The sequence below is a fragment of the Panicum virgatum genome, chromosome 1N (genome assembly GCF_016808335.1).
Source record: "Panicum virgatum strain AP13 chromosome 1N, P.virgatum_v5, whole genome shotgun sequence".
NCBI classification, from domain to species: Eukaryota; Viridiplantae; Streptophyta; class Magnoliopsida; order Poales; family Poaceae; genus Panicum; species Panicum virgatum.
In genome coordinates, this window is record NC_053145.1 from 60,668,822 (window position 1) to 60,807,808 (window position 138,987).

Sequence of the window (138,987 nt, forward strand, 5' to 3'; positions counted from 1 at the left end):
TTTTGGCGGACTTAGTAAAAGAGGAGCAAATAAATTTTATTGCTCTCTCGGAAACCGGGAGGGATGAGTTTCCTGATCATACATTAAAAAAGTTGTGCGCTGGCCGGGAATTCATCTGGCACAGTATGGCACCTCACGGTAGATCAGGAGGCATCCTCCTTGGGGTGGATTTGGAGGTTTTTGATATTGGAGCCATTGCAGAGGGAGATTTCTATGTGAAATTTACCCTACGATCCAAACACGATAGCTTCAAATTTGTGCTATATACGGTGTACGGCCCAGCACAACAGCAAAACAAACAAGCTTTTTTGGCTGAAATGGTTAACACGTGCTCAAAAGAATCGCTCCCTTATCTAATTGGGGGGATTTCAATATTATGAGAGGGCCGGAGGATAAAAGCTCCGGAGAATTTGATTTCAAGTGGCCTAACTTGTTTAACGCTGTTATTGAATCTCTTGATCTAAAAGAGATTGTCATGTCTGGTCGCCAATTCACATGGGCGGGTCCGGGTGACGACCCGACCTTCGAGAAGCTTGATAGAGTTCTCGTTAGTACTGAGTGGGAAATCAGATATCCCCTCTCAACGGTAGAACCAAGAGATAGAAATATTTCGGACCATACTCCTCTTATCCTGAATACGAGGGCATCTACCCACCACACCGATCAACGTCCCTTTAAATTTGAGAGGGGATGGTTGATTAGGGACGGGTTCTACGATATGGTTGCCAATATATGGCAATCTGAGAACTCAGGGTGTTCGCCTCTCGAGCGGTGGCAGAATAAATTACGAAGACTCAGACAACATCTTAGAGGATGGGCCAAACACACCGCTGGAACTTATAGAAAAGAGAAGAAAAGACTTCTCGCTATTCTTGAGAAACTGGATAAGAAAGCGGAGGCGATTCCTCTCTCCGCTCAGGAGTTGGATCTGAAACACTACCTAAAAGAGAGTCTAGTGTCTCTCTTAAGAGAAGAAGAGATAAAATGGTACGAAAGGGCAAAGGTCAAAACGCTACTAGAAGGAGACAATAATACTAGGTTCTTCCATCTAGTAGCTAATGGTAAACACAGAAAACAACATATCTTCAAACTTGAGAATGATCAAGGAAGGGTTATCGGAGTTGACCAACTTAAGAGCCATATCACCAATTATTATAAGAATCTCTTTGGACCTCCGGATGAATTGGAGATTTCACTACGGGAGGATCAAATCGGGGATATTCCCCAAGTCTCCCTAGAGGAAAATCAGGCACTTACTTATCAATTCGATGAGGCCAAGTGCGAAATGCGGTGTTTCAGATGGAGCATAATAAGGCTCCGGGGACTGACGGTTTCCCCGCAGAATTTTATCAGGTATTCTGGAATGTGATCAAGGAAGACATGATGGCTCTCTTTTCGGACTTCCACCGGGAGGACCTAAACCTCTTCAGCCTAAATTTTGGGATCGTTACCCTTATCCCGAAAGTGGCTGACGCTACTAGGATTCAACAATATAGACCCATTTGTGTCCTTAATGTCAGCTTTAAAATCTTCACTAAAGTTGCCACAAACAGGTTGAACCATGTAGCTAAGACGGTGGTTAGCCCCACACAAACAGCTTTTATGCCTGGCAGGAATATAATGGAAGGAGTAGTCATCCTACACGAAACTATCCATGAACTACATACCAAAAATCAAGATGGGATCATTCTTAAGATCGATTTCGAAAAGGCGTATGATAAGGTAAAATGGCCATTCCTGCAGCAAACCCTACGCATGAAGGGGTTCTCCTCCAAGTGGTGTAGATGGATTGAATGTATGGTGACAGGAGGAAGTGTGGGAATCAAGGTTAACGATGATGTCGGCCCATACTTCCAAACTAAGAGGGGACTCCGTCAAGGGGACCCTATGTCACCCATCTTATTTAACATCGTGGCTGATATGCTGACTCTCCTGATCAAGAGAGCAAAAGCCAATGATCAAATAAGAGGTGTCATTCCTCATCTTGTAGAGGATGGTTTATCAATACTGCAATATGCAGATGACACTATCATCTTTATTGACCATGACCTAGAACAAGCAAAAAATCTCAAACTTTTGCTATGTGCTTTCGAGCAATTATCGGGTCTCAAGATCAACTTCCACAAAAGCGAAATATTCTGTTTTGGTGCCGCCAAAGAGATGAAAGATACCTACACTAGTCTCTTTGGCTGTAATGCTGGTGAATATCCCTTCAGATATCTAGGGATCCCTATGCACCACAGGCAACTCCTAAATTCTGAATGGAGAAAAATAGAGGAACGCTTCGAGAAAAAGCTCTCTTGTTGGAAAGCGAAATATCTGTCCTTTGGAGGGAGGCTAGTTCTCTTAAACTCAGTACTTAGTAGCCTACCCTTGTTCATGATGTCCTTCTTTGAAATACCCAAAGGGGTTCTCAAAAACCTTGACAAATTTAGATCAAGGTTTTTCTGGCAAGGATCATCGGATAAACATAAATACCGACTTGTCAAGTGGGACATCTTGTGTCGTCCTAAGGACCAAGGAGGACTTGGAATCGTAAATCTGCAATTGCAGAATAAGTGTTTATTGGCTAAGTGGCTTGTAAACTTGCTGAATACCGATGGCATGTGGCAAAAGCTGCTAACTAATAAATATCTACATTCCACATCACTAACCCAGGTAAAGGCAAGACCCTATGACTCTCATTTTTGGAGAGGCCTCATGAAGATTAAAGATGAGGTGTTCAGCCTTGGCTCTTTTGAGGTAAAGGATGGGTCCAAGACCAGATTCTGGGAAGATACATGGATAGGAGACAAACCTTTCAAAGTTAAATATCCATCAATCTATAATATAGTGAGGGATTCACACGCAACAGTGGCTAAAGTTATGGCCACGTCGCCTCTCCAGGTATCCTTCAGGAGAGCGTTGGTGGATAATAAACTGCTTGAATGGCAAAACCTTGTAGCGCAATGCGCCCATGTCAACTTAGTGGACGAGCCTGATAATTTCAAATGGAATATGACCACATCCAGGTCATATACAGTTCGCTCTCTCTATCTACATCTGATAGATAGAAACCCACCTTTTCGACATAAGAGTATTTGGAAACTAAAGATTCCTCTCAAAATTAAAATCTTCCTTTGGTATCTGCAAAAGGGAGTGATTTTAACAAAAGATAATCTCGCTAAAAAGAACTGGACAGGTAGCCAAAAATGTAGTGGCTGTAATATTAATGAGTCTATAGATCATCTTTTCTTAGACTGCCCGTACGCGAGAATGGTTTGGAGGATAATTTCTTACGCTACAGGTTTGACTTCACCTAATTCGATTAGGCATATGTTTGGCTCATGGCTTTCTAATCAATCTAAAAAGATTAGAAATTTGATTTGGGTGGGAGTGGCTGCTGTTTGCTGGGCAATCTGGAGATGCCGGAATGATATAATTTTTCACAAAGTCAAATACCATTCGATTTTGCAGGTTATTTTCAGGGGGACGTACTGGTTACGTTTCTGGGCGCAGCTGCAGCGTGAGGAGCAAGCCAAGACAACACTTTCCTTGATGAGCAGAAACATAGAGACTATCGCTTTGGAGTTCATCAAGGGAGGATGGAACACTTTTTATCGTTTGCTGTAATTTTATCTTTGAGAACGGCTTCACTCTCCTCTATTTTCCCATTTATGCGAATCCTGTAATAATTGGCTGTGTACGCCCTTGGGTGTAGAGGCCGGATGCTTTTCATCCATTATCTAAAAAAAATATCAAAATTGAGCTTATTGTGCTATTTTGTCTCTGTCATACACGTATATAAACACAACCATTAGTCTTTATATTTCATTCCATATGTTATCCTGACTTAAGTGAATGTTGCATTCGCTCTGTCTATAGCGCTAAGCTTGTCGATCAAGCTCTTGCCTCTGGAAAAATTTATGAAGGAGATGGGTTCAACTACATCAAGGAATCTTTTGAAAATGCTACTCTTCACCTCATTGGGTTGTTGAGTGATGGTGGTGTCCACTCGCGTCTTGACCAACTGCAGGTTTGCTAAGCTTTTGTGATTTATCTTCAGTTACGCAACATATTGATTACCCTTCGGGTGATATCTTGCCCACAAGATTTATTCCGTTTGCTTTGTTCATTTCAGTTACTCCTGAAAGGTGCCAGTGAGAGGGGAGCAAAAAGGATTTGTGTACACATTCTTACTGATGGGCGTGATGTTTTGGATGGCAGTAGTGTTGGTTTTGTAGAGACCCTAGAGAATGATCTTTCACAGCTTCGAGAGAAGGGTATTGATGCACGGATTGCATCTGGTGGTGGAAGGATGTATGTTACAATGGACCGCTATGAGGTAAACTCTTATCCTCGCATTCAACCTTCAATCTTTATGTCTAGTGGCTCATAGTTATTTTTTTTATTTAATGCTTTCCAGAATGACTGGGATGTAGTTAAACGTGGGTGGGATGCCCAGGTGCTTGGAGAAGCACCCTACAAATTCAAAAGTGCACTTGAAGCTGTAAAAACATTGAGAGCAGAGCCCAATGCTAATGATCAATATTTGCCCCCATTTGTGATAGTTGATGATAGTGGCAATGCGGTCGGGCCTGTATTAGATGGTGATGCAGTTGCCACCATCAACTTTCGGGCTGATCGCATGGTTATGCTTGCAAAAGCACTAGAGTATGCAGATTTTGACAAATTTGACCGTGTTGGTGTCCCAAAAATCCGATATGCTGGGATGCTTCAATATGGTGGTGAGTTAAAGCTTCCTAGCCGTTACCTTGTTTCTCCACCAGAGATAGAGAGAACATCTGGCGAATACTTGGTGAAGAATGGCATCCGCACCTTTGCTTGCAGGCAAGTGGTATCTATTTGTTAATCTTTACTAAACTATTGCCTTTCTGATGTCAAATCACTTCGGTTTTCAGAGTCATCTCTGAACTAGAGATACTTGTTAATGCCTTGGGCAACACAGCTCATTTCATTTTAACCTATTATATCAAGTGTACTTGGTAAAGCTTTGTACATACCTATCAGGGTCACTCACCTTCTGGATAGATATTGCTGCTCATTATCTTAAAGTTTGATGCTCAATCTTTAAAATGTGAGAAAGGCAGTTATTCTAAATAAATGGAGGCATCAAATGCAGAAACTTTATGTGTGTGGTCATGCAGAGTTCTTGGGGCAGATTACTTTGTTTATTGCTGGTTTGACATTTATATAGACTGTAGTTTTTCTAAGGTATAATCTTCTAGCTATAGAGTAGGTTCACATTCTTTATACTAAATCTTAGTTATTAGTTTTCTATTCTTGTGCTATGTTTGACTGATAAAATGGTTGCCTTGTTCTATGCCTGATTTGTTAATACTAGTGTTGTGTATTAGAGCTGCTGCATTATATTACTTTGTGGCTGACTGAGTTTTGTATTTTCTTGTGCTTACAAGTGTTCTACATCTTGATATATTTTTTTTTGACAAATATGGTATCCTTGATTCATGTGTAACAGTGAGACAGTGAAGTTTGGTCATGTCACATTTTTCTGGAATGGCAACCGCTCAGGATACTTTGATGAAACGAAGGAAGAATATGTAGAAATTCCTAGTGACAGTGGTATTACATTCAATGTTGCACCCAAGATGAAGGCACTCGAAATTGCGGAGAAAGCCAGGGACGCTATCCTTAGTGGAAAGTTTGACCAGGTAAACTATTCTGCAATTTGTAGTAGACCAGTCTTCAAATTTGCCATGCTTAGTGTATTGTTATTACAGGTGCGTGTCAACCTGCCAAATGGTGACATGGTGGGTCACACTGGTGATATTGAGGCCACTGTAGTTGCTTGCAAGGCAGCTGATGAAGCAGTTAAGGTGAGAACGATCAATAAAATTTTACTTCATTATCTGCACGTGTGTGAAGATTCGATGGTTGGAAAGAAAAACCTGGTTTTGTTTGCATTACACAGTTCACCTTATTTACACATTTTATGTGCCTTTACTTTGTTTAATCACTGCACCTCCCTTTTGAACAGATTATTTTGGATGCTGTGGAGCAAGTTGGCGGCATTTACCTTGTCACCGCTGATCATGGAAATGCGGAGGATATGGTGAAAAGGAACAAATCTGGCAAGCCGCTGCTTGATAAGAGTGGTGGTATCCAAATTCTCACCTCACATACCCTTCAGCCGGTGAGTTCAGTGCCATATGACCCTAGGCCCTTGATAGGTTCCGTGAAAAAGCCCACGTGAGGTACATGTTGATTGCCTGGATTTTAACGCCTCTGTAAAACTTGCAGGTCCCAGTTGCCATTGGAGGCCCTGGTCTGCACCCTGGAGTGAAATTCCGGACTGACATTCAGACCCCTGGGCTTGCCAATGTCGCCGCCACCGTAATGAACCTCCATGGCTTTGAGGCCCTGCAGACTACGAGCCAACCCTCATTGAAGTGGCTGAGAACTAAATGCTGGCCATTTGCGATGTCCAAATTCTGTTGCTGTAGTTCTTGAGAATGGATGGATTGATGTCGTTCAATAATTAGATGCACAATTTATAGTCTCCTGAGCTTGCTTTTCACCATCTGGTTGCCTCAGCTCTATGTGAGGCAAACTTGGGACATGCAGCGTGAGACTTCTGTGTGCCTAAAAATTGCTCGATGTGGTATATGTTGCTTTTGACAAGTTCATTTGGGTATTTTTCATTTGGCTTCAGTCTAATAATGCGTCAGTCCGCATAGCTTTTATTAAGTCATAATTATCTGTATTGAGTTGGAGAGCGTTCCGATAATGTTTTCAGATAATGTGCGCAGGAGCCATTGCCATATAGATTGGTCAAGTAGGAGTTTCTTGTGCATCAGATCAAAAAAAAAAACTATACTTATCGGCATATACAGATTATCGTATCCAACGAGTGTCAGATAGCTCGATGAAACTGCGTCCTCTGAACCGTAACGAGCAGTCTGGAATGTGGATATTTACTGTGCGTCCTAAAGCCTAAACTGACCAACAAATTCATTTATATTTGAACAATAATGATCTAAAGCTATTACTTTGTATCAATTGCAAATTTGCAATACTACTTTATTGTTCTCAATGGCATTAAATAAGCTTGTACGTTTGCTGAATTTGTCGGGGACGATACAATGGGCTCACGCTATAGAACATCTACTTGCAGTGACAGTCCCTACCTTGTCTAGCTACAGAATGGTCCAGCTCATTTCAGTTTCCATCAAGAAACAAGTGGTGATTACTTAATGCTGGCCATGATAATCACCGTGTTCGGCTCTAGCCTCCAGCTCCAGCCCTACAGTATTTCTCTCTCACATCGCTCCAGCTTCCAGCCACCAGCCAGGTAACAGTGTTTTTCTCTCACACAACTCTAGCTCCAGCCTGCCGAACGCAGTCAGAGCATGGGCGCGCGCATGCGCCTGCTGCAGGCTGGGAGCGAGGGATTGGATTTCTCTGGGTGCACGCGTAGAGATGGATTTGCTGCTTTGAGCCGGCGGTAAGGCAAACGGCCGCTTCCTTATCTCTCTTCTTTTCTCTTTCCTCCACGTAGGATTCAGCCTGCATTCTGCTATAATACTTGCTCTCAGACTTAGATGCTGATGATATTTGTGGGCTTTGAAAGCAGGAGCATTTTGTTAAGCGATGTGTTCTTCAGCAGAGACTACAGACGTGTAGCATCCAGGATGATCTTATTCTCTCAAACACCTACCTGTCAGTTTCCAAATGCCCAGCATGGCCTTCACATGGGAGATTAGCTGACGGTACGAGAGCCTGAAATCCGATGGAGTTGAACTCTTGTCTTGCTGCCATTGCCAACCACCACTGTGCTGTGCAAGCTCATTTGGAGTGTTTGTTTTATCCCATCAGCCTGGAGTAGAGATGCAATCTGCCCGGCTGTGGACCACGCTGATGGTCAATCATTCACGATAGATTGTGATCTCTTGTTGAGTGAGCCCATTTTGGTTGCAACCAGACAATTCTACAGGCAAGCAGTGGGCCCTTGAATCCGCTATGCAGCTAAGCAGTACCTGCTGTATGCTTATCAGATTTCTCTGTGACTGTGATGCACTACGCTTACAACTTGTCGTTCTGAACTTTGCATTTGTAATTGCACTGCTGGGAACACCTGTGTGGCTGCCAGGAAATTTGAACACCAACTTGTCCTTCGCTGGGTGTTAAGTGTTAACCGCCCTTTTGGAAGGCATCTTTGCTTGTAATATTGAGCACGGTGTCAGTGAAAGAGAGTCAAAGTGTGCAGTTCAAATCGAGCTGCTTCAGAAATCTGAGCATTGCCAGATGCTCCCCAATGAGTTTGATTGTAATTTTTAAACACATTATAAGACCTTTCGATGCATAAAAGAAGTAGGCTGTGTTTAGTTCATGAATTTTTTTGGATTTAGGTACTATAGCATTTTCGCTGTTATTTGTCAATTAATATTCAATTAAAAACTAATTAGGTTTAAAAGATTCATCTCGTTATTTACAGTTGAACTGTGTAATTAGTTATTTCTTTCAACTACATTTAATACTCCATACATGTGTTCGAAAATTCGATGTGACGGATACCGTTGGAAAATTTTTGTAAACTAAATTGTTTTTTTTAAGAAAAAGGATTGATTTTTTCGGCCCCTGGGCAACTGTAAAAAACTTGACCTGCGGGGGGTAAGACCGCCCCCACGGTATTGTTTGAGAGGTAGAATGACCTTCTCACAGCAGGCCAAGAAAACCCCCGAACCCCTGCCCCACCCGTACACGGGGGCCGTCGCCTTGTGAGTTAGGCGGGGCTCCACAGTGCTTTGGACATGAGACAGACGAGGGGGTTTTTTTAACCTCAACCTGAAATTCGCTCCTACGAGGAGTCGAACCCAGGACCTGAGGAGTGCCGCTGGGTTCCTCTAACCAACTAAGCTAGAGGCCCTTTGGCGCCCCTGGGCAACTGTGAAGTACTGCTTTTGCTGCAGCGCTGAGTTGAAAGAATCCCGCCAATTCTGGTCAAGTGCAAAGGTGCATCAGGCATCAGTGAAGCCTCGCACTTTTCAACTGACGTGTGGCCCAGACCACCGAGTCCAACGCCCTTGGCCCCACCTGTCAGCAGACGACCGCCAACTCATTTGACTAAGGCTGTCCGCAGCAGGGACGCAACCCGGCCCAGCAGCACGCATATAGCGTAAAAAGAGCTACAGCGGGGTGCGCTATCGGGGAGATTCCAGACGGCTCGCCATCCGCAATTTCCAGCGTATGTACGGTTCATCCGCTATGGGTGGGCTCGGCCTCTGCCGCCGTGCACCCCAACCGCCGGAAGCCGCCGCACGTGCTGTCCTCCGCCTCCGCCGCCTAGCTCCGCCGCGGCCCCAACTCCGCTCGCACCAGCCGGCCCGCCGGAGATGGAGCGGAAGGGGACGCCGCACAGCGCCGCGCTCGCGCTCCCACTCGCCTCTGCCGCCGGCCCGCCCGGAGTGCACGAGGCCCCGCCCTTCCGCGCTCTACATGAGGCCCCGTCGCCGGCGAACCGCCCCGCCGCGCCGAGCTCTGCACGAGGCCGCGCCGCGTCGGACTCGCCGCCGGATCTGGCCGCTCCCCCGCGTTGAGCAGGCCGCCCCGCGGCTGCGGCTAAAAGCTCGCCCCCGCGCGTGGGGGAGAAGGGCCGCCGCGCCCCCGCCGTCCAGCCCGCGGGGCGTCCGTCCTCCGTGCTCACCGGCCGCCTCCGCGCCGGCCCACCCCAAATCGAGGGAGGATGAGGTGGAGGGAGGCTGGAGGAGCGCCTCGCACACCGTGCCAGGGGGGGTCCGTCGGTGGGAAGGGAGGGTCGCTGGCCGCCACCACGGCACGTGCGCGCCGCCGTGCCGCGCGTCCACCGGCGGGGAGGGGAGAGGGCGCCTCCGCTGGCCTATCCGTCGCACGCCGCCGCGACCTGGCCGTCGCGCACCTCCCCTGGCTCCGCCGCGCGCTCGCCGCCATCCGCGTGTTCGCCGCGCGCCGCCCGCACTCTCGCGGGGCCACGTGCCCGCCCGGCTGGCCACGCCACCCGCCGGGAGGAACGAGGAGGGGGAGGGGGCACCGGCCAAGGCGGGATGTGGCGTCGGCCACCGCACGCGCCTCCGCCGCCTGCGTGCGTGCCGCCCCCGCCGCGCGTAGGGGAGGGGGACGGACGGCGGCCGCGCGGTAGAGGGGAGGTGCCGCCGGTGACGCGTGCGACGGAGGGGCCGCGCACGCAGAGGAGGGGCCGCGGGTGCAGCGGGGGGGGGGGGCGAGCTCGATGCCGGCGAGGCCGAGAGAGAAGGCAGGGGGCAGCGGCGAGCTCGACGCCGGCGCCTGGATGGGTCGGTGGGGCTGCGGGGAGAGACAGAGTGGGAGAGAGAGGGGGTGGGGCCGGCGGGGTGGTAAAAATAAAAAAGAGACTGACATGTAGGACCTGTGTTTTGGTAAATGGTACAGAGGATGTCTATAGAGTATGAACGAGTGCAGTGAAACCAGATATAGAGAAGAGAATATTGATGAACAGAACATAATATATCTTTTAGAGGATGAATTTAGAGCACTACAGTAGTTTAACGGTTAAACCTCTAGGGCGGCAAATACGGCGACGCGGTAGCCGGTACAGCTCGAGCGTAGCACCGCACCGTCAATATCTCCCCAACCCACTGTCTGGTGGGCCCCGCATGTCGGCTCGTAATTTAATTCGTCCGTCTCTCTCCCACGGTCCCGTCTCCCTCCCTCGTGTCCCCCACCCATTTCGTCGGCCTCCTCCCCCCCCCCCCCCCCCCCCCCCGCCTCGTCACCCCCGAATTAGCAGAAGCCACGAATCCGCCGCGCCTCGAGGTCGGCCACCGGCCTCCCCGAGGGCGTTACCCTAGCGGCTCTCGCTCCGCCGTTGACAGGGAGCGCAGCCCCGCCGCCGCCAGGCTGCGGCGGGCTGGCGTGACCGGAGCTCCTCGCCGCCGCTGATAAGATCCAACGGGTTCCTAGGTTTTCTTTCGGGGGGAGGCGGGGGACGCCGGTCCCGTCGAGTGGTCCGGTGAGCATGGCAGGGCCCAAGTTCGGGTCGTTCAAGGGAGAAAAGGGGGAGTCGGCGGCTGCTGCCGGCGCCGCGGCGCAGAGGAGGGACCCTTACGAGGTGCTCGGGGTGGGGCGTAATGCTACTGAGCAGGAGATCAAGAGCGCCTTCCGCCGCATGGCACTCAAGTAAGTAACAGCTGTAATGCTCTTGGATTTGGGCACTTCGCGTGCTGTTATCGTGCTCATAGGGCAGGGTTGTGTTCAATTTTTTTTTGTAAAATTAGTTCGTGTTTTGGCTTATTTTGTTCCAACTATGAGTAGCTGTATGATTTTTCTTTTTTCCCCCCTAATTTTGGATATTCTCCTCCTTTTGCAACCACAGAAAGAGCAGTATTATGGAGCTTCTGAATAATTAGATGTGAACAACTATGTGTAGATTATTTGTAGCTTAGGATTTTTAGCTATCCTGTTTACTGATGAATGGATGGAGGATACAATTCAGCTGTTCTGAGTATTTTTTCTGCTGAAAACTTCCCTGCAGGTACCATCCAGATAAGAATGCAGACGACCCTATAGCCTCAGAGAAGTTCCAAGAAGCTACATTCTCTTACAACATCCTGTCAGATCCAGATAAGAGGCGCCAATATGATTCATCTGGATTTGAGGTGACTGATGGAGTGATCGAGGAGCTTGAGCCTTGAGCTGATTGTTTCTCGTGCAACTCTAATGCTTTTGCTACTGTTCAGGCCATCGAAGCGGATAGTCAGGAATTGGAGCTGGATCTATCAAGTCTCAATACTGTAAATACAGTGTTTGCTGCTCTGTTTAGGTAGCTTGTTGACAGTATATCTGGTATTATGCTTTACTCTATATTATTTGCCTTGTTATGCAATGTAATATCTTTGTGCAGCAAATTAGGTGTTCCAATCAAGACCACTGTCTCGGCAACAGTTTTAGAGGAGGCATTGAATGGGTCAGTAGAGATTTCTCAGCTTCAGTTGGGCAAGTCTGTATGTAGGAAGGTTGCCAACTACTTCCCATGGCTCTTTATCTATACTCTTTTTTTTTCCCGATCAGCCAGTAATGTTTCATATTTCTACATTCTGGCAGGTAGAAAAGCAGACAGCTCACTTCTATTCTGTAGACATAACAGACAAAGAAGCCAAAATGGGCTTAGTGTGTAGAGTTCATTCAACTGCTAAAAGTAAATTTAAGGTTTGTTGCACATTTACTGTTCATCCATCTTCTATGATTTTTTGACCATTTAACTGCTCCATTACATCAGTTATTGCCTATCAGCTGTAAACATGATCTTCCACGAGTGAGCTATTTTCCTGTTCTTACAGAATTGACCATGTAACCTGATTACATCAGTTAGCTGATGAGCATTGTATTCTTTCAATTGTAAATGTAATATTACAGAATTAAACTTTTTTTTTTGTTATTCTACCAAGCTATTGTTTTAGGGAAGACATTATTACACTTCCATTATCTTTAACTTATGATCGATACATGATTAGCTGATTCTCTTTATGTATTTCATATATTGTGTAACTGCACTACAACAAGTTTGCTGACACATAAACTTATCCTAAGGCATTTTATTTTGTTTTCCTATTTAAAGCTGCTGTATTTTGAGCCTGAGGACAATGGTGGATTGAGCCTTGCTTTACAGGTATGGATTTTGTAGCCAGCTTTTCATTTTGTAAGTCCAAATGAACAAACGAGGCTTATCACCTTACAAGCATGCCCTGCCAAACATTTGAAAAACAAAAAAAATATTATCAAGTTTAGATCTTGATTTGCTATACCCTTCAGGGCACAACCAAATAGCTATAGACCTATAGTGCACTGTACTGTCGTAGCTGTAGTATGAGAATGGCAATGATGGTTTGTTTATCTATGATCCATCTAGAAGCTTTTATTGGTCCAGAGATATTACGAAGGGTCTCAATTGTACACATTTCCTTGCATGATCTCCCACTATCCCATGGGATAAACTGCCTATACCTCAACTGCCTTCATATTAAGTATTGTTCTATGATCCGACTAGAAACTTTTCCATTTAAATTACCAGAACACACTCTGCTGCTGTGCAATGTTACCACTAAGATAGAAATATAAATATGTGGCATTGTGGCCCTTGCAATTCTCACTATTGTGTGAATACTCCTACTGGGTACTAGAGCCGGTTCTTTATGAGTGAGGCTACACAGCTATCTATGCATGCTTTGCTGAGTGTGGGTGCGTAAGGAAATGTAACAATCTACTGCAGTTGGATTAGTCTAGTTGCAATATTGACTCAAATTCAAATATTTTGTCTAGGGGACCAATCCAAGTAACTCAGTTGAGCCCTTTCGGGTAAAGGAAATCCATAAAATACACAGTTTGCATCTTGTGGATGCATGTGGGGGATACAAGAGCATTAGACAGATGCATCTTTTTTAAAATAAAAAAAAAACTCTGCCTGAGCATTGAATAAGAGAAGACCTCTCATGCAGGCCGAGGAAACCCACGAGCTTCTGCCCCCACCCTTACACGGGGGCACCGTTCCCTGTGGGAGTGCGGGCTAGGACCTTTCTTTCGTGCTTTGGCATGGCGGCAGGCGAGGAGAATTTTTTAACCCCAGCCTGAAATTCGCTCTTACCGGGAGTCAAACCCAGGACCTGAGGAGTGCTACTGAGGCCACCTAACCAATCCGGCTAGGCACCCGTTCGCTTTATAGTTATTAGCTTATTTTTTTGAAGTTTCTTCCTTGTTTGAATAAAATACCTGCTGTTTGACAATGTATTCCATTCAAAAGGAGATTTTGTGATTTTACCATGTGATTGTTTGCGCATAATTTGCACTGGTATGTATTTTTATTGTTTGAGCATGATTTCGGCTAACTTCTACTAGCCTAGTGCAGGAAGATAGTGCAAAGACTGGGAAAGTTACTTCTGCAGGGATGTTCTTTCTAGGTTTTCCTGTGTATCGATTTGAACAGAACAATTCGGTGAGTATACAAGTTAGTGCCTTTTTGTATGCCTCTCTTTCTGTTTCTGTGTGGGCTCTCTTTCACAAGATCCTATTACTACTAGGCTGCTGCTGCAAAGGATCCTGATAGCGCATTCTTTAAAAGATTGGATGGCTTTCAACCATGTGAAGTAAATGAACTGAAAGCAGGAACTCACTATTTCGCTGTCTATGGTAAAAACGTTTTCTGCTGCACTGTATGTACTTATGCATTACTATGTACAATCTATTGAAAATCAATAATCTTTTAGGTGATAATTTCTTCAAAAGTGTGAGCTATACTATAGAGGTTGTATGTGCTGAACCCTTTTCTGCTGAAAAGGAGAGGCTACGGAGTGTGGAGGCAAAGATAATTGCAAAACGATCTGAGCTGTCTAAATTTGAGTCTGAGTATCGGGAGGTATGCCCTCAGCTTTTTAAATAGTTTGCTTACTTGTACTCTGTTAATGCTCGACACACTATAAGACCTAAAATTGACAGGTTTTGGCAAAGTTCACTGAGATGACAAGTAGATATGCTCAAGAAATGCAAACGGTATGTGCATTCATGAAATTGGTATCTGTGCTTCTCATCGTGGTCTGACCCTTTTCCCCCCTTCTTTCTGTGTTTTATAGATCGATGATCTTCTAAAGGAAAGGAATGCAATTCATGCATCCTACACCAACAACCCAACTCTTCAACGGAGTTCCAGTAGCAGCAAAGGGAAATCACCATCTAAAGGGTCCAAAAATGAGGATGATCAAACGGTAAAGAAGGAAAAGAAATCGAAGAGCCAGCCCATGGATGGATCCAGAAGCGATGACGAGGCTACAAAAAATAAGAAGGAAAAGAAACCTAAAGATCGGATTCGAAGGAAGAAGTGGTTCAACATTCATTTGAAAGTGGATAAGAGAAGGCCCTGCTGAGAACTGTAACGTATTATATTGTGTGTGTGTGTGTGTGTTTTTTTTTGTTCTGAAGATATCGCATGATGCCATCACTTATCTTTTTTCTGCTGCCATTCTCAGGAAACATGAATGAATCCTCTTTAGTCTCTGGAAAGATGCAGCATTGCTTTTTGTCGATTATTACCTTGATGGTACCATTTTGTTTCCTGAAAAGTCAGGAACCTCGCCAGTTTCAGAAATGATGTAAAGAAATGTACTACGTAGTTTGGGGACCCTTACTGTTAGTGGACACTGTTCTGTCAATCTCAAGTTAGATGGTTGCTGATGCATGTACACAAGAGATCTTAGTAGTGTGTGATGCTGTACACTGTGGCCAGAATCCAATTCAGATCTTCTCTACCTACGATTCACGGCTAATTCCCCGACCCCTCATCGCGCCACGTCACAAAAAAAAATTGGCCGTCCGATCGGGCCAAGCAACGTCCAACATGCACCAGCCGGCGCCGCGCAATCCGCGGACAGGCCACCGCCGGCCACGCACCGCGAGGCCTCGCCCGCCGCCGGCCCAAGCGACCGGGCGCCGCAGCTCCGCTGCTACGCTCGAGCTCGCGCCTCCCGCCGGCCACCATGCGCCGGCCACCTCTACACGGCCCGCGTGCTGGCCGCCGTCGTGCGCCCCGCGACGCCGGGCCGCCCGTGCCGCCGCGCCGCGCCAAGCTGCCCGCTGGGCCACCGCGGAGGACGAGAATGGAGGACGACGACGCCACACCCGAGCCACAGCGCCAGCCGCTAGGCCACCGCGCGCCGCCGGGTCGCACACTCGCCCTCACCCGTCCGTGCGGCCGCTGCACCGCCCGCTCCCGCGCCCCCTTCTTCCCACGCCGGGCGTCTGGCACCCGCCCCGCTACCATCTGCATCCGCATCTGGGTCCGCCCCTGCGTGCTGCCCAACTAATCTCGGGATGAGCAGCCAGCCAGGGGTTCAGTCCGGGGAGCCCCAAGTCCTTCCGCTACCAGTCCGGGGAGCCCCAAGTCCTTCCGCTACCGACATCGACCTCGAGTCCGGGATCTCCCGAAACGCCCGCAAGCCCAACACCCGTGGCCGTCGCCCCGTCCTGCTCCCCGCCGGCCTCGCCGTCCTGGTCCTCCTCTCCGTGCACGAGGCCTACCACCGAGATTACAGCAAATTGTTTCTCAGCATATATTGTACTAGCTTGCTGATACTGCTCTCTGAATCTGTTTCAGATAGCGAGTGTGCCACTTCGTCGGGTCAGAAGCAAAGATGACTTCATCAGCAGAGTCAAGGAAGCTACGAGAGGTGCTTGTCATACTTCATCAGCAGAGTATCACAAAGTGAGAGGCAACTAGACTGTGTCTAACTGCTTCTGTTTCTAGACGTGTCTGACTGCTTCTGTTTCATGAAATTAATTGGTCAAAGGTTCGTTTTAGCTCCTTCAGAGTTTTGTACAGACTACAAAAATACCAACATTTCTAATACTTGTATATTTCTAAGCAGATAAGCATCCTGGACAGTGGATTTTAGGTGGGGGTTAGAACAATGATGTTTGGGGAGGTGATTTCCCGGCTGCTGCTTGGCTGGACGGTATATCACCATCCAGTGTGTTTTTCAAACTCGTGAGTTGAATCTCTTCTAAGAAGCCATGCAACACGGCTGCCCGCTGACTTGTTTCAATTTCAGGTCTAGCTCTCACGCATGGATGGTCATATGGGCATAGCCAACTCATTAGCTATGAAGATTGCTGGGATTGACAAGACCACAAATGATCCAATTGGTCGAACTATCATGAGAAGAGCTGAAGGAGGTAACACAACTAATTAACATGGGCCTTCAGCCCTATACTACCCCAGTGTTACTTTGTAAAGTAAATATGACTCCTTAGCACACAGAAACTATTTCATTGTAAGCGTATGTATGTTGTTACTAGAAAAAACAAAGAAGAAAACTCAAAGCAAGTTATTGTTACCTCATTGCTAGGAATAACCAGATTATCTGACATTTATTGTTACTTGTAGAGCCTACTGGTCTTCTGGTAGATAGTGCTATGGTGCTTATGTTTGATGTTATTGAAAAAGTTTCTATCCATGAAAGAAGGGAGGCACTTCTTAGAGCAAGTAGGCATGCCCTAATGAGAGGGGTGACTACTGTTGTTGATGTTTGAAGTTACTTCCCTGGAGTCTCAGCTGAGAAAACATGGCAAGATTTTTCAGGTATTCTGTAACACTTTCACTAGTAACCCTAGGGCAACATTTAGAAGGATCCACTGTTACTTATTTCATCTATGATCTTCTTTGTCCTGACTTAAGTATTGCTATGACTACATATGTCTATGAACGGGCTCACTCTATGCAAAAAATGCTGAACAGAGTATGCTTATTCTTCCCAATGCCCACATGGGCTCGTGTTTCTGTAAGCCTACTTCTTGAATTATGCCAAGCTCTTCTGTGATAATCCTTTACTTTACGTGAACATACCTTGAACATACATTTCTTGTCTTGTAGGATCTTATCGGTGAAAATGGTCGGTCGCTTAGTCAATGGATTCATCTAGCTGGTGTTAAAGCTTTTCTTGATGATTCTCTAGGTTCTTCAAGTGCGTTGTTCCATGAGGTAAATAGTTTGTCCCTCTTCTACATACCAAGCCACACTTTCCTTTTTAGGTTCTTTTTGGTAAACTTTTGCAGCCTTATGAGGGTGATCCTGGCAATTATGGTCAAGTGACAGATATGGATAGTCTTCTAAATAGAACTTTAGAATCTGACAAAATCTGGACTTCAGGTAGACGCATTTTCTGTTTGACTTATCCTTCAGTTTAGCTACCATCATTCTAGAAAGTTATAATGTTTTTTGTTTTCTTCAGGTCGCAATACATGTGATTGGGGATAAAGCTAATGACATGCTGCTGGATATGGTCGACAAAGGTTGTTGATTTGAATGTAGTGAAGGACCGTAGATTCTGGGTATGTTCTGATAGCATACCGCACGGTTGTTTTCTTTTCTCTCACTCTGCTTGATAGAACTTGACCTGAATCTTTGCATATGAAATCAGATTGAGCATGCTCAACATCTTGCTCCAGGTGCAGCAAACCGCTTTGGCAAACAAGGTGTCATCTCATCTGTGCAGGTAAACTATTCCATTCCATTGCTATTTTACTTAGAATTCTCAAACTCTGTATATTTGGTGTCATGCTTTGCAAAGCTGATTGCAACTGCAATCTCCATCTGAAATATATGCCATACTGTTGACAGCCAGATCATCTATTAGATGTTGCCGACTCTGCCGCAAAGAAGATTGGGTTTGACCGCGCACAGCGAAATTCCTATACGTTTCGGTCACTGTTAGCTTGTGGCGCGCAGCTAGCTTTTGGTTCTGACTGGCCTGTACGTAATTGTAACACCCCGGTGTTAATCTTGACGCTAATCAAGTGTTTAGTCGCTAATCAGGGATAATCAAGGTCATTAGCGCTAATCATGTTGCACAGTGTAGTTACATTCAGCCGAGTTCGAGCGCGTTTTTCTCCATGATCCGTGCTTCGAATCAACTTTCGCCCAAAAGCAAAGTTGTAGATCTTTTATTCCTCTACAACTTTTATTTTGGCCAAATTTCAAGTTCCTATATGGAATTTTGAGTTTCATTTGGTCAAAGTCTGGTCAAAATTTGTCAAAATGACCACTGTTCTTCCTGTTTTTCCCTGTGCCCGTACCGAACCCATGCCGCGACCGACCGTCGGCGAGCTCCTCCACGTGTCGCGCACGCCGGCGATCCTCGCCATCCGCGCTGCGTCGCCCTTATCCGCTCGCGAGCTTTGGAGGCTTCTCGTCCTCATCTCTTCTCCTTCCTCGCGACCTCGTCAAGCCAAGCCCGAGCACGAGCGAGCAGCGACCGCCGCCGGCGCCGATTCCGACCACCCCTCGCCGTCTCGCCTCGATCCAGTGCGCCCCAACCTCCATCGCCGCACCCCGCACCCACGGCGCCCGTCCTTGAGCCCGTTTGGGCCATCCCCCGGCCGAATCGAACCCCACTCCGGCCGGCCACCCCTGCTCTCCGCCGGAACGCCGCCCTCCCTCGTCGATCTCCCCTCTCCGGTCCACCTCCGCCCGATTCGAGCACCCCGTGAGTTTCCTCACACCATACTCCTCCTCCCCGGCCATTTTCCCCTTTTGCTTACGGCGCCGCCGCCGCTGGAACATCGCTGCGCCGCCGCTTGTGCCGCCGTGGACCGCCCTGACGCGGGCTAGCGCCGTGCCGCCGCGCGCCCCAGGGCCACCTGGGATACCTGAGCGCGAGCTCGCTCCGCCCCTCCGCCGGTCTGGGCCGCCGCCGGCGGAACGCCGCGCACCACCGCCGCCCTTGCCCTTGCTCGCCGCCGCCGCTATGCGTGCGCCTCCGCCCCATCCCGCGCGCCCCGCTGCCGCCCGGCCGTCCTGGCCGCGGCCCGCCCTGCTGCGCCGCTAGCCGAACCTCGCCGGCGGGGAGATGCGCCACCGCCGCGGTGCTGCCCATGGCCGTGGCCACGGCCATGGCGCGCACGCGCGAGCAGGCGAAGCAGGGGAGGGGGCGGGCTGGGCTCCCTGGCGTGTGGGGCCCAGTCGACAGCCCCTCTCTTTTATATCTTTGTTTTTCATTTTCATTTATGTAATTCGGCTGAAAACTTTGAAAAGGTGTGTAAAAATATGGAAAAATGCGAAAAATGCAAACTAAATTTTGTTAGGTATCTAAAATCGAGATCTTCTGAAGAAAAATACTTGTGCATGGGAAATGTCACTTTTGCCCCTGCTAAAAATTCAGGTTGTGTTTAAGCTAGTTTAATTATTACCAGTTGTTCTAGTGCTCTAAAAATTATGAAATTTATTCAGTAGATTACTCTTTGTATGTGTAGTCCACTGTAAAATTTTCAGGTGCATGGTCTATGTGTATGTTTGTGGATCTATTGTTGCTCAGTTTATTTCTGCTAGGGCAAAAATAAATGTTTTCCTTTTTGCAATAAAAGTTAATAAATTTTTCTTGCATGTGTTTCCAATGTATTTTCATGCTAGTAAAGCTTTGTGATTTATTCATGTCGGCAAGTTGAGTTCCTGCACGTGTTTCGCTCCTAGCCGCAGTTTTCCTTTTTACGCTGCCATATAATCTTTCTCTCGGTGTAATCATTTCTTCATGATCGCTTGTATCTTTTCATTGCCCCATTTTAATTAGTGCATGGCATCTTTCCTTACGTGTAGACGTCACGAGCGAAGCCGTCTACGAGTTGGTTGCTGAGCCAATCCAGGAGCCGCAAGCAGGAGAACCGCGAGCCGAAGCAGCCGTCGAGCCATATCCAGAAGTCGCTAACCCCGCTGACTGGCAAGGCAAGCCCGGAGCATAACCTCTATTTTTCAGTATTCAATGTTATTAATTAAATATTGTGTATTAAGTTTTCTAGGAGTTGAATGAAACCCTAGTATGCATGTTTCTCCCTAGGTACCTCTGGGTCTCTACTAGTATACAGGCACCGTTAGAACTGCTTTGCTAATTAGGAACCCGGTAGAAGCCGAGTGATTCCTGTCACTCGTGAGAGTTAGGCCTTGTTACTTATGAAAAGTTGCGGGAGAATGAATCTTTTAGAAAAAGAAAGGAAAAATGGAGACCGGGCGGAGATGGATTGGTTATGGATATGGAAGTTATGGAAAGTGAGCCTCCGCCTGTGTCGATTGAGAACCGTACCGTTGTTGGCACTACTGATCGAGGATTAAACAGTACTAACCACATGCCGGAAGTAGGAGGTAGTCGAAACCGGTAAGCTCAGTACCATATGTGTACCGGTAGCCGGACTTGATACTGTCTTCGCCAGTGGAGTTAGTATACAAACTCATGGCTGACCCTTCGATGGTATCGGTGGGGCTAGCAGTCCCGGGTCGCAGGGCAGTTCGGTTATTCGGTGTGCATATGTGAAGGGTTGCTACGTAGGGTCCGACGGGGCCTATATGTGACGTGTGTGTTAGGTCCACCTTGTAAGGTTAAATCGAATCGATTCGCCGTGACTCGCGGATATGAGAACCTTGATCTCTCTGTCACATCGTAGTAAAGAAGTGGAATGAGTTTGAACTGAGAATGTTTGGCTATGGTAATCTGAAAAGATAATGTGATCAACCATGCGTGCTCTAGATGTTTAGGCAAATCTAGTTGGTACCTGATAAACTTAAATTGAGCTAAAATATTGCAAGTAAGGATCCAGTATTAGTAGCTTTTCAGCAAAACAAACTCCAGAGCCAAAAAGCTTTTCATGTCTAGTTATTGGGCTAAGTATACCCATGAACGGGTAAGTCTTGCTGAGTATTAGAATACCCAAGCTTGTTGTTGCCACATATATTTTAGCAGGATGCGTTTCGGAGGACTCCGTGTAGATCTGCGCCTCGTGGATCGGTCAACCACTTCCTCCGGGTTGGTTGGTCGAGTGGGTCCCGTCTTCTCCGTGAAGTTCGGGCAGGTGAGCCTCACATCAGTGGGCAAGATGTGAAGTTCGTCTTTTGGCGTCGACGTTATCTATCGTATTGTTTTGAAGCTTGTCTTTAACTCTAAATTACTTTCCGCTGCGTTTGAACTCTGAGTTTTAAATTGTAAAGTTGGCTTGTAAAACGTTTTGTAGTTTAAGTTGGTGCTTCTGTTAAACTCGGGTTGTAAATGGCTTTAAACGCTTTTGTTGCCGGTAATCATCTGTGCTCGTCTTTTGGCGAGAGTTCCTGTGTAATCGATCCTGGTTACAGCAGGCGGTCTGAGTGTACTGGTTGAGTGCAGTAATTCTGGTTTGAGTTTAAGTGTTAATTATTGCACTTGATTGGTATTATTTGGACTGTTCTGTGACAGCAATTCTGCAGATGTCTCAGTAACTGAAATCTGTTTTTTCAGTTACCAGATACATTGTTCCTGTTTTGCAGGTTTCGAACCATAAACATTCACATGAGTTCATTTTCATGTGTTCGACTTAAGCAGCAACATTGTGATAAAGTTTCCAAATATTCCATTTTTGCCCTACAATGCATTATTTAATTAGAACTAATTCTAAATACATTCTATAATTTCACCCAAAGGCATACAAATTAATCAAAAGTGATCTAACAGGTCTTCAGGCCTAAACCCACTGAAATGAAACATCTTCAAATTAAAAAGTGTTCAGCATAAAGCTTGCTCGAAATTCCAAAACCTACAACTTCGCTAGAGATCAAATTTATAAAACCAATGCTCTATGCTAAATCACCCATTGAACCTATAATTGGAACACCAAAACATCTTCAAATATAAAAGTGTTTGATATAAAAGTTACTCAAAATTCGAACTGCTTTTACAATTCATTTATAAAAATATTTATACAATCGCACACGAAAAAACCACTGTACCAAGGATTCGCGGCACAGATTTTCTAGTTCATTCGATTTGTTTGATGATGTCCGTGTTGACATTTACCGCCCAGCTTGACTGTGGACCATCCAGTACTCCACGAGACGTCGTACCTCCATGGCGGAGCAAGGTTTGATGGTTCTTGCCGTTTCAATGGATGAAGCATCAATGCAACACATTCACACTTTCACAGCATGTTAGTACATGCGTAACACTAAGACTGACCTCACTAGACTACCTATCCAACTACCCCGCCCACTGTCTATTTCAAACCTCACTCTATAAACAGTGCAGTCTACAGTGTTAAACAGTGCAATATACAGTGTTAAACAGTGCAAACCCGCTCCACATCATCCAAGGTGGGTAGTCTGGTGAGGTCAGTCTAACTGGCTACTTGCATCGCGAGAGTATCTCTTAGGCCTTGTTTGCTTAGTCACCTCCCCTCCCAAAGGCAAAGGGGATTGGAGAGGATAAGAGCACCTCCAGCGGGGCTCTTAAAATGAGTCCCTATTTTTTCAATTTAGGATCCGACCTGCAAGATCTAGAGGTCCAAATTCGGACCCAACTCCAACCAGACTCTCAAATCCCGGTCTGCAAATCAGCGAGACCCACTGGCAGCGACAGAGGTATGCCTCCGCTGTCGAGTCCGTTCGTGCAGCCGCAGCCGGAGGCGCGAAGCTGCTTTTGCGGTTGACCGCTAGCTGCCCTCCGGTGCGGTCGAGCGAGGGCACGTGGGTGGCCCCCACAAGCCACGCGCAAATGACTAGTGTCCACCGCCTTCTCTTCCCTTTCAGCTTCTTCTCTCCTCCCTTTTCTCTCTTTCTTTTTCTCCCCTAGATCTGAGCTCAGCGGCGCAGCGGCAGTAGCTGCTGGGCGGAGCGGGCGGCGGCGACGGAGCAGAGCAGCAAGGCTAGGCGGCGGCGGCGGCGCGCCCCGGCAAGGTGCGTGGACCGGAGCGGCTAGGCAGAGGCGGCGCGGCAGCTCAATCCCCGGCATTCGCCCGCGGTGGCTCGCTCCCCGGCGCTCGCATCGACGTCGCCGCCGCCGCGCGCTCCACCGACGTCGCCGCGCGCCGGATCCGCCTCCCCGGGGTGCGGCAGCCGCGTGCCTCCCTGGGCTGCGCGCTCCCCCGTCGGCGGGGAGGACGACGGGGGCAGCGCGGATCCGCCGCCGCCTCTATAAGATTTTTTATTTTTTTTCATTTTTTTATCTGAGATTTTTTATTTTTTATGTAAATATTTTTTTCTTTTTTGAAATTTTTCTCTTGATTTTTTAAAATTTATTTCGTATAAAATTTTTTTCAAACTTTTTTTAAAGCTTCCTCTCTCACCTAATTTTTTCTTGAAATTTTTTTTCTGCTGAACAATTTTTTTTTGAATTTTTTTTCTGCTCTCCTATTTTTGCTTGAAATTTTTTTTGGTCTCCAAAATTTTTCTTGTATTTTTTTTTTAATTTTTTTATAATCAGAAAACGACAAAAAAATTTCTATAAATGGGAAAAAAACAAATCGACCGTACGAAAGGGGTTCCTACGGATAACGGTTAACCGTAAATTAGCGTGCCACAGCCGGAGGCGGGCGGAGCCAGATGGAGAAGGTGAGGGCGGAGGCATAGCGCCGGAGGTGAGGAACACGCGGTGCTGGACGCCGAGCGCGCGGGCGCTCTCGGCTGTCCAGCCCAGGAAGATGTCCGCGAGGACGCACACGTTCTGGCGCCCTTCTCTCCCCGCGACCTCCGCCACGAGCTCCTCGAACGACGGCCGGAGCAGCTCCGTGGCCATGTAGAAGGCGGGGAAGGAACGGAGCGGGACGGCGTCGGTGCTCTCGGCGTCTGGCGGCAGGCCATGGTCCGACGGCGAGAACGGCAGCTCGGCGAAGCCGATGGACGATCCGGCCGGCACCGCGCGCCGGAGGTCGGCGACGTTGCGGGGCGTGCTGACGATGGTGACCACGAGACGGCGCTGGCCGCTGCTGCGACGCCGCCCTTGGCTCTCGAGGCGCCTGGCCAGGTTGAGGAACGGGATGAGGTGGCCTTGCGCCAGGAACGGGAAGAGGAGGAGGTGGCCGGCGCCGTGGTCTTGCTCGTGACCCATGGCAGCGGACAGTGCAAGGACGAGCAGCTGCTTGTTCTGTACGGTCTTTCCAGGCACAAATCCAGTGCATTTGAAGGTTGGCAGCTTGCTAAATGTAGTAAAACCAGGAGGAGAGACACACGTTACAAGCCGCACGGCATGCGCGCGCGCAGTGTTTTCCTCCATTGACAACTCCTCTTCTTCCGTTCTTCCCCCCGCGAACCTCTCCCCGCCACTCCCTCTGCTCCGTTCGCTCCCCTGCATGGCCTGGCCTCCAAGAACGGCCGCTCCTCCAACCCCTCCCCTCTCCTTGCATTTCTTGAACCCAATACACTCGCCCCTCCACGTTAGGAGCGAGGGAACACCCATCAGCCAAGAGCCACACGCACAGCGATGTACCAGCGCGAGATATCAGCCATGCGCCTGTCCCTCCTCCTCGTGGCGGCCGCCCTCTCGGCCCGCGCGGCGGCGCAGATGCCGCTGGGCGGCCAGGGCCCACCGGTCGCGCCCGGCGGCGGGCAGGTACAGCCGGTGGTGGGCGGCGGCCCGCTGTCGCCCGAGTTCTACAGCCAGTCGTGCCCGCGCGCGGAGCGGATCATCGCGGAGGTGGTCCAAGCGAAGCAGATGGCGAACCCGACGACGGCGGCGGGCGTGCTCCGCGTCTTCTTCCACGACTGCTTCGTGAGCGGGTGCGACGCGTCGGTGCTGATCGCGTCCAACCAGTTCGCCAAGTCGGAGCACGACGCGGAGATCAACCACTCCCTCCCCGGCGACGCCTTCGACGCCGTGGTGCGCGCCAAGCTGGCCCTGGAGCTGGAGTGCCCCGGCGTGGTGTCCTGCGCCGACATCCTGGCGCTGGCGTCGCGCGTGCTGGTGACCATGACCGGCGGGCCCCGGTACCCCATCTCGCTGGGGCGCCGGGACTCGCTGTCCTCGTCGCCCACGGCGCCCGACGTGGAGCTCCCGCACGCCAACTACACCGTGGACCGCCTCATCCAGATGTTCGGCGCCAAGGGGTTCACGGTGCAGGAGCTGGTGGCGCTGTCCGGCGCCCACACGCTGGGCTTCTCCCACTGCAAGGAGTTCGCCGACCGGCTCTACAACTTCCGCGACAAGGGCGGCAAGCCGGAGGACTTCGACCCGAGCATGAACCCGTCCTACGCCAAGGGGCTCCAGGCCGTGTGCAGGGACTACCTCAAGGACCCCACCATCGCGGCCTTCAACGACATCATGACGCCCGGCAAGTTCGACAACATGTACTTCGTCAACCTGGAGCGCGGCCTCGGCCTGCTCAGCACCGACGAGGAGCTCTTCACGGACCCGCGCACCAAGGCGCTCGTGCAGCGCTACGCCGCCAACTCCACCGCCTTCTTCGACGACTTCGGCCGCGCCATGGAGAAGCTCAGCTTGTTCGGCGTCAAGACCGGCGCCGAAGGCGAGGTCAGGCGGCGCTGCGACGCCTACAACAACGGCCCAATGCCCAAGTGAGGCGCGGTATGCTCGGATCGATCGACCGACCTGTGTGACACGACGACCATGCCGACATGCCGTTGCTCGGCGGTCACGATGGTGCTAAGAATTGCATTGCGCGGAAATGTGTTATGTTTCCTGCTCGATCAAGTAATTTAATCTCTTGAGCAATTTAAATGACTGTCTTTGATTCAAGTGTTGCTAGTACGATACCAACGAATTCCTTTCTTTCTTCTTTGATTGATCGTCTTGACCGGTCAGGTAATAAATAAATGTGACTAGATACCAAGAATTCTTTGCCTGAGGAAGCATAATATAATAATCCTGTGTTATTATATGATTATTATGACGTTATTATACTATTTAAAAAATCGGAGACTTTGTTCAGAAACAAACACCTCTCGGGAACATTGCGGAAGCACAAAGATCTGCAACTGAACGAATTTTCTACTCGTGTATCCATTGTCATTGATCCCAGAACATTGCGTCAAATTGTGAAGTCCCATAACACATTACCCGTCCCTGAACAACAACGCAAGAACAAAGATCTCTTGCTGCAAGTCAAAAACATTGACGAAGCAGATGTACATTTTTCTATTGCCATGCAACAACAAGCTGAAGTCTGAACTGACTGAAGAAGACAGGCATGATGCTAGCCTGGAAGAAGACGACCTCGCCGTGTCCACAGGCAGCGCAGCGGACGGATTTGGTGGCGTCAACTCGCCGGCGGCGTGGTCCGCCACGTTGCAGTACACACAGTTGCTAGCGGAGTTTTCGAGTCAGAGTGCAGATTTGCAGACAGGGTAAATTGCAGGAGAATGATAAAATCAGAACAAGAAAGCTTACCGTTAAATTCAGATGCCTTAATAGTTCCCTGGATGACATTTGGATACCCGCGATAGATTGGATGGAGCAGTCGACCAAGGACACAGGCCACGGCAGCAAGTCAGCGCGCTTCTGATTGGCTAGTTCAGTGGGAGTGAACGTCGTAGGTGAGCTTACGCCCGCTCATAGTTAAGTGCACATTCCCTTGTGTACACAGATCATCGTGCCGTGATTTTTGCTGCACCTTTTTGCCCAAGCTGCATAAATCTACATACTCCACATACAGATAGAAAGATATTTTATTTTGTAAAAATTAAAATTTGTAACTTTTAACCAATATTTGTAACTAAGAATACAATTAATATTCTTAGTGGGCAAAATTGAACAAATAGATTTATCACATTTCAAAAAGTCCACACACCACATTGGTTTTATAAAAGGCTAGTTTAGAACCTTCTCACTCTAGGTTCACATAGACTATGGTTAGAGTATAATACACTCAAGTATTCGTATTTGCAATTAGTTATTTAATAGAAGGGAGCGTTCCTGTTGAGGCATTGACAATAGAACACCTATGATGAACTCAAGTTTATGTATTTTTGTTAAACTCAAGATCTACAGAGCCAGCCATATGAGCGTGTATGTCTCTACCTTTCTTCTTTTTTCTAGTACGGTGTACAGAGTAAGAAGCAAAATCAGGATAAATATAGGTTTTCATGATAGCATTAAAATAATTAGTAGGGGGAACTCTCTAATATTACAGTACTTGGTAGGACATAACAAAAAGATGTGTAAAAGCGATCAATTAAGTTAGGACAAAAATACATCTAATTTATTTGGAAGGAAGTGACAGCAAAGATAAAAAAAAGTTATATAAAGATGTAGATCTAGCCCAGGGACGAGATGGGTTGCAGCCTCTCTACCATCTGAGTAATATATAGAGGGTCTCTGAGCCCACCATTTTTAATTTTTTATAGACATGGAAGAGATGAAGAGGTATATGGAAGAAGAGGAAATCAACCTCCCCTTCCCCCACCTGCCCCTTGTACTCTTCATATAAACCTGCCACTAGCTGCTCCCTTATTTACATATCATATTAGATTTGTTCTAAATCAAATTTGGTAATTTTGACAAAATCTATAGAAAAATATAGGAACAACTATATTACCTAACATATGCGCTATCAACATATATTTTATTGTGGATTCAATGACACAAATTTGGTGGCGTAAATATTATTATTATTGGAAATTTGGTCAAATTTAGTTAAATTTAACTTAGGATAAACTTAATACGACTTGTAAATAAAAACAGAGGGAATATATGACCGATAGATACGTATATTAAGTAACAAGTGAATACGTGCCACATACATGTGAGAATATTTATATTTTTTTTAGAAATATAGAAGGTGCTCTGCTTATGCATTATAGTAGGTGACAAGATATGTACAAGGGATTACAAAAACCACAAGGACAAGAAAACTAACTGACAATAATCACAGAAAATCAATTACTCTCCCATGCTAAACTAAAAACATGAAGGTCTTGTGTAATGACCTCTAATAGTGACGGTCTTTGTGCCTTGTTCTGTGAGAATATTTAAGCTGGTGTTCACACAATTTTCAGAAGCACGTGAAAAAAACAAAAGGGCATTTGTAGCATTGTAGGTAAATATCAGGGTCCTCCTAACAAAATCCCGCTCGATAGGACCCGCCTGAAGTGAGCCCGATCCCCACCACCGCTCCACGGCTCCACCAGCCTAGCCAGCCAGCCCCTCCTCGCGCTGTCGTGCGTCGTCCCGTCCCACCACACTGCGGGAAGCCTCCATGCGATCCCCTGAGCCGAGCCTCCCGGCGCCGGCGCGGCTCGTCGTGGTTGCGCTCCTCCTCGCGGCTCTCACCGGGGGCGCCGTCGGCGTCGATGGGTACGGGCGCGCGAGGAGGCTGCTGAAGTGCATCTAGGCCCATAGATGTTAATGGTAAGTTTCGGTGATTAATGACAACCGTATGCGACTAACGTGTGTTCTGAAGGAAAAATTAATGATTGATTTAGTCCCATATGAAATGTGAAAAGAGACCCCTCAATTCGTTACAATCACGCGTGCCAAGGACTCAATTTCAAATATTAAGGACCTTTCTAGTCTCAAGTGTCACAAGGAGATGAATGACACTTGATTTAGATATGGTTTATAGTGTCTAGTTCTTGACCGTACTATTAAGAGGGGTTCATGAGTTAGTAGCTTGAACAAACTTGAGTTGGCCTTAGAAATCTTGCACACTCGCTCAAAAACAGCTCAAGATAGTCAATAGAAGTTAACACAACACTTGGAAGAAGAAACAATCGAAGTAACATTGAAATCCAAGCCAATTCAGCTGAAAACCAGGAAAAACAGCAGCACCGGTTGAACCGGTGCCCTAGCGTCGGAGCATCCGATGCTTGCCGGAAGGACCGATGCCCTGTCGGTCTATCTTCTCTGGATGAAGGCTGAAATCAAGTATAGCACCGGTTGAACCGATGGTCAGAAAAGTAAGCACCGGTGCAATGAAAGTTCTTTGTTCCAGAGAGCATGTTTTGGTGGACTTCAACTTCTCTTCAGCACCGGTTGAACCGACGCTTCGGAATCAAAGCACCGGTGCATTGAGCGTCCTATGTTCCAGAGAGCTTGTTTGAATTAATCAGTAAACCTCTTCAGCACCGGTTGAACCGATGCCTCTACGGAGCATGCACCGGTGCATTGAAGCAAGCCTGGACACTGTGTCAGAACTCCAACGGCTACAATTGGGACACAGAGAGACCGGTTGAACCGACGCCTCAAAACAGACACCCATCGGTTCTTCCGGTGCTCATGATTTTTCTGCAGTGGACTTCCAACGGCTATGTAACTCCTTCCACTCTATATAAGGGCACCCCATGGCTCATTTCAGTTGCCTTTTGACACCCTGAATACTTGAGGCCACCCTTGAGAAGAAGAGAAAGTGCTTTGAGCAAACAAGAGAAGATCTAGCATTTTGTTTGTGCTTCAACCTTGAAGAATCCATCCTTTGCAAGTGTAGCAAGTGTGCTTGAGCTAGGGCCAACTGAGTGTAGGTCAAGTGAAGGCTTAGGAACTTGTTACTCTTGGTGTTTGACGGCACCTAGCCGGTCTTGGTGATCGGGAGGTTCTTGGTGAGCTCTTGGAGTTTGTGGGAGCCCCAAGACGAGAAGTTTGTACACGGTGTGAAGCTCGCCGTTCCGGAGATGGAGAAGGAGCATTCTTAGTGATCACTTGCTTCTTGGTGGAGCAAGGGAGCTATACCCTTGTGTGGGTGCTCCAACGTGGATTAGGGGGGGAGCGTCAACTCCTCGATACCACGGGAAAAATCTGGTTGTCTCATGTCCTTTACTTTTACTTCAAGCATTTAATTCCTTCCATTGCTCTTCTTGCTTGTAGTTTGACTAGGACAACTTGCTTGTTAGCGTGAGCTCTTACTTAGGATTTGATCTTGCTAGTGTGCATCCATCTAGGCAAAATGATCATGATAGTGTGTTTACCTACCTAAGGACCCTTTGCTAGCATGCTATAGTGACTAGGTTTCGAATTTATAGATTGGACAATACTAGTCTAGGTTAAGGACTAGTTAGAAATTCGAAAAAGTCCCAATTCAACCCCCCCTTCTTGGGCCATGATCCTTTCAATTGGTATCAGAGCAAGGGCTCTCTTTGTAGGCTTAAAATCCTAGAGAATGGCCGGGGGAAGTGGTGGTCCACCCAAGCTCGATGGGAGAAACTATGCTTATTGGAAAGCTCGCATGGCGGGTTACCTTGAGGCTATAAATCCCATCGCTTGGGCGGTCACGGAAAAACCTATTGTTGGTCCGTGGAATGAGGATCAAGTCAAATATGGTGCTAGAGCTAAGAATGCTTTATTTGATGCTCTTAGTGAGGAGATCTTTGCTCGTGTTCATAGCAAGAAGACCTCTCATGAAATTTGGGAAGCACTTGAAGCTATCTATGTTGGTTCTAAAAAGCTTCGTGAAGAAAAATATCAAGTGCTTAAGGAAAAACTTAATGAATTCAAAATGCTTCCAAATGAGTTGGTTGAACAAATGTTTGCTCGATTAAATGTGCTTATTGAGGACATTAACGCTCTTGAAATTTCTCCCTTGTCTAACAGTGACATCATACGGAAGATCCTACATTGTCTACACAAGTCCAAGTACAACATCGTCACCTCATTGCTCTATGAGAAGGATCTTGAAACGCTTGAAGTGAGTGATGTTGTTGGGAAGATTCGATCTCATGAGATGTTTCTCTTGGGAGAAGTTGATCCACCGCAAGACAAGAGAGATCTTGCACTCAAAGCTAAGAGTGATCACAAGTCCAAGAAAAAGAACAAGTGCAAAGTTCCATCACCAAGCTCAAGCGAAGATGAAGCTAATGAAGATTCAAGTGATGAAGATGGTGATGTTGAGCTAGCACTTCTCATGAGAAAGACCTCCAAGATGATGTCAAGGTTGAACAAGAGAGGGTACAACTATGACCCTAAGAAAAACAAGTTTCGTACCCGGAAGAGCAAAGACAATGTCAAGAAAGTTTGTTACAATTGTGGCAAATATGGTCATCTCTCATATGATTGTCCGGAGCCTTCAAAACTCAACAAGAAACAAGAAGATGGTGACAATCAATACAAGACTTCAAAGAAAAATCATGAGAAGAAGGACCACAAGAAGAAAGGGTCTTTCACAAGAAAAGAGAAGGTCAAGGCTTTCCTTGGAGAATGGATCACGGATAGTGAATCCTCAAATGATGACTCAAGTGATGAAGAATCAAATAAAAAGATTGTGGGGATTGCCATGCATAATGATGAAGATGATGGTGATGAGGCACCTCTACCTCCACCACCCATGTGCTTAATGGCAAGAGGTAACTCCAAGGTAAGTGATAATGATGACTCCTCTAGTGATGAAAGTGAACATTGCTTATCTCCTATTGAAGTGCAAAACATCCTAGAAGAGTACCAACAAGTGATCAAGAAGTACAAATCAAAATGTAAAGTTCTTGAAATTGAATATGCCAAGCTTAAGGCCTCAAATAATGAGTTAATTGTTAGGCACAATGAGATAATAGAAACTCATGATACAAGCATTGTTCCTAGCAAACAATTTAAAGAGGAGCATGACAAGCTGCTTGTTAAGCATGATGAATTAAATGTTAAATATGAGGAAGTAGTTGTGCTTAACAAGTCGCTTACTTCATGCAACAAAAAGCTTAAGCTTGATTATGCTAATTTAAATATGAAGTATCAAGAACTTGACCTTGCCTTTGATGCTTTGGATGAAGAACTAAAAGAAACTCAAACAAAAGTCATCAAAGTCAATATAGCTACTTCTTGTGATGATCTTGTGAAGTTGCCTCACCCTACTACTTGTCATCATGCTTCTCCTTCTTGTTCAAAGACTAACCATGATAGGGAGAAACAACTTGAGGAGGAACTTGAAAGCATGAGCAAATGCATGTTCAATGTGACAAGAGGAGAATACTTGCATAAAGAGATTCTCTTCCACAATGCAAGGCACTATGGGACAAATGGACTTGGATCATTTCCCAACCCTCCGGAAAATTGTCCCAAGTCGCCGGAGCTCATGGCATGCTTCAACAAGGAAGTTGGGTCATATTGTCAACATTGTCAAGTCACCGGGCATCACACAAGGGAGTGTCCAATTCCTACACGTCCACCTCCTACCTTGCCTCCTAATTACAAGTCTCAATTCAATGAAAATCATTTCTTGTTAAGCAAGCTTAAAAGTGGCAAGGTTAAGGCAAAGTTTATTGGCACTCAAATTAAGGGAAAGCTACCACGCCAACTATGGGTTCCTAAAGCTTTAGTAACTCATGTCAAAGGACCCAAACTTGCATGGGTTCCCAAACCTCAAAAGTGATTCACTTGTGTGTAGGTGAACTACAAAGCCGGTGGCAAGCATTGGGTGCTTGATAGCGGATGTACACAACACATGACCGGCTATGTAAAGATGTTCACCTCACTAGATGAAGATGTGGGCGATTATGAACATGTCACCTTTGGTGACAACTCAAAAGGAAAAGTGGTAGGTTTGGGTAAGGTAGCCATAACCAAGGAACTCTCTATCTCTAATGTGTTGCTTGTTGAGTCGGTTAGTTTTAATTTGTTATCTATTGCTCAACTTTGTGATTTAGGACTAATATGCACCTTTAGTGATAGCGACGTTGTAGTGACAAGTAAGGAGGACAAGAGCTTAATATTCAAAGGATTTCGACATGGTAACATCTACCTTGTTGACTTCTCATCTAATGATGCAAGCTTGACGACATGTCTCTTCTCCAAGAACTCCATGGGTTGGCTTTGGCATCGCCGCATTGCTCATATTGGCATGAGTCAACTCAAGAAGGCCTTCAAACGAGGTATGGTGGTTGGTGTTAAAGATGTTACATTTGACAAAAACAAATTGTGTAGTGCTTGTCAAGCCGGGAAGCAATTTGCATCATCACATCCCATGAAGGCTTATTTGTCAACATCAAGAAGCTTGGAGCTACTACACATGGATCTCTTTGGACCAACCACCTACAAAAGTCTTGGCGGTAATCTCGATTGTCTTGTAATTGTTGATGATTATTCTAGATATACTTGGACTTTCTTTTTAGAGGACAAAAGCAAGACTATGGGGATCTTCAAGATTTTTGTCAAGCAAGCTCAAAATGAATTTGAGTCAAGTGTTGTGAAGGTCCGGAGTGACAATGGCACGGAGTTTAGAAACACTCAAGTAGAAGAGCTTTGCAACGACTTGGGGATCAAGCATGAGTTTTCATCAACATACACACCCCAACAAAATGGAGTGGTGGAGAGGAAGAACAAGACATTGATCACTCTTGCAAGAGCAATGTTGGATGACTATGGCATCTCACAAAGATTTTGGGCGGAAGCCATCAACACCGCATGCCATGCGTCCAACCGAGTTTATCTTCACCGCTTCTTGGGAAAAACACCCTATGAGCTTCTTATTGGGAGGAAGCCCAACATCTCCTACTTCCGGGTGTTTGGTTGCAAGTGCTACATCTTCAAGAAAAGGAAGCACCTAGGCAAGTTTGAAAGTAGATGTGATGTTGGTTTTCTTATTGGTTATTCATCAAACTCCAAAGCATATCGAGTATTCAATAGTGCTACAAGCAAGATTGAAGAAACTTGTGATGTGGAGTTTGATGAGACTAATGGCTCCCAAGGGGAAGTTTTCTCTTGTGATGATGTAGGTGATGAACCACTTCGAGAAGTCATGAAGAACATCACTATTGGGCAAGTCAAGCCAAAGGAGGAAGTAGAAGAGCTACAAGCCTCATCCACTCAAGTGGAAGTCACTTCCAAGGATGACTCAAAAGATGAAGACAAGTCTACATCATCACATCACCATGATGAGTCGTCCGATGAAGAAGATGATGCCTCACCTCCTTTTCATGATGCCCAAGATGAACAAGTGGTTGAAGAACAACTTCCATTTGATGACACGCACATCACAAGTGAACAAGCCCAAGCTCAAGATCAAAATGACGAATCACTAGAAGAATCAACGTTTCAAGCAAAAGAGAGGCATACAAGAACTTCAAGGAATCATCCCATTGACTTGGTCATGGGTAACCCCTCTAGTGGAGTAAGAACTCGTAGACGTCAATATGCCTCTTTTTGTGAACATTACTCGTTTGTTTCTTGCTTGGAACCCACAAATATAGATGAAGCACTTGAGGACCCGGATTGGGTGATGGCCATGCAAGAAGAGCTCAACAACTTTACCCGCAATGAAGTTTGGGTTCTTGAAGAACGTCCTCAAGACAAGAATATCATTGGTACTAAGTGGGTCTTCCGCAACAAACAAGATGAGCATGGTGTAGTGATTCGCAACAAGGCAAGACTTGTGGCAAAGGGCTTTGCACAAGTTGAAGGGTTGGACTTTGGTGAAACATTTGCCCCCGTTGCAAGACTTGAAGCCATTCGTATCCTTTTAGCGTACGCTTCACATCATAACATGAAACTCTTTCAAATGGATGTGAAGAGTGCGTTCTTAAATGGCTTGATTAATGAGTTGGTGTTTGTTGAACAACCTCCCGGGTTTGAGGACCCTAGATATCCTAATCATGTTTATAGGTTGCACAAGGCGCTCTACAGGCTCAAGCAAGCGCCAAGGGCTTGGTATGAACGCCTTCGTGACTTCCTTATCAACAAGGGCTTCAAGATCGGGAGGGTGGATACAACTCTATTCACAAAAATCATCAATGAAGAGCTATTTGTATGTCAAATTTATGTTGATGATATCATTTTTGGTTCAACTAATCCCACTCTTTGCAAAGAATTTGGAGAAATAATGGCTAGGGAATTTGAGATGTCCATGATCGGTGAGCTCAATTTCTTCCTTGGGTTTCAAATCAAGCAATTGAAAGAAGAGACTTTCATCCATCAAGAAAAGTATACAAAGGATATTCTCAAGAAATTCAAGATGGATGATTGCAAGCCGATCAAGACTCCAATGCCAACTAATGGACATCTTGACTTAGATGAGGGAGGTAAATCGGTTGACCAAACTCTTTATCGTTCTATGATTGGGTCACTTCTTTACCTAACCGCATCTAGGCCCGATATCATGTTTAGCGTATGCATGTGTGCCCGTTTTCAAGCTAATCCTAAGGAATCACACATTAGTGCCGTTAAGAGGATCCTTAGGTATCTCAAGCATACGCCTAGCATAGGCTTGTGGTACCCCAAAGGCGCTAGTTTTACACTCTTGGGATACTCGGATTCGGACTTTGCCGGATGCCGTGTGGATCGCAAGAGTACATCTGGTGGGTGCCACTTGCTAGGGCGTTCCTTAGTCTCTTGGTCGTCAAAGAAACAAAATTCCGTGGCCTTGTCAACCGCGGAGGCGGAATATATTGCCGCCGGGGCTTGTTGTGCTCAAATCCTCTATATGAAGCAAAGCCTCTTGGACTATGGTGTAGTATTAGATAGGATCCCGCTCCTTTGTGATAACGAGAGTGCCGTTAAAATTGCTAATAACCCGGTTCAACACTCTCGCACCAAGCACATAGATATTCGCCATCACTTTCTAAGAGATCATGTGGCAAGGAGTGATATACTACTTTGTGGTGTTCGTTCCAAAGATCAATTGGCGGATATCTTCACCAAACCTCTAGATGAGAGCACCTTTTGTAGGTTGCGAAGTGAGCTTAACGTTTTAGATGCTTCTAACGTCATATAATTGCCTTGTCATATAGATGCATTTCATATGTACATGTGCTAGGGGCTTGTCTAACCTTGTCAAGATAGTGATGAACATGGGTCTTGCATGAGCCGGTGGTCTTGGTTTCGCTCATGGCATGAAGAATGGTTCATCATGAAGAAGCTTGACGAGGGTTCAAACTTGACAAGATAGATTTAAAATTTTGCAATGCATGTGCTTGTCATATAGAATGCATCCATATTTAATCTCTCGCTTTGCATTGGCATTGCATCACGTTAGTAGCATCACAAGGGAGCAAATCACACTTCGAGAAAGATATTCATGCTAAATATGATATATCATCTCCACAAGAGTGATAAGATCAATGTTGCGCTTTCATGCCTATTGAGCCACGTCCTATCGAACTTAAAGTTTCAATCTCTAAGTTCATAGGCAAAGTGGCTCATACATTTGGCTTTTGTGTTTAAACCTCGCTTGGATCTTAATTTGCCTATGTTAATATAAAAGCTTGTGAGCACTTAGAATGAGTGTTTGAGGGGTGAGGTTGTCTCTCGAAAATGATCCAAATTGAGTGTTTATGGCTTTGGTTTTGAAAATTTGGATCAGAAGTAGAGTTTGTAGTTCAGCAGAAAATTTCCTTAACCACCGGTTAAACCGACGCCTGGTTTTTCTCTGCATCGGTTCAACCGGTGCTTAAAGTCTTCGTGGCTCGGTTTCTGCATCGCCTCTGGAACAACCTCCGACCGTTACACCGACGGCCACCGGTGCTTCCGATGGTTGGCGGATGAACCGACGCCTAAGCATCGGTTCAACCGGTGCTACTGTGTGGAGTTTTGGCCCGTGCCTTGTCTCTGGACCTTACTCCTGCCGTTGCACCGACGCCCATCGGATGTTCCGATGCCCCAGTAACGGTTCTTCCGGTGCCCTTTTGACCACGGTTTTCCTCTCTTTCAGATCTGGTCAACATTACACCGGTGTTTACACCGACGCTAGTTTCTCAGCACCATCGGATCTTCCGGTGCTTAGGGTTGGCGGGCCCGCTCGTTCTGTTTCCTCTTAACTCTTCCGCGGGTCCCACGCGTCAGTCTCACTCACTGTTCTTCTTCCTTCTCGCGAAACCGCCGCCCTCACACACGCCCGTACGCCGCTCCGCCGCCGCCACTCCCGCGACGCCCCTCCACTGCCGCACGCGCGCCGCTCCTGCCCAACTTCGCCGCCGCGCCACGCGCCAGCGCTCGCGCATGCGCCGCGCCTGCGCCCGCGCCACGCTGCGCCGCCTTGCGCTCCCCTGCGCCGCCCGCACCGCGCGCCGTCGCCTTCCACGAGCAGCGCCGCCGCTTCGCAACACCTCCGCACGCGCGTTCCCCTGCTCCTTTGCCCTACTCGAGCCGCAGCAAGGGCTCTGTCTCACTCCCTACACCCCTTGATCAGGCGCACTCAAGGTGCTCGAGAAATTGACTCTTAGGCTTTTCGTCGATTTCGTCCCTGTTTTGCAAGGGTATGTCTACACACTCTTAAGCATGTGTTGTATCTTAGCTTTCTCATCCTTGACACACATGTTCACATATGACCCTTGCCTCTCACTCACACATCTTGGCCCTTGACTCGATATGATCTATATTAGTTTGTTCTTTTAAAGGTTAATCCACTAGATTTCTTGTCATAAGCTCAAACCGAATCCATGTTTTGGCTCTATGTCAGATGGCTGGTGACAAGAAGGGCAAGAGCAAGATGGTTGTGCAGAAGAAGAAGAAGCGCACCCGTGAGGACCGCGAGCGAGAGCAGGCTGAGGCAGTGGCAGACGCAGCTGACAGGCAGGGCTCGCTCAGGATCAGGGATCCTCAGGCTCAGGGGGAGCCACAGCAGCAGTTACGTCGCTCAGGACGTACTCAGACGGCTCAGGCCACACCAGAGTCCCGCTCACGTCCACGGACTCGAGGTGGTGGCACACAGAGGGGAGCAGGTCATGCACCGCAGCAGCACACCGTCAGTCAGACACAGTCAGGGGGTCAGGACAGTGGTGAGGAGCTGCCCGAGGTTGAGTTGTTCGATCTCAGGGGTATTCCAGGACCTAGGGTCAAGAGACTGCGTTATGTGACCCCGGAGCAGTGGTTTCCCGAGCAGAGGGATGTTGGAGTTGATCGTCGCTTTTACACTCTGCTTCAGGAATCTTTTTACCACACCTACTGCCAGTTGGACATCAAGATTAGTGAGCACAAGATGCTCCACTGGGTAGCTATGCGTGTAGCAGCAGGTGGGACTCCAGTGCTTCCTCTCTTTGAGAGATATGTTGGATTGCCTACTCTACTCAGTGAGAGGTCCAGGTACATTCGAGAGTGGGTTCGTGTCTTCTACGCCACTCTATTCATTGAGGAGGACCGGCAATTTATTGACTTCATGTTCCAGGAGAGGCACTATCGTTTGACCCGAGCACGACTGGCTACCTTTCTTGGAGTTCAGATTGCCGAGGAGCCACACTTCTTACACTATCAGGCTTATGGCAGCACGGTACCTCCTCGACGTCCTCATGAGTCTCACGTACCATCTGACGAGGAGATCAGTGTTCTTTTCCAGCAGCCCTTCCTGCCTGGCACACCGAGGACTCCGGACAGGCTGACTCCCATGGCACACTCTATCCATCTAGCTTTGAGGAAGAGTCTGTTATTTCGGATTGGATACAATGAGGGGATTACAGCTCTGCAGCAGTGGCTTCTACTTTATATCATGACAGGTCGTGACTTTGACCTAGTCAACTTCTTTATCTGCGAGCTAGAGGATGTGATTCTGGATGGCATGACAGTTCACCGTCGTCATCTGTTTGCTCATTGGATCTGTTGGATTCTGGCTCAGCTAAGTCAGAATGAGCATATGGATGAGCTGGAGCACTCGAGGACACAGTTCAGTTTTTACTCACCAGCTACTCCTGGAGACGGTCGTCGTGGCTTGAGAGGCCAGCGCCGAGCACAGCGGGTTCTTGATGAGCGTGTCTTGGCTGAGGGCAGAATTGCAGACGATCCGACAGCAGCCGAGGACGCTTCACTAGCAGCAGCAGAGGCTCAGCTCCCACACTACCTGATCACTGACTCAGAGGACTCGGAGGATGACGAGGACTTCATTCCTACTGTTACAGTCCCTCGAGGAGCTCATGATGATGAGGCAGGATCCTCTGGTGCAGCACGAGCCCCTGCTCCTCCAGTCACCACTGCTCAGGTTACTCAGCCTGATGCTCTTGCTGCCATTCTTACTCGGCTATCAGATCAGCAGGATCGGTTTGCTGCAGCTCAGCTGAGTATGCAAGCCGAGCAGGCTCGCCAGCAGGAGGCCCAGACTCTAGTGCTTGAGGGGATTCGGCAGCAGCAGGAGGCCATGAGGCTACAGCTACAGCAGCAGTCCCAGATTCAGCAGCAGATGTTCACATTCTTTTCGGGATGCTTCGGTCAGCTGTATCGTCACACTGGACTGCCTGAGCCTCAGCTCCCTACACCTCAGCAGCTCCAGTTCGACCCCACTGCTCCTCCTCCACCTGCTGGCGGATTCATGCAGACACCCTTGTCATCTTTCCCGGTGTCACCACTTCTACAGACCGGGTTGTTTGCCAGTCCTGTTCCTACTGCTGCCCCGGCTCCTGCTCCACAGCCTAGTGTCTGGACAGCCGAGCAGCGTGCAGAGTTTCATAGACAGCAGCAGATCCTACACCAGCTCCAGCACCCCTCGGCTCAGTCACTCACGTTCTACTCTCCTTCTCAGCCCGAGGTGCTCCGTCCGTCCGTCGTGCGCCCCACTCAGCCAGACCTGACTCCCGTCACGTCTGCTCCTCCGACGGACTCCACGATCGTCGCCGCGCCAGCTTCTACCGCTACACCGGCTACTTCTGCTGCTCCGACGACTCCGGTCGAGCAGAAGTCTTCTTCGGTCGACGACGACTGGACAGACGACGACGCCGACGACTCCGCCGCTCAGTTCTCCACCGGACCCAGCCGGAAGACCCCGCCTTCTCCAGCTCAGGATTAGATCGCCTTTCTTTTTGATGCTTTGTTGCCAAAGGGGGAGATAGATAGGGGGAGTAGAGATAGGGGGAGCTTGGTGGTTTGTGGCGTGTTTGGATCTTCATGTTTTTGGTGTATGGACATGTTATTTGGATATTGAGTATGCTCTGTGTTGACATGTCCCTACATGTGCTTTATTTCAAGTAATGCATGCTTGTTTATCGCTTTCAATTTCATATCTTGTGTATCTCTACTATTGTGTTGTCATCAATCACCAAAAAGGGGGAGATTGAAGTGCATCTAGGCCCATAGATGTTAATGGTAAGTTTCGGTGATTAATGACAACCGTATGCGACTAACGTGTGTTCTGAAGGAAAAATTAATGATTGATTTAGTCCCATATGAAATGTGAAAAGAGACCCCTCAATTCGTTACAATCACGCGTGCCAAGGACTCAATTTCAAATATTAAGGACCTTTCTAGTCTCAAGTGTCACAAGGAGATGAAGGACACTTGATTTAGATATGGTTTATAGTGTCTAGTTCTTGACCGTACTATTAAGAGGGGTTCATGAGTTAGTAGCTTGAACAAACTTGAGTTGGCCTTAGAAATCTTGCACACTCGCTCAAAAACAGCTCAAGATAGTCAATAGAAGTTAACACAACACTTGGAAGAAGAAACAATCGAAGTAACATTGAAATCCAAGCCAATTCAGCTGAAAACCAGGAAAAACAGCAGCACCGGTTGAACCGGTGCCCTAGCGTCGGAGCATCCGATGCTTGCCGGAAGGACCGATGCCCTGTCGGTCTATCTTCTCTGGATGAAGGCTGAAATCAAGTATAGCACCGGTTGAACCGATGGTCAGAAAAGTAAGCACCGGTGCAATGAAAGTTCTTTGTTCCAGAGAGCATGTTTTGGTGGACTTCAACTTCTCTTCAGCACCGGTTGAACCGACGCTTCGGAATCAAAGCACCGGTGCATTGAGCGTCCTATGTTCCAGAGAGCTTGTTTGAATTAATCAGTAAACCTCTTCAGCACCGGTTGAACCGATGCCTCTACGGAGCATGCACCGGTGCATTGAAGCAAGCCTGGACACTGTGTCAGAACTCCAACGGCTACAATTGGGACACAGAGAGACCGGTTGAACCGACGCCTCAAAACAGACATCCATCGGTTCTTCCGGTGCTCACGATTTTTCTGCAGTGGACTTCCAACGGCTATGTAACTCCTTCCACTCTATATAAGGGCACCCCATGGCTCATTTCAGTTGCCTTTTGACACCCTGAATACTTGAGGCCACCCTTGAGAAGAAGAGAAAGTGCTTTGAGCAAACAAGAGAAGATCTAGCATTTTGTTTGTGCTTCAACCTTGAAGAATCCATCCTTTGCAAGTGTAGCAAGTGTGCTTGAGCTAGGGCCAACTGAGTGTAGGTCAAGTGAAGGCTTAGGAACTTGTTACTCTTGGTGTTTGACGGCACCTAGCCGGTCTTGGTGATCGGGAGGTTCTTGGTGAGCTCTTGGAGTTTGTGGGAGCCCCAAGACGAGAAGTTTGTACACGGTGTGAAGCTCGCCGTTCCGGAGATGGAGAAGGAGCATTCTTAGTGATCACTTGCTTCTTGGTGGAGCAAGGGAGCTATACCCTTGTGTGGGTGCTCCAACGTGGATTAGGGGGGAGCGTCAACTCCTCGATACCACGGGAAAAATCTGGGCAAAATGATCATGATAGTGTGTTTACCTACCTAAGGACCCTTTGCTAGCATGCTATAGTGACTAGGTTTCGAATTTATAGATTGGGCAATACTAGTCTAGATTAAGGACTAGTTAGAAATTCGAAAAAATCCCAATTCAACCCTCCCTTCTTGGGCCACGATCCTTTCAGCTGCACATGAAGAACAAGGTCCTGGAGATGTGAGTATTCAGCTGCCGTGTGCTTCCTCCCTTCCGTCCTCGCTGTTTACGAACTATCACCTGTCGGATCTCGTCGTGGGTGGTGTATCGTAGTGTCTGCGTGGAAACAAGCCAGGCTCTTTAATTCTGTCTCGTCGCATAATTTCGTGAGTTCTGAACTGAAGCCGTAAACAATGCCAAAATTTGTTCGATTTGTTCGGGCAAATGCCCACATTTCGAGCTCACGTGTCTCTGGCATAGGCACCAACTCTGCTGTTGTGCTGGTTCTATATCGACAATTTTCTATAAGAACCGAGAATTAAGGATTGGGGTAATAAACTTGGCAACAAAATTTCTGTGCTCAATTGGTTGGTAAAATCTGACAGCTCTTTGAGCGTAGGCTCTTTAACCATTATATGCCTTTGTATGGTCTTTCCTCGATTACCAGTTTCTTATGAAATGAATTAGACTTTAAGGTTATTCCAGATTGACGTTATCAAAGTATTTGAGTATAAAAAGTTGGGATGTTGGCACCTTCAACTTTATGCTTCCAAGGAAGAGCACTGTTGCATACCCTCTAAAGAAATATCTCTCCTTGTACCATCAATGCTGTTTACAGTGATATGTGTTGACCCCTCAAAAAAAAAACAGTGATATGTGTTAGGCTGGCTGATATAGTGTTGTAAATCAAGATCTCTAGGGCATCACATCTTCCTAATAGAATAGTTCAACATATCCTTCTTTTCTAAGGAAGTTCAACATATACTTGCTAACTTTTAAGACTCAAGGCTGTATGATAACCCACAAAGGTGTGTGAAGGGTGGCCACTCGCTAGCAAGTAAACCTATTGCTTGTTTTGGCTTCATTGCCATGTTGAAATATGTGCTGGTACTGATATTTTTCCTTTCCTTTCAGGTTTTATCATGCTTATGACAACTACATGACTTATGCATTCCCTGCATGTTTATCAGCCATCTTACTTTCGTTCGATTTCTCATTGGATAGTACAAGCTGATGTTCTTTCTTGATACCTTTTCAGCATGATGAATTGAAGCCTCTTACCAAAAGTTTCACGGACTCACTCAGTGAGCTTGGCAACCTAAATGTATTAAAGTATTGACAACTTTATGGGTTTCAATTCGTATTATAAACTAATAAGATACATAACTTAATGGCACCTCTTTATTCTTTCTTGTAGCTTGAGCACTTGCCACAGGATTATAACGGATCAGCATTGACACTTGTCGAGTCTTTATCAAGGTACACTTCATGAAGTTGTAATATTTCTTGGTACTTTCAGATTTATACTGTCTTTGTTGTTCAAAATATGATGCTCTACTGTTTCTTCCAAAGACACATTTATTGGTAAGGTTGATACGTAATGCCTTTCTGTTTGGCTCATGCAGTCTTGTTGTCTTAGGTAACTTTACAGAGTTTGAGAGAGGAATTCTCTGGCTTTCAGAAAACCTTACTTTTGATGTTGATGCTCGGATTAATCTTTTTGAGGTAATGCTATTTTAATATTGCTACTGTTATCACATACTCAAGATTTCAGGACTAAAAGCAGCACTACATTTTTTCTCGTTGTTTTTATTTTTGTTATACAGTGTAACATAAGACTTCTTGGGGGGCTTATTTCTGCTCATCTTCTTGCAAAAGACTACAGCAGCCAGCGGAAAGATGGACTATATCACGATCAATTACTTCATCTTGCTGATAGTTTAGGCAATCGTTTTCTACCAGCATTTGAGACTCCTACTGGATTGCCATATGCATGGATTAATCTTAAGGTTCATAAACAAAACTTTTGATTTTTTTCAGACTTCAGAACAGATTGTTGTATGCATGGATCAATTTTAAGGTTCCTTTACAATCAGTACAAAACAAGACAAATTTTGAAATCATGTTGCCATTTGAATAACATCATTTGCTGTGTGTAAAAGTCTTTGTGTGCATTCAACAGATCAAACAGAAAAGGAACTTCCGCACAGAGTAACTACATTTGTCTGAAAGCAGACTGTAGCAACCTGAAGTTTTTCCTCCAATAACTTTTTGGAAAGGACTTGCATTAAGACAAGCATGCTCATTAGACACAACGTTAACATGCAACTTTCTTTAGGATAACTGGGACAACGTTAACCTGCTAATCATTAATTGGCTTAGCTGTTGAACTTACGTCTTGTCAAAATATTTCTATTGATGATACAACTCCCTTTTCCAGTATGGAGTAATGGAGAATGAGACAACTGAAACAAGCACACATCAGGGTGTGGTGGGTGGTTAGAACTTATGCCTATTATTCCTGGGTAAATGTATGGTTCTTGTATAATATGTCTATTATGATTCACATGGGTGTTGTATGATTCTTACAGGTTCACTTATACTTGAAATGGGTGTATTGTCAAGGTTGACTGGCGATTCCAGATATGAAGCTGCAGCTCTTCGTGCTCTCCGCAAGTTATGGAGCATGAGAAGCTCACTGAATCTAGTAGGCACAACACTTGATGTTTTTACTGGCAAGTGGATTGAATATTCATCAGGAATTGGTGCCGGTAATGCTATTAATACTTACCCATGTGATTTATTGATCATATACTGATTTTAGCATTGTGGGAGCATCTATTTTTCTATTGCTTCCACTGTCACATTTTAGCATCTTCATTTCTAAAAACAGATAACTATGGCCACTTTGTGGAACTTCGTCTAATTAGAAAATATTTTCTAAAAACAGATAATTATGGCTACTTTGTGGAACTTCTTTTAAATAGAAAATATACTTGTTTGAGACTTAATAGTGATTTCTAGTAACATTTGCAGGTGTTTACTCATTTTATGAGTATCTTATTAAAACGTATATTCTTTTCGGAAGCGACGAATACTGGGATATGTTTCATTCAGCTTACCTTGCGGTGCAGAAGTACTTCCGACATGGTCCATGGTGAACCCTTCTTCCTGGCACTTCATTTCACCCAACTTGTCAGTCTCTGGATTATGCTTATATTGAATAGTGATGGTTGTCAATTTAATTTGACAGGTACCATGATGCTGATATGAGGACAGGAGAAGCAACGCATTGGCAACTAACTAGCCATCAGGCCTTCTGGCCTGGTCTTCAGGCTTGCTGAAGTCCATGCATTGGATGAGTTATTACCTTATGTTGGAGTATATTGAGCCCGTGTGTATAGAGGCCCATCTAGAGGCCCATGTATAGGTATTATATATACCCACCCATCTAGGGTTGGAGGAATACATGCCACTATTCTCTCCATCATGGTATCATTAGCCTAGGTTAAACTCCTCTCCCCTCCTCACAGCCGCCGCCGCCGCCGCCACCATGGCTGGCCGGCGGCCGGCGTCGCCTCCCCTCCCTCCCCTCTCCTCCTTCCCCTACCTCTCCTCCTCCCCTGCTCTGCAGCCCGCTGGCGCCTGGGCCTCCTCCTCCCCTGCCCTGCAGCCCGCCGGCGCCTGGATCTCGTCCTCCCCTGCTCCGCAGCCCGCTCGGCCGCCCTACGCCGCCGTCGCGGGGGCTGCAAGGGCCGCCGCCGCCGCGGGAGCCGCCGTGGGGTGCGGATCCGCCGCGGGACCCTCTCTCCCGGCCGCCGCGGCGCGCGGATCTGCTGCGGCCGCCCTAGTGGCGCGGGCCCAGCTCGATCCAGCCGCCGCCGCCGCCGCCGCTATTGCGGGTGCAGCCGCCGGTGCTACTGGTGGCCCGCCTCCTCACGGGCCGCAGGGGCCGCTGCAGCCGCCCGGACAGGGCCTGCTGCCAGTGCAGGGGCCCCTGCCGGCCGCCGCCAGCGCCACCATGGAGCAGGCGCACGCTGCGCCCGCTGCTGGTGCCACTGCAGCGGGAGGGGATGGCGGAGCTGCGGGCGCGGGCGCGGGAGCTGATCCCGCTGTCCAGCAGGCCCTGCTACAGACCACGACGCCCGATCCAGCCGCCGCCGCCACCCACCGCGCTGCGGTCGCTGCCGGCAAGCAGCCCGCCGCCGCCGCCGATCCCGCGTGGTCCGGCCTCGGGATGGCACCCGCGGATGCGCCGCTCGCCGCCGCCGCTCTCGCCACGGCCCTCCTCGCCGCCAAGTCGGAGGCTTCGGCGGCCCAGGAGCGGGTCCGCATGGCTGCCCTCGCCTGGGAGCGCGAGCGTGCCACGGCCGACGCCCTCGCCCTCCGGGTCGCCGAGGCGGAGCGCTTTCTCCGCATCTCCTCCGGCCAGTTGCCCTTCGACCCCGAGCCTGGCAGCTCCTCCCGCCGTGCCCCGCCTGCTGGATCTGGAGCACGGTACGACCCGACTGACCCCATGGTCGCCCAGCTTCACCTCCAGGCCGCCGGCGTCCAGAACATCAGGGCCCTGGTCTCCGTCCTCCTCGATCCCGCGTCCTCCTCCTACGGCCGTTGGCGGGACCAGGTCCTCCTCACCCTCCGCCGCTACGCCCTCGACGACCACGTCCTCGTCGACTCGCCGATCGAGGAGCGGGACGTGACGTGGCTGCGCCTCGACAGCGTCGCCCTGTCCTGGATCTTTGGGACCATCTCCCTAGATCTGCAGGACCTCGTTAGGACCCACGGCGGCACCGCGCGGCAGGCTTGGGTGGCGCTCGAGGGCCAGCTCGACGCCACCTTCCGCACCTTCGTGCAGGGGGACCTCTCCGTCGGTGAGTACTGCCGGCGGATGAAGAGCATGGCCGATGCTCTTCACGACCTCGGGGATCCGGTGTCCGATCGGGTCTTGGTGCTCAATGTCCTACAGGGACTGAGCAGCACCTACGACCACCTGAAGGGCTGGATCGCCCGCCAGAGGCCCTTCCCCACTTTCCTGCAGGTCCGGGACGACCTCGCCCTCGAGGAGAACACCAGGGGTCTCGCACCCGGATCGCCCTCGCCCACCCCCACCGCGCTCGTTGCTACTCCACCGGCCTCCTCCGCTGCTGCTGCTCCCGCCGGGCAGACCGGAGGAGGGGGAGGCCGTGGACGTCACCGGCGGCGGGGTGCTGGTGGTGGCACTGGGGGCCCTGCTTCTGGGAGCACCGGTACCGGTGGGGGCCGTCGGCTCCGACTCCGGCTCCCGCTCCTGCCCCTGCCGCTGGAGGTACGCCCTGGCCATCCTTCAGCAACCCATGGTCATGGCGCATCTCGATGTGGCCGTTCCAGGGTCCGGGAGGGGGCCTCGTCCTCAGCTCCAGCCAGCGGCCATGTTCACTGGCGCTGCTCCACTCTTCGCGCCGTCCTGGACCCCGCCCGCTTAGCCCTGCCAGCAGCCGACCTGGCCTGCGGGGGGGGACCAGGCCGCTCTGGCGCAGTCCTTCAGCACCATGGGACTGACGCCGCCGACCAGCACCGAGTGGATCGCCGACTCGGGTGCCTCGTTCCACACCACTCCCGATGCTGGTATCCTTTCTTCTGTCCGACCCCCACACCCCTCTTATCCTTCTTCTATCATGGTTGGTGATGGGTCTTGCCTTCCTGTCACCGCCGTGGGTTCTGCTCCTCTTCCTAATGTTCTTGTTGCTACTTAAATGGTTCACAATCTTCTTTCTATTCGCCAGTTTACTGCTGACAACTCTTGTTCTATCGAATTTGACTCCTCTGGTCCTACTGTGAAGGATTCGGCTTCCCGGCGTCCACTCCTCCGATGTGACAGCCCGGGGCCCCTTTACACTCTTCGGCTTCCTGCTTCCGCTGCCTCGCCTTCGGCTTCTTCGTCTTCTGCTTTTGTCGTGACGCCTTCTTCCACCACCTGGCACCGCCGGCTTGGTCACCCCGGCCGCGACGTTTTGGCTCAGCTCCGCCGTAGTACCGATGTTCCATGTATTAGGGCCCCTGCTGAGCACCTCTGTCATGCATGCCAGTTAGGTCGTCATGTTAGACTTCCGTTTTCTTTTTCTTCTTCGCATGCTGCGCATGCTTTTGATCTCATTCACTGTGACCTGTGGACATCTCCTGTACTCAGCATGTCTGGCTATAAATATTATCTGGTCATTGTTGATGATTTTTCTCATTACTCTTGGACTTTCCCTTTGCGCGCTAAGTCTGAGACCTTCCCCAGCCTTCTCCACTTCTTTGCCTGGGTGTCCACTCAGTTCGGCCTTCCCGTTAAGGCCATCCAGTGTGACAACGGGCGGGAGTTCGATAACTCAACCTCCCGGTCTTTCTTCTGGTCTCGGGGTGTTCAGCTGCGTATGTCTTGTCCGTATACCTCTCCTCAGAACGACAAGGCTGAGCGGATGATTCGCACGACGAACGACGTCGTGCGCACCCTTCTGATCCAGGCTTCTCTCCCCCCGCGCTTCTGGGCTGAGAGCCTCCACACCGCCACCTACCTGCTCAACCGTCTTCCGTCCACTGCTTCTCCTGCTCCCACTCCACACCATGCTCTTTTCGGTACCCCTCCTCGCTACGACCACCTTCGGGTCTTCGGGTGTGCGTGTTACCCTAACACCTTCGCCACCGCTTCTCACAAGCTGGCGCCCCGCTCGACTCGTTGTGTGTTCCTTGGGTACTCCCCTGACCACAATGGGTACCGATGCTTTGACCTCACCTCTCGCCGCGTTCTGATCTCCCGACATGTCGTCTTCGACGAGTCGGATTTCCCCTACTCCACCTCCTCCACACCTTCTTCTGATCCCGAGCTCGCGTCTCTGTTTCCGACTGACCCGGTGGTTCAGCCACCGTTACCTGACTGTCCTTTTCCTGCAGGTCCGTTCAGCCACCGTCCAGCCACGCGCGGCCCCGGTGCCTTCCCCTGCACCTGAGCGGTACGCTCAGCCGGTGCAGGTGTACCGGCGTCGCTTGGCACCGAACCCGGCGCCACAGCGGTACGCTGAGCCGGTGCAGGTGTACCGGCGTCGTTCGGCGTCGACACCGGCGCCGCCTCCTGCTCCGGAGGCTCCTGCGACGCCGACACCGGAGCCGTCGCCGCCGCCGACTCATCCGGCTCCCTCTCGAGCCGAGCCGGAGGTGTACCACCCGCCGGTCATCCATCGGGATCCTCGGCATATCCATCCCATGGTGACTCGGCAGATGGCGACCCAGGCCGCGACTCTCTCCGCCAGCGAGGGAGAGCCGCGGGTCTCTTCGGTACCCTCCTCTGTCCGCGACGCCTTCGCGGATCCTCACTGGCGTCGCGCGATGGAAGAGGAGTACGCAGCTCTTCTTGCCAACCAGACGTGGGACCTCGTGCCGCGTCCGTCTGGTTGCAATGTGGTGACTGGCAAGTGGATCTGGACGCATAAGCGTCGGGCTGACGGCACATTGGAGCGCTACAAGGCTCGCTGGGTTCTCCGGGGGTTCACTCAGCGGCCTGGAGTGGACTATGATGAGACCTTCAGCCCGGTCGTTAAGCCCGCTACGGTGCGCACGGTACTCTCGCTTGCGCTCTCGCGCACTTGGCCTGTGCACCAGCTGGACGTGAAGAATGTGTTTCTTCACGACACCTTATCAGAGATTGTTTACTGCTCTCAGCCTGCGGGATTTGTGGACTCGAGTCGTCCGGATATGGTCTGCCGGCTCAACAAGTCTCTCTATGGGCTGAAGCAGGCTCCTCGGGCTTGGTACTCTCGGTTTGCTACGTTCATGATGACACTGGGGTTCACCGAGGCCAAGTCTGACACGTCTCTCTTCATCTACCACCGTGGGCATGAGACTGCCTATCTGCTGCTATATGTCGACGACATTGTGCTCAGCTTCCAGTCAGCGGTTACTTCAGATGGTCATCTCCTCTCTGCAGCAGGAGTTCGCTATGAAGGATCTCGGTCAGCTCCACCACTTCTTGGGCGTCACTGTTGAGCCTCGCCCGTCTGGTCTTCTCCTTCACCAGCGGCAATACGCCCTCGATATTCTGGAGCGGGCTGGGATGACTGATTGCAAGCCCTGCTCCACTCCAGTCGACACTCAGGCGAAGCTGTCTGCTGATCTGGGTGATCCGGTGGATGATCCTACTGCCTACCGGAGTCTCGCCGGCGCTTTGCAGTACCTCACCTTCAACAGGCCGGATCTCACCTACGCTGTTCAGCAGGTCTGTCTCCATATGCATGATCCCCGGGAGTCACACCTTGCTGCGCTGAAGCGTCTCCTCCGGTACGTCCGTGGCACTGTGGACCTCGGCCTGGTCCTTCACCGCTCGTCCTCTGCTGAGCTGGTGGTCTACACAGACGCTGACTGGGCTGGCTGCCCGGACACTCGTCGCTCCACCTCCGGCTACGCCGTCTTCCTGGGCGGCAACCTGGTCTCCTGGTCGTCCAAGCGGCAGCCGGTTGTCTCCCGCTCCAGTGCCGAGGCGGAGTACCGGGCTGTCGCTAACGGCGTGGCGGAGGCGTTCTGGCTACGACAGCTCTTGGCGGAGCTCCACAGCCCGCTCGCCAAGAGCACGCTCGTCTACTGCGACAACGTCAGCGCCGTGTATCTCTCCACCAACCCCGTCCAGCATCAGCGGACGAAGCACGTGGAGGTCGACCTACACTTCGTGCGCGACAGAGTCGCCATCGGCGATGTTCGGGTACTCCATGTCCCGACTACCTCCCAGTTTGCTGACATCTTCACCAAGGGGCTGCCCTCGTCGACCTTCTCGGAGTTTCGATCCAGCCTCAACGTAGCCGGTGGCTAGTTGTGGCTGCGGGGGATATTTGCCCTTTGTACTCTATCTGTACTCTCATCTTGTCCAGTCTTGAACACCGCTGCGTCGGTAGTTCAGACTGCGGGGGGGGGTGTTAGCTTTCTTGTTGTCCAGTCTTGAACACCGTTGCGCCGGTAGTTCAGACTGCGGGGGGGTGTTGGAGTATATTGAGCCCGTGTGTATAGAGGCCCATTTATAGGTATTATATATACCCACCCATCTAGGGTTGGAGGAATACATGCCACTATTCTCTCCATCACCTTACTTCTGAATTTTAATTTTTTTTGTTTGCTTACTTCTATATCATGCACAGACGCTTCTGGGAGACGTTGCTGCTGCAAATCTGTCGCACCGTGAATTTTACAATGTATGGCAAAGGTTTGGTGTGTTACCTGAAAGGTATGCGAGCACACACGTGTAACAAGGTAATAAAACATAATTTAGATAGATTCATTGATGTATGTTTATGTCTTGTAGATATCTTTTGGACTATGGAATATTGCATCCTACAGAGAAGTACTATCCCTTGCGTCCTGAGTTTGCTGAGTCTACATATTATCTTTATCAAGCTACTAAAAGGTGTGCCCGACAGTTTATTGTTTTTTTGTCTTATTTTTCTGATCATAGAAACACTATTCACCTGCAGAAGTATTTTGTTCTGCTGCTTTTCCTCGCCATTTCTTGATTTCTGAAACACTTCTCTCATAGATCCTTGGTACCTAGAAGTGGGTGAAACTATTATTGGATCACTTAATTACTATAGCAAAGTGGATGGAGGTTTTGCTAGCATCAGATATGTTTCAACAATGAAACTTGAAGATCATCAACACAGCTTCTTTCTTTCAGAAACGTAAGTTAACAGTCTTCCTCTTGTTTGTTTGTAACAATTAGCAGGAAAATATTCATGCCATCAGAAGTCATTTTTGGGACTCAATGGTGCGGCACAAAACCCACATCAATAAACTCACTACTACTGTTAATGCTCCAATTAACATCTTGCAGATGCAAATATCTTTTCCTTCTGTATGATGATTCATTCTTGAGGAATCAAAATTATATATTTACAACAGAGGGACATCCCCTCCCGATAAGAAGCACATGGCATGAGAAATTTCCGGCAACACATGTTCTCAGCAACTGGACATTTGTTCAGGTGCCTTTTCTTCTTTCTGACTACGTACCTTTTGGGGGTGTTTGGTTTTAGGAATGTGGTGATCCATCACATTCTCGCTCACATTTTTGTTTGGTTTGTAGAATGGTATGGTTGATCCATCACTACCTCATCCCTTTAGAAGCACATGGTTACTTTAATAATGAGGAATATGTTCATCCCACCAAAATTCATAGGATTACTTCATGATGGACCATTCCATTCAGATGAAGTGATTTCTCAAACAAAATATTCCTAAGTGGTCATGTCCTAGTCCTTGTCTTCATGAGTGTTGGTCTTGTGATTAGTTGATATGGGGTATAGTGGCTTTCAATGACACCAGGAACTTTTCTGCAGGATGAGAGGCAACCAATTCGCGTGAGTGCGCTATCGTCCCAAGTTTGTCCAGAGACAGTTTTCCGACAAAGCGTTGGATCCCCTTGGGAGAGTGCGTGCCATGTACCAGATGCGCACGCTAGCAGGACCTGTATGGGATAGAAGCAGCAACATGCAAGAAGAGAACCTGTCTGTAGTAGGGCTGGCTACTGCGGCTTATGGCTGGTGATTTATTAGCATATTCAGAGCTGGAGGATATACCGTTTTGCTATTACGGGAGGATGAAGATATGGTGGGAAGGTTTGAAATATAACATTAATTAACAAATGGCTTGGGATAGCATAGTGGAATACCATGATAGCCGATTTGCTGCGTCTGAATTGTTGTTCAATTTTGACTTCGTAATGTTTTTTACCATTATATGCAAGCTGATGAAAGTGTCTGATACAATTCTAATTTGATTCATTTGATGGCAACTCAAAACCAGGTTACTTCCACCATAAACCCTAGGATACAAATAACGATCAAGTAACGCTTACAAGACATACTTTAGATATTAGCAATTGGTACCACCATAAACACTAGGATACAAATAACAATCGAGTAACGCTTACAAGACGTAGTTTTGATCTTACAATTGGTATCAGACCATCGGTACATTCAACATTTTTTTTTAGAGGTTCGACGAAATTTTTTAACAAATAGAGCAAAAGGTTGAATTGAAGCGACAGCTAATGACAGCCAAGCTGCTATGTTTACCGCGTAACCATTTCAGGACAGCATGAAAACTGTAGTAATATACTAATATGCCTTCAAAACACTAGTCTGGATCGAAAGCATAAGGTGCTGCACTGATTTGTATGGGATTTAATCCCCCTCTTCAATCATCCAGCACACCAACATCCAGCCCACCAACCGACAAAGGCACAAGAGGCACAGAGGAATTAACATACAAGGCACATTTAGTATGGGTCAACCAAATAAAAATTCGCAGAACAATCTGCAAGAACAAGCATGTTCAGAATATTGGTGGGCCAACGAATGGGAAGATCAAAATTACAAGGTGATTTCAGTGTCTCCGAGGACAAAAAGTATCCCTGCTCTTGAGGAAAAAAAACCCTACGATCCTAGGTCTGACGACCCCCACGCCCCCTGGATCCTCGGCCAGCAGCATCTTTCTGCAAAAGAACAGTAGCCTCTCGATCAGCTTTAATGCTTGATAGCAAACAGCAATGGGAAATAATATGAAGAAAGTAGGCAACCATACCCTCTGGGTAGCAGATTGCTGGCCACGACCCCTGGCAGTGGTAGGTGGTTGCGCGCGTTGTTGAAATCTGGCTTGCCTATTTTGTCTGGCCCTCTCAGTTAAATTGATTGTTCTAGAACGAGTTTCAGCAGCCTCCGTTACAGTACTGGTATTCCGCTGTTCAGAAGATGCACCAGCTTGGGCTGGACTAGGGGAAGGTTCACGTGCCTCTGTTGCAGTGCTGGTATTCTGCGGTCTAGAAGATGCACCAGCTTGGACTGGATTAAGGGAAGGTTCACGTGCAGGGGATGCATCAGCAGTTCTGCTAGGTGAGGCATCAGCAGCTCCTGACTGTGCTACCGGACTTTGGTCTGGTTCCACTGCAGCATGATCAGCTGTGGTATCACCCTCAATCTCTGACATATCAACATCACTCCTCTCTGTCAGCCCTCCTGGAGATGCCGCCCTGAAAACATTACCAGCTAGCTCACCTTCTGAAGTAGGCTCCCTATTAGTTTCTCCGAGTGCAGTTTCTGAAGGTGGTTCAGGTTCCTCCGGCAACTCTCCCTCCTCCATCTCATCATCAACATCTGTTGCAGTAGTAAGCTGAGCATCTTCCTTCGAATCTTCAATTTTTTGGTCCTCATCAAATGATTCTGCTACTGCATCTGACTTTGCTTGCGCATCTTCTACAGGAACCGCACTCATGTCAATACTAACATCAGCATCCTGGCCTTTGGTGTCCACTGATGCATCCACATTTGCTCCAGAGTCATCTTTATCACCCACGTCATCATCCTTTGTTGCCTCAGCCTCTTCCATGGGCTCCATCTCTTCTGTAGACTGTTGTCCATCTTGGTCATCAGTGGACGGAAGCACACCAACCTGTGCTGCTATCTCCCCAACAGGTAGCTGATCACTCTTGACCTCACTAGTCCCTTGTGAAGATTCTTCCTCCTTGGGCCTCTTAGATGGAGGATTGGCATCATTAGCCTCACCTTGTGAGGCACTGTCTATTGTCTGTGAAGAAGATATGAGACGTTTACGACTTGAAGGTTGTAGCACAGGTAGACTGCCAGAAGCTTCACGCTCTAGTGATGGGCCACCTTTGTCCTGACCAACCATCGAGACGTCACCAGCTGATGTATCCGTATCAGCCTGTGGTTCTTCAGTTCGTTCAAGAGTAGGACGAACAAGAGGTCTTCTTCCTCCAGGTCTACGTACTTCAGTGCTTTGTTTGGATGAAGTAGCAACTGCTCTATCTTCCATCATTTTAGCTTTAGTCAGCCTTGGCGGAGTATCTACCAGTCGACCTGCAATTAAAAGACTTATGAGCTCCCACATTGATCAGAAAAAGGGGTAAAAGGATAAATTGTCCACACATAGGAAACAGTATCTACCAGTTGACCTGCAATTAAATGACTTATGAGCTCTCACATTGATCAGAAAAGGGGTAAAGGATCAAGTGTCCACACGTAGAAAACGACATCAACCACTTGTGTGTGAGCAAAATTGATTTTAGTTCATGTGCCAATTATATTGTGACCACCACTAAACTATCCATCAAAATCTGTCTGCTAGTAAACAGGATGACATCAATGTCATATAAGAAAAAAATGAATAAGCACCTGAAGCTGAAGCAGGTGCATCAGTAAGGGCAGTTTCAACAGCTGGACTCTGAGTCACTGCAGCATCACGGAATGGACTAGATTCCTCCATATCATTAGCCATGCGGAAGTATGAAAGAATTTGCTCCTCCAGTGCAGAGACTGGTGGGACATCAGATGATAGTCCAGGATAGTTCTGCACAAAAATGAGGTAACTTTCAGTTATGTAGAAGGTATTTCAAGGATAAATGCTCTTTTGATGTTAGGGGACCTTCCAAGTTCCAACTGAAGGAGGAAAAGATGAAACTATGCTAAGTACCAAGGCACCAAAGATAATGGAGGCATAAAAGATAAAAAATGAAGTCAAAAATATACCTCAATCACTTCTTTCACAGCCTGCTTATGCTTCTCTATAGACTCTTCCACTTGTTTCTTCTCCTGTAAACCAATACTTGCAATCAGTACTTAGATCAGAGAGGACCCACAAAATAATCAGGAACTCATTTACAGCTACTTCCGTTCATTATGACACCGAGCGTTAGCTCTGATGGCTATAGCTCGCTGTGTGCAGCCAGCCCACCAGCGCTCGAACCACAGGTTCAGCATGCTGGTGCTCACCGGACTTGTTCCCAAATAATCTGTTGAAGCTCCTCGTGCGTGGAACCACATTGGGATTTGCGACATGTCTGTTGCCTGCGGAGCCAGTTTTGTTTCGTCGACATCTTTAGGGACGCGATCGTTGTGCTGGTTAGTCTGTAGGTTTCGGATGTGGGTACAGGCTTGTGTGTGTGAGTGCGTGCGTGTGATGGTGCGAGTACGCATGTTCAGATACTACAGCTATACTTAGCTGGGGAGTGTCGAAAAAAATAGTACTTCCGTTCATTATTATATGACGTTCTGAACATGGACAGTATATAATTTGTAACTTTGGACTGTATTTCTTAGAAGATTAGTATTTAGTGATAACAATTTTCAAATTAATATATTGTGGAATTATTTTTCACAACAAATCTGGCGATAACACCCATAAGTCCAACCTAAATAGTTCTCAAATCAATGGTCTGAGCTAATCAGGTTGTGCATGCTTTTTAGGACATCATATATTTTTACGACCGGACAGAGCACTTAAAAGGCCAAGAATTCGGAGCCTTTTTTATTTACAGTTCCACCTAGCTCCTCCTAGGTTTATCAATGCACAGAAAACTTTAACCACTTGGAATCAATCCTGTTGTCCGAAAAGGCCATAAAAAACACAGGAAAAGTATTATTAAAAAAGAACATAATATGTTCAGATACTAATGAGAATATATGTAGAATATATTTATAGTAATGAGAATCTGCACTGAAAGATTTCATATGTACGTACCTGTTGAACCCTTTGAAGAATATTCAGTTGTAATTTCTCATTCCTTTTACGGTTTGCTTTTTCTTTCTTGTTATCATCTCTCTCCTTCTCCAGGGTTCTTTCCAATGTCTGTTAATCCATATTTTTCTGTAAAAAGCTCAAAGAATATCTTGTGTATTATTGAAGCATAATGTCCTAACCTGTATCCTGAAATCCTTTTCTTTTATAGCCTGCTCAAATGTAGTTTCTGACGTCGTCTTCTGACCTGCAAAAGTATAGCAGATTTGCAATTACGGCGTGAAACTATTTGAACTGCCTGCTCAAGTGGGAAAGAAAATGATGCATCCGTATGAGGACTAGTGTGGAAGTACTTGATTTAAGATCCTCCATCTGCTTCAGAAGGCTTTGGTTTTCTTTAATGACCTCCTCCTTCTCTTTCACCACGTTGTCAAGCTTTCTCTGGACCATTACAAAATGAGATAAGGCACATGAATATACAAAAAAAAAATAGAAAGCAGATATTTGAAATTGCAACCGGAAAGTGGAAAATTCTGACCTTAATGGAGAAATTAATCTTCTTCAGCCTGTCCATCTCAGATTTCATGGACGACTAGAAACGAAAAGAACAATTAAGTACTGCATGGAATAAGCTGATAAGTAGGTTAAAAGTTTCAATCATTATCACCTCTACATCATTTAGCTTCTTTTCTCTGGAATCCAATTCAGAATGGCAGACAGCAAGCTTCTCCTCCAAATTTCTTACGGCAACTTCTTTCTCAGAAAGAAGTTTTTTTGCAATTTCAAGCTCCATAGAATTCTCTCTCAAGGTTGACTGTTGAAAGCATTAGTTATGATGTGATTATAAGCCACCTAACCCACACCCCTCAAAAATAAACCCAGGAAATCCAATACCAAAATCACTGACGAAACTGTATGCTAGATTTGTGTATAATTAACTTGTGAGACTTGATAATTTTTCAGATAATCCCATTTCCTACCTTCACTTTTACCCAAAGCAAGCCGTTTTAACAAACAATAATACCTAAACAAAGTGCACATACCCCCATACAATGTCACAATAAAGGAGTTAAAGTGGCACAATAAATTATTGGAAGAAAATATTAGGAAAACACGGCACTAAAATGATTTAGCAAATGACAGACATTAAATTGTTCGTGCTATCAAATTCAATTGTCTAAACAACATGTACCAATAAACATAGGAAATGATGATACTGCATATCAAAACGTTATCCAAAAGGAAAGAGAGAGAAATAGATGACTCACTTTGATATTTTGAAGTTCATTCTTCATGCCCTCATAAGTGTTCAAATCAATGCCTTTACTATTTTCAACCAACTACAAAGAACATTAATACATGAGTACAGATCTAAACATGAGAAAAGTTAAATGTAATAATCTGTATATTGCTATGCATATATTGTTTCTTCACAATGTTAGATTTTTTGCAAAACTATACTTATATGAAATCTGATACACTGCCCGGAAGTAGCAAAACAGGGTTCTGAATTTTTCACTGAAACCTATTAACAGTTATTAATTCTGGCATGTCATTTTCGAACTTCATAAATAACCTCCAATCCACAATGACCATCTCGAGAACAAGCCCAAGGCACCAACGTCAAATTTCTCAAAGAAATCACGCCAACTGCCAAGGGAGGTTCCCACAGATCACACCTCCTTACTTAACAAGGGTTTGGTGGGGTGTAAATCATGCCAATCACCAAAGCTATACCTCTGCAAACTTCTTAACATTGCCCAGAACGAAAAAAATTGAGTATATGTGTGTGCACACACTTGCATCCCAATCTAATTGAGTAAAAATGAGTATATGTGTGTGACACACTTGCATCCCAATCTAATTGAGTAATTCACAGTTTTAAGCTTTCAGCACAAAACTGATGGGCATTCAAGGGTCGAAAAGGAGCTCATTTCATTTGGCATGGTCACTATTGCAGCTTTGGTCATTACATTCTGTCATAATTTACCAAAGCAGTAAATTGTACCAATAATGCTGCTGTACAGTAAATCTGACAATAGGTATGTCTGTCAATTCTTACGGGAAATTAGCAAACAGAAATTGTTGAAAATCAAGATGTTTGATACACACATAAAACCAATACCCTTCAAATATTCTCTTCGGTCTCATCTCTAGCTTGCTCCCAACTTGCTTGGGACTGTTGGTGTATATGTGAGGCCATGTATAGAGGCCCATGTATAGGATCTATATATCCCACCCTTCTAGGATTTGGAGGAATACATCTCATTATTCTCTCCTACGTAGTATCAGCTAGCTTTCTCCCTCTTCCTCTCCTCTAGCTGCAGCCGCAGCCGTCGCCACCATGGCCGGCCGGCCGCCGGCGCCGCCCCTCCTTCCCTTCTCCTCTTTCCCTCCCCTGCCCTCTGCTCCCGGCGCCCCCTCCCCCTGCGCTGCATCCCCTGCTCCCGGCTTGGCGCGGCCCCTAGGCGCCGCCGCCGCCTCCCCTGCTCCAGGCGCGGCGCGGCCGTGGCCCTAGGCCGGCGCCGCCGCCGACCTTGCTGCCGTTCCTGGTGGCGCAGGGGTCGGCGCGGCCGTGGGCGCTAGCTCTGTGCGGCCGCCCCAAGCCATCGCACTGGCTGCCGGCGCGGGCTCTGTGCGGCCGCCCTACGCCGTCGCGCTGGCAGCCGCCGCCGGCGCGGGGGCGGGCGGCCCTCACGCCCCCCGCGATTTTCGCGGCCACAGCCCCTGCGACTCCCACGGGCACGGCCGCCGCAGCCCCCGAGGCCGCGGGCCCTGCGCCCCACGCGACCTTCGCGGCCTGCGCGGGCGCGGGTGCCCCCGTGGCCCTTGCGCCCGTGGGTCCTGCGCCTCCAGTCGCGGCCCCCGTGTCCCCTGCCCATGCGCGCGCGACTGGCGCAAGTGGCCCTCCTCCCTGGCGCGGAGTGACCCCTGCGGCCCCCGCGGCCGGCGCGGGCGTTGCAGCTACTGCCTATGCGCGCGCGGCTGACGCAGGTGGTCCTCCTCCCTGGCGCGACGTGCCCCCTGCCGCTGCCACTGCTACCCATGCGCGCGGCTGGCACAGGTGGTCCCCCCTGGCGCGACGTGCCCCCTGCGGCCCCCACGGCCGACGCGGGCGTTGCCGCTGCTGTCCATGCGCGCGCGGCTGGCGCAGGTGGCCCTCCTCGCTGGCGCGACCTGGGTATGCCCCCCGCGAACGCGCTGTTCGCCGCCGCCACCCTCCGCGGGAAGGAGCCCCTCGTCGCCAGAGCTGCTACGGCCGACGCCGCTCTCGCCGCGGGCTCCCTCGCCGCCAAGTCTGAGGCTGCGGCGGCCCAGGAGCGGGTCCGCGCGGCTGCCCTCGCTTGGGAGCGCAAGCGCTCCGCGGCCGACGCTCTCACTCGTCGGGTCGCCGAGGCGGTTGTCCAGCCCGTCGTCCCCTTCACCATGTACGGCGCTTCGTCCTCCCACCAGGCTCTGTCTTCTGGATCTGGAACCCAGACTTCGCCCTCTGGATCTGGACCCCGGACTGACCCGACCGACCCCCTCCTTGGTGCTCCTCTCACCGGCCAGACTGGGGGTGGGGGAGGCCGCGGGCGTCGTCGTCGGGGCGGATGTGGTGGTGGTGGTACTGGTGGAGGCCGTCAGGATACTCCGACCCCGACTCCGGCTCCCACTCCTGCTCCTGGCCCTGGAGGTACGCCCTGGCCATCCTTCAGCACCCCATGGCCAAGGCACCTCTCGATGTGGCCGTTTCAGGGTCAGGGGGGCCTCGTCCTCAGCCCCAGCCGGCGGCCATGTTCGCCGGTGCTGCTCCTCTGTTCGCACCGTTCTGGACCCCGCCCGCTCAGTCCAGCCAGCAGTCGACCTGGCCTGGGGGGTGGGATTTGGCCGCACTGACGCAGTCCTTCAGCGCCATGACCCTGACACCGCCGGTCAGCACCGAGTGGATCGCCGACTCGGGTGCCTCCTTCCACACCATCTCAGATGCCGGTATCCTCTCTTCTGTCCGACCCCCACACCCCTCTTGTCCTTCCATCATGGTTGGTGATGGGTCTTGCCTTCCTGTCACCACCGTGGGTTCTGCTCCTGGCTCTTTTCGTCTTCCTAATGTCCTTGTTGCTCCTCAGATGGTTCATAACCTTCTTTCCATTCGTCAGTTTACAGCTGACAATTCTTGTTCCATCGAGTTTGATTCTCCCGGCGTCCACTACTCCGGTGTGACAGCACGGGGCCCCTTTACACCCTTCGCCTTCCTTCTTCCGCTGCACCACTCTCGCCTTCTTCTTCGCCCTGGCCGTCTTGGTATGCCGCTTTTGCTGCGACGCCGTCTTTCACCACCTGGCACCGCCGTCTTGGTCACCATGGCCGCGACGTTCTGGCTCAGCTCAGTCGTAGTACCGATGTTCCTGGTACTAGGGCTCCTGCTGAGCCCCTCTGCCATGCGTGCCAGCTCGGTCGTTATGTTCGGCTCCTTTTTTCTTCTTCGCATGCGACGTAAGCATTTGATCTTGTTCACTGTGACCTGTGGACATCTCCTGTTCTTAGCCTTTCTGGCTATAAGTACTATCTGGTGATGGTCGATGATTTCTCGCACTACTCTTGGACGTTTTCTTTGCGCGCCAAGTCTGAGACCTTCCCCACCCTCATCCACTTCTTTGACTGGGTGTCCACTCAGTTCGGCCTCACCGTTAAGGCCGTCCAGTGTGACAACGAACGGGAGTTCGACAACTCCACCTCCCATTCTTTCTTCCTCTCTCGGGGTGTTCAGCTGCGTATGTCTTGTCCGTATACCTCTCCTCAGAACGGCAAGGCTGAGCGGATGATTCGCACGACGAACGACGTCATGCGCACCCTTCTGATCCAGGCCTCTCTGCCCCCGCATTTCTGGACTGAGAGACTCCACACCGCCACCTACTTGCTCAACCGTCTTCCGTCCACTGCTTCTCCTGCTCCCACTCCACAACACGCTCTTTTCGGTACCCCTCCACGCTACGACCACCTTCGGGTCTTCGGGTGTGCGTGTTACCCTAACACCTCCGCCACTGCTCCTCACAAGCTGGCGCCCCGCTCGACTCGTTGTGTTCCTTGGTTACTCCCCTGACCACAAGGGGTACCGATGCTTTGACCTCACCTCTCGCCGCGTCCTGATCTCCCGACACGTCGTCTTTGACGAGTCGGATTTCCCCTACTCCACCTCCTCCACATCATCTCCTGACCCCGAGCTGGAGTCTCTGTTTCTGACTGACCCGGTGGTTCAGCCACCTTTTCCTGTCTGTCCTTTCCCTGCAGGTTTTCCCAGTACACTGGCACCGTTCCCGGTGATCCCTGCTGCGCCGAGCAGTCACGCCACGCGCGGCCCCGGGACCTCCGATCGCGCCGCGCGCGGACCCGGTGTCTCCTGCTGCGCCACGCGCGGCCCCGGTGCCTTCCCCTGCACCTGCGCGGTACGCTCAGCCGGTACAGGTGTACCGGCGTCGTTCGGCGCCGACACCGGCGCCGCCGCGGTACGCTGAGCCAGTGCAGGTGCACCGGCGTCGTTCGGTGCCGACACCGGCGCCACTTCCTGCTCCTAAGGCTCCTGCGACGCCTCCACTGGAGCCGTCGCCGCCGCCGCCTCGACCGGCTCCCTCTCGAGCCGAGCCGGCGGTGTACCACCCGCCCATCGTCCATCGGGATCCTCGGCATATCCATCTCATGGTGACTCGGCGGATGGCGTCTCAGGCCGCGACTCTCTCCGCCACCGAGGGAGAGCCGCGGGTCTCTCCGGTACCCTCCTCTGTCCGCGACGCCTTGGCGGATCCTCACTGGCATCGCGCGATGGAAGAGGAGTACGCGGCTCTTCTTGCCAACCAGACGTGGGACCTTGTGCCGCATCCGTCTGGTTGCAATGTGGTGACTGGCAAGTAGATCTAGACGCATAAGCGTCGGGCTGATGGCACACTGGAGCGCTACAAGGCTCGCTGGGTTCTCCGGGGGTTCGCTCAGCGACCTGGTGTGGACTATGATGAGACCTTCAACCCAGTGGTGAAGCCTGCTACTGTGCACACGGTCCTCTCGCTTGCGCTCTCGCACTCCTGGCCTGTGCACCAGCTGGACGTGAAGAATGCGTTTCTTCACGACACTCTGTCAGAGACTGTCTACTGCTCTCAGCCAGTGGGATTTGTGGACTCGAGTCGTCCGGATATGGTCTGCCGACTCAACAAGTCTCTATGGTCTGAAGCAGGCTCCTCGGGCTTGGTACTCTCGGTTCGCCACGTTCTTGCTGACATTGGGGTTCACCGAGGGCAAGTCTGACACGTCTCTCTTCATCTACCGCCGTGGGGATGAGACTGCATATCTGCTGCTCTATGTCGATGACATTGTGATCACAGCCTCCAGTCAGCAGTTACTTCAGAGTGTCATCTCTCTGCAGCAGGAGTTTGCTATGAAGGATCTAGGTCAGCTCCACTTCTTGGGCGTCACTGTTAAGTCTCGCTCGTCTGGTCTTCTCCTTCACCAGCGGCAGTACGCACTCGATATTCTGGAGCGGGCTGGGATGACTGATTGCAAGCCCTGCTCCACTCTTTTCGACACTCAGGCGAAGCTGTCTGTTGATCTGGGTGATCCGGTGGCTGATCCTACTGCCTACTGGAGTCTGACTGGGGCTTTGCAGTACCTCATCTTCACCAGGCCGGACCTCACCTACGCTGTTCAGCAGGTCTGTCTCCATATGGATGATCCCCGAGAGCCACACCTTGTTGCGCTGAAGCGTCTCCTCCGCTACGTCCGTGGCACTGTGGACCTCGGCCTGGTGCTTCACCGCTCATCCTTTGCTGAGCTGGTGGTCTACACCGACGCTGACTGGGCTGGCTGCCCGGACACTCGTCGCTCCACTTCCGGCTACGCCTGTCTTCCTGGGCGGAAACCTAGTCTCCTGGTCGTCCAAGTGGCAGCCGGTTGTCTCCCGCTCCAGTGCTGAGGCGGAGTACCGGGCTGTCGCTAACGGCGTGGCGGAGGCGTCCTGGCTACGACAGCTCTTGCCGGAGCTCCACAGCCCGCTCGCCAAGAGCACGCTCGTCTACTGCGACAACGTCAGCGCCGTGTATCTCTCCACCAACCCCGTCCAGCATCAGCGAACGAAGCATGTGGAGATCGACCTACACTTCGTGCGCGACAGAGTCGCCATCGTCGATGTTCAGGTACTCCATGTCCCGACTACCTCCCAGTTTGCTGACATCTTCACCAAGGGACTGCCCTCCTCGACCTTCTCGGAGTTTCGCTCCAGCCTCAACGTAGCCGGTGGCTAGTTGTGGCTGCGGGGGGTATTTGCCCTTTGTACTCTATTTGTACTCTTTTGTTGTCTAGTCTTGAACACCGCTGCGCAGGTAGTTCAGACTGCGGGGGGTGTTGGTGTATATGTGAGCCCATGTATAGAGGCCCATGTATAGTATCTATATATCCCACCCTTATAGGGTTTGGAGGAATACATCTCATTATTCTCTCCTAGAGGGACTAAAGTCATTGTTGTTATTTTTAATAAGGTCGATGGTATTTCATGGTATTCTGTCTTTAAAATTTTAGAAGATTGACAGAAAACTACCTCAGAAATCCTTTGGTTGAGATTTGCTATTTCCACCTTCTGCATTTCTAATTCCTTTTTGCACATTTCAGCGTCTACCTCCTTTTCCCGTACAAGACTCTGCAACCTCTCAGATTCCATTTTGGCCTTTTGAGCTTCATCGCGGAATTTCTGGATCCACAAATTAAAATAAATAAGAATTAAGCACAACCAGATCAAATCAGAAATGAGACATTATCAAATTCATATCTCACCTGGCATTCTTCAAAATTGTGCCTATTCTCCTCTCTAAGCTGTATGTTGCTTTCACGAAGCAAGTTAATTTCTCTGACCTGAGGTAAGCCATTTCATTGAAAAAAAAAGAATAAGGTACACAAAAGAATAAGATTAAAAATCACTAAAGAATCCAGTCAAAGCAGCGTTCAAAGGCAACAGAGCAATTTAATCCTAACAGACAATAGAATCGAACCTGGAGCTGCAGTGACTTGAATTCTTCATCCTTGAGCATTAATGTCCTGGCAGTATCAGCCTGACTGCGCCGCAAGTCCTGTGCCTCCTTCGCAGACTTTAATGCACTTTCCAGCTATATTAACATGACAAAAATTAGCAAATAAGAAATAATGCATTCACTTGGGAGATAATGTTTTCTAGAGCAGACTATAATGCCAATTTAATACCAACTATTTCAAAGTTCTAGCACAAAAGTCCCAACCAAATAGCTCGAATCCAATCTAGAAAGGAAAACAATTCATCCTATGAAAGAAATGAAAAACGATTATTTTTAGAAGTACTGTGACTAACACAGGTCAACACCCCAAAAATAGAAAAAGAAAAAAATACAATTCTCACTAGAGTTGATTTAAGAACAAGGGTCATCAATTTCGGTAGGCAAGAAGTATATTGACATAAATAAGTCAAGTTGAACAAATAATTGCTAGGAGAGTTGGCTGCGTGAGCATGACGCCAACTGGATGGCAACATGATGCACAGCAAAATAGCATATAGGATGTACAAAAACAGCAGCAGTGGCTGATAATGTTCACTGCGCCAACGCACAATTTACAAAACAAACGTGGAACAACCATGATCAACATGACACATTGAATGAGGCAGGTCAAGCAGCACTGCTCATTGTCCATAATGTGCCTTAGCTTCAAATGCATTTTGGACAAGGACAAATGTACACAAGTGTTAGCATAACATACTTCTATCTGAAGCCGTGACTTCTCCTGTTTAAGCAATGATATCTCTGTTTCTGCCTGAAATAGTCAGCAGAGTGAATAAGAACCACATGTAGTGTAAACTGAATACTGCAAAAGGAACACCAGATATTGTACTCACTATTTCTTTTGATCTGCGCAGATAACTGATTACACTATGAAGATCATCTTCGCCATGTGAGTCAGTACGTTGTGACGGAAGCCCAGCAATACTCCGTTCTTTCTCAGCTAACCGAATGTGCAGAGCTTCTAACTGATTGTGGAGATTTCTATTCTGCACCCGTCGCAAAATGGATATCATGAAGAAAAATGCATACTAGCCAAACTCAGAACCATTAATTATGAAACAAATAGCACTAAGATAGCACTGATGCGAACGCACCCTATGATTCTCGACATAAATCAGTGGGGGAAAAAATTAGATAAGTTGGATACCCTTAAATATGCTGGTAAGATGGAAAACACATAATCCTAGTTGAAATAGGAGATGAACATTAAATATATGTTTAGAATCGCTAATGTCCAAGAAGCATGTGATCACAATTAAATGTTAAATAACTAGTATCCAAGCTTTCAATCTGGTATCCCCAAAAAAGTTACAAACAATCCTTTTTCCCCTCGCATGACACACTCAATGACAATACAGCAATGAACCAGGCTGACAAGCACACATCATCTCTCAATTTTAATGATAATCACTAAATAAAGTCTTAGATATATTGGGTTGAAGTTCTAGATACCAATTTACAAAATATATGCCCTTCAAAAATGCAATGATGGAAACAATCAGCTCTGGTATGACATCAAAAACTAATTGCCAGAGGTGCAGCCAAAGGTACGGGTGGAAGATTACATAATGAAGAATAATATAATATCAAATATAATAAAATGCTACATTGAGAAATAATGATAGTGTGGGTGTGAAACATGTCATGAAAATATTAAAAAACAGTGGTCCTGAGCTAAAATCAACACAGGAACAACTTCTAAATGGAAGTGAATAATGTATTCAACCAGAAAATTAAGAAAACTATATTACACAGGCAAAAGCTTTAACCTGATCATTCAGCTCATTATACTTCCGCAGGGCGTCATCCTTTTCTTTCAATAATCCTATCTTTTCTTGCTCACCAAGTGTTCTTAGGGAATCCTGAAATGATTGAATAATGGATTAGTTACATAACAAGTTGGTGCTAGCAATATATCAAGATTACAAGTACATTTTAATACCTCTTAATATAAGGAAAACACAGAATATAAGTGGATTCAAAAAAATTCAACAATCAAAACAAAGATGGCATTCAGGGATCTTTAGCCTGCTATACAACCATGAAAACGAGAACTGGACAATGCAAGACAAGATAGGGACAACAAGCAATTGAAAGGAAAAGGAATGTAAAAGAATATGACCAAGATTGGTAACATCACATATTAAAATCATCAACTATAGTGATCAAGGATATGGTTATCCAAAACACTTGCACGAGATTGAAATGTATCTATATACCCGCAATATGTAATTGCACCATATTACCTAGAACTAGAAAATAAAAATATACAACTTATCAGCAGCCGGCCCCCTACGCACAAGTAGATCAGTTACTAGTCTTATATCTGGAGAACATCCTTCGCCAGATCTTGAAAACTATAGCCTTTTTGTGCCAATTCAGGTTTGCTTTTCAATAAGAAAGATGTATGAAGGGCAGGCCAGGAGCTATGGAAGTGGCGTGCGCACAGTGGAATAAAAAAACTAAATGCTTGCCTAAAAAATCAAAAGGCATATTAACATGACTGAAATATAAACTAGACTCTGGAACATTTGGGGCAAAAAGGACACAATTACATTTTAGGAAAAAGGTATATTGTCAGAGGGGCAGTGCAAATTACATTTTCAGCTTTTTGCGCATCTGCTGTCTGACGAAGTATAGCTATTTCATGCTGCAATGAGGATAGCTGCTTGGAAGTATTTGTCAACTCCTGTATTGTTTCAGATTGCAGAATAACCTGCAGAAGACATGCAAAGATGATTAGAGATCAGTATAAATCCTTGCATTCATGCACTTGCAACGTTCACAATAAACATAAAACCAGATAGATGAATCATGAGTCAATCCTACATATTCAACAATCTTCACAGCTTGAAAATCTGAGTTGGTGGTTGTAGTGGCTGGTGATAGGTTGCACACTTGTGTTATCTACACCTTGGAGGACCTTCTGTGGGCTGATCTCTGTATTCATGTCTGTGTGAGAAGATCTCATCTATACATGGAATTTATCGATTGATGACTTGAAATTCCATGGCTATGGGAGTTAGTAAACGATTACGAGGTTAGTGGATTTAGGACTTGTCATTTATTTCAAAATCATGGCAATCCACGGGCTCTCAACTAGTGGCAGATAGTACATGACTATAGTTCTGAATGCATTATCCTCCTGTGCATCCTCCTAATACCTAAGCCTGAGTTCGGCTATTGAGATACAGAGATAGCTGGTTATAAACGATTAGCAGGGCAAATGAATAATTAGGTTAAATTGCTTAAATTTAAGCACCAATCATAAGCAGTAAGAATCAAGGAAGAGTAGAAAATTTCTACCATGGATGAAGCAAAATGGGAGGCTTCCCTTATTCTCCAGCCAAGAAATATGGTGATCACAAAATTTGGGGGTACAAGAAAAGAAAAATACCTGCCGTTCATAATTGTCTTGGGCAGTTCGCCAACGCTTGTATTGTTCATCTAGTGCACTTTTTGAGGAAGCCAATTCCATTTCTAAATGTTCTACCTGCGGTCTGTTAAGAGTAACAAAGCAACAACAAAAATATGTCAAAAAAAACTAAAGAAGTACTAAGTACTCCTTGCTTAATTTAGAGTAAACAAATGCTTACAATCTCTCAGAAATTTCTGTTCTTAGAACAGAAATCTCATTCATGAGAGAAGTGATTTGCTTCTCTTTAGATTCAATCACAATGGCTGTTTCTTCACACTTCATCGCATAGCTCTTCTCCATGTCAGATAACTTATCCCTCAATTTAGCAATCTCATCTTCCAAGGCTTTCCTGCCAACCTCGGCCTACAAGTGAAACTACAAAAATCAATGTTCATACAAAATAAAGGTACATAGGCGTCACTGTAACATATATAAATTGTTGATACCTCTGCCTTGTAGTCCTGATGGGCAGATTCCAATTGCTTAAGTGCAACTTCATTTGAGTGCGCAATTTCTTTATACTGTGCAAGAGTTTATGTTGGGTTATTCAGAACAGCCAGGATTCAGGAAATCAATGCAATGTAAATATGCAACTTTACTGATTGCAAAATTTGCACTAGAGCTTCTCTTATAACTTTAGATACTATCTGATTCTATATTCTGATGAATGGTTAAGAGAAAAAGGTGGTTTCGAGTTTTGCTTTGCATTTCCAGTGCACATAAACATATATACATCTAGCTAAGCGTTATCTTATCCAAATGAACATTAAACACAGTAAGATAGGCACCTGAACCATGTAGTTCTTATTTGCTTGTGCTTCCTCCTTGTATTTTTCTAACTCCTCTTTCAACTGGAATAGTTCATCATTATCCTATGGGAAAACAAGAAACCGTCATGTATCATGGGATAATTTATGTGCAAAGATTCAGTGATGCTCCAAAAGAAAGTATGAAAAGACAAGGATACAAAAATTCAATTAGATGAAAACATTAGTACCATAGTCCTTAGCAATATCCCATACTAAATATGAATTTCGAATTTTAGATACATAGTTATTTGACTGCAACAAATACATAGCCACGTAGTTAACGGCAAATGAAGCAAAAGTAACTCACATCAGATGTGGCTGAGATTTCATGACCAGCGTCCCTAAAAATGACCTGATAGAATAACACAACAATTAGGAGCCTCCATGATTAATTGATTATGATCCACCTAACACAGCATATAATCAGATCTCTTAATTATGTAAGGTACAAACTGGCCATTTTTTAAATCAAGCCACGAAGGACAGACATCTTATAATGGGTATATGTCCTATATCATGTACTCCTCACTTACCAAATAGATAACATTTTTTACTATGGTCCAAATATGACTTTTTTCGTGAACTGGCAGAATTGATGTGGGATTTAGACAATTATTTCAAACAACTTTCGAATATAATCGTATGAATGTAATTCTGATGAAAAATCTACAAGTATTTGTTTAAACATATTCAGGAAGAGGAATACATCAGTAACAACACTCCAAAAACTAAACAAGGTTATTTCACTGTTACAGTATCTTCAGAAACATCCAGTTACAGTATCTTCAGAAACGTCCAGGTACCCTACAAGGTCAGCAGCTGCATACTGTTGCAGCCAATCAGCTTAATATTTAATTACTGTTATTATGGACATTATTTTTAACAGAATATATATGGTGCTTTTAAAGGACTAAGATCCTCACAGACGCACGCACTTTGGTCACTGCTAGAGAGCTCATATAGCCTCTTCACTAAAAAGGCATAGATATGTAGAAAACTAAGAAGAATGATCAGCACCAAAAATACAACCTTTTTTGATTTCAGCTTTGCCTCTAAATCAGAACACTTGGCCTGCAGAAATAAAAACAAAGCAATAGCTGTCACAATCTCCCATATAGTGCCATTAGTCTAGCATCAATAAAAAGGTTCCAACAAACCTCCAAAATGGCAGCCCTTGATTCAGCATCAGAAGCAGCTTTGCACGAGCTCTGCAGTTCCTTTCTCATATCCTCCACTTGCTTCATACAGCTGTCGAACGCATTTTTCTTATCAAGGGTCAGAATACGAACATGGTCTCGCTGCTCCTGAAGCTCCTTCTTAAGCTCAGCCCAATCCCTCTGCAGATCAACTCAGAAAGGTGAATAACAAGAAAATGTATAACCCATGCTTGAACACAAGATAAGTGGTCTTAAATATTTAATCGAAAAACTAAAAAAAAAATAGAACAGTAGTGGAAAACCAAGAGAAACAGAAAAAATGCTAGCTACAAGAACCATGCAAAAACAGCAAAGAGTAATAGTTTCCAAGGAGGAAACTTACTTCTAGTCGCTTAATGTGCTCTTCATGATTTCTCCTTTCCATAGACCTTGCATTCTAAATTATACACGGATTAACATAAAGGCAACATATATTCCAATCCTTATCCATGACTAATCAAAAGTCCAAACACTGCGTACCTCTCGAACCTCCGCAGTGGTATGTATGGTGTCAATCGTAGCCTGAAAATGCAATATATCTAATGATACATATATATAGCACAAAACAAATCATATAAAATGACGAAAAAAACTAATGTGGTAATGCACTTAAAACTGTACCATGCACATAGGTAAATCAAGTGTCTAACAATCAACTGTAGGATATAGCATACGGTTTTGACAGACAACAATATAAATTCTTGCATTATTGCATAGCATGCAAGAGATAAAAAAACAAAAGTTATCCATTACTTCCACCATCTCCAACTATAAGGTGTGGTATGACTTGGCAAGGTCTTCAAAACTAGCATTTGACTCTGGATTCGAATTATACTATAATATTTGCAGGAGCAAAATCATAATCATAGGAAAGTACTTTAAATGTTCCTTTTTTCCATATTAGAAGCATGCTCATAACAAGAAACAAAATAAAGGATGACACTAGTGAAAAAAAAATACATGTACAGTATCCCAAATTGTCACCATGGTACGAACTCATAAATGTATGTAAAGTGTCACCTAATCCATAGCATTGTATTATGTGGCGATGAGGGAAAAAAACCTGCAGACGATGCACTCGCTCTGTTAAATCACGGACTTCATCCAAAGCTCTTTTCTCTGATTTCACTAGAATCTCTTTTTCACCCTTCAAAACGGACACCTAAAATATTGGAAAACAGTGTCAGGATTCTGCATTATTATAATTACTTGACTGATGCCCAGCTGTAAACAAACCTTCATCAATAGATTCCTTGAGTTCTCCCCTAAGGCTTGCTTAGAATCTGAATCTTCACGAAGCCTACGTTCGTAATCAACTATCAAATGCATCAACTCCGCATTTCTGAGTGAAATGGAATTAGTCTCCTTCCTCTGTATTTACAGGAGTATAAACTAAATCAGCATGAGGAATATTACATAAGAATTGTCAGCACCAAATAAATGACAAAACAAGAATTAACAGTGAGAGCAATAACTGTGTTGGTGTATATTGAGCCCATGTGTATAGAGGCCCATCTAGAGGCCCATGTATAGGAATTATATATACCCACACTTCTAGGGTTGGAGGAATATCATCCATTATTCCCTCCTACATGGTATCATTAGCCTAGGGTTAGGGTTCCCTCATCCCTCTCCTACCCAGCCGCCGCCGCCGCCGGCAGCCATGGCCGGCCACCGGCACCTCCCCCCTCCCCTTCCTCTTTCCCTCCCCTGTCTTCCTCCTCTGCTCCAGCAGCCGCCGCCGCGACGGGTGCAGGGGGCCGCGCCGTCGCCTGGCCCAGGCCGTACGCCGCCCTGGTCACCTTCTCCCACCCGCCGCTACCGCCGCGGGCGCGGGCGCGGGGGGGGGGGGCTGCTGCCGCCCTGCAGCCGCCGCCGCCCAGGGCGCAGGGGGCGCTGCTGCCGAGGCCGCCGCGCGGGCCGCCCACCGCGCCGCCATCGCCGCCGGCAAGCTGCCCGCTGCCGACGCCGCGCCCGATCCCGCGTGGCCCGGCCTCAGGATGTCGCCCGCGGATGCGCCGCTCTCCGCCGCCGCCCTTCGTGGGCAGCAGGCCGACGCCGTTCTCGCCGCGGCCCTCCTCGCCGCCAAGTCGGAGGCTTCGGCGGACCAGGAGCGGGTCCGCGTGGCTGCCCTCGCCTGGGAGCGCGAGCGCGCCGCGGCCGAAGCCTCCGCTCTCCGGGTCGCCGAGGCGGAGCACTTCCTCCGCGTCTCCTCCGGCGAGCTGCCCGTCGACCCCGAGCCCGGCGCCTCTTCCTCCCACAAGGCCCCGCCCGCTGGATCTGGAGCCCGGTACGACCCGACCGACCTCATGGTCGCCCAGCTCCACCTCCAGGCCGCCGGCGTCGAGAACATCAGGGCCCTGGTCACCGTCCTCCTCGACCCGACGTCCTCCTCCTACGGACGCTGGCGGGACCAGGTCCTGCTCGCTGTCCGCCGCTACGCCCTCGACGACTACGTCCTCCTCGACACGCCGATCGAGGCGCGGGACGTGGCGTGGCTGCGCCTCGACAGCGTCGCCATGTCCTGGATCTTCGGGACCATCTCACTAGATCTTCAGGACCTCGTCAGGACCCATGGCGGCACCGCGCGGCAGGCCTGGGTGGCGCTCGAGGGGCAATTCCTCAGCAACGCCGAGTACCGCGCCCTCCAGCTCGACGCCACCTTCCGCACCTTCGTGCAAGGGGACCACTCCGTTGGCGAGTACTGCCGGCGGATGAAGGGCATGGCCGATGCTCTTCACGACCTCGGGGATCCGGTGTCCGCTCGGGTCTTGGTGCTCAATGTCCTGCGGGGCCTGAGCAGCACCTATGACCACCTGAAGAGCTGGATCGCCCGCCAGAGGCCCTTCCCCTCCTTCCTGCAGGTCCGGGACGACCTCGCCCTCGAGGAGATCACCAGGGGTCTCGCGCCCGGATCGCCCTCGTCCATCTCCACCGCGCTCGTCACTGCTCCACCGGCTTCCTCCGCCACCCCTGCCACCTCTCTCCTTGGTGCTGCTCCCGCCGGGCAGACCGGAGGTGGGGGGGGGGCGTGGACGTCGTCGGCGGGGGGACGTGGTGGTGGTGGTGGCACTGGTGGCCCTGCTTCTGCTGGTACCGGTACCGGTGGGGGCCGTCAGGGCGCGCCGACTCCTCCGGCTCAGGCTCCGACTCTCGCTCCTGCCCCTGCCCCTGGAGGTACGCCCTGGCCATCCTTCAGCAACCCATGGTCAGGGCGCATCTTGATGTGGCCGTTCCAGGGTCCGGGACGGGGGCCTCGTCCTCAGCTCCAGCCGGCGGCCATGTTCACCGGTGCTGCTCCCCTCTCCGCGCCGTACTAGACCCCGCCCGCTCAGCCCAGCCAGCAGCCGACCTGGCCTGGGGGGTGGGACCAGGCCGCTCTGGCGCAGTCCTTCAGCACCATGGGACTGACGCCGCCGGTCAGCACCGAGTGGATCGCCGACTCGGGTGCCTCGTTCCACACCACTCCTGATGCCGGTATCCTCTCTTCTGTCCGACCCCCACACCCCTCTTGTCCTTCTATCATGGTTGGTGATGGGACTTGTCTTCCTGTCACCGCCGTGGGTTCTGCTCCTCGTCTTCCTAATGTTCTTGTTGCTCATCAAATGGTTCATAACCTTCTTTCCATTCGCCAGTTTACTGCTGACAACTCATGTTCTATCGAATTTGACTCTTCTGGTCTTACTGTGAAGGATTCGGCTTCCCGGCGTCCGCTCCTCAGATGTGACAGCCCGAGGCCCCTTTACACTCTTCGGCTTCCTGCTTCCGCTGCTCCGTCTTCGACTTCTTCGTCTACTGCTTTTGTCGTGATGCCTTCTTCCACCACCTGGCACCGCCGGCTTGGTCACCCCGGCCGCGACATTTTAGCTCTGCATGTCTGGCTAGGGCTCCTGCTGAGCACCTCTGTCATGCGTGCCAGTTAGGTCGTCATGTTAGACTTCCGTTTTCTTCTTCTTCGCATGCTGCGCATGCTTTTAATCTTATTCACTATGACCTGTGGACATCTCCTGTACTCAGCATGTCTGGCTATAAATATTATCTGGTCATTGTTGATGATTTTTCTCATTACTCTTGGACTTTCCCTTTGCACGCCAAGTCCGAGACCTTCCCCACCCTCTTCCACTTCTTTGCCTGGGTGTCCACTCAGTTCGGCCTCACCGTTAAGGTCGTCCAGTGCGACAACGGGCGTGAATTCGATAACTCCACCTCCCGTTCCTTCTTTCTCTCAGGGTGTTCAGCTGCGTATGTCTTGTCTGTATACCTCTCCTCGGCATATCCATCCCATAGTGACTCGGCGGATGGCGTCTCAGGCCGGGACTCTCTCCGCCACCGAGGGAGAGCCGCAGGTCTCTCCGGTACCCTCCTCTGTCCGCGACGCCTTGGCGGATCCTCACTGGCGTCGCGCGATGGAAGAGTAGTACGCAGCTCTTCTTGCCAACCAGACGTGGGAACTCGTACCGCGTCCGTCTGGTTGCAATGTGGTGAATAGCAAGTGGATCTGGACGCATAAGCGTCGGGCTGATGGCACACTGGAGCGATACAAGGCTCGCTGGGTTCTCCGGGGGTTCACTCAGCGACCTGGTGTGGACTATGATGAGACCTTCAGTCTAGTCGTGAAGCCCGCTACGGTCTCCTGGGCGGCAACCTGGCTGTCCGGACACTCGTCGCTCCACTTCCGGCTATGCCGTCTTCCTGGGCGGCAACCTGGTCTCCTGGTCGTCCAAGCGGCAGCCGGTTGTCTCCCGCTCCAGTGCTGAGGCGGAGTACCGGGCTGTCGCTAACAGCGTGGCGGAGGCGTCCTGGCTACGACAACTCTTGGCGGAGCTCCACAGCCCGCTCGCCAAGAGCATGCTCGTCTACTGTGACAACGTCAGCGTCGTGTATCTCTCCACCAACCCCGTCCAGCGTCAGCGGACGAAGCATGTGGAGATTGACCTGCACTTCGTGCGCGACAGAGTCGCTATCGGCGATGTTCGGGTACTCCATGTCCCGACTACCTCCCAGTTTGCTGACATCTTCACCAAGGGACTGCCCTCCTTGACCTTCTCGGAGTTTTGCTCCAGCCTCAACGTAGCCGGTGGCTAGTTGTGGCTGCGGGGGGTTATTAGGCCTTTGTACTCTCTTCTTATCCAGTCTTGAACACCGATGTGCCGGTGGTTCAGACTGCGGGGGGTGTTGGCTTTCTTGTTGTCCAGTCTTGAACACCGTTGTGCCGGTAGTTCATACTGCGGGGGGGGGGTGTTAGTGTATATTGAGCCCTTGGTGAAGATTGACCTGCACTTCGTGCGCGACAGAGTTGCTATCGGCGATGTTCGGGTCTCCATGTCCCGACTACCTCCCAGTTTGCAGACATCTTCACCAAGGGACTGCCCTCCTTGACCTTCTCGAAGTTTCGCTCCAGCCTCAACGTAGCCGGTGGCTAGTTGTGGCTGCGGGGGGGTATTAGCCCTTTGTACTCTCTTTGTACTCTCTTCTTGTCCAGTCTTGAACACCGCTGTGCCGGTGGTTCAGACTGCGGGGGGGTGTTGGCTTTCTTGTTGTCCAGTCTTGAACACCGCTGTGCCGGTAGTTCAGACTGCGGGGGGGGTGTTAGTGTATATTGAGCCCATGCGTATAGAGGCCCATGTATAGGAATTATTATACAAACTGGAAGAGAAAACAGTATATTAATTTAAAACACAGAACCTGGTGCTCAAGCTCTGCTGTAAACCCATTAAGCCGGTCCCGAGCAAAATCAGCTTCAAGCACTGCCTTATCACGCTCAGACCGCAGAGACACAAGCTCAGCCCTGATTGACAACAATAAATATGAAACGGTGTATTCCAATCCAGAACGAGTATAATATAGCCAAACCTTGATAAATAGGCCATTACAACCCAACAAAATAAATGCAAATGAAAATCGGCGGACATGCAAACTCAACAGAAAATCTCATTCAATGTGGCTAAGGTACGTTTGAAAGCTCCTTCGACATGTTACCAGTTCGAGACTACCACATAAATGGCTATTATCAAGGGTAAAGAAGTACTGAGTTTTTCACAACAAAATCTAAAAATCATCAAATGTTACAGAAAAGACATTGACTCGCATATTGTGACTGTTCATACAAGCTTACTACAAATTTTGTAGAATGAAATAAAAACAGAATTAAGTTAGCATGATAATTAGATGTAAAACTATCGCTTATGATGTAAACCAGATAAAACAATCAAAGAAAAGACAACCTCAACTTTGTCAGCTCTTCATCGAGGCTCCTGGCTCGCTCAGAGACTTGCTCATAAGCTTTCTTTGAGACTTCCTATAAAGAGATCAGAAAACATAAGATGGCATGGATCGAACCGCAATATAACGACTACATGAAAAGTACAATTCAGAAAACTACCTGTGATCCTTCAAACAGAACCATCAGGTCCGTTCTGCCACTATCTAGAGGACAATAGGAAAAGCATAAGGTATAGTTAACATGAGGGAGCCTCTGTGCAGTCCAAGTGCCTTGGCAGTTATACACCACCACAACATGTTCTCAACCCCACACAAATATGATAGTCATCCAACTAATGTCAGCACAAATTAGATTTTTAAAAAAGCATAATAAAACAAACCTTGCAAATTATTGGGTACTGATTCAGCATTCGAACGAGTCTTCTGCTGCTCTTCACAAAGTTTACGATACATCGCTACCTACACATAAATAGAATGCCAATTAGCTATCATAGAATTCATGTCACATGCAGCAATTAGTAGAATTAAGTTCTTATCACAATAGGATTTCTGTTCCTCAAAACAAGAATATGTACGACATACGGATCGGTGAAGAGATTCAATCATTATTGCTTGTTCTTCAGATTTCTTCATCACTTTTTCAACCCTGGATGCAGCATCATCGGTAATTTTCTTCAACTCAATTTGGAAGCTCTCCTACAAAGGCAAAAATTAAGTTACATGTCTGATCATGCAATTGAAATCAAGAATATAACTAGCAATTGACAAATGGTACACTGAAACTTTTGCAATCATGAAAAAAAAACAGCCATATTGATCATTTACCCGTAGTTCCATGTCCTTTTTGTCAAGATCAGCTGAGAGCATGTGAACTTGGTTTCGGAGTTGAACATTCTGCTGAACTAATCCATTGATATCTTTAAAAGCCATCTGCTAAAGATTATACTATGGTAAGACAAAACAGCAACGTGATGCAGAACAACAGTGAAATAAAAAGAAGGAATAGCCACAAGAGTATGAGACTTACACTGTCCTTGATATTGTGCTCTACGTTGGAAAGAACACTGCCTAAGCTTGCAGAAAAGGCACCATTACCTACATTAGGAAGGCTGGAACCACAACGAAGCTGTATGTCTTGACATTCTTTTAGAAGAACAGCGACCTACAAATTATTATATACATAAAGCATAAATCAGAACTAGGATGTGCAATACCACACAATCATTTTAATGCAGAAATGATGCATAGAAAATATAGTTCATATAACTCCACACACGTTTTTAATTAGACTTTAATGTCATATTTGGAGCAATTTCAGGACAAATGGAAGGATATTTTGTGGATAACCACCACATCATAAATATGTATGAGGACTTCCACCACCTAAAGTTGCTCCCAATTTCACACAAGCCACACACACCTACCATCACATTGAACAATACATTTCAAACAACACAATCCGCATGCTCTCATGCAACTTTAATTAAAAATATCAATAATGAAAACAAGCAGAGCGAAACATGGATGACAAGTTAAAGTGCTCACTTGTTTCTGCAGGTCATCTATTTCCTTCTGTGTCACACTATGATCACGTTCCCGCCTTTTCAGCTCAGACTGAAAGGTATATGAATGTTAAACCTAATTCTATGGAACTTATCAACAGGTAATAGCTGCATACTGTATACCTTTAGATTCCTAATAGTATGTTCAAAATTATCGTGCTCCAGCAATGCTTGCTGCAATTTCTGGTCCATAAGAGCATAAACTTCAACCATTCTCTCATGCTCAGCTGAGACCAGAAGAAAAAACAAAAGAATAGTTAAGCCACAAAGATTAGGCATCATCATAAAGTAAGGAGTAATACAGTGTTTTCATCTGTCAAGCAATGCTATTTCACTTCTGCAGTGCTTCAAGAGGCTAAGAACCGTAAGTGAAAGCTTACCTCGTTCATCTAGGATAAGTTCAGCCTTCTCTTCTATTTCATGCAAGACCTGTTGTGCAAGGTAGATTCAGATACTCAACAATGACTCAGATAATAAAACGAAGTTCATCGTGAACAAACCAGCTTTTGGTTATCTTTAACTGAAGAGTCAGATAGTGGATGTTGATGCTTTCTTATTTAGCAAAGCACATTGAATGTTAACACTGGTTCGAATTATTAAAAATACATGCATGACAAAGTTTGAAACTAATCACAAAATAAGTGGCAAATAGCGAATGTTCTCGGTTGCAAGTTCACTAACACCACTTATTCCAAAAGCCAGCCAAGCAGATAGGGAAGGTGGGTTAAAAACTTAAAATTATGGAAGAGCAGAATGGCTGATAACCCTTTCAAAAGAACATAATAGCCAACCCTTTGCTATTTGCCCAAGTTCCTTCATTTAAAAAACTCTTATATTAATGGATCAAGATCAATCATGACACTTTAGCTCTGTGACAACAAAATGTAGGCAACAAAAAATTTAATGGCCATCCACTTACACAGTCAAACAAAAAAGGATGTGAAAAATTGATGGAACAGTTTTTTCAAGGTGTAGGGTGCAAATACAGAAGGATACGACTAAGAGCATGCGCAGCAATGGAGTACTACCTCTGGTCCAATTGACTTATTGCTACAGACATGCATCGGGAAAACACCTTTGCCTGTTGCTTTTAAAAGTTGATAGTAACGAATACAATAAATTATGAATGGCACAGAACTTATTTTGATGGTGAGCAACTGATGCAAGCATTCTAGAATGACCCAAAGTTTGCCATTGTTACTGAAAACAACTATGCTGCATACCAATGCAAAAAGATATTGGGACAGTTCTTTAGAGTATGCATTTGCATGATTGAAAACAAGTGTTTCCCATGTCATGCAGGAACCTAAAAACGGAAAGGGAACTCCAAACAAGCAGTTTGGTACTCCTGACATACTTGTGCACACAGGGTCTCCAAAGCAAAAGGCTAATCTATTTCTGCCATCCTTTATAAAAACTAATATACTTCTTTCAAATTCCGATCAGACCTAATGATCACTTCAAATTACTTCGCATTCAAGATATATAAAAATGATGATTGAAAGTGGAGCACCAAATGTCCATGGGGCAATATCTGCATCTCTCATTTGCCATTGCAATATCTGCATCGCTCATTTGCCATCAATGTCTCAATGAAACATTGGGCCTACCTGTGTCACTGACTGGAAAATAAGGGATTGAACAAAATTGCGATGACTGGAAGGAAATTTATCCAATGTCCACCATTTGGGTAAAACAAAGATGGGATTGTGGATGGGATTAAAATTCAAAGATAGTAACAAGCAAAATAACTTATAGTAACAAGCATAATAACTTACCCTTTCAAGAACTGCTTCTGCGTGTCTCCTCCCCCGCCTCTCATGAAGTAAAGCGTCAGTAGCTTCTTGGTATTTCTCATAGATCTTAGCAAGCTGAGAAGCAATGAATGTTATCAAGCAACAACTTGAGACATGTAAACAAAGAAATTAGGACAAAAGAGGCAGGGCATACACTCCAACCATCACGAAGAAGAGAAGCAGCTAATGCAGTTCCAGAAACACCACTAGGTACTTTTGGAATAACCATTAGGTCATTCTGATTTAAATCATCAGACATAGGCCTGTAAAATAGGAGCTAATGAGGTTTGATGAATGAGATTACTAGTAGGAAAAGCCACTCATGCTTTGATTCACTCATCACTTTGCCCTTTTCCTTGTGTTATCTTACTACTCCCTTTAGAAATGTGACACTAAAGAAAACGTGCAGTCCAGTTTACCTAATTTTGAATTATATAGTAGATAGAGAATCAACATCTTGATGCATCAAGTGGAAATGGTATAAATCATTATATTTTTCATGATAAATATTTTCACAGCATAATAATTTTATTTGTTACTGAAGATTCCGACTTCCAAATTTCTTTTTTAAAAAGAAGACGACAATACTACAAAATATTCGGAAGTGATGCTTTCTTCATTTCTTTCTTCTATCTCTCTTATGCACAACCAAAAAATCAACATAGAAATGACGGCCTAGAGATATAAGAACTACAGCTACACCAGAAAGGTTTAGGTGGTGCTACATTCTCCTTCGGTGTCCCTAAAAAATACTCCCTCCGTTTTAATTATATGACATTTAGGACAAGCTAATCAGACTATATAGCTTGTCCTAAACATCATATATCAAAAAAGGAGGGAGTAAGTTGGACAGCACTCAAGAGACCAACTGAAAACAAACCAAGCTCCAAAATTCCAATCTTATCCTAAAGTTTTGTTTAGGAATTCCATTCGATTTTCATAGCTCCTATGGCACCCTTCATCACAGTTTGCATAGCTACCACCATGAAAAGAGGATGCAGCAGAAATAGAAGGCATTGGGGCTTTCATCTTTGTCACCATTGAGACATCCTCACAGAGGGCACTACAAGTGCTTGGACAAAGACCAATTAGGCAAGCAGCAGTGCCATGGGTCTGATGCAGGTCGAGCAGAGCCGAAGGCATAGCACAGGCCAGTAGGCCACAATCAACAAAAGTGGGTCAGCATGCTAGGGTGATACAATTTTTAATCATTTGAAAGCATAGGAATCAGCTGGTGATATGATATGATAATATTTCACAATTTTGTTTCTCCCACCATTTTATATTTGTGTGATGTTGTGTTACACATGACCTCATCCAATTTAAGGCCTTCCCAATAAGTAAAGATCCAAAATTAAACAAAAAGCAAATAAATGGAAAAATTATGATGTTCCAATTAGAAAAGCAAACATAAATGGATATGATAATGTTTGTAAAAATAATGCACTAGACAAAAAAAAAGAACAAGTGTTAGAAATCATACAGTTCATGTCTTGAGTCTACTAAATCAGTGGAGTCTGCTGCAACACTAGTCAGTGGAATGAGGCTCAATTCACTGGACTTCCTTGTATTTTCCAAATCAAACTCACATTTTTCAAGCTTATGCTTCAAGTCGGCAGCTTCCTGCAGTAATAAGATCACATAGCTAAATGAAAGAACATCCAAGATCTTTGGTAACAAGATCTAATAAGCTTGCAACCAACTAAAATTTTGCAGGAAATGTGAAAATATAAATAGATTTACCTTTTCAAGGTCTCTCCTGGATAAGATCTCCTTCTCGAGCTTTTCCTTGTACTCATCTTCAACTTGGGTCAGATGCGTCTAGTTTGTAGGAGAAATTGAGTATGAGTTATTTACTTCTGAACTGGGACAAAATATGCAGCTGTTGTATATAAGCAAATTTGTTACCTCTAATGCTTTAATAACACCTTCAAGCTCCCCAGCCTTCTTCGACCATTCCTCAGAACTTTCTTTGTGAAGTTCAGCCAGTTTCATGACCTAAGCACCGGAAGCTTCAGTAAATCAACTCACTAAAGAAACAGGTCAGATATAATACTCCTGGCATTCCCACAAGCATTGCATTGCATCAGCTATGCATAATGAGTTTTATCAAGAAACAGGTCAGATATTGGCAATTATTAAATAAGACAAAAAGTCTCAAACTATCAAAATGGGCGAGTAGGCGCGAACATAACAGGGGACAAGTGGTAGAATCTCTTGGTGCTAGGCGGCAATTAAATACACACAAACAGCACTGGCAGAGATCTTGGGAAAACATACACAAATAGCAACAGGTGAATCACTGTTCACCGATACTTCACTAACCCAGCCATACCCATATCCTATACTTGCATATCCGATACTTCGATACTCCGATACTCTCTCTATACTACCACTATGTCGTTTTTCTAACTCACGTATCGCTGTACCAGTATAGCCGTACCCGTATCGTGTATCGGTGATACAGCAGAAGAGGGAAAACACACCCATTGCAAAAGAAAGGGAAAAGGGAGTTAAGAGAGAACCATACAGTTGAAAGTTCAGCACCCAGACGTTGTTCATTAGCAGCTGCGGCATCCTTTGTTGAGCACAATTCCTTCAATCGCCAAAACATAAAGAGCAGAAATTAGATGCCAAAAAGTAATACAGCAACCATCTGCATGAAAATTTACCTTTTCCATGAAAGATACCCTTTGCTCCAGTTCAGAGATACGTTCTTTGCCTCGCCTCAAGGAGCTCGAAGATTCAGAAATCTCTCTTTCAAGCTGAAACACAAAATTTACGTCAGGGTATGTCTTCTAAGTCTTGTCTGTCATATCATGAATTAGATCACAAAGACTCACCTCTGCAATCCTAGCTGACATCCTAGCCTCCTCATCCATATTTGTTTTCCTTAGTTCAGCTAAGTTCTTCACTTTTACTTTCAGTTCTTCATCAAGCCATAGATTATGCTTTTCAAGCAGCTCCTTCTCCTGATAAAGAAAACCAAACCACATAGATTCAACAGGTGCACCATGAAGATGCAGTAAGGCATATATTAGGTGGTATTAATGCAACAAAGAGTAAGGGGTGTCACAACTAAAACAAGAACTCTGCATCTCGGTGCTAGTTCATCCATTTTATGATAGTACCTGGGTAATGCGGTTGCACATTGCCTGACAATGGGTAAACTTGGCTTCAACCTCTTGTATCCTAGCCTCTTTACTAGCAGAACTATCTGCCAGATTGACCTGAAAAATTGATAATCTCAGTATACTTATACTGAAATTGCAGAATATATACCTGATCCCCAAGATTAAAAAGGACATTAGAATCTCAAATTGAAAATGCAAAAATCTAGAGATTGTTTGGCTGGCTCCACATCTAACATGGAAAATGCGGCAGAAGAGGGCATGTAAATAGACTGTGGGCCATAGGGCTACAAAAGCAGTGGTGGGGCTTGGTGGAACAGAGGGTACTACTAATCAAAAGGATCCATGCACATATACTTTAGAAAGAGTGTTAATTAAGTCCAATGCGGTATTTAAACAGTATAATTGAGCACTCTTAAACATTACAAAGTTCAATATTGAGATAAACTCTACCAGCATCCTCACATAGCTATAGGCTGCAAGTGTTAAACCATCCTACAGTATATCCACATCTTTGTTCCACATGAATGAATTTTTAAGGATGACCATATTCAGTTGCGACGGGAAAAAATTATTCATGTAATACTCTACATCCGCTATGTATATGGCAGCCAAATGAACTGGTTACTGAATATCTTAACAGAGGAGCTCACAATTTTATCATAATAGCTCTGGATGATGCCATCCTTCTCTTTTATTTCGGCATCTCTCTGCTCAATCAACTCCAGTGACTGACACTTCGACTTGTGCAGCTCCGAGATTTCAACTTTCAACCTCTCCACCTCGCCATCCTTAGCAATCTAAGCCACCAATAAACACCGAGTGATCACTGATCAGTGCACCGAACCAAAGCAAACAAAACAATCATCCAACTGAAAACTTAGGTGCGTACCGCCTGGATGCGAAGCTGATGTATCTCCGCCTGGGAGGAGGCAAGCTCGGCGGCACGGCGCTCCGCGGCGGCGGTGAGCTCGGCGGCCTCGGCCTGGGACCGATCGAACTCCGCGGAGAGGGAGGCGTAGCGTTGCTCGAGGAGGGCGCATGTCTGCTCGGCGGCGATCGCGGCCGCGTCCGCCTCGGCGCGTACGGTATCCACCTGGCGCCGGAGCTCGCGGATGGCGGCGTCGGCCCGCTCGGCGACGGCGGCCGTGTCGCCGCCGAGGAGCCGGAGCTCCTCGTCGGAGATGAACAGCGGCATCGCCGCGGGCTGGGCACACGGAGGCCGGACCCTATCCCGCGCCCGGGGACCGCAAGATGGGTTCTAGGGTTCTAGGGTTTGCCGACCGCCGCTGGGGGCCAGGTCGGGGGGTGGTGGCGGAAGCGGAAGCGGAAGCGGAGGGAGTCGAATGGGGGAAGTGGAGAGACGGTGCGGAACGCGAAGCGGCGTTAGCGGAGGCAGCAAAATACTCCCTCCTTCCCCGTTTATAAGGCATACACATATATCAAAATTCAAACATTCTCATCTTTGACCAATAATTTGACTATTAAATTTTTATTTTTATAATGCAAATTTCATATGATTGGATTCATAATCAAACATAGTTTACAATGATTATAAGTTTATAATCAAAAGTGATATAATATATGATAAATAAATGGTCAAAGTGTTGTTTAGAAGACCGTGTCATGTTCTACCATGCCTTATAAACGGGGAAGGAGGGAGTATTAGGTGGAGAAGCGTGTAAGTTAAGAGGCGGACCATGACCTCGATATAATGGGCTAGCTCAACATGGGCTGGAAAGCAACTCAGCTGGGCTTGCCAGAGTATAAAAATATTTACATAGAGATGATAACTGTAAATCTGTAAAATAACACATTACATGCATATTTAAAACGAAATAAATAAAATAATGTGAATTTTATAATAAAAATATAAGTATGTTATCATCCATGAACATGATCAATCATTATTCGTTGATCGTTTCCACTAATTCATACAATATTTGTTATTTATCTTGACTCGTTATGGCTCGCGAGCAGCTCGCGAGCCAGCTTGAGCTGTCTCATTATAAAGCGAGCAGGCTTGTTATAAAATAAGCTGGCTCATTATAAAACGAGTCGAGCTCGAGCTCGAGCCGAGCTACTAACGAGCGAGTCAAGCGAGCTAGCGAGTTACGAGTTTTTCGTCCAGCCTTAGCGGTCACCCTGCCTTTGCCCAGAAGGGGGACCGCCCACTCGACGACGGACGGCGGCGAGTGCTGGACGTCGATGGCCTTGCGGCCGCTCATGATCCCAACAACCCAGAGACGTCTGCTACCCACCACCGCCTGGAGCTTGCCGCGCGCCGCCCCCGCTGGGCTCGCCCACGCCCGGGCTCGCCGCCGCAGCTGCCTGGCGTACCACTGCGTGTAGCGTGGCGTCACCTACGCCGGCGGCGTGGCCACCGCGATCGACCTACCGCGCCGGGGGCTCCGGGGGGACTTCGCCGCCGCCGACGCACTCCCCGCGCTCGCGCGGCTCGACCTCTCCGCCAAGTCACTCCGCGGCGCCGTCCCGGCGGCGCTCGGCGCGCTCGCCCGCCTCGAGTTCCTCGACCTCTCCATGAACGCGCTCGCGGGCGCCGTCCCCGCGGCCCTCGCCGGCGCGTCCGCCCTCCGCTTCCTCAACCTCTTGAACAACGCGCCACAGGAGATCCGGCCGCAGAGGTTCCGGCCGCGCCCCAGAATCCGGCCGCGCCATGGAGGTCCGGCCGCGCCCTCAGCCTCCCACGCCGCCGCCCTCCCTCGGGTCTCCAGGCTCCAGGCTCCAGCCTTATCTTCTTCCTTGAGCGGGCACAGAGAGGGATGGGGACGGGCGGACGGCAGCCCTCCGCCGGGAGACCTCGAGAAGGAGAAGCTCCGTGTCTGGGCCGCGCGCACGGGTGCCGGGGGCGACCAGCGCCGCCTCCCTCCCTCCCTCCTCGAGCGCGCGCGCCATGGCGGGGCTCCTCGAGCTCCGCGACGCACCATGGCGGGTTGCGTCGAGCTCCGCCGCGCGCCATGGCAGGCCGCCCCGAGCTCCGCCGCGCGCCATGGCGATCGTCGTCGCTCTCGACGAAGGCTACGGCAGGCGAGCTCCCCGGATCTGCGCGCCTACATCTCGAGCCGGCGAGCGGCGGGCCTGGTGGTGGAGCTCCACACCAAGCTCTCGTCCCTCCCCGCGTCCCGGCTGAGGTTGAGCTTGCGGAGCGTGGGCGCGAGCGAGCGGAAGGTGGGCGGGACGCCGCCGGCGAGGCGGTTGCCGCCGGTCCTCCCTGTCGCGGAGGTCGGAGCAGGGGGCGGAGCTCGAGAGGCCGGCTCGGGCGCACGCGGCTCGATCCGCCGCCGCCGTGCCGTGTGCCCGCCGGCGAGGGAGGGGAGAGGAGAAAGGCGCGGCGGAGAGGGGGAGCGACACCGAGGAGCAGTGGAGTGGCAGCCAAGGATGGCGACCGGTGGTAAGGGAGGAGGGCGAGGGGCGGCGACCGCCGGCGGGGCCGGAGAGCAGCGCGACGGCGGCGAGGGATGTTAGGGTTAGGGGAGAGGGAGGGGGAGGGGGAGGCCGAGGGAGGGTGCGCGGAGGAGGGGGCGCAGTGGGGCTCGGGCGGATGGTGGGAGGGTAGGCGGCGGGGGGTTTTTGCAAAAAGACATGTACGACGGGTTCGATTAGAAACAAACTGAAGGGTTTATTTGCAAAATAACCAAGGAGCGGCCTGGATCAACCTCCTGAGCCGGATCGGACGGTCCGCATCAGGCGTCCGCTCCCGTTGCGCCACGCGTCGCCACCGGGAGAAGGGAGCGCAGAGAGGGCTCGCTCTCCACGCTGTATAGGAGTTAGAGTATATGAATCGATTTCGAGTACATCGAGAGTTCCCTCTTAAAAGAGAGAAGCCTCGTTCAGACTTCTGAATACTAATGAGAAGAATAGTGTGCTACTCATAAGCAGCACAAAAAAAATCCAAAATTTATACTCATAAGTACCGTGGCAAGACACAAATCAGAGGGTAGATTTCTGCATTTTTTAACAGATTAATAAGCATCAAGTAGACATAATCATTCGTGTAGTTCATGAACAATATCAATGGAGAACTTCACCAAATGGATTTCATCACAAATTCAGCCCTTTCGATCACAACATCTGTTATATCTTAACTTGAAGAATGTGTTGGCTAAACAGATTTATTTTGGGTACTTCTCAACCAAGACTCTACTTGCTACTGTTCACCCATCAGCACAGCTCTAGTTTTGCAGAGAAAATTGTCCGATCTGCAGTCCGCAAGGGCACGTGCCGAACCAGCTTTGTCACATCTCAATCCTGAACATGACCAGTAAAGCGAGATTAGAGAGACAAAGGATCAACGGCAACATGCCATGCATGTATCCATTATCTAAAAAAAGACACCGTATCCTATGGAAACCATCCTTTCTATGCAAACTTTGGAAACTTGAATCAGCACCGTAGGATCCTCATCCAAGGGTCATCCCCAACTGACCCCAACCTGACGTGCGTTGCGCCTCCCCGTCCGCTTCCGTCAGCGCCGTAACGCCTCCGTCCGTTCGTTTGCGCCCAGGACCTCCCGCCCCCGATGCTGCCGGCCCTAGGGCGCGCTCCGCCGGCGGACAGCAGCACCACCAGCGTCGCCGCCCTCCAGCAGGAAAACAAGCGCCGCCGTCCTCCGTCTCTCCAGCAGCGCCGCCGCCCTGTCTTCAGTCTTCATTTCGATTCCCCTTCCATTCCATTCCACGGGGACGAGATCGAGACCCCTGTTAAATTCCCATCTGAGATGGTGATCCGCGACGAGATCTGAGAGAAGAGACGCCGCGCGCGGCGCGCACTGCTCCCCGCCCCTCGTGCCTCCAGCACCTCGTGCTTCACGACCTGGAGCTCGTCGCAGGTGCCGCCGTCGTAGCCGAGAAAGTCATCGACTTGGAAGCTGTACTCGTCTTGGCCGCCGTGCCCTTGTTGAGCTTGCTGGTGTTGCACTGGCGCCTCTTGTTGTGTGTGTGTAACGGCGCCGGCACTGCTGCGTGCTTTCGTGAGGCGGAGGAGGAGAAGGTTGGTGACCTTGGAGGGCAGCGCGGACGGCGGCGGCGGTTGTTGCAGCGTGAAGGCGGCGGCAGCGCCGGCTGCCCGGGGCCAGAAGTTGGTGCGGGTGTTGGAGCCGGCAGCGTCGGGGGCGAGAGGTCCTGGGCGAAACGAACGGACGGAGGCGTTACGGCGCTGACAGAAGCGGATGGGGAGCTGCAGCGCACGTCACGTTGGGATCAGTTGAGGATGGCCCTTGGATGAGGATTCTACGGTGCTGATTCGAGTTTCCAAAGTTTGCATAGGAGGGGTGGTTTCCATAGAATACGGTGTCCTAAAAAAGAGAACGTATCGGGTGGAAACCACAGCTTTCGTGAAAACTTGTGCAAACCACAGTAAAAAAGTCATCTAAATTCGTGAAAAAAAAATCACACATGTAGATGATATGATGATACACAACCTTATAAAATATCCTGTCCAAACTCGACTTCGTTTGTGAGATATAAAAATAACAAATTTTAATTTGTTAAAATTTGTTATTTTTATATCTTACAAACGAAGTCGAGTTTGGACAAGATATTTTACAAGATTGTGTATCATCATATCATCTACATGTGTGATTTTTTTGTGAATTTAAATGATCTTTTTATCGTGGTTTGCACGAGTTTTCACGAAAATTTAGTTTCCACCAAATATGTTCCAAATACCATGACTTGTCGTTCGCCCCTTTTCATTTCCTGCCAAAATGCCATCGGAATGCCTCGGTAAATGGAACCTTCAGTTTCCACTCTCCACGCAGAACGCAGGCAGCTCGTATGTTTAGATTCCCAAATTTTACACCCAAAAATATCACATCAAGTGTTTGGACACATGCATGAAGTATTAAATAAAATCTATTTATAAAATTTTTTGTACGGATGGATTGTAAATTCAAGATGAATCTAATGCCTACTTAATACATATTTTGCAACAATGATGCTACAGTAATCATCTATTAATTATGGTTTACCTATGAATTAATTAAGCTCATTAGATTCGTCTCGCGATTTACAACCCATCCGTGCAAAAAATTTTATAAATAGATTTTATTTAATACTCCAAATTAGCAAGATTTCCTTTCCAAAATTTTTGGTCAAATGATCTAGACACAGGTGGTCAAAAGCCGGCATCATACAAACACCACGGTGAATGAGGAAAGCTCTGGCAGTCTGGCATCTTTGAGGTTTGGAGGCGCTTTATTTTGAGTTTTCGACTGTTTGCAGGTGTTGCAACTTGCAAAGCTGAACTGCCGAGCTTGAAGCTGAATACTCGAACGGCCGATGGCCAGCACAAGGCAACCGAGATCAACTTGGAGCTGCCTGCCTAGATTAGCAAAGTGGTTAGCAGATAGAGCCATTGGCCATTCATTACGGTGAGCTGTGCTCAGCCCAGTGGGCTGCCTACACCAGCAACTGTCCATTAATCTAGAGCCGAACAGTCAGACAGCTCTGTGTTCTTCAGCGAGGCATAGTAGAGAATTGCAGGATTCAGACGCATGTGAAAACAAGTGTTTTTTACGAGCAACTAACTCAGTTTAGGTATCGTGGTATCTGTTTCGAAATCCTTGCCGTTTGTCCTGTTCTAGCACAACATCAGCAACGGCTTAAACAAAGATGCATGAACCTCTACTCTAAGCATCCGCCGACGCGAACACGCATGATGAGTAGCTTCCAACCCAAAAGGCTCCGATGATTCCACCAACTGCTGCCGGCATCATTGGCACTGAGTTTATGATTGCCTATTTGGCATCAACAGCAACTTACATTCTAAACACTACTAAAGAAACGCTGAGATATCCTCAAAAGCTATGCGCTTTGATTCCCATCTGAAGAGCGAGAGAGTATAGCAAGTACAGGACACCTCTGGCTCTAGATCTAAGCTACTTTAACTTGTTCCGATTCCATGTGCAAACCGTATGGAGAAAGCAAGGAGTCTCACTAACAAACGCCTGACCAAGACCTGAAAATTTACACTGATTCGAGGCTGCTGCATATCACTCCAAGCAGGCAGTCCTCCCAATCTCCCATCCCGGGGGTGTCGAGCTCATAGAGTCACAGTACACAAGCAAATGTAGCAGTCCTTCACCGTGTTCGGCAGGCTGGAGCTGGAGGCTGGAGCTGGAGTGGTGTGAGAGAAAAATACGGTTATCTGACTGGTGGCTGGAGGCTAGTGTTGGAGCAATGTGTGAGAGAAATATTGTAGGGCTCGAGGCTGGAGCTGGTGACGAACACGGTTAGCTGACTGAGGCCAGGTGATCACCGAAAATACAGGCCCACCGGTGACCGGTCAATGATTACGGCCCTACGATTTGTGTGGTATGGGGTGTGTGTGAGTTGACATATCAGCTGGTGGCCTCGTCGATGCTTTGCAGCGACGGCCGCCATTGGCGGTGCCGCGCGCTGGAGCTCCGGTTGCCATTGTCCTGACGCGCCAACTGCAGTCAGATGGGAAGAGCAGCAGAGTAATCAGAAGATGGAACCTTTGCATGTTGCCATGGTTAAAAAAAAAGGAAGAAAAGGGAAAGATTCCCGGAAGTGATTCTTCCTCCTGACATTAGTTGAAACTCACTTATTAATCTGTCCCTTAATCTAATGTGGTACTACTTCCTTCTGTTCTGGATGCTATAGTAGCATCAGTTAGTTAGTTATCTATACATCTTTTATTTTTTCTCTCTAAAAATCAATAATCTTCTCGAATGCGTTTCTCCTGGAATTTTGGTAATTTTGTTTACTAATTGATGATTACGTGTGTCTGTCGTCAGATTTTTTCTACTGTGGCAGAAATTCCAGTGACAAGAACAGGACATCATCATAGTCACGAGAAGATGAACAGCTAACTACCCCCTCAAAAGCACTTAAAGTCGTATGGATCATGGCGATAGCGTGCATGGTGGGCATTGGAAAGCAGTTGATGCACTGAAAGGGCGAAGTCTAAGCCATGTAACCCACCTGATCAAGGCTGGCGTCCAGCGCCGCCTCGTCCTCGTCGTCGTCCTCGGCGGCGCCCCTCGCCTTGCTCTGCCTCGACTCCAGCAGCTGCTGCTGCGCTTTCCTCTGCTTCTCCTCCTTCCTCGCCTGCACCGCCTTTGTCACCTCTGCAGCACCGCGGCTCAGGTTAGCTTCCTGTCCATCAGTACTGCGATTTGGACAAGGAGAAAAATGAATTTTTTCCCCTTTACCCTGGGTGGTGATGAGGCGGTAGACGTGGCCGAGAAGCAGTGTCTCCTTGGGCTTGAGCAGCTTGACGCGTGTGAGGCGCACGGTGCGGCGCTCGCCGCCGGGGGCGTCCTGCCGCTCCTCGGCGACGCGGAGCGTGACGAGCGCGACGTAGTGGCCCGGGTTGGCGCGCATCACCTCGGCCGCGCTGGTGGACCAGCAGAGCCGCTCCACCCGCCCGCCCGGGTGCTGGAGCAGCACCGCCGCCGCCTCCGCCGCCTGGCAGTTCCCCATCCCGCCCCCGCCGAGCGCTAGCTAGCTGCTGGGGCGATCCCCGCCCACGCGTGAGGAAGACTTGGGAGTGGCTGCGCCGGCGACTCTGCTCTGCGAGAGCGCCGGTGGCGAGGCGGAGCGAGTGGGGGCGGGGCGGGGTAGAGGCGAGAGCAACCGCTCGAGTGCCGAGGTGGTATATATGCCGACGGGCCAGCCTACCCACTGCCTCCTTTTTCTGTCTGTCCCGGACCGAGCCCCGCCACGCCACGTACTCGTGCTCGGATGCCCGCGGCTCGCGCGGTAACAACGGTTGCCGAGGGGCCAAGGTGGTTGGTGCTCGCCACGGCGTCGTGCTCCGGCGCGCGCGCGCACGGACGCGCGCGGGCTCCCTCCCCGGTGAAAAGATCTAGCGACCGGTGCCGGTGATCGCCGTGGTCTTTTTGGCCGCCGGGGGAGGGAAGCTGAAACTAACCCCGGGTCGGCCTCGCTGCCTTTCCCCGGGGGTCGCACGTGAACGGACGTTAGGACGTACGTGTTCGGGGAGTTGTTTGTACTCGTCGGGAAGTTTGCAGCGCGGCGACAGTGGAGAGAAGGAGGCCCTTGCAAGCGCCGTCATCAATTGGTCGTTTTCTCCGGCGTCGTGCGGACCAGGGCGCCCGGATGGGATCGGCCATTGGGTGGGTCTCGGCGCTCTCCCTGCCGCGCACGTCTTGTCCTCCGCCGGCCACCGTGAACGTACGCTGGAAAACAATGGCCTAGCTAGCGCTAGCAGCCTAGCAGCAGAGTCCATGGCGATCGGCAGCAGCTGCTGCCGCAGCCTACCCATCGATGTGCAGTTTCCACCTGCACGGCTTGGCCAGTAGGGAAGGGGATTCTTCTCAAGTCGCGAGAGGATAGATCAGCTGACAGCAAAAGCTTGTCTATATTCATTATTTTTCTTTTGAGGAAAGATCATCGATTGGTGGCGCTTCAGCGTTTTCATTCCAAAGTCCCCGTCCTATTTTCTTTCCAAAAAAAAAAGTCCCTGTCCTATTCCATGCATAGAGGTGAATATTAACCGGTTGTGGTTTGGATCCACTCCACCTACTGGGTCCAGGTCAACCTTGTGTTCGGTGATGGGCATGCACCTTCGCTAACATCCAGCAGGCGATTGTGCGGTTCCGAAGTACTTTGACGGAGCACCAAACTTCGTATGGTATTTATTCAGCTGGAGCGGCTAGGAAAAGTTTTGTGCGTTGGGTTGTTCGATCGTTTGGGAGTATTCGTGTGTATAGAATCTTCTGCCTTTCTTTTTGTGCGATCCTCTAACATCTGCCACAGAAGATGCTCCAAAACGAAAGCTTCAGGATGGTACATTGATGATGTATCATGAAGGCTCAGAGTGAAGCCGTCTTGTTCCTCGCCAGGATCGTTTGATATCAGTACTACTGCATATGTGGAAAATCAGTTGATCATTTCTTTGCAAAAAGAAGATTAGTTCATCATAACTAGAGGGAAAAAAAGGCTTTGCCATCATGCCACGCATCAACATTGAATATTGCCACAGTATAAAAGACCCACTTCAAATTAAGTCCTGACAGTACGAGCAGTACAATGCAAAATGCAAGCGCACCTGCTTGAAATATATATTTTATTTGGGAACGGCGCTTGCTTCAAATCTTTGCAGTTGCAGCTGCTAATTTACAAATGCCATCACTTTTTTTTTAAAAAAAAAGAGGAATGCAGATGCCCCTATAAACAAATTCCACATATCATGGCGCCATGCTGCTTGAATCAGTATCATACTGCGAAGACTTGCTCGTCAATTTTATTCTACACCCTGCCTGCAATTGCTTCCTGGTAATGGAATGCGCCGAGTTAAAAAAAATAAATCCTGACGACCATTCTGGTGCTCGCCTTCCAACCGGCAGCCTCCTGAAAACAAGCCAGTATCAAAATCGTGTCAAACACCCTTCAACCGGAAGAAAACTAAAATAAAAAAGATTGTCTAGGTTAGGTACTTACAGGCGCTTAGGCCGTGTTTAGATGGTGTATACGCAAAACGTAAAATTTTTGTAAATCGTTTGTATGGTGTACTAAACTAGCAAGGTTGCCTACGCAAATAGCGCAGGTAGCTAGATTGTTTTTTATACTAACATTTCCAAATTTTACTTGGAAATAAATTTATTAAATTATATTATTTTCATTACCATTGTTCTTTTCTATCATCCTACTGTATGACGTGGAATGTGTATTCAACTATTCATTTTCATGATAAAGAGAAGATTAGTTGTGGAGAAGTATGGTTTTATGTATTTATTGAAAACATTATAACTATTTTTTCTTTAGCTGTATTTTTCCATTATAAAATTTGAAGTTTGCAAACTCACAAGCTCCTCCACATGCTAACCACGTGATTAATATTAATTTGCCTCTTGATTTTTTTTCACTTTTGTTTACATACAAATTATGGTCGCTTCTATATTTTTATTTCAAACATCTATTTGAAATACACTCATATTTGATTATTTCACTTCCGAAGCCATGTAAAAACTAATGGCTAATATACCTAATTTATTATTTTGTAGGACTCTATATGTGAATATTCAATTTTACTTAATTTAGTTTTCAATATTAAATATTTGAAAAAAATACATAGGGAATATGTTCTCAAGGCGTCATGTTCAATCTATTATCGATCACCTTCTTTGCTATGGAAGCTTGCATTCTATGACTCTTGGCTGGTTCTTTATCAGAATCATCTTCTGATTCCCTCAGAAATTCACTTAATTTCTTGGTATACATGCACGCTACCTTACACTTGAGTATATTCAATAGGCTGAGCTGGCAGATTCCCGAGATATTGATCGAGTCACCATAAACGTCTCGCTGTTAACGGGCACATCAGTTAAATTTGGGAATAAATCTAGAAAAATGTGAGCTCTAGTGCCAAGTCAAATTGAACCTGGCAGGACTGGTTCCATCACAAGGAACCTTACAGATGAGTGTTGCACTTAGTACACATTAGGCTAGTCTAAACCGTTATATCTCTATAAAATCCAATGGTGTATATACTTTTGTTTTTCTAATTAACATCGTAATTTCTACATGCTTTCAATGAACATTGGCTTTTTTTAACATTATGGCCAAGTTAGTTTATAACTGGTCCTGCGGAACAATCTTGCTGGAGTTCATGGTGACCTTTTGTGCGTGGAGATTGGTCCAACAGATCAATCTCGCCGTTGTCTTGCTTTGGTATAATGTTTTCCCTTCTATATCTATCTAGCTTTTATATTGCTTTGATCCTCCTCTCTGCAAGCATCACGAACGTACATGTCCTCTTGAAAGCCATGGATAGGCCATTATAACACGTTATGAAAAAAACATATATAACTGGATCATGTTTCCTTTTATGGGTTATGGAATCATGTTTCCTTTTATTATATTTATAATCCATATGATACTTTCCTTGAGCTATTTTGGTTCCTTTTCTGATTCCTACTTCGTATGTTAATCAACTTTCATATTTTTATTTTTTAATTTCGAATTTATGTATTTATTGATCGTATTAGATATGGACTCTTTGAGTTAGTTTTGACCGTTAGATCTTCATAAAATCCAACGGTGTAGGTTCTTCTATTTTTTAGATTAATGTGGGAATTTCAGACCCTCTCGGCGAACGTGATGGCTTCTTTTAACACTATTGTATTAAGATAATAGATGTAGTCGAAAAATAAATCGCATTATACAAATGGACTGTAAATCGCGAAACGAAGCTAATGAGTCTAATTAGGACATGCTACAGTAATGCTACAGTAAACATGCTCTAATGATGGATTAGTTAGACTCATTAGATTCGTCTCGTAGTTTACAGGCGAGATATGTAATTAGTTTTGTGATTAGTCTATAGTTAATATTTTAAATATTAAAGATTCCCTTCCAAAAACGCAAAATGCAAAGTGATCTAAACACACCCTTAGATGTTTATGCTCTGCTGAAGATCGATTGGGATCTGGCAGAGTCAGCTCCCCTTATTGCCAGGCAGTGTGCGGTTCATGTCTGCCTTTTCCGGTGATCGTCCGACCCCTCCCAGCTACCATCAGATGGCTGAATCGATCAAGGTCCTCGATCTGGTCAACAATGGTAAGGCGACCATCAGGCATCAGCACCAGTGCTCAGTGCAGTGGTACTGGGAGGAGGATAGCAAAGGTTAGCATGTGTGAGTGCCTACTGCGGCCTACCGGAGGTTGTGCGGCGTCAGGGTCGTGGTCACCGGCTCACCGCAATCCCACAGGGGCATGGCAGTGCTCGCGCGCTGCGTGCGTGCATTGATGAGACCATATGCACCGGCGCGCGGCTGCCTTGCACGAGTTGGCGTCTCGCGAGCCCTCGCCTACATGCCATTTGGTACTCTCTGCTGCGTCCGGGAGCTAGAGAAGCTGCCGATCGAGGAAGGAGATGGTGGTGGTGTGATGGCGTGTTAGCTAGAGGCAAAGTCTTTGCTGCAGTAGATTTCTGCAGCTTTCGTGATGCCGATGTGTGAGTCGAGGCGAGGCGAGGTCAGTATCGAATTTTTCATGTACGTCCAAGAATTGAGAATTTGACATGCTTCAGAGTTCAGAATTCAGAGTTGGGAGAGAGAAATTAGTGCTTGAGCAACTGCTACCGGCCTGCTCGTTAGGAACAGTAGATACTGTATCTTGCATCAACAAAAGAGGGGGAAAAAGAAATGAGAGATAGGGAGAATAGATGGAGTTATTTCCGATTCTTATGCTTCACACGAGGAACAGTTCCTGCCGTTGCTGTGAGTCGATCGCTGTGCAAGTGGAGGATTGCGCTGTTGGCCATGCAATGCAACGCCATCCGATGGGCCAGTATCAGAACAGGCCCACTCGAATCATTTCGGCAATAATTCGAAGTCAGCACAGAGCACAGACACGTACCTGTCCGTCTATACTGTATTTAACAAGGCCGATTAATACGTACCAGAACGAAAAGGCAGCAGAAAACATACCCGTCGTAAATGCTTTCAGGGACCATGCAAATTGCAGTGCAATTTAACGGTAGAAGAAGCGTCTTCGCTGCGTAAAATTGTGTCGACGACTGCAGAACGCAACATGGGTGGTGCTAACCCTACCTGCCCTTATCATCGCTGTCGCCTTTTCAGCTTGATGTTCATTGCCGGTGTGCGCGCACACCCGTGTTCGTACAGTAACGCTTGGCAGCATCCAAGCCCTTGTTTGTTGTTTGTCAGGTCTCCAGGCCGTGAGAACATCACCTCCCTGTCGATCCGTGGACAGAAGCAGGCAATGATCGTGCATGCTGCTGTGGTGGTCCTCGATCGGTGCCATATGGGCCAATCAGGCTGTGGCGGTTTAGCCTGTTCTGCTCGATGCTTCCTCTTTGGTTCGGTGAAGACTGAAGAAGTTGTTGAAGCCTCCCCTTCCATTTTACAAAGGGAGGCATCTACAGAGAGAGCGCTCTCCCTTTAACCGTCAAGCGAGAGCCCCCTCCTTCTCCTTATCAATTCCTCCTCCCCGCCCCTCCTCTCGCGAAAAAAATCAATCGTCTTCCTCCGCTCGCCCAATCCACGCCGCCGTCCGCTGCCCTACCCTGCCCCGTCCAGCCCTCCGCCACCCTCCGCCCCCGCCGCCGACCTCCCCCTCGCCGGCGTCGCCGGCGCCGGCGAGGACCGCCCTCTCCTTCCCCCTCCCCTCCCCCCTCCTCCTCCTTCTTCTCCACCCGCGCATCTCCGCCCCCGCCGCCACCATCATCCGTCTCGCCGGCGTCGTCCCCGACACCGGCGAGGACCGCCCTCCTCTATCCCCTCCCCTTCTCCCCTCCCTTTCCCCCTTTATCTCTTCCTCCTCCGCCCGTGCGCCTCCGCCCCCGCTGCCGACACCACCCACCGGTTGTCCACCAGCACCCCGCCGGCAACGCCATCGCCGCCGGCCTCGCCTCCCACAACCCACCTCCTCCGCCGGTCCGGCCGCCGCCCACGGCCATCCCTCTAAGGCCGCCGGCCATGGAGCAACCCCAACCCCGGAAACCCAAAAACCCTAACTCCGCCGGCCTCCGCCGCCACTCGCGGCCGGCGGCGACCCCGCCGCCTACCGCCCCGCCCACCTCCCGCCCGTCGCCGGAGAAGAAAGTGAAGTTACTTTCTCTCCTATGGTTTTAGAAGTAACAAAAGGGCTCTCGATTTAGCCTTAAATCGAGAGGGCTCTCGATGTAGCATCTGGGTTTACAAAGATCCATCTACTCCTCGAGCATCTGAATTGCCACCATGAATCTTATTTGTTTCCTCCGGGGAAAAAAAATCCGCCTTGGCCAACCATATAGCATGCACTGATAAACATAAAGGTGACTGACTTCTGATAATTGTCAGAATACCAAAATCAAGAGAAGTATATGCCACAAAGATTTGGCACCACCAGCTGCGTCAACATGCCGTTTATTTATATATTAACACCAGCCCACATGATTTCACATGGGAAATGCCATCCCTTCTTTTGTATGAACATTAATTAGTTATCTCTTGTCTCAGCAATTCCAAGGACTACACAACAAACAAAGCCAGAAAATTATGTGACAAATCCATATAACAAACAACTTGCCATGCATCGGAGGATCACAAACGCCCCACCTGCAACAGTTCGCTTGGTGGCAGCACATGGCACAAGGGGAAATGCTATTGTTTATACAAACAAAATCGCAAGCGCCGACCTTCAACGACCGGAAGAATGTTGAGAATCGACCTTATATGTTCAATGATAAAATCAATTATGCACCAGCACATGTAAACAGTAGCTGAGTCACGGGTGCAACGACTGCAACACCATACTGTAGGAACTTCCGAACTTGAACCAAGTCTCCAAGCTAGAAAATGTTTGCAAAGAGCCAAACCTAATCAGATGTCTATAACTACTGAATGACACGAGCAGAACAAAGTATCATGGCATATTGGCATCATATCTGCTTTTCCCCCATCCCAGAGAGTTTTTTTTTTAATGAAACCCCATCCCAGAGAGTTATTCGCAGGTTGCCAGTACAAGTGCCAAGAGTTACTGAAATGTTCTAAACTTAGATTCTGGAGAAGTAGAACCCATGGTCCGGGAACCTGAAGCTTGAGCTCTGCTTGACTGAATAGCAACCAGACAAAACCTAGGCAGGCTGAAGCTGGCGCCAATTAAATAACAAAATTCGAGTATTTTTTTTTAGAAAAAGGATAAACCCGGTCTCCGCAATCAAATGTTTGACAGCTTACAACCTGAACCACAACGCCCACATGCTGCAGCTAAGTGCGCATGCACAAGAAGATAACTCCAACGACCAAGACATAAACATCCACTGCTGTAATCAGCACACGACACTAAGACATAATCCTTCGCAAAGCATTCCAACCAAAATTGTTGAACATCTCTAGAGCTGCCGCCTCCAGAGTTCGGCACCCCTCCTTCAGGCTGTCCCTCTCTTCCTCTTTAGATAAGATCGACCAGCTCCGGATCCAGTACGCCGCTCTAAAGATGACCTGCAAGCTCGAGTTAGGTTTTGATCGTTGGAACACCACATCATTTCGACAAAGCCAGATGGCCCAACAGATTGCTGCTATGCCCAACAGCACTCTATTCCTTTGTTTAAGCGGAAAACGCCCAATCCAGCCCCCAAAAAGATCACTAGCACTCCTAGGTTTTGTTATACCAAAAGTTATACTTATAGCATTCCAAACCAAACTAGCTATCGGGCATTCAAAAAAGAGATGTTGATTGACTCCTGCACCCCACAGAAGCAGCAATCAGTACAGCCCTTCCATTGCCTTTTAGCTAAATTATCCTTAGTGAGGATTACCCCTTGTCTCAAATACCACAGGAAAAATTTTATCTTCAGGGGGACTTTGATTTTCCACAAAGAAATATCTCTCGGCACACCCTCCTCTATCATGATGTTATTATACATTGCATTTACAGAAAAGGTTCTACTTTTCATCCATACAAACGAATCACTACCCCTGTTAAGTTGTACCTCCAACAGACTTCCCACCAACTTCAACCATTTACTCCAATTTCCCCCACAACCGCACGTCTAAAAGACACATCAAGCGGACAAGTACTTAGCACCTGAGCCACCGTAACATTCTTTTTCCTTACTATTCTATATAAAGAAGGATAATCTAACATCAGAAGTTCATCACCAAGCCACAGGTCTTCCCAAAATCTAGTCTGAGTACCATCTCTTATTTTAAATCGCCCCATTCTCAAAAAAAGATCCTTTACTTCCATCAAACCAGACCAAAAGTGAGAGTGTCCTTTTTTCTTTTCTACTTGGGTAAGGGTCTTATTCTGCAAGTATTTTCTCTTTAGGATGCTTTGCCACATACCATCCTCATTCACTAGTCTGAAAAGCCATTTACTTAACAAATATTTGTTTTGAATGTCAAGATCTAAAATACCCAACCCTCCCACACTCTTTGGCTTGCGGAGAATACTCCATCTTGCCAGTCTATATTTCTTCTTATGCTCATCACACTGCCAAAAAAATCTAGATCTGTAATAGTCTAGTTTCTTAAGAACACCTTTAGGTATTCTGAAGAAAGACAGCATAAACATTGGTAAGCTTGAGAGTATTGAGTTAATTAAGACAAGCCTTCCTCCTGACGAAAGCATCTTGCCCTTCCAACTACTCAGCTTTTTTTGAAATCTCTCCTCTATGGTACTCCAATCTTTATTTGCAAGCTTGCGCGGACTCATCGGAATTCCCAAGTATCTAAAAGGCAAAACCCCTTCTTTACACCCAAAAAGCTCCACATATTCTGCCACCCTGTCCTTTGTTTCCCCAAAACAGAATAACTCACTTTAGTGAAAATTTATCTTCAGACCCGAGAGCTTCTCAAAAGCACAAAGCACTAATTTCAGATTTTTGGCCTTGTCCAAATCATCTTCCACAAAAAGAATTGTGTCATCCGCATATTGAAGTATCGATATACCACCATCTACAAGATGCGGCACAAGTCCATTGAAGTGGTTATGTTCCTTTGATCTTTCAATTAAGACCGCTAACATATCCCCCACCAAATTGAAAAGAATGGGCGAAAGAGGATCACCTTGTCGCAATCCCTTCTTTGTTTGGAAAAAATGTCCCAACTCATCATTAATCTTAACACACACACTGCCCCCAGAAACTATCTGATCAATCCATTGACACCACTTGTTAGAGAAGCCCTTCATTCTCAAAACTTGTCGTAGGAAAACCCAGTTAACTTTATCATATGCTTTCTCAAAATCTAATTTGAGAATAATGCCCTTCTGTTTTTTCCTATTAATCTCATGAAGTGTCTCGTGTAAAATTACCACCCCCTCCAAAATATACCTTCCAGGTAAGAAGGCAGATTGGGAGGGTCTAATAACTTTACTTGCCACCAGAGAAAGTCTATTAGCCAACACCTTTGTAAAAATCTTAAAACTAACATTAAGCATACAGATGGGTCTGTACTGTTGAATTTTCTTAGCCTCTTGTTCTTTCGGCAATAACGTTATAATTCCAAAATTAAGGCTAAAAAGGGGGAGGTCCCCATGATGGAAATCTCTAAACATGGCCATTATGTCATCCTTAATGAGACTCCAAAAAACCTGATAAAACTCAGCCGGGGAACCATCCGATCCTGGGGCTTTATTATGCTTCATTTGAAAAATAGCCTCTCTCACTTCCTTTTCTGAAAATTCAGCCGCCAAAACCTCATTTTCCGCCGGTGTAACCTTTGGAATGTCATCCGTCATGGATTCATCCAACGAGAAATTATTTCTCACCGGCTTCCCAAACAAACCCTTATAATAATCTGTTATGTATTTTTTCAAACGATCATTCCCCTCTATAATGCCTTCCTCTTGTTCAAGTCGGAAAATTCTAGTTTTCCTTCTTTTCCCATTGGCTACCAGCTGAAAATACCTCGTATTCCTATCTCCTTTTAGAATTTTTGTGGTCTTTGCCCTTTGAAACCAACCCAATTCCTCTTCTCTGAGAAGTTGTGTACGTCGATCCTTAATGCATTGTTTAAAGTCCAACTCATGCTGACTTAGCAGCTGGGACTCTGCCTTCTTATCTAACTCATCCGCTCTTCTCATAAGCTCTTGCTTTTCCTTTTTGTATGCTGCCGACATGTTTTTAGCCCATCCCCGAAGAAATTGTCGCAGCCTTCTAATTTTGTTTTGCCACCTTTGTAAAGGCGTAGCTCCCCTCGTTTCCTTAATCCACACATTTGAAACTAGTTCAAAGAAGCCATCTCTTAAAAGCCAGCCCAATTCGAATTTAAAAGAATTGTTGTTCTTGCCCTTATTTATCTCTTCAGTATTCAGTAAAAGGGGAGTATGATCTGATATTTCCCTGTTAAGTGCTTCCACCGTAGCCAAAGGAAATTTAAGCTCCCATTCCGTGCTTACCAGCACCCTGTCCAACTTCTCATAAGTTGGTACCTGTCTCGAGTTGGCCCATGTAAACTTATGACCCGACATTTCAATCTCCCTCAAGTCCAAACTGTCTATCACGGCATTGAAAAGAAAAGGCCATCTTTCATCAAATCTATTGTTGTTCTTCTCATTCCTGTTTCTGATTATATTAAAATCACCTCTAACACATAGAGGAAGATTTTCTTTGCTACAAGACTGTACCAACTCTGTCAAAAAAGCCTCTTTAAATTCAGGTTGAGCTGCCTCATAAACCGCTACCAAAACCCATTTAAAGTCATCTTTTTTGTTCCTCCTTGCCAAGGTGTGCTCGTCTTTAGAACGTTGCAACCTTGGGCTGGTTCTGATCTGTTTCTTGGTGGCATCAGGAACTGCTGCTCACTCTTCCACCCTCTTCTCCTTTTCCTGACCCGCTACCCCCTCCTTCCCTTCCACATTCGGCTCCTCCTCCTTTTCTTCCATGACCCTGTCTACCACTTCATCCATCACACGGTCCGCTGCAATATTAAGGATCTCTTCGGCCTTCTTTGTAAGAAATACCTCAAATTCCTCCTCGGTCATACCCTGCACTTGCTCTTTAAGCAATCCCTAAGGAAAAATATTGCTGCCATCAGCCACTTCACTGTTTCCATCATTCCATGCAGCACCATTTTTCTGTCTCTTTACCTCACGTCTCTGATCTAACTCATCCTCCTGTGAACCGGCCCCCTCCTTCTCCCCTTCTCCATCCGAACTGCAGCCACCATTCCAAGTGATAACAGCCTCTTCTCCATTTTCATCAAACCCCATCTTCTCTACTTCGAATTCCAATTCAAAGTAATGATCCCCGATGACAACGTCGAGATGCGCGGGGATCAAACCAGGGTTCAGGACAGCCACCATCACACGCCCAAAATCATTTTTTCTCGTCACTTCCATGTCAACCGTTTGGGTCGATCCTAGTAAAGATCCGATCGCCCTAAGTTCTAGGAATTCCGTGAGCTCTTTACTAATTCCATACACCCTTACCCAAACTTTTGGAAGTAGAAACCCCACTTCCTTCTCATGCCAAGCTTCAAATTTGATCCGGGCACCCGCAGGGATTCCAACTCCCTTAAGATCAGCACCACCAAAAGCCACCGCCCGCTGCAACTCAATTTTGGATGGGAATTTTGCGAGAAAAGTATTCTCCTCATGATCTTTCAACTCCCATACCCATTTATCGGGAAATAGCCTCTCCAATTGTCTCTGTACCTCTTCCTTTGAGATTTCTCCTCCCTCAACAGAGATGACAGCGGTCTTCGATTCCTTTTTTGTCCTAGATAGAGGTGGACGGGGAATATGATAAAACCCCAAACCATGCACCGCATATCCAACGGCATGGGCCACTGGCCGGGGTTGCTTCAAAACTAGGCACCTGTGATTCACATGATCATGACTGTTGCAAATCACACAATAGATTTCCGAGTTGCACCTCGCCGCCACATGGCCTTTCTTGGTACAACGTAGACATCTAACCCCGGCCATGACCTCTCCTCCCTCCATCTTCTCTCCTTCTCCTGCCTCTCCCATCTCTGTATCTCCTCCACCAGAACCTCCCTGCTGCACCTTTATCATCTCATCAATCTTCTCCTTCTCTGTATGATCCACCCTTTTGACAGTATCATCAGACCTGTTGCTCGGTCTTGCCTGTTGCCAAGTCCTGCCCACAGCCCCCCTGTTTCCTCTGCCATCGCGGCCACGGAACGGACCCCGGCCACGCAAAGCCGTTCTGCCTCCTCCCTGGCTGCCATTGTTCCGACCATCAAAGCCCCTGTGGTGACCAGCACCCACTTCCGGCCCTTCTCTTCCCTGACGCCCGTGCTGAAATCGAACGCCCTGATCGTGATCCGGCCTGGGCGCCCTATCTCTGTTGAAACCTCTCTCTCCATGTACTCCCTCTCAGCCCTGAAGCCTCTCTCATCCCACTGTCTGCCGGCCATCACCGGCAACGCCTTGGTGCGACGGTGGCTAGGCGGCGGCGTTTTTGGTTTTGGGGACGGGAAGCCAAGAGGCGCCTCTCTGGCCAACTCGCGAGGAAAAAGACCTACCGGTCTACCTGCATGCTTGAGGAGTACTCCCAGGCCGCTCGTAAAACGAAACGTTTGTCTGGTGCATTGATGGCCCACCCGACCGGAATTCGAGTCGACACTGGAATTTGAAATTCAAGTTGACTTTTCTTCTCCTTCCCACCCCACTTCTTCTCCCACGCCGGCAGCCGTGAGCACGGTGTCATGCCATCGTCGCCGGCCAGCTGCTTCAGACGCACAGCCGACCCGCGCCGTCCAGCACGAAGATCCCGTACCCAAACATCCCCTAGTGATACTTTGGGTGAGAGTCTCGCCGGCGGCACCGGGCCATGCCATGGTTTGCATACCGTCCTCAACTGGTTCCCTTCCTGTCCTTGCAAACTCCATGGATGCCGACCTTTCTTCGTCCCCTGCCTAACTTTTCGTTTCGTTCTCGACGAAACCTCCAGCTCGGATGTGGTGCTATGCACCTCCGATTCATTGTGTGTTAATGCATCACGATTCGTTCTCGACGACACGTCAAGCTCGACTGTGGTGCTATGCACCTCCCATTCTGCATGCGTCAATGCAGCACCATCCCGTATGGGTGGAACCTGCGCCGCCATGCTCAACCGAGAAATTTTCTTAACTGAACTGCTCTCATCCTCCGCCTCTCCATCCGAGCTCGCGTCAGAGGTCGCCATGGAACTCGCGTCTCCAGCCAACGGCCAGAAGCGTGATCCATACCCGCCCTTTCTCAGCCCAGCCAGAGGGTCCGCCGACGAGCCAATGCTCGACCTTTCCTCGCCCCAGCTTTGACAGAGCTCTGAGTCCTCATCTGAATCTGCAAAAACCGGCGAGCTTAATTACCTGTTCTCCACCTTGTCTTACCTTCGTCGTCGCCGCCCACGGCCGCGGGGCAAGTGTAAGCCGCCGTCGTCTACCCGCGGCTGGGCTCCTGGTCCGCCCTTCCTCACTGCGCTCTCCCTCGACCCTCATGCCTCTCATGGCAGCATTACCTTAAGCGTTCTGACAATTCGAGTACTGAAGCTGCACCTGGCATAACGGGCAAATCCCATCTCAAGATCTCCACTACTCCACCAGTATTTTCTTTTTTCTGCAATAGGACAACAGGATCATTGGCTTAGAACAACAGATAAACAAGTTGGTTAATTTAGGTGTTGTACGATTCGAAACGCAATGGTTGTCGTATTGCAAGATTCAGAAATAAGAGGTGAAAACACACAGAGCTAGCAGCCTAGCACGAGGAAACCAACGCATAGACTTAGCACGGAAAGCATTACTGAAAAGGATTAGCTTCTGTAGCCATAGCTTTACAAGGAAGATAGAATGCATAAACAAATTCCCCTGCTTCTTCTAGGCAGAAACTGCAATAAGCCACTAAGTTACAGTGCAGACACTGCCATAAACCCATAAATTTGACCAGACAGGTTTCTGAGTTTGCATTGCGGATTTGGCTGAGAATCTGAGATTCACATTCACTTTGCCTTCTCAGCCTTCTCTTCATCATCCTTTCCCTGTTCGAAGTCATCGTCATCGTCACAGGCGTGACCCTCCATGTCGACGTAGCCTCTGGTCTCATTCTCTTGGCGGACCAGCGCCTCTGCGCCTGCTTCTGCATCAATCCCTCCGCAACCGCATGGACAACGAGCCGCGCGCTTCATCTGCCTCACGGGGCCTCGACCGTGCTTGCAATCCGTCCCCCGGTCGAAGCAGCGCCGAGATGCCTAATCCATCGTGTCCATGCATGATCGCCATGAGCACGCGCATGTCGAAAGCTCGATGGGCCGTCGAACCCGTCCGCCATCCGTGCCAGCGAGCGAGGCGCCTCGTCACTGGCGCCGCACCTAGCATATAACCACGCCGTCCGTCGAGACCGGCAGTGTCCACCTCGTCGAGGAAGAAGGTCGCTGCCTCGCTGGCGCAGACGCCTAGGAAAGCTAAGCGCCGATCTGACGCCAGCACGAGGTACGGTCGGGCCCATCCACCGGCGTCCTCGGACACGAGGTACGACACATACCGCTCCGGACCAAGCCGGCGGATGGACGCGGCTGGGCGAGATCTGACGGGGAAGACGACGGCGTGACGAAGCATGGCCTTGCCGCCGGTGAGAGCACGAGGGCACGACATGGGCTGGCCGGGGGGCGTTCCTCCATGCTGACGCAAAGTGCAAAGCTTGGGGTTGTCCGGCCAAAGCTGTCGGACCTCCCGGCGGACGTCGGGACGGCGCTTGTCATCGAGGAAGCCGGCGTGCCGGGCGGTGCTGGCGGAGCGGGGTGGACGGTATTTCGGATACCGACCTGGTGGACGGTAAATGAAATACCGTCCACCGGAATCTTCTGCAGCCGTTGGATCCTACTTGTGCGGCTCAGATCGACACCCACGCGTATGCCTTCCCTTGATTTGTCAGAGAGCGTACCCTCTTCATCGTTCCGCTCGACGGTGAGCCGCGGCACAAAGCCACGAACCAAAGTTGCGCGCGCACGAATTCGCCGCTGTTCACGCGTATCGAGGTGCGGTGGCGACGGCCACGGCGAGCATATGGTCTCGCCGGTGCCGGGTGGTGGGCTTGGAAGGAACACGACGGAGGCCTCCTGTTCCTGACCTTCTGCACGTAGGAACGTCGGTTTTTATTGACGGTGCGGCCCCCGGCTTCATCCGCGGCGAGGGCACAAGACAGGCGTGTTCCCCGAGTGCGGCCAGATTGGCAGTAAGACCGCCAACAGCGATAGGAGGAAATGGAGGAGTAAATCTACTGTTTGGCACTATAGATGCAATGTTTGGCACTGTAGACAGAGAAGGCGTGAGAAACGAGGCAAGAGCAAATTTGCTCTTGCTCTTGCCATTGTGGACAGCCTAAAGGCCTAAAGGGAGGTGCCGCCGGACCCTTGTAGTTGTCAACGCCAAGGATCGGAGACCCTTCCCACCCTTGCAGGGACCGTTGCTCGGTCGCTTGCCGGCCCCGTCCACGGTTCGCCGCTCGGTGTGCTTCGGAGTCCGTACTCCGGCAGGAGAGCCGTGGCATTGAACGGCAAGCTAGGCCGCCGCCGCCGCCGCCGGCCGTATGAACGGCAAGCTAGGTCGCCGCTGGCACTGTTGTTTCCTCTTAGCACAAATTTTGTTCAACCTAAAATTTTGCATGATGATATATGCTTCTATGCTCTATCCATTTATATTTCTGGATACATTTTTTATGCACAAATTTAATTGTAACTAAAGTTTGTAACACCGGGTGTGTTCTCAGCTGGATGACGTCAGCGGCATCTATCCCCCACGGTCCAGGAATCCGCTCCCCCTGTTCTTACACTGCGCGCACTAGAACCCGATCACAACTCCATCGACAAGGCTACGCTGGAACCAGTTGCTATGTAGCAAAGATCAGTAACCACCAAAGTTAGCATTACCGAAGATTCAGTGGTGGATTCCTACAATATTAGCATAGTGCACTACAATGACATTGTCGATCCGTTGACCCGTTTGTGGATGAGATTTTACAATAACATGAATAATGAACTGTCTAACACTAACATGACATTCTCAACTGCAAAGGGGTAACCAAAATTTCCTACTTTTGGCACCAAAATAGAGTATGAAATATACAACAGCAACTGGGCAAAGAAGACAATAGCAGTGCACCACTGAAACTTTTGTTTGTGCCGTAGGATTTTGCATCTTTTAGGAGCATAATTCCATATACCAGGACAATCCAGATCAACAGTGCCACTGCCAGAGAATTGGGGGGATAGACAGTTCGGAGTAACACAGTATCTCTCATTAACCAAAGCAAGCTCAGACTGATGGGAAGAACTTGTTCAGGTTGAATGGCAGGGAGTAGAACTCTTCACTTCTTGTGTCAGTCCTGTAAGAACGGAATTTATCCCACCAATGGTATCCTCGGTCTTTTCTGACAGAACTTTCGTGCCTGTGAATAGTGTTGTCCAGTAGATATGCAACAAAGCCAGCAACAAATGCCTTGGACGAGAATAACACATTTATCATGTCATTGAACTGTAAGATTAGACGAGACAATGATTAGTTCCCCTCCATATAACAGCTAAGATATGTAAAAAGGTTGTGCTGTTGCATACCCATCTTGAATGTGTGTGAACAGGACCATATCCAGCAACAGATGTGTACTCGTTGAAGTATTGAGGAACTGAAAGGCCCATGAAAACTGAGAACCCAAGGATGAACTTGGTCCTAAAGCTGTTGAGATTACAGAACTGAAGGAAGCCAAGCCCAGCAGAACCTGTTGGCAGATTACCAACACAGTTGATCACAATTACACATATATGTGATGCACCAATCATTATAATTGAAAATAAAACAACAAACATAAGGCTGGAGATCTCAACTCACCAGCATAAGCAAAGAAGATACAGTACAGAGCTGCAAAGATGGGTGCAGGTATTGATGCGAACACAGCTCCAAATTTGCCTGGGTAGTCAAAATGACCCATTCGTATAATGTAAGTATTTATGTTCTCAAGTGGCCAGAGCATGCAAAATCGAAATGCAGACTCTAGGTTAAGTAGATTCCTCCAAAAGAAAAGGGTCAAGTACCAATGAAGTAATGTAAACATCTTTGGTGACAATTACTGAGTGAACCACACACATAACAAGAATGAATTAACAAAACTGCACATTGCATTTTCAAAATAGTTTGATATAATTCTCCTTTTGGATTCAATACATTTGTTATTAATACTTGTGCTTTACATTTACTAATATGGGTGTCCATTGTAGTACAACATGCACATATTCACAACTATATCAATTAGCCATCATAATGCATAAAGTTACTGTTGAGTCACACCTTCTAGTTTTTTAAAATCATGACCTATCACGGACAGGCCCATTCATGCCCATTTAATAGTTATAGATGGCAGATAGTGTCATAGGCCATCTAAGAAGTCAGCGCTACACAAGTTACTGACTGGTTTATCACAGTAAATAAAAGACAAAGACAATTGCCTTTTAATAACAATGGTCCCATTAAATCCCTTTAAAGAAAACATTTAAGCACAAGTTTTCAACTTTGGGGGTCAAATAGAAGCTTACATTATGAAAAATCGTTCATCACGGTTCGGTTTCTTCCAAAACTACTGCAAGATATCTCCTATAGACAGACCTAGTTCTAGACCTCATGTGGAGACCTGGTCTTGAAACTTCCAAATGAGCACAATCAACTATCTATATAATATGCACCACCACCATCTTAAGAACCTCACAAAGAACAAAAAGGACGGTCCCTATCCAATAACTAATATTATAGCAGGCTTGTGGGGCAAACAAAATCAGACCAATTTCATGAAAAGAAAACTCACCCAGAATAGAAAAGAATATCATGAAACCAGCTGATATCTGAATTACCCTTCGGCTACCAACACGTGTCAAAGCTAGCAGACCAGCATTTTCACTGCAGAAAAGGAAATAATTGTAGTATCAAAACCAAAATAGATCTATTCCCCAATCAAAATGGAAATGAGATGCATTCCTTAAAAAAAGAACTGTATGGTGCTTACACTGATACAGAAGACCCATTTCCAGTCCCAAACAGCCCGTCCAGAAGAATACCAATGCCCTAAAGCATGAACAATGACATGGTCTAAGTGAGTTCAAATTTGCAATTATATAGTACAATTTGAACAAGTGGTGGACGGAAAAATAACATTTACCTGCCAGCCAATACCACGGCTGAGAACAGAGGGTGGGATTGGTGTGGCACTAGCGTACCTAGAAACAGCAATGAATGCCCCAGTAGACTACAGACATAAGAGTACGTCAGTTAAGTGAAACTATTATTATATCACCATACAAACCCTACATATTGCAATAATGTGGAGGAAAATTTGATTCTTCTATGAACATGGAGCCAAACCTCCACGAGAGCAACAAATGATGCAGCCATCATCGCAAATGCTTCACCCGCATCAAAAGTTGGAGCGCCCCACTGAAAGGGATATGGCACTCTTATCCTGTCATTTCATTTGTGAAAAAGTTGGGAACTAACACACATTTTAACAGCAAGCATGGTAAGAAAATGGAAAGTTGTATAAAGAAATGCAAACAGTACCAGGGTGCACCACCAATTAATCCAGAACGGTCAGTGCGGCAATGGAATTGAGTCTTTGGTGGTGCATTCCTGTATGCTCCTCCAACAGTGAGAAGATATGCGTAGAGCCACACAATGGGAATAGTGAACAGGACAGCAAACCGGTCGAAGATAGACTTCAGCATGTGCACAGTGTGTGGCAGGTACTGCAAATATTGAACAGAAAGCAAAATTGCAGTTGGATGACACAAAAAGTACTAGCAAACAATCACCAGTATAGAAATCTAATCATACCATTGCAAAGATCACCAGTAGAATAAGTTCAGGAAGACCAATCTCAACACACTTGGCAACCTGGGTATTTATTGTTCAAGCATAAGCCATATCCTTGAATGAATACTAAATGCAAACACAATTATCAAATCTTACCGAGGGAAAACCTAGCTCATAGAGTCCAAAGCCAACTAAAGCCACTAAAGGAGCAGCTGAAAGAGGACTCAGATACCTGAAACAAAACCAGTACATACAAGTACACAACCTCATGTGAGACAAGAGTAACACATCTCCTGCAAGATTCTTTCTTGCTTGAGTACATCTGAAGCAGATACTGAAATTAGAAATACAATCACTAATTTGTACACCTTCCTACCTGGCAACATTACGCCAAAGGCCACTGAAGCCAACTATAATCTGTAAGGCCGAAGCAACAATCAAGGCACCTTGTGTTCCACGCATGATGCGGAGAAATTTCTTCACAGAATAACAGGAAGCATCAGGTCCAGGTCTACACAGCTAAGATCAGAAAGCAAGTAGATTGTAGCACTTTCAACATACAGTGTGTGGATTAGGTTCATTGGCATAACGTCCAGCAAGGATGATTGAGATGGTAGGCAGCACAAAAGTGTATGACCCGCCAATCACTGCAGGCAGCCTGGTACCAAAGAAACTCTGCAGGAGGGTGTTGATCCCTGCCACGAACAGCAATGTCTGGATAACCACTGCTTTGTCCTCCTAACATAAGAAGGGACTGTTAGTACTGGATTGATGGCTTAAGACCACCGCAACACGAATAACTAAGTTTGCAATCTCACATTGTTTCCTCCCATTTGTGGAACTAGTGCTGTTGGGATGATCACAGTGGTACCCAGCATGACCAGATAATGCTGGAACCCAAGAAGAATGGCCTCAGCTGCAATGCAGACAACCCCAAAGTATCGAGTTAGAGCAAAAAGTTCCTCAAATAATATCATATCAATAGCACAAGCGTGGCATGACGACATCATAGGTATACCACGCCAACTATGTTTGTAAAGAGCATGAAGCTAATCCAACAGAGTATATGACATCAAGGTTAAAGCAGTGAATAAAAAAAATACAGAGGATGTTATGGTATGCAACAAAGGGATCTTTTTTTTTTCAAAAATGCCGGTGTCTTTCACTCCCTCCAGCCATGGAGGGGGCAAACTCAAGCAGTAGATACAAAATTGTAGCAATATGCCATAAAACTACATGCCATAAAAAGATGACAGTGGGATTTTACAGCGACACGGCCAAATCAAGCGTTACATCTGCAACATCACGACAACGCGTTCGTTAGCATGCTGTATAGACCAATGCGTCAGTTCATGCAAAACCGCAGAAAGCCCCAACTCAATAATACAGAGAATCAATGCAACTCTAAGTGACAACGACATATCCATATGGCAAGTCAGGTTGGGAGCTGGCTCGTAGCCACTGTCTGTAGTGTATACCAATGATGTACCATATTTTGCGCACGAACTAAAGATGGATTAGCCACTGAAGAGTAACAAAAAAAGGCTGGGGGGGCATGTGCCTAGGACTGAAAAAGAGTCAACGCCAGAGTTAATTAACACCAAAATTACCCCATAGAACTCTAAACCAGCACTAGGTTTCCTGAATATTCCATCCACACAACCGAGAAGTCTCAATCTCAGGAATATACCATGGCCATCAATCAATGTAACAGCGAACTGGGATGGCAGATTCGGGAGCTGTGTGAAACTTGAGCATCAAGAGCAACAACAAAAACCCCTCCCTTTGATGATTCCTTTGAAAGTCCATTTGGCGGACATACGCAACTAACAACAACAGGAGTCAAGGGTTTTGCAGAATCACGAGCATCTGATTAAACAACTAGAGAAGCGAGACGGAAAGGCGAACTGCTTTTCAGAAGTATATTAGGATGGGATTGAGACGGGGTAAGCTCAGGCAGATCTCGCAAAACCCACTCGCCACTGGACGAACCAAATGAGGCGGACGCGGGGTCGATGTGCGAAGACCACACCGCACCGACGCGACGACCACGAACCCTCGACAACGACGCGCGGAACTGCGACATCCCGTGGCAGCAGCGCATCGCTATCGCTATCGCAAGTTCGCAACCACCTTCCCTACCGGCCGGGACCGAACAAACCCCGTCGAAATTGCGCGCTCCCCCGCGGCACGGAGTCCGTTGCCCCGCACCAGCGACGTGCGCCAGCTGAGGCGGCAAGGCAACCGAACGGTAAAGCACTCGTATCGCCGGGAAGGAAGCGAGGTGGGAGAGGGAGACTCACGCCACGGCGGAGGGCTGGTGATGCAGTAGGAGACCCCCGGGAGCTGGTCCTTGACGGGGTGCGGCGTGAGGTCGTCCTGCTTCGGCGCCGCCCCGCCGCCTCCTCCTCCCCCGGCCATCCCGCCGCGCCTCCGAGATCACACGCAGGACACACAAGGGGGGGAGGGGGCAACACCGCTCCCTTCCTTCCCCCTCGCAGGCCGCAATGCGAGCCCGGGGAGCAGCGGTGGCGTGGTGCGCGAGTGGTGGTGGTAGCGCGCAGCCGTGGAGGTGGAGTAGAGTATTGTAGTGGTGGCACTGGATCAGAGGGAGGAGTCGACAGGGGGTGTAGAGCCGTAGCGGTAGGACCGTAGTAGCAGTCTAGCAGAGGCCGTGTTTGGTTTTTTGCGTGGAATTACTGTAGCACGCTTTGACCGTTAATTTAGAGTATCAAATGAAGTCTAATTACAAAACCACCTCCACAACCCCCGTGTAAATCGCGAGACGAATCTAATGAGGCCTTTGACCGCGTGATTCGGGGATGGTTACTGTAGCATCACTGTAGCGAATCATCGATTAATTACCGTCATTAGATTCGTCTCGGAAAGTTACACTCATCTCTGAAAAGGTTTTGCAAATAGACTTCATTTAGTACTCCATGCGGACGTTCGTCTTTTTGTGTAAACTTGATGTGATGGTTTACCAACAGGGCCAGAGGGCGAGGCGGACGCGGTCAAAAAAGCGAGCGCTCGGGCGCTGCAGCGGAGCGGAGCGGGGGCCACCGCAGGGACTGGGACTCTGGGAGGGGGCGGTTGTTTTGTCAGGGCGCGTCCGCGTCGTCGTCGACGACGACTCGTCGGGGTTTACGTTTCCGTCGGGAGCTGCTTTCCCGCCTGAGTCGGGAACGGGAAACCGGCCGGTTCCCGATGAAAACCGCCAGAAACCGGACGGGATGGCACTTCAAATTCAAAAAACGGGAACCCGGTTTTCCCGACCGGGAACCAGTGTAGTCTGACCAGGAAACCGGTCACAGCGACCGGGAATTAAAAAAACAGGTGCAGTGAAGCCAAATTTTGCATAGAAATGACTCTATTTGAACAATTGATATGGCGTAAGATATTTTGAATACATATATAGTGTTTTAATGTATATAATGGACATAGCATTGCATAGTTAGTACGAACAATGAAAATTTTGGCAGCATTTCAGTGCAAATTGAATACCTAAAGCAATTGGTCAAACCAAATCGACCATATTAATAGAAGTCCGAAGTGCATTCCATACAATATATTTAGTACATATTACAATACAAGTTCATGGATAGAAATATGGCATACAAGTTCTAATATTTATTTGTCCATACAAGATTCATACCATGACATCACACGAATTGAAATAGTTCATTCAGCCTCCTTGTACTGATGATGTGCCCCAGACAGATAGTCATACATGATATGCAATGAGTGCAGCCGAGGGTCATATGGTTGTGCGTATGGATCTGGTGGAGGGTATGGATACGACTGTGGGTATGGGTATGGCTGTGGGTATGGATATGGGTATGATGGTACGGCAGGGTAGCTACTGGTGGAGCTAAGAGAGCTAGAGCTATCATATTCATGGGTTGTGGATTGTCTTCGGTAGCTTCTAGTCTGTCTCTGTGAAGTGGGTGCTCCATGGTCTTCATCCTGTGTGGCATGTGTGAAATGGCTCTCTCCAGTAAATCTAATAGGCCTTCCACCTGAATGGCCACCGCTGCTCCCTCCAACCGCACTAGTCCCTCCGGCTGTCTCACCACCACCGCTGCCACCATCATCGGTGTCGTCGTCATCGTCGTCATCATTGTCATTTTCATTGTAGTCATCACCCGTAGGCTCAGGCGTAGTGTCCTCACTTCTAATTTCTTCCTCTTCCTCTTCGTCATTTCTTCTACCTTTTTTTCTTTGTTTTTGAGCCGGGGCAACTTTAGACTTTCTCTTTCCAAGATGGGTGTCGCCTATATTCTTCTCTGCCCAAGCAGTAACATCCAATGGTGATTCATCACCATCACGCGCTAGGGAGGTGAACATCTGACTAGGGATTGGAGAGTCACTGTAATCATAATCCTCATCCAGAGTGGGTGGTCCATTGGATCTCCCTTTCTCCATCAATGTCCCTTCCAATTGGTATTGCGATCCCTGTACCTATTATAAAGCAAGAAATTGACAACAACTAAGTACCATAGAAACACAACTGTTGTATCATATGACATGTATATCCACACGTATCCACACACAACATACCTTGTTTCTGCGTCTCTATGATGGCCGCCCTAAAGTACGGGTCATCTACTTTCCTACCAGGTATACCAATGGCATGGCATGCCTTCGCCCATGCCCTCCCAAGAATTTGCTTTGCATTCCTCCCCTTGCTGGTCCAAGGACCCGTATCTATCCTTTGTTGGCGTGGTCCAGAGCTAGAAGCAAGATGGTAGTCCTTTACCCGCTCTGGCACTTGTGTCTGACTCCTTCTTAACATCCTAGGGAGCGGTCCCGCTTGGCCCGATCCAGAGTCACCACCCCTCTCGTATCGTGCACCAGCTCTTTCTCTGAACTCATACTCCTCCCTTGATTGATGGATGGCAGCTTGTAATTCAGGATCATTGTCCTCATTTTCTAGGTCAACGTACTGAGTTCTAGCTGCCGCTGTGCTTCTATGCCTTTGTCGCTCCCTTTCCCTCTTTCTCTCCTTTATCTTGTCAAGTTCACGGGCAAAGAAAGCAATTACTACAGGAGCCTTAGAGATTTGGAGACATCGACGTGCACAATGATAATATTATATTCAGTTCAACTTGGTCCGAGCATCACCCACTTCTAGGATTTCAAGCACTCATGGTACTATTAATCTAATCTAATTGAGTACTAGCACATGGTAGATGGTACTACTAATCAAATCCACCTTGCATTTGCAAGGAAACGGAAGGCGGCAGCAACAGGATGCCCGCTGGTAGCCGGATCAGGATTAAGATTTCAATCAAACAAGAAATCGGAGAGGAAATCACCTTTTCATATACTACACAGCACAAACCACCGGAAAACGTCGGTTCTCGCCCAGGAGCAGAGCTTCTCGGCGCGATTGCAGCGGCTCCCGTCGCCTGGCCGGGACAGCAGCCGGCCGGCCAGTCCACCGACGGGATGCGCTGCTCCCGGACGGCTACCGGCAAGCGGACGCCGGATCCCACCTCTCCATCACCGGCAGAGCCCCTTGCCCAGTCGGCCTCAGCCCAGGACGCGAGCAGGAGTGGGGAAAGTAAGTCACGAGAGCTCTGTAGGGTGAAAATGAGTAGAGAGAGAGAGTTACTTGAGGGTGAAAATGAGTACAGAGAGAGGTACATGGTGGATGGTTTGGCGTGTTCTGACGAAAATCAAAATTTGAATGCGCAAACATCATTATTTTTGAACTTTGCTTATAGAAATGGAGCGTGTACATACTCTAGTTTTTTATAAGATTTTCTCCCAATTTTTTATAATTTTTTATTGAATTTTCAAAAATCCTAACGAAATCTGTCGGATTTTCTGACGGTTTCCAATCTCGCCTAGTTCCGGTAACGGGAAAAAAATCTGGTTTCCGCCGGATTTCGAACGGGATTTGAAACCATGCTCATCGCCGCCCCGTCCTCCCCGGGCCGGGCCGCTGCCGCTGCCGCTGCCGCTGCGGGAGGACAGTTCAGCGTTCACGCCCAGGGTTAACCAAACCGGTGGGAACCGATCCGACCGGTCCGGCCCGGTTTTGATTTGGGCCGGTACCAAATCAGCCTAATTTCAAAATTCAAATTTGATTTCAAAAAATAAAAAAATTCCTAAAAATTCCTAAAAATACTTCAAGGTGCGGCGAATATTTGTGTCAAATTTTCTCAAAAAATCGTTCATTTAGTAGTTTGCGGGGATTTGAAGTTAAATCAAAAAAGAAAAAGAAAAAAATGGGCCGGCCCATTAGGACCCACCACATATGGCAACCGGTGAACCGGTCAAACCGGAGAACCATTTTTATACCGTCGGATTTTTTAGTTAAAACACCGGTAAATCAGTCAAACCGGCCAGTAAATCGGTCAAACCGGTCGGTATACCGGTCGGAACCGTTTACACTTGCGATTTTGAATTTGGATTTGAATTCAACCGGTTTCCATCAGTTTCCGGTCAAACCGGTCCGGTAAACCGCTACTGGAGGGCGGCGGTTTGACCGGACCGATCGGGATTGTAAACCCTGTTCACGCCCCGCCCGCACGGCTCCAAAACCGCATTTATGCGGGCGTTCTTTTGCGTGTGTGCGGGAGCGAGCCGTGCGAATCTCTCCTGCCCTGCTTTCCCCTTCCGCGGCGCGGTGGGGGTGTCGGGTGGGCCTTGCCGGCTGCCGCCTCCGCGCTCGCCTCGGCGGCCAGCGCGGCACGAAGCGTCGAAGCCACAACCAGACCCAGCAGGTCGCCACGCCGCGCTGCCGCGGAAGAAACGGCGGAGCGAGCCCAGTTTTTCGTCGGATCCTCGGGCGAGTTTGATCACATTGTGAGGGTCTCCCGTTCACGATCCCCGTTTCCGCCGCTTCCGTTTTCCGCTGTGGCGTCCGGTCCGCTGCGCCCGCGTCCTGGGTTTCTCTCCGGGCGTTGGGAACGTGGCGCGGTGGATTATGCGTGAAGGAAGAGGCGGCCTTTTCACCGGCTGGCTGCTGGGTTGTGTGTCCCGGCGCGATGGCGTGGTTGCAGCGGGGCTTGTTGGGCACTGCCGCACTGGGAGCAGAGAGTGCACACTCCCCTTTCGCATCTGGGACTGGAAGCGCACACTCCCCTTTCCTGCGGCGGTCAGCACTCAGGACTCAGGAGTAGGTGCTGCCAGAAGAGGCGTTGTTTTTCGCTTTACCGTGTCTTGTTCCGACGGGAGTGGGGTGAACCGAACAGAGCAGACCACAGAGCAGGCAGGCCGCAGGAGGGGGGTGGCGCCGTGGCGGGGACGCGGGGTGCTTTTGACCTGTACGCAAAGCTGCGTCGCCGTACGCCCGTACCGCTCCCTATCATTGTGTTCAACTCCGCCCCTCTTCGTTTCGTGATTCGACTGTTTGGAATTATGGGCTTGACTCATTTATTCTAATCAATACAATAAAAAAATTTAAAGTCTACTATTAAATGCTAGAGAATCAATTGTTTAATTTCGTACCGAGATTTGAGGAGGATCTCAACCGACTTAAAAGGTGGACTTCGTGTACACCACTTGTGAAGCCGGTAAGAGGAGGTCGGTGAACCACACGCGCGCTCGCTCGCCTCGCCGAGCCGGGCCGAGGCCGTGGCGAAGCACGGCCGGCCGGGCGGTGCGGTGCGCTGAGATGAGAGGAACGTTTTGATGTTCCCTGTATAAACCACCACTTCCTCCTCTCATCTACACACACTTCAGCACTTGATCCAGGCACTCCTGCTTAGCAGACCCCTCCCTTCTCACTCTACTGTTTTCTGCCGTTCCCATCGCTAGTGCTGCGCGCACAGCTCTAGCGAGAAACCACCACTTCCTCCTCTCATCTACACACACTTCAACACTTGATCCAGGTACTCCTGCTTAGCAGACCCCTCCCTTCTCACTCTGCTATTTTCTGCCGTTCCCATCGCTAGTGCTGCGCGCACAGCTCTAGTGAGAGCAGGCCTCCGGAACCTCTGCTCGCCGAAGGTCCTGCACGGGACGCGGGCAATCAGGTTTTTGGGGAGCGTCTTGACGCGACTGCTCGCTCCCTGATCGACTACTCGCTCCCTGATCGACTACTTCCCGGCGTGAACGAACGACTACTTCGTCTGCTTCCTGGTGACCGTTCGTGGGACTGCACTGCGAACCTCTTCCTGCATCGACATCGTTCGGCTACTTCAGGCAAGGCCAGTCGAATAACATGTCTATTCTAACTGGTAACGGCACAACCGGTGCCTCCGGCACTGGTCCCGCCTTGGGATACACTCTAAACCTATTCTGGTTTAACTTTTTGTTCATACTTATTAGTAAAAATAACATGAACACATGCACATATCTTATTCACACATTATCACTCATTTATGTCATGAAATTGCTAGTAATATTTGGAAAATTGGCTAGTTATCTAACATCGACAGCGCAGCGTTTTTTTTTGCCCTTTTCTGCTGGTGTGATCTTACCCCGGCAAGAGTGATTGATTAGTCACGGGCCGGCAGGGCTCGCAAAATCGCAATGCAGCCAGCGAGGATCACACCCACACACGCGCGCACACGCTGACAATGTTGCGGCACCACTTGTTTATCTACTCGTTCGTAATGACCCAGGGATGTTTCTTCTCGGTCATTTACCGGAGGGAGCTTTCTAGAACCGCACCTGCAAGTGGCCTGTTGTGATCTTGCATGCCATTGAAATTTTCGCTAATCTCTTGAATGTCACTGAATGACATTGAAGGGATTTTTTTTTGTGTCTATGACATGTGGGGTCAATGTCATTCAAAGGATTGACTAAAATTTTAATGGCATTGAGAAAATTAGCTCATTAGGAAAAGAAGGGTGTGTACCTGATGGCCATGGGGATCTCGAGTTCTCGCCGGCCACGAGGAGGGAGTGCATGGGCCTCGCCGTCTGGGGATTTGCTTACCGGTCCATGATGAAGCAATTGGCATGCGGGTGGGGGGAAGAAGTCCTCGCATGCGAAAAGGGTAGCACGTGGGACTGTGGGAGCAGTGGGCAGATGTGATGGTTGCAAGTGCATCGAATTTCCAGGGTTGAAATGAATGCATATTTATCTCGTGCTGCCGGGCTTTGCATATTTATTGTTTCGTGAATCCATGAGTAGATTTTGGCCTGTTCATTTCCGTTGCAATTTTTTTTCAAATGAATCCGATTAATTTGAAGTACTAAATGAAGTCTATTAATAAATTTTTTTTACAGATGGATTGTAAATCGCGAGATGAATCTAATGATGCTAATGAATCCATGATTAATCAATAATTAATGAATGGTACTGTAGCATCACTGTTGCAAATCATGGATTAAGTAGGCTCATTAGATTCGTCTCGCGATTTATAGCACATCCATATAAAAAGTTTTATAAATAGACTTCATTTAGTGCTAATGAATCCATGATTAATCAATAATTAATGAATGGTACTGTAGCATCACTGTTGCAAATCATGGATTAAGTAGGCTCATTAGATTCGTCTCGCGATTTATAGCACATCCATATAAAAAGTTTTATAAATAGACTTCATTTAGTACTCCATGCATGTGTCGAAATATGATGTGGTGTTTTTTTTACGGGATTTTTGGTGGGACTAAGACCGTCCACAGTGATAGGAGGAAATGGAGGAGTAAATCTACTGTTTGACACTGTAGATGCACTGTTTGGCACTATAGATGCACTGTTTGGCACTGTAGACAGAGAGGGCATGGGAAACGAGGCAAAAGCAAATTTGCTCTTGCTCTTGCCATTGTGGACAGCCTAAACAGGACCTTTGTGTAGTTATTACGGTTTGTGACTTGAGGAAGTCACGGACGGGGGGAAAACGCGCGGCGTCTGCCACGTTTTTGCATTTATTAGCGCGGCCTCTCCGACATGCTTCACTGTGGTGCTCCGTACTCAGCATGACCAGCAGTCATCTCATGCAGGCAAAACGCTGGAGCGAAAGGCTGACAGCGGATTACTCCCTCTCTCTTATTTTCGTTTTGAATGTACGTGCCACAAGTTTGATTTAATTTGTTAAAAATATATTGAATATTTGTATTTTTAAATAGATTTATTAAAAAATAGATTAAAAATCAATCTAATGGTATTAATATTTTTTTATATAAAATTAATCAAAATTATTTCTCCGGAAGCGAGAACGATAATTATTTAGGGACGGAGGCAGTAGTTCCCGCCCGTAAGCTGCGCAGTGGTGGGCAGTGGCACAGGTACTCGCACATCTTTGGATATTTTGCTCCCGGACACTCTACAATGTTGATTTTTGCTGGTGGACACTACTCAATCTTGTCTTTGCTCATGGACACTCTTTAAGTATGTATATTTGCTACAAGACATTTTAGTCATTAAAATAATGATTTCATGGTTTAGAGGAGAGAAAACGAGTAAAATGACCAAAATACCCCATGCAGTGTTATTTGACTTCCCTCTCTCTTTCACTCTACTCTCTCTCTCCCCTGTTTCTTTGTCCCCGCGAGCAGAGCTCGCCGGCCACGAGCCACCAGGGCACCACACTGCCGTGATCCTGGTCAGACAGGGCACCCGACTGGCCGCCAACCAGCTGCTCCGTGCTCCTCCCCCCTGCACGCTAGCGCTCGCCCAGCACCCGCATGCCACGCACCGCAATGTTCTCCTGGCGGCGGCGGTCGCGGGCCCTTCTGCCGCAAGAGGCAGCGCCGGTCGGGGGGCCTTTTGTAGGCGGCGGCGACGCGGGCTCCTGTGTCCCTAACGAGCAGCGGAACTGGTGGGGGTGGGGGGCGGCCGCCGGACTGGTGCAGGCGGCGCGTCGGCCCCTGCCCTGACGAAGGCGGTGGACGGGTGGGGGTGGGGGGGGGGACGGCCGCCGAATGGGTGCAGGCGGCGTGTTGACCCCAGCCCTGACGAGGCAGCGGACTAGTGGGGGTGGGGGGCGATCGCCGGAGGGGAGGAGGCGGCCCCGCGGCCACGCGCCACCACACACCTTCACGCGGACCCAGAGCCATGGCGGCCACGAGCTCCGCCACCGCGGCAGCAACGCTCGCATCCTTCCCCTTCCCTACCTCCGCCTCCTCTTCCCGCGTCTCCGCCAGAGGCCACCGCGGCCCGAGGTCCTTCGGGGCCGGCACCATCAGATGCTCCAGCGCATCGGCGAACCTGTCCCAGGGTGCCCCGGCGCCGACGCCGCCCAAGCACCAGATCGAGCTGGTGGGGGTGGGGGGCGACCGCCGGAGGGGAGGAGGCGGCGCGTCGGCCCCTGCCTCTGACGCGGCAGAAGGGGTGGGGGTGGGGGGCGGGCGGCGGACGGGTGGAGGTGAGGGGGTGGGGGGCTCGAGTTTGGATGGGTTGAAGTCAGGGGTAATTTGGTCATTTTGCAGCTTTTCTCCCACTTTCTTTTTAAAAATGATTATTATAATGACTAAAATGTGTTATAGCAAATATGCATGCTTGAAGAGTGTCCATGAGTAAAGACAAAATTAAGTAGTGTCCACCAGCAAAAACTAGCATTGTAGAGTGTTCAGGAGCAAAATTACCCTACATCTTTCGTACCACACGCTGTCACGCTCTCATACAGTGGTGCGCAGGTATGATACAGACAGAAGAAGCGAGGAAGACGTTAGCAAAGGCGGCGTATGTCGCATGAACTAATGAACAATCGTAGAAGTCGAGACCCAGCGCGACACGGGATTTTGCAGAATCTGCGTAGGAAAATAGTGCGACCTCACGACCTAAAGCAAATCCAGTATGTAAACCCACTAATCAACCTCGGTTACAACATCCGGCGCCCCCGTGCGGGCAGGACGTGCAGTTTTTTTTTTTTTTGAAGCTGAGGTGCAGTGGATTCTGACTTTCTGAGCGAGCGGACTTGCACGGACAATAACCCCGACATGGTAAGTCACGTTATTAGTCAACCAGATCTTACTAGAAACAGATGACTGGGAAATATTTAATGAACTCCAATGCGCGTGCCCATGTTTTCTTAACTGGGAGCTAGTTGATTTTTCTACCAAAAAATCGACGGCAAAGTAGAACTACTGGACACTGGCAACCCGCCGTGTTTGGTTAAATGTCAAATCAAAATTACAAGACGAATGTCCGCATAGAATATTAAATAAAATTTATTTATAAAATTTTTTCAGAGACGGATGTAACTTTTCGAAACGAATCTAATGACTATAATTAATTAATGATTTGCTACAATAAGACTATAGTAACCATTCTCTAATCACGCGGTCAAATGACTCATTAGATTCGTCTCGCGATTTACACGGGGGATTGTGGAGGTAATTTTGTAATTAGATTTTATTTGATACTCTAAATTAGTGGTCAAAGGAGCAAAAAAAATTCGCGAAATTTTTTTCAGCCCTATCCAAACACGGCCAAAACAGTAAACCCCGTCCATAGGCTCCCCATCAGAGCAGCAACCCTTCTTTTGCTACAACCCCCCATCAGCTCTCTATATGTGCTGCTTCAGTCCAACTCTTCCCAACCAGTGATTAAACAGAAGTACAATACGAGGCGTTATAATCCATTCAGATAGCACACGCCGTCTATCAAGGAGTACAGAACCCGCTCATAGTCTCATAGATGTAGTTATTATTATGAAAATGAAACCTGCTGAAACATTTTTATAGATAAGGTCATTGAGGAAAATAAGAAAATGGTTGCAGTATTAGAAATACAACACGGGGTTAATGTGAAAATTAGTTAAGCCTTGTAAGTTAAGAGAATTGGCCGGGTACACGCGCATGTAATCTTTTCCTTTCAAAGTCAATCTGCAAGAAATAAACACACCCAAAAACAGAATGGTCATCGAAAAAAATTGTTAGTCCCAATTGTGTAAAAGTATGAACGTTGACTACAAGCACTAAGTATTTACCACTTTCTTAACACGTTCATTTGCTGCAGCTGTTCCTCCGCTAACATTTTCAGGCAGGTAAGGACTACGTACACGAACCTCCTTCATTACAACAATGTCAGTCTTGTCCCACTGAACTGGAAGCCTGATGGAATGGAACGATATAATTTGTTATCCGTATGCACAACTTACTGTCACAGGAAAGAAATGTGCATAGATAGACTCTCCAACACTCTCCAACAGAGATAACGAGCAAGGCACATCAAGAGAATCAATTTGCTGTAACAAACTAGAGCAAAGCCATAACAAGAAAGTAGAAGGTGCTGAATTCTTCCCAAGTGTACAGAAAACTTCAACATTTTCATGGCCTTACATAAGCAGTTGTCCTATTCTTGATGTTCTCGCCATAACTGAATATTTATCGAAGTTATAACTTGGTGTCGATCCAGTTGTCCTAGTCTTAAACTCATTCTGGTAATTTCCATATTTTTCGTAAAAGTTTCCAGTCAGAGTTGCTTTTAGATTATACTTATGGAGGATGCGTTCTATGTAAACTTGGGAAAGTATCAAAGATTTCATTATCAATTGCACATAAATAGAAACCAAAAATACAGGTGCAGCGAGAAACATGAAAAAAAAACTAATAAAGAAAAATAGACCAGAGTAGAGAATAAACAATGATGTCTGGCCTGAAATTTGGTGTAGAATATTCTCAAAAGCAGATAACTAGAGGTTAACTTACGTCTTGGACAGTGCATCGAATATACTTTGAGCTTCTGGGGTGACACCAACACCAATTCTCCCGGCATCAAGCTCTGCTTGCCTGCAAATCATCACATGTGCCGTGAGAAGTGATTTGGCTGAGTAGAAAGTAATGCCATAAAGGATAATTCTGACGTTGATTGAATAGTAATAATGAATCCACAGTTCATACAAATGCTTAGTTAAAAACATTAACCTCTAAGAAACTTCTACAATTAAAACCAATGACCAGACAACTTCCTAAATCGAGTAGCCTAATTTCGGGTACCAAGTCAAACATCATCCATCAAGATGATAGCGGAAGAAAAATGCTGACAGAAGAAACTCAAACTAAAAATATCTTCATTAAACTAGAATTTTCCTTGCTTCATGGTCACCTTGATTGCCCCTTGGGGAGCATACCTAATGTTTGAAGTCTAATAGTCCGCTGGGCATATGCATCACATACTGACAGTAAAACCAGGACAAAAGGGAATATATAATTAGAGACCTCACTTCCTCAGAAAATGCAAGCTTAGAAGTTTTTTTCTTTCTTTTTTCTTTTGCAGGTCAGTTACATGATGCATGCTTGTACTTCGAAGGAAGATGCTACCAAAGAAGAACAAAACAACATGCACACCTAATTGATACAAACATGAAAGAAAGGCCATATTCAATACTTTATTAAATCCCAAATATTCTATGAACCGTGTTATGCCAGTTACGGTTGGCCAGTTTTTTTCCATGACAGGGTATCCTGAATTTCATTACCAAGGTAGGAAACTACAAAGTTCTGAGTGAATCCAAATATCCATGATCTACCAACATAAACGCTAGAACTACCACAGCACAGAGAGATGCTTCATTATTACATTCCCAAAATACTTCAGATTAACTTTGAAAACTATTGAAAACCATCACTACTAGGAACTCCAGCTTCCAAGTCGAAAGAACGACACCAAACTCCTATACACAGTATGGCTATCATCAAGAAATAGATATCAACGTTCATATCCTTCGCAACTTTTCACTAATCTAGAATGATCATTGCCCGTGGTTCAGACCTTGGCACTTCTTATGGATGAAAACTCTGCACCATGGCCTTCATTTGGCCAGGCTTTGATCTGCCCTGACTATAATTGCCAACAAATGAAATACAACTCTGACCAGATTGTGAAGCTCACAAGTATGCATCTTTCACAAGATATAAAATCTTTTGCTTATATAGTTAATAAATTGAAATCTCTACTACCATATGTCTATAACAGTTAAGAGGGGCACATTCAATATATTTCCTTATTTACTTAGTTGACATATATTGACACAGCCATGTGTTCTAATGATGAAGGCCAGGATCTGCAGACCAAGACAAACAGCCCTTCTGTCTCCAAGCATGTACACCCTTCACTATGACACAATTCTGCGTTAATTCTGGTGTTGATGTTTTGACATGGAAATAACTGATCACTTTACCAGCGAAAAGATTCGGATCCAACTGGGAAGCACAGCTTCAGCAATGTGGGTTTAGGCCACACATGGAAAGCTAAGCCTAGACTGCATTGCTTTGCTATGGACACGAGTTCACATTTACACTAGCTAGTATTGTAAAAAGTTAACTGCCAATTAATACTTGTTTCTCCAAGACGTATGATCCACTCATAACAACACCTTATACATAAGCAGCCCAAATCGGCATATTATGCAATCACAGTGATTCACGCACCTGAGCGCGGCCTCCTCCCGCGCATAAATCGCGTCGAGGTCGAGCGTGCAGCCGGCAGGATCTAGTGGGTCGTCACCCTTGCTGACCACGGAGAACTCCCGTATGTAGTTCGCCTTGAGCACCCTCACGTTCCGCCGCTCCCCCCTCTCGGCCCTCCCCACGCCCTCCTGTGATCTATGCCGTCATGGAAACAAAACAAACAACTCGCACGATATGAACAGCCAGATGGGGGGCGCGGAACACGAGCGATTTGGGAAGGATATGGATGACGAGGAGGTTGGATGGGCGGTCGAAGGCGACGATCTGGCCCTCGAACTCCTCCCCGAGGGTGGTCTTCGCGGAGATCACCACGCCGATGGCCAACTCCTCGCCGCCGGCCTCCATACCGCCGCCGCCGCCGCCGCTCGGTGGTCGATGGGGTTGGAGAGGCGGAGAGGGAGGAGCTCCGTAGGGGGTTTGGGGAAATCGGCAAACTCTGGGAAGTCCGGCCGGCCGACGCGCGAGAGCCAGTAAAAATCCTGGGAAGCAGGGGAAAATTCTACGGCCTGCTGTTGAGACGGTGGGCCTTAACAGTTCAGGGCCCGTTCAGACATCCTGGCCGCCTCCTGTGTCCATACGGCCCGGGCCCGTTCACGAGGAGAAATTTGTAAAAATAAGACTCCAAACATTGGCCTTTGCAGTTTTTCCATTAGACTCCAAACATTGGCTTTTGCAGTTTTTTCGTTCACGAGATGCCACCTATCAAATACACCAAAGCCCCGCCTCCTATGGTGGATTGGGCCAGATCACGGGGGATCATCATCTGCGACGCACTGGATAATGGTTGCCGAGTCTCCTGAATTACGCACTTGGATCCAAATCTTACAATAAAACTCCTGAATTGGATAGCTATCAACAGTTGCGATCAATTTCAGGGGGTCATATGTAAGTACTTTCATCAGCTTAGGTGGTTTTCTGTAAAGTATGTTGACTACAGTCTTCCCTTCTCTCCAGGCCTCATTCTTCTCCCTCCTGCATGCCCGCGCCGCAGCGATCGCCATGCTCCTCCTGCCCCCTCCAGCCCGCCAAGCGCCAACGCAAAATAAACCTGAATACCTAATGCCTTTCTAGCTAGACTTAACAAAATATGACACTCGAACAACTCATCTAAAAGAAACTTTAACAGTCGGGTTGATTGCTTGAAAGTATCTCTGTTACGACTAGAATATCACATATGCTGATATGCTCAAGACAAGCAAAAACTCGAATGTTGCTATGGATTCTGACATGGAATGAGGGATAAGCTACTAGCTAACAGAAAATACGACGAGATCAGATTCACAAATGCTGTGACTTCGCCATGACAGAACAAAATCTCAATGTCTCTTTGGCCTCCATCGAACTGCCTAATTCAGAGGGAGAGCTAACCGCACCAGCAGTGCACGATGCTTAAGCAGACTAGTTTCAATCATCTACATCTTGTGATTAACCAAAGGTGCAGATATACACATGTGCAACAAGCACATTCAGACTTCAAGCTTCCCAAACTTGTGGTCATTCTCCTGATATTTCGTCATGTATAGACCCTCCTCTTCAATCATTCAGGATTTGAAGCATAGCATTTTCCTTCCACAGAAAACGTCCCTGCAATCGTAATACAAGTAATCTGGTGTTAAAAGGTTGCGAACCACATCAGCAAGAAATTACTTGTGTGCATTTAAAAGCAAACCAGATGTGTACATTTTAGAGCAAGTAATCTCAGAAAACAATGATGTTTCTTAAAAGCAACAACAAGCATAGCAAGATCGCACAGGTAAAACACCAATCAGATGGCTGAGATATAAATTACAGTGCCAATCCGGATATACTAGTATAAAAATCAGTGCCAATCCTGATATACTACTGTAGTAACAGTGGACCAAGAGTACATGCTTTTGCATATTCACTTATTTAGTGGACAAATTCAGCACCACTAGTCTTCAGTATAAAAAATGTACAAGTAAATATATTTCATCTCAAGAAAAAATACTAAAACATTTGAAGGACTACTAACTAAATGAGTAGACTCCTCTTAAATGATAAATTATGATTGTAGACATCTGCTATGGAAAACTATCTTCATCATGTCTATGATTCTGGGAGCAAAAAGAAATATCTTTTGCAACCTATGTTAAAAACAAGAGCAATAATGACATCTATTTCAGTAGGGCATACAGTTTCCATGCAGAAAAGCAATAGGAAAAAAAAAAGATGTGTTTACTTACATCATGGAACATCCTTTGCGTGATTTCTTTTTCTTCTTTTCTCTTAGTTTAGTTGGAGGCTGGATTACTACCTTGATGGCAGCATCAAACACAGCTTTGACATTCTACATGTCAGTGAAATATTTCAAAATAAGCCGATTGTCTAGGATGCAACTGTGAGCTACAAGATCATAATACAACGAAAGGGAAAAAATGCTAGAGCAAGCACACACGGTCCCCTTACAACAACTTTACGTCTTTACCTGCTGTGTCTTTGAGCTGCACTCAATATAATACATAGCACCAATTTGTCTACGAAGTTCCTCCCCCTGCAAGGTCACGAGAAGTTCTTTAAGGATACAGAATGCATTAATATCTGATTTAACAGATACTGAAAACATATAATTATATATACCTGCACTGTGGTAACAGGCACCAACCCAGGATGGTCCATCAAGTAGTGCTTGTCTTCACGAAGATCTGAAAGTAACATCAGTTTTTGCAAATATTTTAATCCACTCTATAACAAGTGATTTTTCTTGCAAGTATTAGGGTTCCTCATCCCAGCAGTAATTGAATGAGCATTGATGGGAATAAAAACAGTGAAAAGCAGCTAGTCCACAGACTAACAAAAAATTATGGTTATCTTTTCTGCTTTATGTTAAAGGTTCGTATTTATGGTATCAAAGCGTCAATTTATTAAATATAAACACAACATTCCATGCACTACCAAACATAACTTAAAGCTTTTCACATTTACTAAGTTGCACTAGAAAGATAAATTTGTGGTCAGTTCCATGTCAACCGTTTGGTCGGCAGTTACACAAATCATAACATTGCTTTTTCTTTTTTACAAATTTGCAAGGATCACTATCAGTGGGGCCAAAAACCGAACTAATTCCAACAGTGAGATGCTAACAACTTAACAGGATAGGATGACTAAACAGACAATAATAAACCAAAGCCACCCAACTATACACTAAGTGAAATAAAATTCTCTTTTTGTCAGCAGAACTCACCCAATTTCGTGCCTGCCAAAACAATGGGCACCCCAGGTGCATAATGCTGAAGCTCCGGTATCCACTGAAGAGGAACACAAAGAATAAACATTCGAATCTCTAGGAAATTCGAAACCATGAACTGGTAAGAACAAGTTTTAAGACAGTAAGAAACCAAGATAGATCGGCACCTTCTTCATGATGTTCTCGTAGCTAGCTCGGCTCACAAGTGAGAAGGCAAGCACGAAAACATCAGCACCACGGTAGCTTAGAGGCCTCAGTCGGTTGTAATCTTCCTGCCCTGCAAGGGATGTGAGCTTTAAGTTATCCAGAGAATCCTCCAAAAGCAAACTTTTCAGCTACGATTTACTGATGAGTAGGAGTAGAACAAAACATAGAATTCACGAGTACATTAGAACAGGTAAAAGAACACTCGAAATTACCCGCAGTATCCCAAAGGCCTAAGTTCACCGTGGTGCCATCCACAACTACGTTTGCGCTGAAATTGTCGAACACAGTAGGTATGTAGTCCTGCGCGACACAAATTAGATGAATCAGCGACAAGTAATCGAATATTTCTCCTAGAGGTCAACGAAATAACCCGCTACATGAGTCAAGAACGCAACCAAAATAAGCTGACAAAGTTCGAGCGTTTGCACAGGAAACAGCGCTTAAGAAAACAAGCAATCAGCAAATATACTTAAAAACCATGGCTTGGAATGAAAGCTCATAACTTCACGAGAAATCAAATAAGAACCCTTTTGCCGACGGAGGGGGGGGGGGTGTGGGGTAAGAAGTGTCCTCACGGTGGGGAACTTGTTGCTGGTGTAGCAGATGAGCATACAGGTCTTGCCAACTGCGCCGTCGCCGACCGTGACGCACTTGATGAACCGGGAGGCGCTGGACGCCATGGCCGCGCGCGCCTCTCTCCGGTTCTCCGAGCCCAGAGAAAGTGGGGGAGAAACGGGAGAGGAGCGGGCAACAAGACGGTACGGGAAGGGGGAGAGGAAGGGAGGGACGGACTGCGTTCTTGCCTTCTTGCTGGCGCTTGGTGCGTGACTTCTTGCCGAAGTGAGTGAGAAGCGCCACTGCCTAGAGAAGCGCCCGCGACCCTGCCCTCCATTTTATTTCAAAAAAAAAATGCCCTCCCACTCTTCATTTTATCACGCTGTCCTGTTGGTATCTTGTTTAGGCACGGTATCTCTCTCGGATGGATCCACAAATTTCAACCTTTTGGGGGCTATATATTATATTATCTACAAATTACAAGGGGCAACAGCAGTTGTTAGACAAAAAAAAGTTATATTTTGTGAGGAAAGGCCGAAAGGGAGTCCTTTTTACCTTGTGGGAGTTTTCGATACAGCAAAACGGATCCCAAGGAGTTGAGAGAACATAGCTTGGTGATTTCTTGAGACATCTTTGGCTTTCAACAGATCGTACATTAAAAATCTACAATTTAACTCTAGCAAGAACCGTTGAACCCCTAAAGCTTAAAGCAGATGAAAATTGATATAAAAATGGTTAACTTTTGAATGGTGTCATATCTCTTAAGAGCATGTTTGGCAGGGCTCCAGCTCCGGCTCCTTCGTCGGTTTTTGGTAAAGCCCTACCAAACACTCTAAAAATGAAGCGGCTCCATATTATAGCATGTGAGTAGATGGAGTAGCGACTTTGCCTGCGATAAGGTGGAGCCGGTGGAGCAAAAAAAAAACCAGCTCTAGCTCCGGCTCCATCCTTTTTGCAGGGAGCCGGAGCCCTCCCAAACAGGCTCTAAATGTGCAATGCATTAAACCTAGTACCATGATTATCTTCAATCAAGTAATTAATTTGCGAGTTGTTAATGCTGCAAGAAATACCTGTATCTTGGAAAGGAGAGATGCTGCATCTGCATGTTTTCACTACAGAAAAAAAAAGAACAGAGCTTGACACAATACCTACACTGAGAAACTCCAACTTGTGCAAAGGTGCCCAATAATTTGTGCAAGTTAATGATCATTTCACCAAATGGAGGGCTCGAGTATATCGTTTAGATATTGGGGGTGACGGGAGCTGATACAAAATTTTGCAGCCGCCGTCCCTCTCTCAACTGTCAACTAATCTCCACAGAGAAAAGGCTCAACTAATCCACTAGATGCTCTTAGACAAAAGTTGGAGGAACTCTTCTCCGTTTGGTGATGTTTGCACCCTTTGTTCTTCTTTTCTTCAAGAAATGGGCGTGCATAAAGCAGATTATGTTCAGGGTGCTATGTTTTGCAATTGAAGCAAAGAAACTTACACCCTTGTACAACACATAAAGAAGAAAGGCGGAAAAGGAAAAATTAAAGGTAACACATCCACCAAAACCAACTATTGTAACTTTCGCTAATTCGGTGTCACTATAAAGTTTTGCTGAACCAGACAGCAAAACTTTATAGTGACCTAAGGTTGAATCGCTTGATTTTTACATCAGATATTGACCGTATATTTAGTCTCGGATCCAACAACTGAAAGCAAATCCAAAAGAAGTACCAGGTCGCCCTACCTGCCCCTTGCTCAGCGTTTGCATGGATCGCGCGCTTTGGCATTTTGCGTCTTATTGTATCGTTTTTCCTTGAATGTTTGCCACCCCGGCCCGCTGTACACATCATGCATGATTGCATCCTTGTATGATCGAATCATTTGTAAATGAGACCTTCTTCATTATTACTAAAGTTTCGCTCGTACTACAGAAAAGCTGTTCACGGATCATGGCATTTTGTTCCTTCCCCTTCATTTCCATGTTCCAACTCACCTCTCACGAAAATAGAGTGGTGTCTTCATAAAGCACCATTCTTCAAATTTGTGTCATGAGATTAAAAATAACACGCACGGCATTACGAAGTCAAATCATGCGTTCACCATTTTACAAGGTCAAATCATCATGACAAGAAAAAAGGCCCCAAGTTACTGGGTTTTGTCACGAGGCGGTGGCGTGTCCCTTACGAGGAGCACAGGTTGACAGTGGCGCTAACAATAATCAGGTGTGGACAAACAGCCACATCAGCAAAGAAGATTGTAAAACCCCAAACGCCAGATTGATCTTGTATCCTGTCTGTCTGTCTGTATGTCTGTAGTAGGACTCCGTTTTATCTTTCGCTGGTACACTGAACTCGCAGCATTATCCGAGCAAATCCCAAGGATCGAGTTTCTTTAGTATAATATATTATATACACAATTGCATATGTGTGCAAAGCATCTTTGTCAGCCTCGCAAAAGGATAAAAATCGTCTCATGTTGCTGCTGCACGGCGACAAAGCACCAGACGCCGCCTCAAATGATGGCAGCGTGGGGGCTCGATTTTACTTAATGCAGGGTGCGCCCTGCCACTGTCACGGTGCACGCTCCCTTGTTCGGTTCCCCGGCCGGCCACCTTGATCAAGATGAACGAAAAAAGGTTTTGGCTCTACGTGCCAGGTGGTGTTCTTCGCAGATCAGCAGCGCCATCTGTTGATGCGTGAGTCCCCAACCCACCACCATGACTAATCAGCCCGACGTGCAGATCGATGATGCCCATTTGAAATCATGATCCGTGATACACCGGCGGTGGCGGCGCCGCCCTCTTCTCCGGCCATCCTTTCTTTGCCAACGCCCGGCTCGACTGATGCATAACGCAAGCGTCGCAAGAATCACAAGTTGAGGACAAGAATTGTACAGAGATGTTTGCTTTACAAAGGAGCAAAAAGGAGTAGTTTGTTGGGGAAAGAACAAAGATTGTTTGTTGACTGGTGAAAGAATGCCGAAAGCTGTCCTCCTAATGCAAGATTTGCCGCACTTACTACTACTACTCCTGCTCCTACTTGATTTCAGTTCACACGATCCTTTTTTTTTGTTGAAAAGAAAGTTCACAAAATCTTTAGCATGTAGCATCATTGACACAGCTCACATCCGATCATTACGCTTGGTAGCAAAGCTGGCCCAAGTGGCGTATACTTTCAGGAAATGTATCAGGTGCAAACCAATCTCTCCGCACAAACCGTGCAAACTCCAATCTGGATCACCGGATCAACATCCAAAGGGGGAGTAGAGAGAGTGGGAGGGGAATTTGCAAAAATGTGATTACTCAATTCAAGGGTGGGCGGTTAATTGTAAAATTAATCAATTTCTCATACCCCTTGGATGTTGATCCGATGATCCAGATTAGAGTTTACACGGTTTGCACGTAGAGATTGGTTTGCACCTGATATGTTCTCGTACTTTTATTCTGAAGAATTAAGTGGGTATATACTATATACTTTGGTGTCTCTTCTCGCAGCAGCAAATCGGAGTTATCAGGCCCATTTTTAGGTCCGTGCAGTCCGTGCAACTGCACAGGACCCCCCAGTTTCAAAGGCCCCAAAATATAATGAGTATATTAGATATAGTTATATAACAGTCTTTGTTTTAGTTGTCTTTTGGTCCAGTATGAAGCAAATTGTGTCCAAATATGCCACACAAGAGGAAATATGCCGCTCGATTGTTGTCTTTCGATCCAATCCACAGACTCTAGCGCGATCGTTTCTGTTTCCACCGTCACCGCTCGCCAGGCACGATGTGAGTCGCGACATCTGCACTTTCGTCTTCCAAAGTTCGCTAGGCACTCGCAGGCCGCAGTGACCGGGCGACGATCGAGCGATGCAACGCTTAGGCGTCCCGCTAGCATGCCCTGGCGTTCTGGTTGGTGTGGTGGCTGTGGCTGTCATTAGAGTCCCAATTCATAGGGGGTGTTTAGTTCATTTTGCAAAATTGTGTAAAGATGTAAAGAGGGCATTTGAAGTACTAAATAAAGTCTATTTGCAAAATTTTTTACATAGATGGGTTGTAAATCGCGAAACGAATCTAATGATGCTAATCAATCCATGTTTAATTAATAATTAGCGGATAGTTACTGTAGCATCACTGTTGCAAATCATGGATTAAGTAGGCTCATTAGAATCGTCTCGCGATTTACAGCCTATTCATATAAAAAGTTTTGTAAATAGACTTCATTTAGTACTTCAAATTAGTAAAATTCTGTTTCACTTTAATGCGTTTACGACTTTTTTGCAAAAACTTGTAAAGATCTAAACAGAGCCATAGTTCCGCAGAGGGCCTCTGGATTTACACGGCCGTGGAGCTATACTCCTATACACTGGAGTGCGCTGCAGCCTGTACGGGTAACAGCCGTGCAGAGGCCGACTGATCGAGCTTGGTGGTTGAGTTCGGTGAAGGCTTCCAAGGCAAGCATGGCCACGCGACCCAACCCCCTCATTCGTTCGCAGCAACTTCCCGTAACGCGACAACCGGCAGGCAAAAAAATCCTCAACGTAACGTCCTCCTTGCTGGCGCGCGCCATTCACTGCGGCATCACGCGTGCACGGCGGAGCGGGCGCGTCCTCGTCGCGCCCGCGCCCGCGCCGAGGACGAGAAAAGGGGGCGTGGCGCGCGCCGAGGCTGGATCGAACCAGACCCCACCACGTACCCGTCCACCCGGAACCGGAAGGCCGCGCCGAGCCCGAGCCGAGCGCGCACGGCTTGAGCCCGCGGAAGACGCCGACGCCGCGCCCCGCCCATGCCGGCCTCCCCAAGCTAGGCAGCGCTCGAGTTACTGCGCGCGCGTACGCGTACGACGGCCGGCCGGCCCCGTCCGCCACCAGCTGCGCTCGCTGGCGCCGCCGCTCCTCGCCTCGCGTCGCGTCCACCTCCCCGTGCGGCGCCGAGGGGGGCGGGCGCCTCGGCGGGCAGGCAGGCAGCTCGCAGCTTGCCTGGCTGGTCACGCCCACGTGGCGTTTGTTTCCTTCCTCCGCTTTGTCCCCCGGCTCGGCGTGGTGCCCCGGGCTCGCGTGGCGGCATGCGACGGGGTACGGTTGGCCCGACGCGTCTAGTTGATGGCGCGCCTAGGAATGTAGGGCGTGTTGGTCCGACTCGACCTCTGGGACGCCGTGGTAGCAGCAGACTAGCAGTAGCCGCTGCTTGCCAGAATGCCAGTGCCATCGATAAGGCAGAGAGGGAGAAGGGAGTAGAGTAACGTCGCTGATGCACGGCACGGCCTGTGAATTCATTCACGGGCTCGTCGCCGGTTGGGTTGGCCCGCGGCCTACGCCATGCTCCTCCTCCTCCTACTCGACTTTATGGTCGAGGAACGAAGTGAAGGAAGGCACGACGCCGCTTGGCACGTGAGCCTTTTTACGAAGGGGAAAGGCTACCGGAAATTGAATCCGGAGTTTGAAATTTGTTGCTTCCGGTGTAGGAGGAGCCGTCAATTCTACCGGTGCGGTTTGAAAAAAACGGCCATGTCCATGTTACTACCCAGTGCTGGTAGATCTCGCTTTTATCGCTCCAGCGTCTAGGCTCTAGTACTACGATTTTGAAATTTTTGGAAAAATATAGTACTGTGCAATGCGGTACACTACTGAGAGGCTGAGATCGATCAGAATCCCTGGGTTTTTCAATTTGTTCATAACCAAGTTGGGAGTCCCCTGCTTCAGCTTCACCCATGTCATGGCCCTGTTTGGTTCGCGCTTGTTTTGTAGCGCGCTAGTGAATAGTAACACTTTGACCGTTAATTACGGTGTCAAACAAAGCCAGTTTACAAAACCAACTCCAGAACCCCGCGCTAGTGACCCTGAAGAATCTAATGAGGCCTTTGACACGATATTAGAGGATGGTTACTGTAGCATCACTGTAGCAAATCATCGATTAATTACCGTCATTAGATTCGTCGCGAAAAGTTACACCCATTCCTAAAAAGATTTTGCAAATAAACTTCATTTAGTATACCATACATGCGAGATTCTCTTTTCGAAAAACGTGCGCACTAGAATTCTTGCCGATCCAAACAAGGCGCATGTATTCCGGTTCAGGATGACACTGTGCCAGTACGGAACGAACCCAACTGCACCCGGCCACCGGAACCGGACCTTACCCAGTCAAGCATTTCGACATCCAAAGGCGGTTGCGCTTACCCAGTCAAGCAGCCAGCGGCAGGATAGCCGTGCAGGCCGTCACGGTCCTAGGATTTCCTTTCCAAAAGGCACGCGTCAATCAATCAACACCCTCAGCAGCAGGAACTAACGGCTCACCAACGAACGAGGGTGACACACACAACCATGCCGGAACGGATCGCGCGCTCGTGAAGCTGCCAAGGCCTCACCTGCCCTGCCCAATGAGACTTGTGCATCTGGATAGCTGCTCCAAAAGACATCGGAACCGGACGGGCTACCAACCAAGCAGAGCAGGAGGCATAGCGCGAGAGGGAAGCAAAGCGGAGTGAACGCTCGGCTTCACCCTTCAGCGGAATAACGGATACGGCCGTGCCGTGGCAAACGCATGAACGGGAAGGTGGCAGGGGCCCAGTCGCGGAGAATCCAAATCTCTTCATCGCTTGAGCTGGAAGCCAGCTGCTCATCTCTTCCATACCGATCGAGAGGACAACTACGGCGTGACAGAGACAAAGCAGACGTACCCAAGCAAATAAATGCCGAAGCAAACCAAATGCTGGGTACACGGGGCTTAAATATTTCTCGTACCATTTCGCCGGAAACAACTTTCTGTAGTTGATCCACAAACTGAGCGACTGTACACAAAGCACAAACGAGAGGTAACTGACAATGCTAAAAATTGAAATGCTATAGCATCATAGTGTGATTTCTTTTCTCATTCTCCTACCAATATGATGTAATTGTAATCAAATCATGGAAGAAAAAAAAACTCCACCTCTTACTAGCTATTATAGTCTTTCATGGCGACTCTCTGCTGGCAACAACTCCAGCTTAGTTAACTGACGATGACGCTCCCTCCGAGCCTTCAATGATGGGGTTTCTTTTTGTCACGGACTGGGCACTATGCTACGCTAATCAATTCAACCAAAAATTAGGCCCAAGCTTTTGGGCCACCTGATGTCCCAAGGGGGCTGCATCATGCCCCCGGTTAGGCCTTCAGGTCATCCGACATTGCAGAAGGTATACAGTGCGTCGTCAGAATGTCCTGGGTAGCAGCCTTTGCCGTTTTTGTCTCCAGGACAACAATCTGTCAAATCATATAATGGTTAATAATTCAAGTTATTATTAAACAACCCCTACAAAAAGGATCCTGACAGTTGCTTTGGAACAATTTTTTCATCATGTGATGTGATGGCTGACTATTTATTTCAATCATCCAGTATATGATAAGACCAGTCTAGCTGTCTATAAGGCCAAATTGGCAAGAGGTATTAATTATGAAATCTACGAGATCTGAGTAATTATGAAATATCTCGGAGTGCAATTATAATGTGAGGGGGACCAAGTACTTAAGGTAATGTGCATGAGCATGAGAGATGCTTTTAGCAGGACAAAGTCACATAAAGAAGGGACAAAGAGGATACCTGGTCATACTCCAAATCAAACTTTAAGAATTCATCCTTGCAATTTTCCACCATGGTCACTAAGTTCTTCAAATTTTTTACAGGTTGGCCATTGAAAGCAAGAACCTACAACATAAACAGTTTCAATCACCACAATGGAGCAGACCAAGCATTTCGGAAGAGGTCCTAGTGTGGCTAGATTCAAGCCTCCAGCAACAATATAGCTGCAGGAAATTGTTCAAATGACATGCTAGTGACAGATAACAGGAAACATTTATTACCTGGGTATTGACAATTTCTTCATAACCGATATTGATATCTGCCACAAGCACCTGCCCATACAGTACGCATCATCAAAATAGAAATCTAAAGAACATGGAGAAAAATGACTAATCTCATAAAATTATTCATGAAGAACTTCAAACCTGTGATACCACCACAAGCTGTTCATCAGGTGATTCTGCCATTGCATGTAAATGTTTCACCAACAGCTTGACAGGCGCATCATATTCATAATCTTTTCCATACTGATATATAAACATCAATCAGCTAAAGGTATGGAATGGAAGATAAGCTCCTCAATTAACATTTTCACAAATAAGATTACATTCAAAGAGATGTAATGTAAGAACTAGTTGCTGAAGCATTAGAATTCATAATAGGGGATGTAGACAATCCCATGTGATTTCAAAATCTTCTTGGGATCAATCAAAAGTGGCAACTAGGGAAATTATAAGAAACTGTTCACCAAGCATATCACTAACACCAACTGCTTCATGCGTGGTTAAAATATGATCTCAAGGGGATTGCTTCCCATCATTATGTGTCATTAACCAGATACATGCAACGCCCAATGACTTTGGTATTCGCACATACATCTAAGTACATGGTGATTATCATAGCTTACGCCCCTAAAACAATTTCTTGCTACTTCAACACAGATTTCCATGGGGGTGGGATCCAGGGAATATATTAAATGCTGAATGGATCCAGGAATAAATATCAATAGAGAATATACAGCTTAAAAGATCTAAATAGAACTTCAAATCAAGAAGCTTCTCAGTGGCTGCTAGCTACATACATCAATGAGTACATGCACTGCAGCACTGATCATTGTCTAAGCATACAGCGTGCGGCGCAAGATACCTAAAAGTGTTTCAAATAAAGTTAAGACATCAGTATTTGGGCTACTAGCTCTGTAGAGTATTTCCATGAATTCATATTCAAGAAATCATATTAACACTGACAACAAATGAATGATATACTATTGTGTGTTGATTCTTTAATGCACTGCAAGCAAAATGAGGAAAGAAGCTATATAAAACCTCAGATCGAAGATATGGGACAGAGACAGCTGCAAAAACAAAGCCAGCAACAATGTAATATGATGGTGGCCTGCCCTTTACGTGTGCAGCAATTAGTCGCTTGTGAGTTGCTAGCCTTATTTTAAATTCATGAACTTTTGAGTCACGCAGAACTTTAACAAGAGCTTTCTCTCCGGTATATTTCTGAGAAACCAGGTAACTAAAGCCAATGCGCTCGCCATGCCGGAAAGGAACTGTTCACCAAAAAATGATTAGAAATAAATTAGCATGAGAAACTCGCCATTTCTATTTCATTTGGCATACTTATAACAATACTCATGGTTTTTTTTTTGTTGAACTTTGGCCATCAATATCTCTTTAAACATTTCATATGAGCTTCTGGAAATTGTATGGCTATACTCGCCTTCAAAATTAGTTTAAAAAATACAAAATTTGCAGCATTGCAAATATGCATTATACTATTAATGAATGGTCAAACTAGTGTCTTGGTGACAGTGTTGCTGTCTGAAATGACAAGTTATTTTTGACAAGAGGGGGTACTTCCATACACAGGCTAAAATGTATGTAAGAGACAAACGCAAGTACGCAACATCTAGAGCTAGCAACACTAGGAAGTACCGTACATACAAAATTACAAAACAATAACAGTGACACGCATAACGTATAGGTTCGCGTGTCTACATCAAATTATAGTGCGCTGCATACTAAAAGTTGAATTGAAACAATATTTATTCAGAAATTATGAAGATATGACTGACCTGTTCCATCATTGGCAATGTCAACACCATCAAAGCTAAGAATAATATCAGATGGTTTTAGGCATCCAGATTCAGGAGCAGTGGGCTCCACCCTCCTAACACGAACACCCTTTTGATCTGGTTTCAGTCCCATCGATTTGCGGAGATCAGGATTCTCCATTTTCTGCCATTCAATTCCAAGTATAGGGAAGCCTAAAATAATATAATAAAGAAAATGGTGAAAACTGTCAAGGAATAAAAAAATTCCAAAGAGATAAATATGAAGATAACTACCACATGGCATTACTAACGACTTAAAGATTGTCCTCATAGAATAAGTATTTATACTGTTACTTGCATAAAAAGATCATCAAGGACGATAGATAAATCAGCCAGCAGAGTAATAGGGGCATCAGTTATATATCAACAGACTGCAACGTAATAGTACAGGAAATTGTAATAACTAGGTGGTTCTATTTGGCTAATGGCTCCGATCTTGTGATACATGATGAAATTAATGGTAAACATTATAAATTAAAGTTGTTAGATGTATATGTACCTTTTGTAGTTTCTCCATTGTATAAGGGGTTTTGTGCATATTTCCTAATACCTATACATGTGTATATTCG

General features: G+C 47.4%; 11 protein-coding genes and 2 pseudogenes across 18 annotated transcripts in view; 5 read left to right on the plus strand and 8 right to left on the minus strand.

Annotated features, from left to right (window-relative positions):
* The window catches only part of LOC120657194, a 9,505-nt pseudogene extending 2,827 nt beyond the window's left edge, over positions 1-6,678 (plus strand).
* Positions 6,679-10,729: 4,051 nt separating this feature from the next.
* On the plus strand, positions 10,730-15,202 carry LOC120657200 (chaperone protein dnaJ 16-like). Of its 2 annotated transcripts, XM_039935469.1 has the most exons (12): positions 10,730-11,151; positions 11,507-11,630; positions 11,712-11,794; positions 11,876-11,987; positions 12,076-12,180; positions 12,590-12,640; positions 13,874-13,960; positions 14,046-14,154; positions 14,232-14,380; positions 14,461-14,514; positions 14,595-14,890; positions 14,988-15,202. In XM_039935469.1, exons 1-11 carry the CDS (start codon positions 10,991-10,993, stop codon positions 14,883-14,885), a joined length of 1,326 nt encoding a protein of 441 aa, XP_039791403.1. In that variant the 5' UTR covers positions 10,730-10,990; the 3' UTR covers positions 14,886-14,890; positions 14,988-15,202. The 2 variants fall into 2 exon arrangements, with proteins under 2 accessions (XP_039791403.1, XP_039791402.1); XM_039935468.1 differs by having other exon boundaries at positions 14,595-15,200.
* A 1,363-nt stretch (positions 15,203-16,565) lies between these two features.
* Positions 16,566-18,426, plus strand: LOC120657204 (annotated as a pseudogene).
* LOC120657202 (peroxidase 31-like) lies at positions 17,456-26,088 on the plus strand. 3 transcript variants are annotated; one of them, XM_039935471.1, is made up of 4 exons: positions 17,456-17,494; positions 17,745-17,844; positions 17,962-18,008; positions 24,401-26,088. In XM_039935471.1, exon 4 carries the CDS (start codon positions 24,720-24,722, stop codon positions 25,812-25,814), a length of 1,095 nt encoding a protein of 364 aa, XP_039791405.1. In that variant the 5' UTR covers positions 17,456-17,494; positions 17,745-17,844; positions 17,962-18,008; positions 24,401-24,719; the 3' UTR covers positions 25,815-26,088. The 3 variants fall into 3 exon arrangements, with proteins under 3 accessions (XP_039791405.1, XP_039791406.1, XP_039791404.1); XM_039935472.1 differs by lacking the exon at positions 17,456-17,494 and having other exon boundaries at positions 17,743-17,869; XM_039935470.1 differs by lacking the exon at positions 17,456-17,494 and having other exon boundaries at positions 17,782-17,844; positions 17,934-18,008.
* LOC120657203 (crocetin glucosyltransferase 3-like) lies at positions 21,863-24,385 on the minus strand. Of its 2 annotated transcripts, none has more exons than XM_039935474.1 (2): positions 23,955-24,385; positions 21,863-21,990 (listed from the first exon to the last, which is right to left on the minus strand). In XM_039935474.1, the coding sequence occupies exons 1-2, from the start codon at positions 24,345-24,347 to the stop codon at positions 21,985-21,987; spliced, it is 399 nt and encodes a 132-aa protein (XP_039791408.1). In that variant the 5' UTR covers positions 24,348-24,385; the 3' UTR covers positions 21,863-21,984. The 2 variants fall into 2 exon arrangements, with proteins under 2 accessions (XP_039791408.1, XP_039791407.1); XM_039935473.1 differs by lacking the exon at positions 21,863-21,990 and adding an exon at positions 22,645-22,929 and having other exon boundaries at positions 23,832-24,385.
* A 2,252-nt stretch (positions 26,089-28,340) lies between the features above and the next one.
* LOC120657207 (alpha-mannosidase I MNS5-like) lies at positions 28,341-52,290 on the plus strand. 2 transcript variants are annotated; one of them, XM_039935478.1, is made up of 17 exons: positions 28,341-28,565; positions 41,723-41,752; positions 42,647-42,689; positions 42,771-42,836; positions 42,930-42,991; positions 43,138-43,237; positions 43,339-43,521; positions 43,953-44,010; positions 44,104-44,283; positions 44,549-44,669; positions 44,766-44,847; positions 50,653-50,738; positions 50,817-50,915; positions 51,046-51,189; positions 51,342-51,492; positions 51,594-51,597; positions 51,847-52,290. In XM_039935478.1, exons 1-17 carry the CDS (start codon positions 28,450-28,452, stop codon positions 51,849-51,851), a joined length of 1,530 nt encoding a protein of 509 aa, XP_039791412.1. In that variant the 5' UTR covers positions 28,341-28,449; the 3' UTR covers positions 51,852-52,290. The 2 variants fall into 2 exon arrangements, with proteins under 2 accessions (XP_039791412.1, XP_039791411.1); XM_039935477.1 differs by lacking the exon at positions 51,594-51,597 and having other exon boundaries at positions 28,344-28,565.
* Positions 52,291-52,651: 361 nt separating this feature from the next.
* LOC120657205 (nuclear-pore anchor-like) lies at positions 52,652-83,623 on the minus strand. 2 transcript variants are annotated; one of them, XM_039935475.1, is made up of 49 exons: positions 83,116-83,623; positions 82,877-83,023; positions 82,224-82,322; positions 81,936-82,064; positions 81,765-81,857; positions 81,623-81,688; positions 81,001-81,090; positions 80,836-80,913; positions 80,576-80,715; positions 79,247-79,355; positions 79,075-79,167; positions 77,677-77,725; positions 77,420-77,523; positions 77,280-77,348; positions 76,762-76,896; positions 76,560-76,667; positions 76,317-76,430; positions 76,115-76,193; positions 75,895-75,938; positions 75,737-75,810; positions 75,198-75,300; positions 70,749-70,883; positions 70,576-70,674; positions 69,993-70,034; positions 69,856-69,909; positions 69,474-69,653; positions 69,346-69,387; positions 68,624-68,668; positions 68,296-68,379; positions 67,954-68,028; positions 67,686-67,870; positions 67,487-67,589; positions 66,689-66,805; positions 65,859-65,951; positions 64,923-65,075; positions 64,787-64,840; positions 64,051-64,164; positions 63,836-63,913; positions 63,603-63,752; positions 57,310-57,381; positions 56,709-56,855; positions 56,580-56,633; positions 56,395-56,482; positions 56,224-56,288; positions 56,045-56,152; positions 55,054-55,116; positions 54,700-54,874; positions 53,093-54,384; positions 52,652-53,003 (listed from the first exon to the last, which is right to left on the minus strand). In XM_039935475.1, exons 1-49 carry the CDS (start codon positions 83,419-83,421, stop codon positions 52,953-52,955), a joined length of 6,147 nt encoding a protein of 2,048 aa, XP_039791409.1. In that variant the 5' UTR covers positions 83,422-83,623; the 3' UTR covers positions 52,652-52,952. The 2 variants fall into 2 exon arrangements, with proteins under 2 accessions (XP_039791409.1, XP_039791410.1); XM_039935476.1 differs by having other exon boundaries at positions 52,654-53,003; positions 76,560-76,664.
* Positions 83,624-86,259: 2,636 nt separating this feature from the next.
* On the minus strand, positions 86,260-91,145 carry LOC120657208. Of its 2 annotated transcripts, none has more exons than XM_039935481.1 (3): positions 90,421-91,145; positions 90,191-90,336; positions 86,260-86,492 (listed from the first exon to the last, which is right to left on the minus strand). In XM_039935481.1, exons 1-3 carry the CDS (start codon positions 90,689-90,691, stop codon positions 86,487-86,489), a joined length of 423 nt encoding a protein of 140 aa, XP_039791415.1. In that variant the 5' UTR covers positions 90,692-91,145; the 3' UTR covers positions 86,260-86,486. The 2 variants fall into 2 exon arrangements, with proteins under 2 accessions (XP_039791415.1, XP_039791414.1); XM_039935480.1 differs by lacking the exon at positions 86,260-86,492 and adding an exon at positions 88,794-89,676 and having other exon boundaries at positions 90,421-91,065.
* Positions 91,146-106,532: 15,387 nt separating this feature from the next.
* LOC120657209 (nucleobase-ascorbate transporter 6-like) lies at positions 106,533-112,083 on the minus strand. The gene is made up of 14 exons (XM_039935482.1): positions 111,785-112,083; positions 110,300-110,397; positions 110,043-110,219; positions 109,858-109,958; positions 109,638-109,713; positions 109,503-109,562; positions 109,230-109,414; positions 109,035-109,131; positions 108,832-108,918; positions 108,679-108,737; positions 108,481-108,572; positions 107,514-107,591; positions 107,243-107,403; positions 106,533-107,162 (listed from the first exon to the last, which is right to left on the minus strand). The coding sequence occupies exons 1-14, from the start codon at positions 111,900-111,902 to the stop codon at positions 106,944-106,946; spliced, it is 1,608 nt and encodes a 535-aa protein (XP_039791416.1). The 5' UTR covers positions 111,903-112,083; the 3' UTR covers positions 106,533-106,943.
* Positions 112,084-113,017: 934 nt separating this feature from the next.
* On the minus strand, positions 113,018-115,236 carry LOC120657210 (nucleoprotein TPR-like). Its single transcript, XM_039935483.1, has 2 exons — positions 114,800-115,236; positions 113,018-113,942 (listed from the first exon to the last, which is right to left on the minus strand). Exons 1-2 carry the CDS (start codon positions 115,130-115,132, stop codon positions 113,163-113,165), a joined length of 1,113 nt encoding a protein of 370 aa, XP_039791417.1. The 5' UTR covers positions 115,133-115,236; the 3' UTR covers positions 113,018-113,162.
* A 6,777-nt stretch (positions 115,237-122,013) lies between these two features.
* Positions 122,014-125,258, minus strand: LOC120657212 (protein LSM12 homolog). Its single transcript, XM_039935486.1, has 5 exons — positions 125,023-125,258; positions 124,760-124,928; positions 123,038-123,118; positions 122,317-122,440; positions 122,014-122,212 (listed from the first exon to the last, which is right to left on the minus strand). The coding sequence occupies exons 1-5, from the start codon at positions 125,141-125,143 to the stop codon at positions 122,159-122,161; spliced, it is 549 nt and encodes a 182-aa protein (XP_039791420.1). The 5' UTR covers positions 125,144-125,258; the 3' UTR covers positions 122,014-122,158.
* A 675-nt stretch (positions 125,259-125,933) lies between these two features.
* Positions 125,934-129,095, minus strand: LOC120657211 (rac-like GTP-binding protein 3). Its single transcript, XM_039935485.1, has 8 exons — positions 128,786-129,095; positions 128,423-128,510; positions 128,171-128,280; positions 128,001-128,064; positions 127,397-127,461; positions 127,245-127,310; positions 127,003-127,106; positions 125,934-126,382 (listed from the first exon to the last, which is right to left on the minus strand). The coding sequence occupies exons 1-8, from the start codon at positions 128,888-128,890 to the stop codon at positions 126,340-126,342; spliced, it is 645 nt and encodes a 214-aa protein (XP_039791419.1). The 5' UTR covers positions 128,891-129,095; the 3' UTR covers positions 125,934-126,339.
* Positions 129,096-135,548: 6,453 nt separating this feature from the next.
* LOC120657213 (protease Do-like 9) overlaps positions 135,549-138,987 on the minus strand; it is a 5,061-nt gene continuing 1,622 nt past the window's right edge. The window contains exons 4-9 of the mRNA XM_039935487.1: positions 138,380-138,571; positions 137,622-137,854; positions 136,722-136,823; positions 136,578-136,628; positions 136,318-136,422; positions 135,549-135,980 (exon numbers count right to left, since the gene is read on the minus strand). Coding sequence (XP_039791421.1) covers positions 135,882-135,980; positions 136,318-136,422; positions 136,578-136,628; positions 136,722-136,823; positions 137,622-137,854; positions 138,380-138,571 — 782 coding nt within the window. The 3' untranslated portion in view covers positions 135,549-135,881. The remainder of the gene's footprint in view (positions 135,981-136,317; positions 136,423-136,577; positions 136,629-136,721; positions 136,824-137,621; positions 137,855-138,379; positions 138,572-138,987) is intronic.

Coding starts and splice junctions, on each gene's coding strand:
- LOC120657200 (XM_039935469.1), top strand. CDS start 10,991: ATGGCAGGGCCCAAGTTCGGGTCGTTCAAGGGAGAAAAGGGGGAGTCG. Junction 12,181..12,589: donor CTGCTAAAAGTAAATTTAAG/GTTTGTTGCACA, acceptor TCCTATTTAAAG/CTGCTGTATTTTGAGCCTGA. Junction 14,381..14,460: donor TTGAGTCTGAGTATCGGGAG/GTATGCCCTCAG, acceptor TAAAATTGACAG/GTTTTGGCAAAGTTCACTGA.
- LOC120657203 (XM_039935473.1), bottom strand. CDS start 24,347: ATGGGTCACGAGCAAGACCACGGCGCCGGCCACCTCCTCCTCTTCCCG. Junction 22,930..23,831: donor CTTCTCCATCTGGCTCCGCC/CGCCTCCGGCTG, acceptor AAAGCAGCTTCG/CGCCTCCGGCTGCGGCTGCA.
- LOC120657202 (XM_039935471.1), top strand. CDS start 24,720: ATGTACCAGCGCGAGATATCAGCCATGCGCCTGTCCCTCCTCCTCGTG.
- LOC120657207 (XM_039935477.1), top strand. CDS start 28,450: ATGCGATCCCCTGAGCCGAGCCTCCCGGCGCCGGCGCGGCTCGTCGTG. Junction 42,690..42,770: donor ACATGACTTATGCATTCCCT/GCATGTTTATCA, acceptor ATACCTTTTCAG/CATGATGAATTGAAGCCTCT. Junction 43,522..43,952: donor ATGCATGGATTAATCTTAAG/GTTCATAAACAA, acceptor TCCCTTTTCCAG/TATGGAGTAATGGAGAATGA.
- LOC120657205 (XM_039935475.1), bottom strand. CDS start 83,421: ATGCCGCTGTTCATCTCCGACGAGGAGCTCCGGCTCCTCGGCGGCGAC. Junction 77,349..77,419: donor ATACTATTAGGAATCTAAAG/GTATACAGTATG, acceptor TATACCTTTCAG/TCTGAGCTGAAAAGGCGGGA. Junction 69,654..69,855: donor AGCACATTAAGCGACTAGAA/GTAAGTTTCCTC, acceptor GTTGATCTGCAG/AGGGATTGGGCTGAGCTTAA.
- LOC120657208 (XM_039935480.1), bottom strand. CDS start 90,691: ATGGGGAACTGCCAGGCGGCGGAGGCGGCGGCGGTGCTGCTCCAGCAC. Junction 90,337..90,420: donor CCGCCTCATCACCACCCAGG/GTAAAGGGGAAA, acceptor GCGGTGCTGCAG/AGGTGACAAAGGCGGTGCAG. Junction 89,677..90,190: donor TGGACGCCAGCCTTGATCAG/GTGGGTTACATG, acceptor ATCTGACTGCAG/TTGGCGCGTCAGGACAATGG.
- LOC120657209 (XM_039935482.1), bottom strand. CDS start 111,902: ATGGCCGGGGGAGGAGGAGGCGGCGGGGCGGCGCCGAAGCAGGACGAC. Junction 109,714..109,857: donor CTTTGGCGTAATGTTGCCAG/GTAGGAAGGTGT, acceptor GTTTTGTTTCAG/GTATCTGAGTCCTCTTTCAG. Junction 107,592..108,480: donor GATATTCTTTTCTATTCTGG/GTGAGTTTTCTT, acceptor TTGACTACCCAG/GCAAATTTGGAGCTGTGTTC.
- LOC120657210 (XM_039935483.1), bottom strand. CDS start 115,132: ATGTACCTCTCTCTGTACTCATTTTCACCCTCAAGTAACTCTCTCTCT. Junction 113,943..114,799: donor GCTGTGTAGTATATGAAAAG/GTGATTTCCTCT, acceptor GCTTTATAATAG/GTACAGGGATCGCAATACCA.
- LOC120657212 (XM_039935486.1), bottom strand. CDS start 125,143: ATGGAGGCCGGCGGCGAGGAGTTGGCCATCGGCGTGGTGATCTCCGCG. Junction 123,119..124,759: donor CGGGAGGAGGCCGCGCTCAG/GTGCGTGAATCA, acceptor GATGATTTGCAG/GCAAGCAGAGCTTGATGCCG. Junction 122,441..123,037: donor TTCGATGCACTGTCCAAGAC/GTAAGTTAACCT, acceptor CCATTCCATCAG/GCTTCCAGTTCAGTGGGACA.
- LOC120657211 (XM_039935485.1), bottom strand. CDS start 128,890: ATGGCGTCCAGCGCCTCCCGGTTCATCAAGTGCGTCACGGTCGGCGAC. Junction 128,065..128,170: donor ACGAGAACATCATGAAGAAG/GTGCCGATCTAT, acceptor GTTCCTCTTCAG/TGGATACCGGAGCTTCAGCA. Junction 127,311..127,396: donor TGCCTGTTACCACAGTGCAG/GTATATATAATT, acceptor GTGACCTTGCAG/GGGGAGGAACTTCGTAGACA.